This window comes from Lithobates pipiens, unplaced genomic scaffold (assembly GCF_037356315.1).
Source record: "Lithobates pipiens isolate NorthernLeopardFrog02 unplaced genomic scaffold, aLitPip1_a1.2 Scaffold_56, whole genome shotgun sequence".
Classification (NCBI taxonomy): domain Eukaryota; kingdom Metazoa; phylum Chordata; class Amphibia; order Anura; family Ranidae; genus Lithobates; species Lithobates pipiens.
Window position 1 is genome coordinate 4,355,474 of NW_027507878.1, and position 140,338 is coordinate 4,495,811.

A 140,338-nucleotide genomic window follows, 5' to 3' on the forward strand; every position below is an offset into this window, starting at 1 on the left:
AAGTCGCAGCGCCATGAATGGCTCTCTGGCGGAATCGTTCTTCCACGCGGCTCACAAATGCCGAACGCCGCTGGGGACGCAAAGCGAGCGGACCGGTCCTGGCGGAGATCCGTCGTCTACACTTCGCTACTTTCTTTGCTTTTTGTTTCTTACTTTTTAACCTCTTCTTGTAAATTGGAGAGATAAATCTATCGCAGGGTGCGACTGGGGCAACTAAAAGGGAAGCAATGGGGGGGCGAGGGTGTGGAGTGGCCAGTGTCGGGACAAGGTCATCTAGAGCCCAGGGCGGACATGCCAAATTGTGCGCCCCCCCCCACCCCCAGAAAGAAACCCCCCTCAAAAACACTGAGCATGAATCTGCATAAATTTCCCCTCCTCCCTTGCTGGAATCCCCCCCCCAAAAAAAATAATTCACCCCTCCTAGCACAAAAACTCAGTGAGTGATCAGTACCAATCACTCACTGTGCACATCCAATGTCCAGTGCTGCACCGAGGCTGCAGAGAAAGGGGCCGGGACATTAGGAGTCTGTTTAGAACCCGGATTCTTCACCAAAGCCCATCAACAGGGTTCCTAAAATAACTGTAAGAAAAAAAGAAACATAAAAAATAAAAGGAAAATAAATGAAATAATCAAAAAAACAAAAAAAAACTCACGTCCTCTGACCTACTGACACCGTCCACTGCCCTACTGACACTGTCCTTTGCTCTACTGACACCGTCCACTGCCCTACTGACACCGTCCACTGCTCTACTGACACTGTCCACTGCTCTACTGACACCATCCTCTGCCCTACTGACACTGTCCTTTGCTCTACTGACACCGTCCACTGCCCTACTGACACCATCCACTGCTCTACTGACACTGTCCACTGCTCTACTGACACCATCCACTGCCCTACTGACACCGTCCTCTGCCCTACTGACACCGTCCTCTGCTCTACTGACACCATCCACTGCCCTACTGACACCGTCCACTGCCCTACTGACACCGTCCACTGCTCTACTGACACCATCCTCTGCTCTACTGACACCATCCTCTGCTCTACTGACACCGTCCTCTGCCCTACTGACACCGTCCTCTGCTCTACTGACACCATCCACTGCTCTACTGACACCGTCCACTGCTCTACTGACACCATCCTCTGCCCTACTGACACCATCCACTGCTCTACTGACACCGTCCACTGCTCTACTGACACCGTCCACTGCTCTACTGACACCATCCTCTGCCCTACTGACACCATCCACTGCTCTACTGACACCGTCCACTGCTCTACTGACACCGTCCACTGCCCTACTGACACCGTCCACTGCTCTTCTGACACCGTCCACTGCCCTACTGACACCGTCCACTGTTCTACTGACACCATCCTCTGCTCTACTGACACCATCCACTGCTCTACTGACACCGTCCTCTGCTCTACTGACACTATCCACTGCTCTACTGACACCGTCCTCTGCTCTACTGACACCGTCCACTGCCCTACTGACACTGTCTACTTTTCTACTGACACCATCCACTGCCCTACTGACACCGTCCTCTGCCCTACTGACACCATCCACTGTTCTACTGACACCATCCACTGCTCTACTGACACCGTCCACTGCTCTACTGACACCATCCTCTGCTCTACTGACACCATCCACTGCCCTACTGACACCATCTACTGCTTACAATGTACAGTCTGATCACTGGGGGAGGGGAGACTGAGGAAATGCTCCCTCCTGCCTGCAGCAGACTGATGCAATCATATCAGCCTAGGCAAAGTCACTGACTGGAACTGAAGGGCGGCTTTATAATAATCTGGGTGGAGCTTTTCTGAACGGTGCTCCTAGTGCTCTTTGTGATGACGTGTGTGAGATTAAGGATGGGTTCACACTGATGCGAACTGGACGCAGCTTTCCTCCGCATCCAAATTGCATGACAGGAGAGTGTGCGCGGCTTGCAATGGAGGCGGTTCACACATCTCCGGGGCGGCCGCAGTCCACATTTGAAAAGAATCAGGCAAAACCCCCTGCATTGAGCTGCAGCCGTGTGAACCCGGCCTTTATACGTAGAAAGGTGCCGGAAACCTCCACTTTCTCTGAACTGTGAAGGGGATGCTTCTCCTCCATGCGTCTCCTCCATGCATCCCCTCCATGCGTCTCCTCCATGCATCCCCTCCACGTGTCTCCTCCATGCGCCTTCTCCATGTGTCCCCTCCATGCATCCCCTCCATGCAACCCCTCCATGCAACTCCTCCATGTGCCTTCTCCATGCGTCCCCTCCATGCATCTCCTCCATGCGCCTTCTCCATGTGTCTCCTCCATGCCTCCCCTCCATGCGTCTCCTCCATGCATCTCCTCCAAGCGTCCCTTCCATGTGTCTCCTTCATGCGCCTTCTCCATGCGTCATATCCATGCATCACCTCCATGTGTCTCCTCCATGCATCCCTTCCATGCATCCCCTCCATGTGTCTCCTCCATGCGTCCCCTCCATGTGTCCCCTCCATGCGTCTCCTCCATGCGTCTCCTCCATGCATCTCCTCCATGCATCCTCTCCATGCGTCCCATCCATGCATCACCTCAATGTGTCTCCTCCATGTGTCCCCTCCATGCGCCTTCTCCATGTGTCCCATTCATGTGTCTCCTCCATGCATCCCATCCATGTGTCTCTTCCATGCGACTCCCCCATGTATCACCTCCATGTGTCTCCTCCATGAATCCCCTCCATGCGTCCCCTCCATGTGTCTCCTCCATGCTCCTTCTCCATGTGTCTCCTCCATGCTCCTTCTCCATGCGTCCCATCCATGTGTCTCCTCCATGTGTCCCATCCATGTGTCTCTTCCATGCGACTCCCCCATGCATCACCTCCCTGTGTCTCCTCCATGCATCCCCTCCATGTGTCTCCTCCATGCTCCTTCTCCATGCGTCCCATCCATGTGTCTCCTCCATGCGTCTCTTCCATGCAACTTCTCCATGCACCACCTCCATGCTTCTTGTCCATGCGTCTCCTCCGTGCCTCTCGTCCATACATCTCCACTATGGGTCTTCTCCTTGAGTCTCCTCCATGCGTCTCTTTCATGCGTCTCCTCCATGTGTCTCCTCCATACATCCCCTCCATGTGTCTCCTCCATGCCTCTCCTCCATGAGTCTCCTCCATGTCTCTCTTCCATACGTCTCTTTCATGCCTCTCTTCCATGCGTCTCCTCCATACGTCTCCTCCATGTGTCCCCTCCATGCAACTCCTCCATGCGCCTTCTCCATGCGTCCCCTCCATGCATCTCCTCCATGCGCCTTCTCCATGCATCACCTCCATGTATCCCCTCCATGCGCCTTTTCCATGCATCCCCTCCATGCGTCCCCTCCATGCATCTCCTCCAAGCGTCCCTTCCATGTGTCTCCTCCATGCGCCTTCTCCATGCGTCCTATCCATGCATCACCTCCATGTGTCTCCTCCATGCGTCCCCGCCATGCATCCCCTCCATGTGTCTCCTCCATGCGCCTTCTCCATGCGTCCCCTCCATGCGTCCCCTCCATGCATCCTCTCCATGCGTCCCATCCATGCATCACCTCCATGTGTCTCCTCCATGCATCACCTCCATGTGTCTCCTCCATGTGTCCCCTCCATGCGCCTTCTCCATGCGTCCCATTTATGTGTCTCCTCCATGCGTCCCATCCATGTGTCTCCCCCATGCATCACCTCCATGTGTCTCCTCCATGCATCCCCTCCATGTGTCTCCTCCATGCTCCTTCTCCATGCGTCCCATCCATGTGTCTCCTCCATGCGTCTCTTCCATGCGACTTCTCCATGCATCACCTCCATGCTTCTTGTCCATGCGTCTCCTCTGTGCCTCTCGTCCATACATCTCCACTATGGATCTTCTCCTTGAGTCTCCTCCATGCCTCTCTTCCATGCGTCTCCTCCATGTGTCTCCTCCATACATCCCCTCCATGTGTCTCCTCCATGAGTCTCCTCCATGAGTCTCCTCCATGTCTCTCTTCCATACGTCTCTTCCATGCCTCTCTTCCATGTGTCTCCTCCATACGTCTCCTCCATGTGTCTCCTCAATGCGTCTCCTCCATGCGTGTCCAGCACTCAGCACAGAACAAGTGGAATGTCTGACGTGGTAGCATTTAATTTTTCTGGACATTTCTGTAAAGTTGGCCAGGAGTGCAGATTTTTGCCGGTTTTCCTCGGTGGCGTTGGGCCGGTCAGATTGGGGCTCGGAGCTCCTCGTCGATTTTTTACATAAAGCCAAGTTCGTTTTTGTTGTGGCGGGTCAGCCGGATGCCAGAACTGGCTCTGGCGGCGTCCTCCGTGGCTCCATTTGACATGACGCAAAGCGACATCTCTCAGATCAGGTTGTGAAACGACTGGCAGCGATGGCGGTCCGTGTCTCCTCTCATCATGGCGCTCCAAGGATGATGAAACGCTTCCTGTTCCACTGAAAGCAGCTGCGATACGGTGCGTGCGCCCGAGCCGCGGGGGATGGGGACATCATACTCCGCACGCTCTTAACTTTTATACTCATTCTCTTTCTTTTCTTCTATTGTATAGCATTATTAGTATGAATGAAACTTTTTTTGTCAGTGTTGAATGGGGTGGAGAGAAGAGTTGGGCTGTCCCCCCCCCAAAATCCATACCAGACCCTTATCTGAGCATGCAGCCTGGCAGGTCAAGAAACGGGAGGGGGGGAGGGGCAAGCGAGCATCCCCCCCCCCCACCCTTCCTGACCCATACCAGGCCACATGCCCTCAATATGGTGGGGTGGGTGCTTTGCAGACCCCCCCCCCACCCCAAAGCACCTTGTCTACATGTTGATGGGCCTCTTCCTCACAACCCATTTAACAAAAAAGTGTAAAAATAAATAAAAACAGGAGGCAGTTTTTTCTTTATTAAATATTTAAAAACAAGGACCCCCGATGTAAACCCATTGTCAATCATGACGCCCGCTGCACCCGAAAAATAAAAATAAAACGCTCCGCCCTCAACTAAGGCTTGCTGTCGAATGCCTGGCTTGACCTTTGACAGTTCTTATATAGGTAAGGGCGGGACCACCTGGTGATGTCACCCAGTGGCACCACCCCCTTGTGATGTCACCAACCAAGCATGCACCGGTTAGTGACATTACAAGGGGGGCAGAGCATCCCTGTCCTGCTCCAAATCACCCACCCCACCCCCCTCCCCCATGTTGAGGACATGTTGCCTGGTATGGTTCGAGGGGGGGAGGGGATGGATGGATTCCCTCTCACTTCCTGTTGTGGTTATGGGACAGGAAGTGAAAGGAAATCTCCCGAATGGGGCATAGATAGCAATTAAAAAAAAGAAAATCCAAAATCTGACAGAGGTTATAACCCCTTACTCTATCCAAAATGAATAAAAAAAAATGTTTTGCCTTTAGTTTGACTTTAAGATTTGTTTTACCTTCCATCATGAAAGGGTTAACAATAGTCCCCATTATAAATAATATACACCCGGCAGAGGGTCCAGACGCTCCTCTACTCCGCCCAAAACAAAAAAGTTTCTCCTCCCCCTCCCCCATGCGCTCTTCATATGATCCAGCCGAGGGACTCTCGCGGTTCCAGCCTCCCTGCGATCTCTCGCTCGTGGAATATCCGATCGGTGACATATCTGCCGTCTCTGTTACTATTTATAATTTTTCTGCAGAGAACGTTTCCTCCTCTCCGGGAGGTGACGGCGCTCGCCGTGCGCTCTGTTCCAGGATATGTGAAGGACGCGGAATCGTATTAATAGATCCTGCGGATAATTTATGTAAATGGAACCGGATTTTATTTAGAAGGAGAATCTTCTTCTGCAGATTGTCTACATTTCTCTTCCATAGCGTGACGTCCTTTCCAGTCTAAAGCAGTTGCTGGGAACCTCGGCAGTCCTCTACCAACATTCCCTGGAGGCCAGGACACCCTTTTTTTAATGCAAAATGATTTATTCGTGTGATCTGTACCCCGCCTCCTACCATGTGGTGCCATAGCCATATACCTGATATTGCCCTTCCCCCAATGCTCCCCCAGTGCCTGAAACAGAAGACTGTCCACACAGCCAGTGGTGGGTCCTCTGCTTCATCTTCTTACATTGGGGAGCAGGTCGTCCTCTCAACCAATACATGGCTGTAGATCCTGCTGGATTCTGAGTGATGTTCACAATATGCTTCCACCCTTGGCGATCGTTGGTGATATTCCTGGCCACGGCATTGGTCAGACTTTTTCGGTGCGTTTCAGCCATGTTTTCTTTAGCGCCTTTAGTTGACCATTCCTGTGGACGGGAAGCTCCCGCCAGAGAAGTTTACATAGCAGTCCAATGGTGTTCATTCCGCAAATATGGCTGAACCATTCTGCGATTTGGGATTCGTTCTTCGACTGAAGATTGATGGTCCCAACTTGTCCCAATTTTCTGGTTCCGATGGTGATTGTGAAGATACATTGCCAAGCCAAAACTCTGCTGGGAGGCTGGACTGGGGCTTTTCATACACTATATACTTACCAACAATATGGTCCTACATCCCGGGCCATTGTTAACTCCGCCCACTGGCTGCATTTGGCCCCCCCATTTTCTGAGAGAACAACAATAATTCCTACTTTACAGGTTGGTCCTATCCAAACCAGGCCTCTAAATATGTGGGGACCACCCAACATACCTACTTTACGGGTTGTCCTGCCAAGACCCTACCTCAAAATATATGGGGACCGCCCACCCACACCCCAATCCCTGCAAATTATGACTTTTTGATCTACTGGGCAAGTGCAGTAACTCACATAAGGTTGGTGCTATGATCTTGGGACATGGCTGGGGGCGGATGCCACCCTTGCCAGTTGTTTAGAGGCCATCAACACATGGATGTCTGCCAACTTCCTGAGTTCCTGAAAGTTAATGAGGGCAAAACTGAGGTGATCATCTTCACCCCCCCCCCCCCAGATATTCCACCTTGACCTCCCTCATTTGGTCCTGCTCCGGAGGCGGCCCCCCAGGTCCGTGATCTGGGATTCATCCTAGATTCAGGTTTAACGCTGGCTGATCAGGTAAAGAAGGTTGTCAGTGCATGTCACTGGCTGCTAAAACTCCTGGGGGGGCTGTTTAAATATCTGGATATCGCGGACAGAAAATATGTCATCTGCACCACGATAGGTAGCTGCTTAGACTACGGCAACTCTCTTTATCTGCGATTGCCGAAGACGCTAGTGCAGAAGCTTCAACTTATTCCAAATGCTGGGGCTAGGTTACTCATGGATGTCCCGCTGAGGGATCATATCACCCCTATCCTCTGCACCTTGCATTGGCTCCATTGGCTCCACTATCGCTTCTTATTTAAGGTAGGTTGTATTATGTTTAAGATTATGAGAGGCCTGGCTCCAAGCTATCTCTACTCTCGTTTTCATAAACGAGCTCTTGTCAGATCACTCAGATCTACCGGTAGAGATCTCCTCTACATCTCGGTGCCCAAGAAGATCTGGCGGGGTGGCCGGGCCTTCTCCCACCAGGGTGCCGTACTATGGAATAGCCTCCCTGTCGAGCTCCAGGAGGCCCCCACTATTCCGGGCTTCCGCTGGCTACTGAAGACTTGGCTTATCCTGCGTAGTCTCTCTCTTCTACCTTTCTGACGCCCTGTGCTGCTTCTGGTTCCTGGGCCCTCTCTTCCCAGTAACTCTGCTATGTGCGTCAGGACCCTTCAGGGTAAAACCGCGCTATATTGAGATACCTCTCAACTCAACTCAACTCACAACATTGGTGGTACAGAGGACCAAGATGAGAGACTGTCCCAGAAAATCTAGCACATTTGGCTTGTATGTATGTATATGTCCGAGTGTTTTTGGACACCTAACCATTAGGGATGAGCGAACGGTTTGTCCCGAGCATAAGTTCAGGCCGAACTTTAGTTGTTTGGATGTTCTGTGAACACCGAAGCATATGTGGTGTTCGGGGCAAATTCGAAAGCCGCCGGAACACCATTAAAGTCTATAGGACATTAACATGAAAAGTCAAAACTGTTCATATACAAGTTATTGTCATAAAAAGTGTTTGGGGACCCGGGTCCTGCCCCAGGGGAGTGTTTGGGGACCCGGGTCCTGTCCCAGAGGAGTGTTTGGGGACCCGGGTCCTGCCCCAGGGGAGTGTTTGGGGACCCGGGTCCTGTCCCAGAGGAGTGTTTGGGGACCCGGGTCCTGCCCCAGGGGAGCGTTTGGGGACCCGGGTCCTGTCCCAGAGGAGTGTTTGGGGACCCGGGTCCTGTCCCAGAGGAGTGTTTGGGGACCCGGGTCCTGCCCCAGGGGAGCGTTTGGGGACCCGGGTCCTGTCCCAGAGGAGTGTTTGGGGACCCGGGTCCTGTCCCAGGGGAGTGTTTGGGGACCCGGGTCCTGCCCCAGGGGAGTGTTTGGGGACCCGGGTCCTGCCCCAGGGGAGTGTTTGGGGACCCGGGTCCTGTCCCAGAGGAGTGTTTGGGGACCCGGGTCCTGCCCCAGGGGAGTGTTTGGGGACCCGGGTCCTGTCCCAGAGGAGTGTTTGGGGACCCGGGTCCTGTCCCAGAGGAGTGTTTGGGGACCCGGGTCCTGCCCCAGGGGAGCGTTTGGGGACCCGGGTCCAGCCCCAGGGGAGCGTTTGGGGACCCGGGTCCAGCCCCAGGGGAGCGTTTGGGGACCCGGGTCCTGCCCCAGGGGACATGTATCAATGCAAAAAAAAAGTTTTAAAAATGGCCGTTTTTTTCGGGAGCAGTGATTTTAATAATGATTAAAGTGAAACAAGAAAAGTGAAATATTCCTTTAAATTTCATACCTGGGGGGTGTCTATAGGATGCCTGTAAAGGGGCGCATGTTTCCCGTGTTTAGAACAGTCTGAGAGCAAAATTACATTTCTAAAGGAATAAAAGTAATTTAAAACTACTCGCGGCTACAATGAATTGTCGGTCCAGACAATACACATAAAAGTTAATTGATAAAAACGGCATGGAATTCCCCCCAGTCCATTGCCAGGCCCTTTGGGACTGGTATGAATATAAAGGGGAACCCCGAACCAAAATGTTAAAAATAATTGCATGGGGGGCCCCCCAAAAATCCATACCAGGATCTTCAGGTCTGGTATGAATATTAAGGGCAACCCCACGGCAACATTTTCAAAAAAATGGCGTGGAGGTCCATACTAGACCCTTATCCGAGTACACAACCTGGCAGGCCACAGGAAAAGAGGGGGGACGTGAGAGAGTGCCCCCCCTCCTGAACCGTAGCAGGCCACATGCCCTCAACATGGGGAGGGTGCTTTGGGGTAGCCCCCCCCCCCCAAGCACCTTGTCCCCATGTTGATGGGGACAAGGGCCTCATCCCCACAACCCTTGCCCGGTAGTTGTGGGGGTATGCAGACGGGGGGGCTTATTGGAATCTGGAAGCCCCCTTTAACAAGGGGACCCCCAGATCCCGACCTCTACCCCTGTGTGAAATGGTAACTGGGTACAAATGTACTCCTACCATTTCACAAAAAAGCGTCAAAATGGTCTTTATGGATCTGGTCCCAACTGGTCACCCCATGTCTTTATGGAACTGGTCCAAACTGATATAATATAATAATAATAAATAAAAAAACTGATATAATATAATAATAATAAATACACACGACAGCTGCGAGCGCACACAGTGTTTACGGGACGGAGTTCCCCGCCGGGCGGCTGCCCCCCTCCCCGCTTCACCGCCATTAATCATCGCGCCGCGCTTTATTCATCCCGACAAATTCTGTAGTTATTCCAGCCAGGTCTCCATGGCAAAACCTCTCCGCGCCGGACGCCAAAATCTCAGGAATCTCCAGACAAAAATCCTTCCAGGATCCAAAGTATCGCCTGCGACTTCCCCAGGCGGGGGGGGGGGCGACGCGTTTCCCCCGGAGACGCGTTAACGGAGATCGCCAATCATTATAATAATACATGAAACAAAACAATGGCGCTTTTTGTAAATAAAATCCTTTTCACCCTTTTTCCATCTCAGCGCTGCTGATCTCCTGCATCCTCTTTGCACTCACTTCCTGTGGGTAAGCTGTGAACATTGCTCACAAGCGCCCCTCCCCCCCCCCCCGGTGATGAATGAGCGGCATTTCTCAGGGCGGGTTTCTTGATGGTGACAACACCGGGCCACCTCTCTGCCATGTGTGCTGACAAAGGCTCTGCTGGAAGCTCCTGTGACAGGTGACAACGCAGAGGCACAAATGGGAGATGGGGACAGAGCGTTGTCACCCTGTCACAGGAAGTTCCTGAACAAAGACCTTCATGGCGGGATCACCACTTCCCGCCTGTAGGACGTCCTGGAAGTGGAGATATCGGGATGATGGGTGAAGGTACGGGCATCCCTTCTCAGCCGGTCATTCCCTACAATGGAAAAGCCATCCTAGCGCCTGATTAGCTGCTGGTAGAGATACGTGCGATTCGCTTCGTTACAAATTCGTTTTTTAACAAATTTTCAAAAATAAAATCGTTAATTCGGAAACATACGAATTAACGATAAGCCGTTTAACAAATTTTTCCGAATATTCATAAATATCCCTAAAAACTCGAAAATGAAAACATTTTAACATTTTTTAATAAAAAAAAAAAAAAAAAATTTAAATTGGTAAATCTGAAAATTAAAAAATTTGTAGAAATTTGAAAATCTGAAATAATAATTATTAAATGATAAGTATTGGAATTTCCTTTCAGGTTTGGCTGTGAGTGAATGTAACGAATTAATAATAAATAATAATAATAATAAAAACTTTGTATTATTATTATTTATTATTAATTTGTTGCGTTCCATCTGTTTAGAAGCGGAATTCCTTATTTCGGATAAATTCGTATTTGTTACATTCACTCACAGCCAAACCTGAAAGGAAATTCCAATACTTATCATTTAATAATTATTATTTAGAATTTTCATCAGAGTCCCCCCTTACATCAGACTTCCCATCAGAGTCCCACCTTACATCAGACTTCCCATCAGAGTCCCCCCTTACATCAGACTTCCCATCAGAGTCCCCTCTTACATCAGACTTCCCATCAGAGTCCCCTCTTACATCAGACTTCCCATCAGAGTCCCCCCTTACATCAGACTTCCCATCAGAGTCCCCTCTTACATCAGACTTCCCATCAGAGTCCCCCCCTTACATCAGACTTCTCATCAGAGTCCCCCCCTTACATCAGACTTCCCATCAGAGTCCCCCCTTACATCAGACTTCCCATCAGAGTCCCCTCTTACATCAGACTTCCCTTTAGAGTCCCCCCTTACATCAGACTTCCCATCAGAGTCCACCTTACATCAGTGTCCCCTCTTAGAGTCGTCACTCACATCAGAGTCCCCTTTCACTACAGGCTCCCCATCAGAGTCCCCCCTTATATCAGGTTCCCCATCAGAGTCTCCCTATACACCAGTGTCCCCTTCTGAGTCCCCTCTTCCTGTTGTGGGGGGAAGGGGGGGGGAGCAGAGAGTGTCCCATCACCTGCAAGCCAGATAAAACCTTGTAGAGGCCACAGGTGGCCCTTGGGTGGTATTTTGAGGAGTCTTGCAGTCAGCAGATGAAGGCGGAGTGCCTCTTAAACCTGAGATGGGGCACTTAGGCTCCATTCCCATCTATGCATGTTGCTGTAAAAACGCGGTACTTGCGTTTTGGATGCGGTCCATTGACTTCTATTACATGGAAAACGCTGCATTTTGCATGAAAAAAATTCCCCGACTCTTTCCGAAAACGCAGAGGCACAAAAACGCATTGATGTGAACGTGTTCCATAGGGACCCATGTTAAAAAATGTCCCTGCATTTCTGCAAAATGCACCAAAAAACGCGTTAGTGCGAATCAAGCCTTAGAGGAGGGGGCGGCTTTTCCAATAACTCCCTTCACATAATACTAATATACCTATCAATACAATGTATTGATCCTTCCTCTTCATTATCTTCTACAGCTGGAACTGACTGGTGCCGCATCGCCCTCTGCTGGCCATTGCTGGAAAACCGCATGAATCCCCTAATACCCCCAACATAGGGTGTAAATGGTGCTGACAGTGTCCGCAGCGCTGTACAAAGTGAGGACACATTGCAGCATTGAATAATCTCAGCATTAAAGACATATTGTATCCAAAACCAGAAATGCCATATACCAATCCTTAGATGGGGCGGCTGCATGCGTTTTATTTTTTTGGCTCCCCCCCCCCCCCCCCCGCTCTGTTTTCACCTGGTGATCCTGCCAGTAACAGAAATCCTGTATTAGAACGCCCCCACTCTGGAGGAAAGAGCACAGGGGGCACAGCAGACAGCCGCATTATCAGTCTGGGGGGAGGGGAGTGTAAGATGGATTAGCAGATTTAGATACACTAACACATCAAACTCCAACTCACACTTTATAATCAGTTTATTTTCTTCCTTTTGGGATAATAATAAAAGTTTGATTTTGGGTGTAATACGGCTTTGCTATAGTCAGTCATTGTGTTGTAGTGTTGCTGCCACCTAGTGGAGGTAATTGGGTACTGCAATGATAAATGTCACAGTTATAAATGATAATAATACACAATAGTGAATGTAGTAATAATAATAAAGCTGATATATTATATAGTATGGTTTATCTTAACAATAATATAGTATTGAGTGATAATAATAATAATAATTACTGGGGTCCCCTGCTCCACCCTCTACAACACTGCTGAACTCCTATTGGTCGGAGGATGGAGGATGCTGGAGAGGAGGGTATAATACCTCTTCTTTTTAACTGGTGGGGGGGCCTGTGAACAAAACACTCCGAGAGCCAATCAACACGCTGCTGCTTAGTACAGAGAGGGCCTGAAAAGTTTATACAGCGGGGGAGGGGGTGTCATTGAAAATTCTTCATTCTAAACAAAAATTTTGTCAAAATTTTTTTTTTTTTAAATGGTGCTTCAATTGTTACCCCTGAAGAAGGGGAAAGCCCTTCCCCCCAAAATGCATTTGCTGTATTATTGCCACAGATCAGCAGCAAGGCTCTTCTGTCACTTGTAGTTCTGCACACATGTGGTCTGGTCTTACCTCTTTGCTACATTCACTATATCTGCTCTCCCCAGGACTCTGCACTCACTATATCTGCTCTCCCCAGGACTCTGCATTCACTATATCTGATCCCCCCAGGACTCTGCACTCACTATATCTGCTCTCCCCAGGACTCTGCACTCACTATATCTGATCTCCCCAGGACTCTGCACTCACTATATCTGATCTCCCCAGGACTCTGCACTCACTATATCTGATCTCCCCAGGACTCTGCATTCACTATATCTGATCCCCCCCAGGACCCTGCATTCACTATATCTGATCTCCCCAGGACCCTGCATTCACTATATCTGCTCCCCCCAGGACTCTGCATTCACTATATCTGCTCCCCCCAGGACTCTGCATTCACTATATCTGATCTCCCCAGGACTCTGCACTCACTATATCTGATCTCCCCAGGACTCTGCATTCACTATATCTGATCCCCCCCAGGACCCTGCATTCACTATATCTGATCTCCCCAGGAGCCTGCATTCACTATATCTGATCTCCCCAGGACTCTGCATTCACTATATCTGCTCCCCCCAGGAGCCTGCATTCACTATATCTGATCTCCCCAGGACTCTGCATTCACTATATCTGATCTCCCCAGGACTCTGCATTCACTATATCTGATCTCCCCAGGAGCCTGCACTCACTATATCTGATCTCCCCAGGAGCCTGCATTCACTATATCTGATCTCCCCAGGACTCTGCATTCACTATATCTGATCTCCCCAGGACTCTGCATTCACTATATCTGATCCCCCCCAGGACCCTGCATTCACTATATCTGATCTCCCCAGGACCCTGCATTCACTATATCTGCTCCCCCCAGGAGCCTGCATTCACTATATCTGATCCCCCCAGGACTCTGCACTCACTATATCTGATCTCCCCAGGACTCTGCATTCACTATATCTGATCTCCCCAGGACTCTGCATTCACTATATCTGATCCCCCCAGGACCCTGCATTCACTATATCTGATCTCCCCAGGACTCTGCATTCACTATATCTGGTCTCCCCAGGACTCTGCATTCACTATATCTGATCTCCCCAGGACTCTGCATTCACTATATCTGGTCTCCCCAGGACTCTGCATTCACTATATCTGATCTCCCCAGGACTCTGCATTCACTATATCTGATCCCCCCAGGACTCTGCATTCACTATATCTGATCTCCCCAGGACTCTGCACTCATTATATCTGCTCTCCCAGGACCCTGCACTCACTATATCTGATCTCCCCAGGACTCTGCACTCACTATATCTGATCTCCCCAGGAGCCTGCACTCACTATATCTGATCTCCCCAGGAGCCTGCACTCATTATATCTGCTCTCCCAGGACCCTGCACTCACTATATCTGCTCTCCCCAGGACTCTGCACTCACTATATCTGATCTCCCCAGGACCCTGCAGTCACTATATCTGCCCTCCACAGGAGCCTCCATTCACTATATCTGATCTCCCCAGGAGCCTGCACTCACTATATCTGATCCCCCCAGGACTCTGCATTCACTATATCTGATCTCCCCAGGAGCCTGCATTCACTATATCTGATCTCCCCAGGAGCCTGCACTCACTATATCTGATCTCCCCAGGACTCTGCACTCACTATATCTGATCTCCCCAGGACCCTGCATTCACTATATCTGATCTCCCCAGGAGCCTGCACTCACTATATCTGATCTCCCCAGGACCCTGCACTCACTATATCTGCTCTCCCCAGGACTCTGCATTCACTATATCTGATCTCCCCAGGAGCCTGCATTCACTATATCTGATCTCCCCAGGAGCCTGCACTCACTATATCTGATCTCCCCAGGACCCTGCAGTCACTATATCTGATCTCCCCAGGACCCTGCACTCACTATATCTGCCCTCCACAGGAGCCTGCATTCACTATATCTGATCTCCCCAGGAGCCTGCATTCACTATATCTGATCTTCCCAGGAGCCTGCATTCACTATATCTGATCTCCCCAGGACCCTGCACTCACTATATCTGCCCTCCACAGGAGCCTGCATTCACTATATCTGATCTCCCCAGGAGCCTGCATTCACTATATCTGATCTCCCCAGGAGCCTGCACTCACTATATCTGATCTCCCCAGGAGCCTGCATTCACTATATCTGCTCTCCCCAGGACTCTGCATTCACTATATCTGATCCCCCCAGGAGCCTGCATTCACTATATCTGATCCCCCCAGGAGCCTGCACTCACTATATCTGATCTCCCCAGGACTCTGCACTCACTATATCTGATCTCCCCAGGACTCTGCACTCACTATATCTGATCTCCCCAGGAGCCTGCATTCACTATATCTGATCTCCCCAGGAGCCTGCACTCACTATATCTGCTCTCCCCAGGACTCTGCATTCACTATATCTGATCCCCCCAGGAGCCTGCATTCACTATATCTGATCCCCCCAGGAGCCTGCACTCACTATATCTGATCTCCCCAGGACTCTGCACTCACTATATCTGATCTCCCCAGGACTCTGCACTCACTATATCTGATCTCCCCAGGAGCCTGCATTCACTATATCTGATCTCCCCAGGAGCCTGCACTCACTATATCTGATCTCCCCAGGACTCTGCACTCACTATATCTGATCTCCCCAGGACTCTGCATTCACTATATCTGCTCTCCCCAGGACTCTGCACTCACTATATCTTTTTTTTTTTTTGAAGCACAGGATTAGAGTCTGAGGCTCTAATTGGCTTCAAAATGGGTGGACTCAGGGGGCAGAGAACTGCGCCCGAGCCCACCCACTTGTGACATTCGCTATTGTCTTCCTGCTTCTCCTCCCGGCCAATCAGAATAGGAAGAGGGTCCTAAGACCAGATTGGGCGGAGGGCGGGGGGGGCAACCAGGTTGGGCAGGAGGAGAAGCCAGGGAAGCCGCTCGTGACCTAGATGGGATAAGTGCGAATCTGGCTGGCTGGTGGGCGGGTGAGTGGGCTGGGGTAAGTCGCTGGCGCAGGAGGAGTGGAGGGTTTGTTTACCCCCCCAAATAAAAATGGAGCACCATTTTCAGTGCGGTAACGTGCGCAGGTAATTGGGCCCTCAGAGTGTGGCGCCGTGCGCTGGCACTCAGCGGTTTATACCGCATTCGCTCTGTGGCATTGTGCAGTGGAACTCAGCGGTTTATACCACCTGCACTCTGTGGCGCCATGCGTTGGCACTCAGCGGTTTATACCACCTTCGCTCTGTCGCGTCGTGCATTGGCACTCAGCGGTTTATACCGTCTTCACTCTGTGGCATCAAGCGTTGGCCATCAGCGGTTTATACCACCTGCACTCTATGGCGCCGTGCATTGACATAGCGGTTTATACCGCCTGCGCCCTGTGCCATCGTGCGTCGACACTCATCAGTTTATACCGCCTGCGCCCTGTGGCGTAGTGCGTTGGCACTCATCAGTTTATACCGCCTGCGCTCGGAATCTACAGATCTGAATCTGAAAATCTGCAATTATATTTGCTGAAAAGCTTCCAATGTAAGCAGCGGGTCGGCCTTTTGTTGTTTCCCGGAGTTCCCCTTTAGGTTGTGCGTTTGTGTGGATGTTCTCAGAATTGGAGCGTCTCCTCCGAATTATTTTTAGTGATCTCAGCCTTACCGGAGGAATGCGGATGGCTCAGCAGAAAGTGTGAGACTGGGGGGGGGAGGGGGAGTCTCTGAGTCCCACAACACCTCCGAGAAGAGTCATTACCATCCAAAGATTGCAAATCTCAGCAAATCACTGTGCAGAGAGAAGAAGATGAATCTCTGCCAATCACACCATAGACCTGAGGAGAACGGAGTATGAATAGGGGTCCTATCGATGGAGGCCCCTAAAAACAGCCCCCCCCCCGCCCCCACAGCTATCCTCCCTCAGCAGAAATAGTGAGGGTGATATAGGTGTAGCGCCCTCTAGTGTGTGCAGGTTGTGTTGTAGGTAAAATGAGTTCGCTCCGGGCTAAGCCTGATCTGTGAATCTGGGTCGGGGTTCAGTGAGTCAGGGCTTCTCAGGTGCCTCCCCCTTGGTCAGTGGCGGCTCGTCCATAAGGGGCGTAGGGGTGCCACCCCCAAATCCATGCCCCTTATCTATATGTAGGGAACCGCATGCATGGATTCCAAGGGTTTTTTTTTTTTTTTTAGAAGCACATGATTGGAAATTCAAAGACACTGTCTCTCCATCTCTCTCCGATGACGCAACGCACTACGCACCACCCTGGCTTTGGCCAATTACAGCTCGCTGTACAGACGGCACTGTGATTGGCCAAGCATGCGGGTCATAGTGCGTGCTTGGCCAATCATCAGCTAGCAATGCACTGCGATCCCGCAGTGAATTATGGGCCGTGACGCACCACTCAAATTTGGCGCGAACGGCCCATAATGTTCGGGATTCGCCAACACAGGTGAACAGACGATGTTTGAATCGAACAGGAAGCTCATCCCTATAGAGGAACCATCTTGGCTCAGGCTGCTTTGCTGACATGAATTTGGATGCCATTCGTTACTTTGCTCTGCTGGCGTCTGAGAGTGGTGACCATCTCCGCCAGACACTGAAGGGGCGGACCAGAGATCAGCTGTTGGATCCCATTGGTTTAGCTCACTCCTGGGTTGATCAGGGCTGTAATGCTGTTTGTGGATGTTCAGCCTTTAATTCATATCTGCACAGAACTGGTCCTGCCCTGCATCCCAGGGGGCCAGGATGATTTTTCTCCCCCCTTCAGTATTAATCAAGTCACATCTCTGGTATGGCTTCGGAAAGAGGATTTCCCTTACCTTAGAGCTGATGTCATACACCTCCACCTTATATAGAAGAGCTCCACTTAGATATATTATTTCATAAAGAATAGTAAATGTCCACAGGCGCCTCAATAGGTACCTATTTATATACCATATCAGCGCTGCCATCATTAAAGTGGTAGTACACCCTGTACAACCACTTTTCCCTACAGGTAAGTCTATATTAACCACCCACCCGACCATGTACATATACGGCCGGGTGGGAGCTCTCTACTTCTGATAGGATGTTCAGGAACGTCCTTTAGAAGGAGGGGGATCGCGCGCACGCGCGTGCAGCGGCGCGATCCCGATGTGCTCGTGTCACCCGGACACGACGCATCTCGGATCGGCAGGAGGGCTCTGTGATTGGCCCTCCTGATCACATGACAGCCGTGTCCAATCACAGCCGTCATGTGATGTAAACAAACAGCCAGTTGCTAGGCAATCGGCTCTCCTCTCCTCATATGGAAGTCGTCGCTGAGGAGAGGAGTATGAGCTGCTTTTTACAGCTTTTTACTCACTGATCACCAGTCTAGTGTAAAACACACATGTCCCCAAATAAAAAAACACATGTCCCCCACATATGTCCCACTAAAGTCACATGTCCCAATGTTTATCTGCACACATATGTACATGATCATTTGCGTACATATGTCCGTGATCACACAAACCAATTATTGTACACTTAACTGAATTTTTTTTACCAAAAACATGTAGCAGAATACATTTTGGCTTAAATTTATGACTAAATTTGATTTTATTGGATTTCTTTTAAAATAGAAAAAATTAAATATTGTATTTTTACACGCTTATATCGCAAAAAATAAAAAACGGAGTCGTGAATAGATAACATCAAAATAAAGCTCTATTTGTGCGAACAAAATGATAAAAAATTTCATTTGGGTACAGTGTAGCACGACCGCGCAATTGTCATTGAAAGTGCGAGAGCGATGAACGCTGAAAATTGGGCTGGGAAGGTGTTTAAGTGCCCCCCCCCCCCCCCCGGTATTGAAGTGGTTACCTGTAGGTCCTGGAAATATCGAATAAACCTCCACGGTTTAGTAGATATTTACTAAAAAGCCGAGCGCCGATGACTACGGCGCATGCGCACTTCAGAAAGGGCACATCGTGCTGTTTCTAATAGGGGTCATGCCGTGGCTGGCAGCTCCCACGCGCTTTTGCACGGGGAGCGAGGTCTCGCGACTCCAGACAGTCGCAGAGCCGGAGTTTGCGGCCCCCGGAAGGAAGAGGAGCGAAGATGGAAGCTCCCTGCTAGTGGAAGACAACTGTGACATCGCAGGCTTCGGTTTCAGGTAAGCGACACATAATGGGCTACTGTGCGATGCGATGCGATGCGATGCATAGTAAGTAGGCCATTATGCTTTACCTGTGCAGAGAAATAAAGAGGAAGTAAAACCCACCTGGATGTACTTCCTCTTTAATTATTATGAACGGCTTTCATAAAGTATTCCCAGATGAGAGAAAATGTAAAACAGAGGGTGACAGTCAGTCCAAAAGACACAGGTGGTGATATAAATGTGGAGTTTGCTGAAGTGCGCCTCCCACCAGAGAGCCTCGAAACCTGCGTCACACTCCCCTTAGGGGGTCACACTCACAAGAAAGTTAAAAACCATCAGGGGTTGAAATGTTTTTAAATGACCGTCATCCTCCTACATGGAGAGTGTCAGCGCTGCAAATCATCTCCACCGGTCGTTTTTTTTTTTTGGGCTCTGCAAGGTAATGTCATAATGTGCTAGTATGCCTTGCATACTAGCACATTATGTCAAACTTACCTAAAACGAAGAAATCCAGCGCCGAGATGTCAGAGCTGCAGGCGCCCCCACCTTCACCCGTCTTGCTTCCGAGTTCGCAGACTCCGGCTCTATGACTGGCCCGGAGGCCGCGACGACGTCACTCCTGCGCATGCGCCGCCGTTTACGACACAGGGCTCTGAAGGAACGGCACGGGTGGCCGTTCCTTCAGAGCGCACGCGCCAGTGATGTCACTGGCTGCATGTACAGTAAATATCTCCTAAACGGTGCAGATATTTGAACTACTTGTAGGTAAAACCTTAGTATAGGTAAGAGCAAAAGATGGAAGTTTACTTCCACTTCAAAGGATAAGTCCAACTTAACACTAAAATCCCGACATCTGCAGACATCCACGGTCCAATACTAACCTATCTAGCCCTGTAAAGGAAGAAAAAAAAAAAACCTTTGAAGCTGATCCGACCAGATTCCACACCAAGCTGCCAGCCTTGGCTTTGCTGTGTAGGTGGGTGCTGAGGACACAGCCGACAACGGAAGTAACTTTCCGGGTGACGCCACATTCCATTCATTTTGGCTGTGTCCTCTGCAGAGCTTCTGCCACTGGAGATCGGACCCGGGGCGGCTTCAAATAAAAAAAGCATAGCGATTTCTTCTTTACAGGGCTAGATGGATTAGTACAGCAGGTGACCACGTCCTTGGAGTGACGAAACGCGTAGGGAAGAACGGCGTTCTGACGTCAGTCCCGGAACTACAGGCGGTAGTCCAGAGCCGGCCGGCTCGTTTGTTTTATTGCTCTCTTTATATCCGGATTATGTGAGTTTACATCTATGTTTTATCTGAATAAAATATAAAAGTTTATTTTACGCTATGCGAGTATCCCCTTTTTTTTCCATATGGATTTGCTCATTGCGGCATAACATCTTGACCGTCGGGGGAGAGAGATTTCCTGTGTGATTTTTCAAAGTGTCCATCCCGATGATTTATCTATTCGCTTTCTGTTCCCACTCAATAGGGATCTAATGCTCTGGTAAGAGGCCAGAGTTGTTATTGGTGGCGGCAATCTTTGCTCTTCACAGCACTTTTCCCATCGGCGGTTTGTTTGATCCTGCACTGGATTTTCTGCGACTTTCGTGCACGAGGAATTTGTTGGGACTTTTATAAGGACTGTCATTTTTTTTATTTTTCTGACATATATCATGTGTCACGTATGAATTTGTGTTTACTTATTCTAACCATAGGAGTTTGATCATTTGCATTTATTTATTTATTAATTTATATTTACACTTACCTATGTATCAATTCACATCTATTGATTCCAATGAACTTTTGTTTGCACTCTATGATGGGGTCATTCTTTATTTATTTATTTTTTGATCACTAATGAATTTTTGATCTTAGTCACATATTATAAATATCTTTTTTAGCGCAGCTCCTTATAGTTGATAGATGGATTAGCGTTCGATCGTGGATGTCTGCAGACGTACAAACTTTAGTGTTCGGATGGACTTATCCTTTAACCGCTTGCAGACCAGCCGCCGCAGTTTTTTCCCCCGCAAAATCACATTATATTATGTGATCTCGCGAGGCTTGGATAGGAGGCTCACGTGCCCGCCGTGAGTCCGACCGCGGGTCCCACGGACTCGATGTCTGCAGGGATACCCGCGATTGTCTCACGGAGAGGAGGAACGGGGAAATGCAAGATGTAAACAGGCATCTCCCCCGTTCTGCCTGGTGACAGGTCACTGATCACTGCTCTCTGTGATCCGGAGAGGTGATCAGTGATGTGTCCCCCCTACAGTTAGAATCACTCCCTAGGACACACTTAACCCCCTACAGCGCAACCTCCTGGGTAACCCCTTCACTGCCAGACACATTGCGTTGCATTTTTATAGCACTGATCGTTGTATTATATAGTTAGTAAGGTTGAATAAAGACACCAGTCCATCCAGTTCAACCTGAGTGAGTGTCTACAATTGTCCCTATCCCTGTACATTGCACTCACATTGGTCCCTACCCTCAAGGAGCCACAATCCAAGGCCCCCATTCATATACTAGGGACAATTTTGGACAGAAGCCAATTAACCTACCTGCATGTCTTTGTAGTGTGGGAGGAAACCGGAGTACCCGGAGGAAACCCACGCAGGCACAGGGAGAACATACAAACTCCAGGCAGGGGGTGTCGTGGTTGTGATTCAAACCAGCGACCCTTTTTACTGCTAGGCGAGAGTGCCACCCACTACACCACTGTGCCGCCCACTACACCACTGTGCCGCCCACTACACCACTGTGCCACCCACTACACCACTGTGCCGCCCACCCACTACACCACTGTGCCGCCCACTACACCACTGTGCCGCCCACTACACCACTGTGCCGCCCACCCACTACACCACTGTGCCGCCCACTACACCACTGTGTCACCCCACTACACCACTGTGCCGCCCCACTACACCACTGTGCCGCCCACTACACCACTGTGCCGCCCACCCACTACACCACTGTGCCGCCCACTACACCACTGTGCCGCCCATAAATGCCAATGGTCCCAAAAATGTGTCAAAAGTGTCCACCATAACATCGCAGTCAGGATAAAAAATGCTCATCGCTGCCATTACTAGTTAAACATAAAAATTAAAAATAAATTAAAAATATCAATAAAAATTGCCATAAAACTATCCCCTATTTTGTAGGCGCTAACCAATCAAATGCTTATTGCAATCTTTTTTACCAAAAAATATGTAGAAGAATACACCGACCTGCCTGCAGCGCCCCCCAGCATGTACACTGAGCTCTGCATGCGCAACCTAGCTTTACAGCGGCCGGCCCGAAACCCTGTGTGCTGGAATGATGGCGTCCTGCGCATGCACAGGAGTGACGTCATCCCACACCGGCCAATGAAGACACCCGAAATCCGGGAACTCAGAAAAAGATGGTGGGGAAGGGGAGCGTTGGAGGAAAAGTGAGGATTAGCGGTCTTTGGTTCCGCTTCAAAGTCGAAGTTCCGCCTTTAATGTCCCTATAAAATCATTTGTTTGGGCCAAGCGCCTATTTAAAAAAATATACTGATATCATAAAGAGGAGCTCCGCCTGGATATAGTATCACATATACTGACCTGATGATATAAAGAGGAGCTCCGCCTGGATATAGTATCACATATACTGACCTGATGATATAAAGAGGAGCTCCGCCTGGATATAGTATCACATATACTGACCTGATGATATAAAGAGGAGCTCCGCCGGGATATAGTATCACATATACTGACCTGATGATATAAAGAGGAGCTCCGCCGGGAGATAGTATCACATATACTGACCTGATGATATAAAGAGGAGCTCCGCCTGGATATAGTATCACATATACTGACCTGATGATATAAAGAGGAGCTCCGCCTGGATGTATTTTACAGGGTCAACATATATTAATTTTAATAAAGAGGAAATCCACCTAGATATATTATTACATATACTGATCTATCATAAAGAGGAACTCTGCCTCTACATATTCGTAAAGCGCCACATTATAATGATATCATAAAGAGGCGCTCCACCTAATATAAAGGAGGAGCCGTACCTACATATTTATTACATATCATCTGTACACATAAAGAGGAGCTCCGCCTAATTATATTATCACGCGATTACCATATATGGATATGCAGAACGTCACCCAAAAAAAGGGGAAGTTCTGCTTATTTGCAACCTCCTCCCCTCTTCTATAATGACTGGCACTTTATGTCTTGTGGGGGGAGGTTTTTGACAGGTACCCGCTCCCACTTCTGGTCGGATTGGTGCAGCCCCCCCCCTCCCCTCCAGTCTTCTTGGACACATCACAGGTCCCGGAAGTTTGGGGGGCCGGTTTCCCTTAGTTAAGATGTCAGCGCCTAAACCCGAAGCCAACTGAAGAATCGGGTCGGGGGAGGAGAGCGCCGGATCCCTGGACAGGTAAGTGTCCTGATAATAAAAGTCGGCGGCCGCAGTCTTTGTATAGGATTTGTAGCTGCCGACCTTCATTGGGGGAGACTTTAAAGAGAACCTCCATCTAGATACATTGTTACAGGCTGGCACTACTTCTGAAGAGATGATGGTGGTAGTTGTCGCGAGGACCACTGGAACCCCCCGATACAGAAGTGAGGACCTCCGGAACCCCCCATATGGGCATTAAAATGATAGGACCCGGGACATTGGACCTCTCATGACACATATGGGGATTCTCTTGCTCTGAGGGGTGAACAGTGTGTGAGAAGCCTCTGATGGAAGCTGCGCACACATTACACCCAGTCCCGTGTCCCACCCTGACACCAACTCGCCTCACCGTTCATAAAAGTGTCAAACTAAAAAAATAAAAGTAAAATTAAAAATAAAAAAAATAAAAAAGGTAAAGCGCCCCTGTCCCCGTGAGCTCGTACGCAGAAGTGAAAGCATACGTAAGTCCCGCCCACATGTGAAAACGGTGGGCAAACCACACATGTGAGGTATCGCCGCGAACGTTAGAGCGAGAGCGATAATTCTAGCTCTAGACCTCCTCTGTAACGCAAAACATGTAACCAGTAAAAAAATGTAAAGCGTCGCCTATGGGGAATTTTTAAATACCAAAGTTTGGCGCCATTCCACGAGCGCGTGCAATTTTGAAGCGTGACGTGTTGGGTATCTATTTACTCGGCGTATCTTCATCTATCACATTATGCAAAAAAAATTGGGATAACTTTACTGTTTTTTTTTTTTTTTAAAGCACAAAACTGTTTTTTTTTCTGAAAAAAACGTGTTAGAAAAATTGCTGCGCAAATACCGTGCGAGATAAAAAGTTGCTACGACCGCCATTGTATTCTCCGGGGTCTTTGCTATAAAACACATATAATGTTTGGGGGTTCCGTGTCATATTCTAGCAATAAATGATGGATTTTACATTGGAGGAGAGAAATGTCAGAATTGGTCTGGGCGACAAGATCCGGAATTCCCATCACTGCACAATATTTCTCGAACGAGGCATGCGCGATCAAAGGCCGTTATCTCGCCAAGAGTCCTTAACTCGCGCATGCGCAGTAAAGCCCCGCGCACAGCCGTTACAGTGAAACACCTGCACAGGAAGTGACGCATGAGTCGCAGCTATTTTTACAACAATGGTACAGAGAACCTGCCCCTCCCCCGGTCACCCCGCACTCACTGATCCGCCCCTCCATCCTCCGCCGCCTCACCGGCTACTTCCTGGTCTCGCAGCCACTTCCGCCAGCACACCATGCCTCCTCCCCCTCGCCGCCGCCGTCATTTCCGCCCGCACTCACGAAGCCAGCACTTTCATGCCGCGCATGACCGGAAGCCTCTCTTACACCGGAAGTAGTTGTCGCTGAGGCGAATCCGCCGTCCCGCCGCTAGAGGGAGCCGCGATGCCACCGGAGGGCGCCGTCACCACCACCATCCCGCCACCGGAGGGCGCCGCCTTTACCTCCAATGTGGTAAATTATGAAATCAGAAACAAAAAAAACAAAAAAAAGGAGAAAGAAGAAGAAAAACAATTTGGTGTTTTATTCTATTTTCTGTATTGTCATTAAATAAAATGTTTATAGAAAAATGTTTATATATTCTCTTAGCGCAACTTTTATATTTTACCAAAGAAAATGCCGGCGATGTTTTATGTTTTATGACATTAATGTGAATGTATTTTCACTCTCATTTTTATTTTTTCCCTCAATTGTTTCCAATTCATAAAACCGCTCAGCAAATATCACATGACCTAGAAATCCGAATTCCCGCCATTTTATTCTCCAGGGTCTCCCATGTCATGTGTGGGCGGGGCCATGTCCTGTGTGGAGGCGGAGCCAAGTCCTATGTGGGCGGGGCCATTGCGGCCGTTGAAAAACGTACAGAAAAAAAATTTGCTCTGGCAGTTAAACGGTCTCCATGGCAACAGCCTCTGGTGACGTCATCGCGGAGAGGAGGGTATATAACCGGTAATCCGCCCGCTTAGAGCTCAGTTGTGAATTCAGCTTCAGGTGAGTGTGACGTCCCCTCCCCTCCGCTCCGCCCACATCCTCCACAACTCCTCCCCCATCATACAGGAGATCACCCACTTCACATATTTATTATTTTTATATATTTTAATAATTATTATGAAATATTTCTATAATTCCCACATATATAATAATACTTATTATTATTATGAACCTCATAACATCCGCCCCATAGCGGAATGACGGCTCCAGGGCGGCCGCTGAGCTCCGGGGAGCCGTCACGTGACGTCCTCCCACAACTCCGCCCCCTGCTACAGAACACCGCTCCACAGGACCCGCCCCGCGCGTCACGTCACATGACAGAGCGATCACGTGTACCTCCCTCCTTCCCCTCTGTGTCGGCAGCGCTGTGGGCTGCATCTGCGGTACTCACACCACTGCCCGCCCACAATTAACCCCTCAATACCCTGACAATACTCTGCCATACCCAATACTCAGCAATACCCTGACAATACTCGACCAGTACTCTGCCATTACTCAGCAATACCCTGACAATGCTCTTCAATACCCTGACAATGCTCTTCAATACCCTGACAATGCTCTGCCAATACCGTAATAATACTCTGCCAATACCCTGCTAATACTCTGCCAATACCCTGCCATAAATTGCAATACCCAGCCATACTCGGTGATACCCAGCCATACTCGGTGATACCCAGCCATGCTCGGTGATACCCAGCCAATACAATCAAAGCCACAATCGTTTTTTTTTATTTCAGGCTTCCCAGCCTAGAGGTGAGATGTGGGGTCTTATTGACCCCCCGGACCTGTCGTGCCATATTCCTACAACATGGGATGTTTACATTCCTTCTAATAGGAATAAAAGTGATCAAAACATTTATTTTTGGGGGAAAAAAAGTGTCAAACTAAAATAAATAAAGTAAAATGAACAATAAAAAATAAAAATAAAATGTAAAGCGCCCCTGTCCCCATGTGCTCACATACAGAAGCGAACGCATACGTAAGTCCCGCCCACATATGAAAACGGTGTTCAAACCACACATGTGAGGTATCGCTGCGAACGTTAGAGCGAGAGCGATAATTCTGGCCCTAGACCTCCTCTGTAACTCAAAACATGTAACCAGTAAAAAAAAATTAAAGCGTCGCCTATGAGAATTTTTGTGTAGCGACGTTTCCACACACGCCATTCCACGAGCGTGTGCAATTATAAAGGGTCACATGTTAGGTATCTATTTACTTGGCGTAACTTATTATTATTATAATTATTATTATTATTCTTATTAAATGCTTATATAGCTCTCACATATATAATTATTATTATTATTATTAAATACTTATATAGCTCTCACATATATAATAATTATTATTCAGCCCCTACCCTGTACACCTTTAGGAGATCCCTGAAAACTCATTTATTCAGGGAAGCCGATCCCAACCCCCACCTAACTGTCCCCGAGCCCCCCCATCAAATCATTCTCTGCAGCTATTACCTTTTGTACCACCAACCCCCTCCCTTTAGAATGTAAGCTCTACGAGCCGGGGGGCCCTCCTGTACCTTTTGTATTGTACTGTACGGTAATTGTGCCCCCCCACCCCACCATACATTGTAAAGCACTGCGTCAACCCTTGGCACTATATAAATCGTGTATAATAATAATAATAATTAAATACTTATATAGCCCTCACATATATAATTATTATTATTATTATTATTATTAATAAATACTTATATAGCCCTCACATATACCATGGTGCTGTACAGGGAACACTGAGCCAGTCACATCAGTCTCTGCACCAGAGGAGCTTACGCTCTAATTTCAGCCCCCCCCCCCCACAGTCACACACTATTATTATTATACATTTATATAGCAGACATGATAGAAGAGATGACAGGGGGGACCAGGACCATCTGAAGAGCATTATACCCCCCCTCCCCCAATACTGAGGCCCTGTCCTGTCTACACAATCACACACGGGAATAAAAATGCAGATTATCAATAAGGTTATATTTATTGGTACTTCCAACAAAACCGGCGTTTAAACAATAACACAAGGTGTGGACAATATAACAGGAGCGCGAAGAGCGAGAAATGACATTCTCTGTTTTATTTCACTTTTATTCTAAGATTGTATCAAAACAAAATATATTAAATGTTGAACTTTCTCTTACAGGAGTTATTTCAGAGCTTTCGAGCAAAGAAAAGACGGCAGAAGACAGAATCACGAGCTTTTCTAAAGCACTTGAGCGTAGCGAAGCGACAAACGTAAGTATCCTCTAACGGGAAGCTGAAATGAGATCCTCTGCCAGGTTTTTATTGCAGTCCGTGTTCCCCGCTGGGGAGATCCCGCCCCCTTTATTTGTTCTGGTGACAATCCTACATTTTTAGATTTGTCATGAGAAGAAGAGTTGAAGGTGGATCACCCAATGTTCTGGGCACTGCAGTCTCAGGTGGGAATTCCTCCTCACTATAGGGAGATTTCTTCTCACTTCCTGTCACATCTACAATTCAGGAAGTAAAGAGAAATCTCCCTATCCTAGCGGGAAATAGACTGGAAAAAAAAATCTTGATGGGGTTTCAGCCTTCCCTACTCTATCCAAAACTAATAATGCTGCTTCAGGTATCCGTTGGGTTCCTATTAGGAGTTGGCATGCCCCCTCCACACCTGATAGGAAACCCAACGGCCAACCGACAGATAAAGACCCCTTTCACACTGGAGCCGTTTTTTTTTAGTGCTAAAAATAACGCTTGTAAAGCGCCTGAAAAATGCCTCACCTGCAGTCCCAGTGTGAGAGCCCGAGTGCTTTCACACCAGGGTGGTGCGCTTGCAGGAGGTTAGAAAGAGTCCCGCTAGCGGCATCTTTGAGGCGGTGGAGGAGGGGTGTATACATCGCTCCTCTACCGCCCCGGCCCAATGGAATTCATGGGCAGCGCTGCCTCAGTGCCTGCAAAGCACTTTGGCAGCTGCGCTACACAGGCACCTTTAACCCCCTTTTTAACCCCTTCTAGGGGGGGTAAAAAATGCCCCTCTCCCACCCGAATAGTGGCGTCAAAGCGCAGCTATAATAGCGCTAAAGCTTTACGATATGTCACCACTCCCCTGACAGAACAGGGATTTGTTTACACACACAAAACCCCTGTGCTGGCTCTTGTGCACGCGATTGCATGTGAGCCGGCGGTGATCGTGCCCGCCGGCCACGCGCCTTGGGTCCCCCACACTTGAAGGAAAAGCCGTACCCGTACAGGGGTTTCGCCCAGGAGAGCCATTCTGCAGCAGTATATCTACGTGTGCCGGTCAGCAACCGGATAAAATCTTTACATCAACTTAACATCTTTTTTTTTGTTCTTGTTACAGATTTCAAAAACCAGCACTTTCGGAGGAAAGACAATGTACAACCTAAAAGCGTTTGTGGTAAGGCGGGCACTGGGGGGAGGGAGACGGGAGAACGAGGGAGAAAAGAAGTGGAAAGAGGCAGTTGAGCGGGAAGAACAACATCTGAGATCTCAAAGGAGAAAAATTTGGCTGCAGGTATTTAATACCAAAGAAACAGCGGAGAGGAGGTAAGTACACGTTTTTTCTATATAAATATATTTTAAGAACATAGAGGGGGAAATTAGTGCAGCTCTGCATGGTAGCCAATCAGCTTCTAACTTCAGCTTGTTCAGTCAAGCTTTGACGATAAAACCTGGAAGCTGATTGGTTCTTATTCAGAGCTGTACCAGATTTTGCACCATGCAGTTTTATTGAATAACCCCCCCGAAAAAATAAATAAATATTAAAAGCCAACAGCTACAAATACTGGAGCTGCTGACTTTTAATATATGGACCCTTACCTGTCCCAGGGAGCCCGCCATGTCGGCACCGGAAGCCGATCTGTCCGTCAGCTCTCGGCTGCTGCCGCCACCATCCTCAGTAAGGGGATCAGGGAGTGAAGCCGTGCGGCTTCACTTCCTGGTTCCCTACTGCGCATGCGCGAGCCGTCCTCGCTGGTCCCTGCTGTCTTCTGTCTCCCAGAAGACAGTGGGGAAGCACAGAGTAGGCACCGGAAAGGGCGTAGGTCACCACGAATTCCGCGGTGATCTATGCCAGGAAGTGGGAGCAAATGCTGTTATTAGACAGGTATCTGCTCCCCCCCCCACCCCTCCTGAACGGTGGCAAATGTGACACCGAAGGGCGGAGGGTTCCAAAAAGCGGAGGTTCCATTTTTTGGGTAGAACTCCACCTTAAATACCAGATGTGCATTATGTACAGAGTGAAGAGTTGGGGAGGGGGTTACACACAGACTGCAGAGTTGGGGGGGGGGTTACACACAGACTGCAGAGTTGGGGAGGGGGTTACACACAGACTGCAGAGTTGGGGAGGGGGTTACACACAGACTGCAGAGTTGGAGAGGGTGTTACACACAGACTGCAGAGTTGGGGAGGGGGTTACACACAGACTGCAGAGTTGGGGAGGGGGTTACACACAGACTGCAGAGTTCGGGGTGTGTTACGTAAATAGTGCAGAGTTCAGGGGTGCACTGCATACAGAGTTTAGGGGTGTGCTACACACAGAGTGCAGGTTTCAGCCTTCTTCCACAGCTGCTTACCTCTGCCTCCCCCATACACATCTCACTTTCAGCCCTCTTTAGCTCTTACCTCTGCATGCAACCCCCCTCGACTGACCCATCTTTTCCCCATCTCCTTAAAAGCTCCACCATCTTCCACGTGTCTTATTTTTGTTGCTGTATTAAGCTGGAACACCCAGTGGGCTCTATTACCTCCCCACATACGGTAGTTGGCTCTGCCTCTCACTTGCCGGGAGCTCATCCAGTGGTGATATTGGCATTTGTACTGCATCCCGGGCCCCTATATCTCCCTTGTCTCCATCCCACTTAGTGGGAACCCCTCAGGAGATCTGATCTGTGAGAGCTGTTGGGAAACAAGCTGTCACTTGTAAGCATAGAAGCTGGACTTTTGTGTTTTCAAGTAATAGTGGTGAGCAGAGAGCCTGAGCCACAGGTGGTGGAAATGAGTTCCAGCTTAAAAAAAAGCCCTGAAAATATGTAACTCGTTCATCTACATCAGTGGTTCTCAACCATGTCCTCAAGTACCCCCAACAGGCCATGTTTGCAGGTTTTCCATTATCTTGCACGGGTGCTTTAAATTGGGAGTCAATGGCTTGGTATTTTGGACAGCTATTTTATCTAAGAGAAATTCCCAAAACATGACCTGTTGGGGGTACTTGAGGACAGGGATGGGAACCTTTGAGCTACATGACCCCCAGGTATAGAGAACAGAAATGACTGAGGGGGGCTTTTCATGTCCCTCTGACTTTCATATTACTCAAACTAAAGATCTGGAATTATGGAGATCCATAGGACTGATCAGTAAGCAGAGTCCCCTCCAATATCCACTTTATATAACTTCTATGTGACGCTTTATACAAGTTCCTCTATTAAGCGAAAATGTTTGGAAGCCGTTAAATTCTTCTGTGTAGATCTGCCGTTTTTATATTTATCTATATATATGTGTACAACCGATATCTCACCTACCTTTGTCTATCTTTGTCATCAGGGAACTAAAGCACCAAGTGGTCGCCCACAAGATCGTCAACAAAGTTCCTTCTCCGTGTCCTGAGGAAATGCGCCAAAGGTAAGTACAGAATTCACTTAGTGCTCTTCTTTATAATGGAATTCTTTGGAAGAGATATAAAATGCAGAGTTATTGCCACTGAAAAAGAAGAGCATTGAAGATAACTAGAGCCCAGCGATGCGTTTCACAAATGTGCATTGCGCTCCGCCGGCTTCGGGGGTCTGAGAGTTGGCAGAGAACAAAAAGAATAAATGGAGTTTGTGAGAGAAAAGAGAAAGTTGGGAGGAGATCCCGGTATGGAGATCTGTCAAAGTCAGATGACCGGCTCTCCTCCAATCATGGATCTCTCTCTGCTGAGACAAGCGGAGGGAACATCATCAACCAGTGGCCTGCATTTTATAAATGAGCTGTAAAATTCAGGTTGGGGGATGTGTAGCCCTATATAATATATTGAAGATTGGATAGCTTTTTCCACCCTCTGTTATAATGAACTCCTTAGTGATGAGAGTTTTTGTTTTTCGGATGATGATGCTCCGGAGACCTCATCACTAGACATAACCTTCCATTTAAATCTATATGTAAAGGCAAAACTCTGTTATTTTTAGTTTGGGATAGAGTGGGAAAGTGTTAGAACCCCTGCCAAGTATTTAAAGCTCCCTGTGTCCCTGCTGGGGTTCTTCCCTCTACATGTCCTGGTGACCATTGTCACTGAGACACAAAGTAAAGCAAATCCTTGATGACAGCAAGAGGTGAGGAACATCTTCCAATGGGGACAATGTGGTGACATCTGTCCAAGATGAGAATTCTCCTCACTTTGGGGAGATTTGCTCCCATTTCCTGTAGCATCACCAAGATGGGAAGTAAAAGGGAAAATAGCATTTTACTATAAAAAGATAGTAAGAAATAAGCGGATGGGGGATCTAACCCTTACCGACTCTATGCAAAGCAAAGAACAGTTTAGGCTAGACATGCACTTCAAGAGGGGAAGGTTTAAGGAAATAAGAGGAAGATTTGAACTAATGGGCATCATTTTAGTAAAATATAAAGCTCATACAATCTCTGTTTTAGTTCACTTTAATCCCAAAATGTTAGAAAAACTAAATATTTCACATTACAATTTCTATTACAGGATTCCATCCAGAGCAGCAGAACGGGCAGAGGCAGAAGCCCAAACGAAGCCTTGTGAGGCTATTGTGGAACAGAGCATTGTTCCAAGCGTAGAGAGGACAACCATCCAAGAAAAGAAGATGGAGAGCATCAAAACTGTTCCAGAAATGAGTCCTCTGGAGAAGCTTAAGAAAGAGGAGAAGCTAAAACAGACAAAAACCTGTAAGAAAGGACTGGAACAGGGATTGCGGAGGAAGATGCTGGTGAGGCACGTGTTTTACACAGACCAACCAGTAAAGAGGAAGGCAACTGACGTGAATGAACTGACTCCGGTCATTCGGAAGACAAAACAGTTGCTAAAGGTGTTTGGCCCCAATGACCCCGAGGAGGAGAAACAGGAGGAAATGTGCCAGAAAAAGGCAACTGAACTTCAAGAACTGGATCTGGCAATTCAGAGGACTCAACATTTCCTGACCCTGTTTAACATTACAAACAGAGAGAAGAGGAGGTAAGTACGCATTTTTCTATATACATTTATTTAAAGAACATATAGAACAAGTCAATGACAACTGAAGCAGTCACGGTGCCTTCACCGAGGATTACACCTTCAGTAGTAAAATATGTGACTTCATCTACGTGTCTTATAGGACACCCCCAGGTATAGAAATCACTGGGGGCTTTTCATGTTCCTTCTGACTTTCATATTACTCAAACTAGAGAACTGGAGTTATGGAGATCCATAGGACTGACCAGTAAGCAGAGTCCCCTCCAATTTCCAGTTAGATTTTATATAACTTCTTACAAAGTTTCCATGTGACTTTTTTTTTACAACTAAATGAAAATGTTTGTTCTTATGTGTACAACGGATATCTCACCTACCTTTTTCTTTCATTGTCATCAGGGAAATCAAACACCAAGTGGTCGCCCACAGGATCATCAACAAAGTCCCTTCTCCATATCCTGAGGAAATGCGCCACAGGTAAGTACAGAATTCACTTAGTGCTCTTCTTTATAATGGAATTCTTTGGAAGAGATTTAAAATGCATCTTTATTGCCACTTAAAGAAAACATTGAAGATAACTAGAGCCCAGCGATGCGTTTCACAAATGTGCATTGCGCTCCGCCGGCTTCGGGAGTCTGATAGTTGGCGGAGAACAATAAGAATAAACGGAGGAAAAAAGAGAAAGTTGGGAGGAGATCCCGGTATGGAGATCTGTCAAAGTCAGATGACCGGCTCTCCTCCAATCATGGATCTCTCTCTGCTGAGACAAGCGGAGGGAACACCATCAACCAGTGGCCCGCATTTTATAAATGAGCTGTAAAATTCAGGTTGGGGGATGTGTAGCCCTATATAATATATTGAAGATTGGATAGCATTTTCCACCCTCTGTTATAATGAACTCCTTAGTGATGAGAGTTTTTGTTTTTCGGATGATGATGCTCCGGAGACCTCATCACTAGACATAACCTTCCATTTAAATGTATATGTAAAGGCAAAACTCTGTTATTTTTAGTTTGGGATAAAGTGGTAAAGTGTTAGAGCCTCTGCCGGGTATTTAAAGCTTCCTGTGTTCCTGCTGGGGTTCTTCCCTCTACATGTCCTGGTGACCATCGTCACTGAGACACAAAGTAAAGCAAATCCTAAATTTTAAAGTTGTGATGACAGCAAGAGGTGAGGAACATCTTCCAATGGGGACAATGTGGTGACATCTGTCCAAGATGAGAATTCTCCTCACTTTGGGGAGATTTGCTCCCATTTCCTGTAGCATCACCAAGATGGGAAATAAAAGGAAAAGAGCATTTTACTATACACAGATAGCAAGAAATAAGCGGATGGGGGATCTAACCCTTACCGACTCTATACAAAGCCAGTGGCGTCACTAGGGTTGGTGTCACCCGGTGCGAAAAAAAATGGTGTCATCCCCCACCACCCTTTGGTCCCCCCTGAGTACAGACCCCCCCTCCATTAACTACAGACCCTTCTCCCGCAGTATAGATCCCCCTCCCTGAATACAGACCCCCCTCCCTCAGTATAAACCTTCCCCCTCAGTACAGACACCCCTTCAGTGCAGACCACTCTATCAGTACAGACATCCCCACCTCGCTGCAGACCCCCCATCGGCACAGACACCCCACCTCAGTACAGCCACCCCCCCTCACTGCAGACCAACAGTGCAGACACCCCCCTCAGTGCAGACCCCCTAGTGTAGACCCCCCAACAATACAGACACCCCACTCAGTACAGACCCCACTCAGTTACAGACCCCCCCCTCAGTGCAGAACCCCAGCAGTACAGACACCCCCCAGTGCAGACCCCCCTTAGTACAGACACCCCCCTCCATGCAGACCCAAGTGCAGACACCCCCTCCATGCAGACCCCCCCAGTGCAGACACCCCCTCTATGCAGACCCCCGTGCAGACACCCCCCCCAGTGCAGACACCCCCCTCCATGCAAACACCCATGCAGACACCCCCCCAGTGCAGACACCCACCCCCAGTGCAGACACCCCCCTCCATGCAGACACCCATGCAGACATCCCCCCAGTGCAGACCCCTCAGTGCAGACACCCACTCCCAGTGCAGACACCCGCCCCCAGTGCAGACCCCTCTCTGTGCAGACCCCGTGCAGACACCCCCCAGTGCAGACACCCACCCCTAGTGCAGACCCCCCTCTGTGCAGACCCCGTGCAGACACCCCCCCAGTGCAGATCCCACCCCAGTAGAGACACCCCCAGTGCAGACCCCCCTCTGTGCAGACCCCCCCAGTGCAGACCCCCCCAGTACAGAACCCCCTCTGTGCAGACACCCCCCATTACCTCAGACCAGCAGTAATCATACACACAGCGGTGTGTGTCCCTCGAGCTCGGCTCCTCCTCTGTGTATGTAAACAGAGAGGAGGGGGAGGCGGCTTAGTTGTGCTCCACTGAGGGAAACAGTCATGGCGTGCCGGGCACAGTACACAGTGCGACAGCCGGTGTTGGCGGTGCCACTACCCACGGGTGTCACCCCTCTGGCGGGTGTTACCCGGGTGCGCCCCGCACCCCCCGCACCTGCTTAGCAATGCCACTGTGCAAAGCAAACAACAGTTTAGGCTAGACATGCACTTCAAGAGGGGAAGGTTTAAGGAAATAAGAGGAAGATTTGAACTAATGGGCATCATTTTAGTAAAATATAAAGCTCATACAATCTCTGTTTTAGTTCACTTTAATCCCAAAATGTTTTCAAAACAAAATATTTCACATTACAATTTCTATTACAGGATTCCATCCAGAGCAACAGGACCGGAAGAGGCAGAAGCCCAGTTGAAGCGTTATGAGAATGTCTTAGAATGGAGCAATGCTCCAAGAGAAGAGAAGAAAGAAGTCCAGAAAGAAAGCCTATTCAGACGCTTTCTAAAATCATTCCGTGTGGTCAAAACATCTTCGAGCAGCGAGACCACAAAAGTAAGTATCCTCTAACAGGAAGCTTAAATTAGATCCTCTGCCAAGTTTTTATTGCGGTCTGTGTCCCCGCTGGGGAGATTCCCCTTTTATTTATTCTGGTGACAATCCTAAATTTTAGAGTTATGACGAGAACACGTGCTAAGGTGGATCACCCAATGTTCTGGGAACTACAGTCTAAGATGGGACTTCCCCTCACTGTAGGGAGATTTCTTCTCACTTCCTATTGCATCTGCAATCCAGGAAGTAAAGGGAAATCTACCTAGCAGGGACTAGACTTCATAAAAAAAAACTTGATAGGGGTTTAGGCCTTTCTTACTCTCTTTCAGTTGTCCGTTGGGTTCCTTATTAGGAGCTGGCATGTCCCCTGCACACCTGATAGGACATTTAACGGCCAACCAAGAGACAAAGTTTGGAATTTAGTTCCATTTTAATATTTGTACAGTAAAGATTAACTTTTTTTTCTTTTTTTTTTAATAGATCTCAGTTGTGGATACCAACCAAGAAACGAAGCCTTGTGAGGCTATCGTGGAACAGAGCATTGTTCCAAGAGTAGAGAGGACAACCATCCAAGAAAAGAAGATGGAGAGCATCCAATCTGTTCCAGAAATGAGTCCTCTGGAGACACAGAAAGAAGAGAAACGAAAACAGACAAGAATCTGTAAGAAAGGACTGGAACAGGGATTGCGGAGGAAGATGCTGGTGAGGCACGTGTTTTACACAGACCAACCAGTAAAGAGGAAGGCAACTGACGTGAATGAACTGACTCCGGTCATTCGGAAGACAAAGCAGTTGCTAAAGGTGTTTGGCCCCAATGACCCCGAGGAGGAGAAACAGGAGGAAATGTGCCAGAAAAAGGCAACTGAGCTTCAAGAACTGGATCTGGCAATTCACAGGACGAAACATTTCCTGACTTTGTTTAAATTCACCAGCCGAGAGAAGAGGAGGTAAGTACGCATTTTTCTATATACATTTAAAGAACATATAGAACAAGTCAATGACAACTGAAGCAGTCACGGTGCCTTCACCGAGGATTACACCTTCAGTAGTAAAATATGTGACTTCATCTACGTGTCTTATAGGACACCCCCAGGTATAGAAATCACTGGGGGGCTTTTCATGTTCCTTCTGACTTTCATATTACTCAAACTAGAGAACTGGAGTTATGGAGATCCATAGGACTGACCAGTAAGCAGAGTCCTCTCCAATTTCCAGTTAGATTTTATATAACTTCTTACAAAGTTTCCATGTGACTTTTTTTTTTTTACAACTAAACGAAAATGTTTGTTCTTATGTGTACAACGGATATCTCACCTACCTTTTTCTTTCATTGTCATCAGGGAAATCAAACACCAAGTGGTCGCCCACAAGATCGTCAACAAAGTTCCTTCTCCGTGTCCTGAGGAAATGCGCCACAGGTAAGTACAGAATTCACTTAGTGCTCTTCTTTATAATGGAATTCTTTGGAAGAGATTTAAAATGCAGCTTTATTGCCACTTAAAGAAAACATTGAAGATAACTAGAGCCCAGCAATGCGTTTCACAAATGTGCATTGCGCTCCGCCGGCTTCGGGGGTCTGAGAGTTGGCGGAGAACAAAAAGAATAAATGGAGTTTGTGAGAGAAAAGAGAAAGTTGGGAGGAGATCCCGGTATGGAGATCTGTCAAAGTCAGATGACCGGCTCTCCTCCAATCATGGATCTCTCTCTGCTGAGACAAGCTCAGGGAACACCATCAACCAGTGGCCCGCATTTTATAAATGAGCTGTAAAATTCAGGTTGGGGGATGTGTAGCCCTATATAATATATTGAAGATTGGATAGCATTTTCCATCCTCTGTTATAATGAACTCCTTAGTGATGAGAGTTTTTGTTTTTCGGATGATGATGCTCCGGAGACCTCATCATTAGACATAACCTTCCATTTAAATGTATATGTAAAGGCAAAACTCTGTTATTTTTAGTTTGGGATAGAGTGGGAAAGTGTTAGAACCCCTGCCAAGTATTTAAAGCTCCCTGTGTCCCTGCTGGGGTTCTTCCCTCTACATGTCTTGGTGACCATCGTCACTGAGACACAAAGTAAAGCAAATCCTTGATGACAGCAAGAGGCGAGGAACATCTTCCAATGGGGACAATGTGGTGACATTTGTCCAAGATGAGAATTCTCCTCACTTTGGGGAGATTTGCTCCCATTTCCTGTAGCATCACCAAGATGGGAAGTAAAAGGGAAAATAGCATTTTACTATAAAAAGATAGTAAGAAATAAGCGGATGGGGGATCTAACCCTTACCGACTCTATGCAAAGCAAAGAACAGTTTAGGCTAGACATGCACTTCAAGAGGGGAAGGTTTAAGGAAATAAGAGGAAGATTTGAACTAATTGGCATCATTTTAGTAAAATATGAAGCTCATACAATCTCTGTTTTAGTTCACTTTAATCCCAAAATGTTAGAAAAACTAAATATTTCACATTACAATTTCTATTACAGGATTCCATCCAGAGCAGCAGAACGGGCAGAGGCAGAAGCCCAAACGAAGCCTTGTGAGGCTATTGTGGAACAGAGCATTGTTCCAAGAGTAGAGAGGACAACCATCCAAGAAAAGAAGATGGAGAGCATCAAAACTGTTCCAGAAATGAGTCCTCTGGAGAAGCTTAAGAAAGAGGAGAAGCTAAAACAGACAAAAACCTGTAAGAAAGGACTGGAACAGGGATTGCGGAGGAAGATGCTGGTGAGGCACGTGTTTTACACAGACCAACCAGTAAAGAGGAAGGCAACTGACGTGAATGAACTGACTCCGGTCATTCGGAAGACAAAACAGTTGCTAAAGGTGTTTGGCCCCAATGACCCCGAGGAGGAGAAACAGGAGGAAATGTGCCAGAAAAAGGCAACTGAACTTCAAGAACTGGATCTGGCAATTCAGAGGACGAAACATTTCCTGACCCTGTTTAACTTCACAAACAGAGAGAAGAGGAGGTAAGTACGCATTTTTCTATATACATTTATTTAAAGAACATATAGAACAAGTCAATGACAACTGAAGCAGTCACGGTGCCTTCACCGAGGATTGCACCTTCAGTAGTAAAATATGTAACTTCATCTACTTGTCTTATAGGACACCCCCAGGTATAGAAATCACTGGGGGGCTTTTCATGTTCCTTCTGACTTTCATATTACTCAAACTAGAGAACTGGAGTTATGGAGATCCATAGGACTGACCAGTAAGCAGAGTCCCCTCCAATTTCCAGTTAGATTTTATATAACTTCTTATAAATTTAGCACTAACCCCCAAAGGAGCGGCTGGTTTTATTGGGCTTACCGTTACCTTCTTCACCTCGATCTGTGTCTCGGGGTTTCCCGTGGTAGATGGCCAGAAACTTTAGAGACTGACAACCGATCCGCTTAAAGGGATTTTTATTTGTAAAAACGTAGACAACAAACAGTCTCTCAGTATAGGATCAGAGGGTTAGCAAGAAAGTTCAGGTCCTCTTAGTGTCAAAGTCAATAATAAAGAACTTGCTTACTTTGACTAAATCCAGAGAATAGCCATTCACAGCTGGATGGTCACTCAGGTTGGACAGTCCGTCTCTCACAAGGCCTAGCAGCCAACAAGGTGCTTAAATCAGGAATAAGTCTCTGCCACAGACTGTTGTAGAACATGTAGGAAACTAGGACTTGTAGAACACTCGTGTGATACCTGGAAATTTCAGCCGCTTTGGCTATACTTAGGAGATTGGATTCACTTAGGTACTTGAGCCCCACCAGGCTCTTGCTAAGAAGCCAACCCTTGCGTGGCCTTCTTCTAAAGACTCCTCCCCTGGATAGCTAGGAAGTTGCTGGGTCTCTCCACAACCGGAGACGGCACCGGACCACCTCAGAATCCTTTCTTAGGTTTCCTTGCCTCGGGCTAGCCAGCCCCAAGACATAAAGTCGGGTGGATCCGCACCCCAGGCCATAGCCTTCCTGTGGGCTGGTCAGGAGGACCAGAACCACGGAGTCAGAACATACTTCTGGACAGGAACCCCGAACCACGTGACCTCCACATCTTAAGTACCCTCTCCCAGAAAGCACAGCAAGAGTGAACCTCCCACTGGGCTGGCTCCGAGAGATAGTAACCTTAAAGCACCCAACTAGACTGTGGTTCCATGCTTGCCAGAAGAGACAGCGCCCCCTATGGCCAGGCTGAACATCCTATAGTCCAGTTAGACTGATGCTGAGGTCAAAATTTGGACCAATTATACCCAAACCAAACTGCAGTTCAGGTGTAACTTTAAAAACATATAGTGCATGCTCTTCAGGAGCCGGCGCTACATCAAGTTTCCATGTGACTTTTTTTTTTTTTTTTACAACTAAGCAAAAACGTTTGTTCTTATGTGTACCACGGATATCTCACCTACCTTTTTCTTTCATTGTCATCAGGGAAATCAAACACCAAGTGGTCGCCCACAAGATCATCAACAAAGTCCCTTCTCCGTGTCCTGAGGAAATGCGCCACAGGTAAGTACAGAATTCACTTAGTGCTCTTCTTTATAATAGAATTCTTTGGAAGAGATTTAAAATGCAGCTTTATTGCCACTTAAAGAAAACATTGAAGATAACTAGAGCCCAGCGATGCGTTTCACAAATGTGCATTGCGCTCCGCCGGCTTCGGGAGTCTGATAGTTGGCAGAGAACAATAAGAATAAACGGAGGAAAAAAGAGAAAGTTGGGAGGAGATCCCGGTATGGAGATCTGTCAAAGTCAGGTGACCGGCTCTCCTCCAATCATGGATCTCTCTCTGCTGAGACAAGCGGAGGGAACACCATCAACCAGTGGCCCGCATTTTATAAATGAGCTGTAAAATTCAGGTTGGGGGATGTGTAGCCCTATATAATATATTGAAGATTGGATAGCATTTTCCATCCTCTGTTATAATGAACTCCTTAGTGATGAGAGTTTTTGTTTTTCGGATGATGATGCTCCGGAGACCTCATCATTAGACATAACCTTCCATTTAAATGTATATGTAAAGGCAAAACTCTGTTATTTTTAGTTTGGGATAGAGTGGGAAAGTGTTAGAACCCCTGCCAAGTATTTAAAGCTCCCTGTGTCCCTGCTGGGGTTCTTCCCTCTACATGTCTTGGTGACCATCGTCACTGAGACACAAAGTAAAGCAAATCCTTGATGACAGCAAGAGGTGAGGAACATCTTCCAATGGGGACAATGTGGTGACATCTGTCCAAGATGAGAATTCTCCTCACTTTGGGGAGATTTGCTCCCATTTCCTGTAGCATCACCAAGATGGGAAGTAAAAGGGAAAATAGCATTTTACTATAAAGAGATAGTAAGAAATAAGCGGATGGGGGATCTAACCCTTACCGACTCTATGCAAAGCAAAGAACAGTTTAGGCTAGACATGCACTTCAAGAGGGGAAGGGTTAAGGAAATAAGAGGAAGATTTGAACTAATTGGCATCATTTTAGTAAAATATGAAGCTCATACAATCTCTGTTTTAGTTCACTTTAATCCCAAAATGTTAGAAAAACTAAATATTTCACATTACAATTTCTATTACAGGATTCCATCCAGAGCAGCAGAACGGGCAGAGGCAGAAGCCCAAACGAAGCCTTGTGAGGCTATTGTGGAACAGAGCATTGTTCCAAGAGTAGAGAGGACAACCATCCAAGAAAAGAAGATGGAGAGCATCAAATCTGTTCCAGAAATGAGTCCTCTGGAGAAACTTAAGAAAGAGGAGAAGCTAAAACAGACAAAAATCTGTAAGAAAGGACTGGAACAGGGATTGCGGAGGAAGATGCTGGTGAGGCACGTGTTTTACAAAGACCAACCAGTAAAGAGGAAGGCAACTGACGTGAATGAACTGACTCCGGTCATTCGGAAGACAAAACAGTTGCTAAAGGTGTTTGGCACCAATGACCCCGAGGAGGAGAAACAGGAGGAAATGTGCCAGAAAAAGGCAACTGAACTTCAAGAACTGGATCTGGCAATTCAGAGGACGAAACATTTCCTGACCCTGTTTAACTTCACAAACCGAGAGAAGAGGAGGTAAGTACGCATTTTTCTATATACATTTATTTAAAGAACATATAGAACAAGTCAATGACAACTGAAGCAGTCACGGTGCCTTCACCGAGGATTGCACCTTCAGTAGTAAAATATGTAACTTCATCTACTTGTCTTATAGGACACCCCCAGGTATAGAAATCACTGGGGGCTTTTCATGTTCCTTCTGACTTTCATATTACTCAAACTAGAGAACTGGAGTTATGGAGATCCATAGGACTGACCAGTAAGCAGAGTCCCCTCCAATTTCCAGTTAGATTTTATATAACTTCTTATAAATTTAGCACTAACCCCCAAAGGAGCGGCTGGTTTTATTGGGCTTACCGTTACCTTCTTCACCTCGATCTGTGTCTCGGGGTTTCCCGTGGTAGATGACCAGAAACTTTAGAGACTGACAACCGATCCGCTTAAAGGGATTTTTATTTGTAAAAACGTAGACAACAAACAGTCTCTCAGTATAGGATCAGAGGGTTAGCAAGAAAGTTCAGGTCCTCTTAGTGTCAAAGTCAATAATAAAGAACTTGCTTACTTTGACTAAATCCAGAGAATAGCCATTCACAGCTGGATGGTCACTCAGGTTGGACAGTCCGTCTCTCACAAGGCCTAGCAGCCAACAAGGTGCTTAAATCAGGAATAAGTCTCTGCCACAGACTTTGTTGTAGAACATGTAGGAAACTAGGACTTGTAGAACACTCGTGTGATACCTGGAAATTTCAGCCGCTTTGGCTATACTTAGGAGATTGGATTCACTTAGGTACTTGAGCCCCACCAGGCTCTTGCTAAGAAGCCAACCCTTGCGTGGCCTTCTTCTAAAGACTCCTCCCCTGGATAGCTAGGAAGTTGCTGGGTCTCTCCACAACCGGAGACGGCACCGGACCACCTCAGAATCCTTTCTTAGGTTTCCTTGCCTCGGGCTAGCCAGCCCCAAGACATAAAGTCGGGTGGATCCGCACCCCAGGCCATAGCCTTCCTGTGGGCTGGTCAGGAGGACCAGAACCACGGAGTCAGAACATACTTCTGGACAGGAACCCCGAACCACGTGACCTCCACATCTTAAGTACCCTCTCCCAGAAAGCACAGAAAGAGTGAACCTCCCACTGGGCTGGCTCCGAGAGATAGTAACCTTAAAGCACCCAACTAGACTGTGGTTCCATGCTTGCCAGAAGAGACAGCGCCCCCTATGGCCAGGCTGAACATCCTATAGTCCAGTTAGACTGATGCTGAGGTCAAAATTTGGACCAATTATACCCAAACCAAACTGCAGTTCAGGTGTAACTTTAAATTTAAAAACATATAGTGCATGCTCTTCAGGAGCCGGCGCTACATCAAGTTTCCATGTGACTTTTTTTTTTTTTTTTTTTTTTTTTACAACTAAGCAAAAACGTTTGTTCTTATGTGTACCACGGATATCTCACCTACCTTTTTCTTTCATTGTCATCAGGGAAATCAAACACCAAGTGGTCGCCCACAAGATCATCAACAAAGTCCCTTCTCCGTGTCCTGAGGAAATGCGCCACAGGTAAGTACAGAATTCACTTAGTGCTCTTCTTTATAATAGAATTCTTTGGAAGAGATTTAAAATGCAGCTTTATTGCCACTTAAAGAAAACATTGAAGATAACTAGAGCCCAGCGATGCGTTTCACAAATGTGCATTGCGCTCCGCCGGCTTCGGGAGTCTGAGAGTTGGCGGAGAACAATAAGAATAAATGGAGTTTGTGAGAGAAAAGAGAAAGTTGGGAGGAGATCCCGGTATGGAGATCTGTCAAAGTCAGGTGACCGGCTCTCCTCCAATCATGGATCTCTCTCTGCTGAGACAAGCGGAGGGAACACCATCAACCAGTGGCCCGCATTTTATAAATGAGCTGTAAAATTCAGGTTGGGGGATGTGTAGCCCTATATAATATATTGAAGATTGGATAGCATTTTCCACCCTCTGTTATAATGAACTCCTTAGTGATGAGAGTTTTTGTTTTTCGGATGATGATGCTCCGGAGACCTCATCACTAGACATAACCTTCCATTTAAATGTATATGTAAAGGCAAAACTCTGTTATTTTTAGTTTGGGATAGAGTGGGAAAGTGTTAGAACCCCTGCCAAGTATTTAAAGCTCCCTGTGTCCCTGCTGGGGTTCTTCCCTCTACATGTCTTGGTGACCATCGTCACTGAGACACAAAGTAAAGCAAATCCTTGATGACAGCAAGAGGTGAGGAACATCTTCCAATGGGGACAATGTGGTGACATCTGTCCAAGATGAGAATTCTCCTCACTTTGGGGAGATTTGCTCCCATTTCCTGTAGCATCACCAAGATGGGAAATAAAAGGGAAAATAGCATTTTACTATAAAAAAATAGTAAGAAATAAGCGGATGGGGGATCTAACCCTTACCGACTCTATGCAAAGCAAAGAACAGTTTAGGCTAGACATGCACTTCAAGAGGGGAAGGTTTAAGGAAATAAGAGGAAGATTTGAACTAATGGGCATCATTTTAGTAAAATATGAAGCTCATACAATCTCTGTTTTAGTTCACTTTAATCCCAAATTGTTAGAAAAACTAAATATTTCACATTACAATTTCTATTACAGGATTCCATCCAGAGCAGCAGAACGGGCAGAGGCAGAAGCCCAAACGAAGCCTTGTGAGGCTATTGTGGAACAGAGCATTGTTCCAAGAGAAGAGAGGACAACCATCCAAGAAAAGAAGATGGAGAGCATCAAAACTGTTCCAGAAATGAGTCCTCTGGAGAAACTTAAGAAAGAGGAGAAGCTAAAACAGACAAGAATCTGTAAGAAAGGACTGGAACAGGGATTGCGGAGGAAGATGCTGGTGAGGCACGTGTTTTACACAGACCAACCAGTAAAGAGGAAGGCAACTGACGTGAATGAACTGACTCCGGTCATTCGGAAGACAAAGCAGTTGCTAAAGGTGTTTGGCCCCAATGACCCCGAGGAGGAGAAACAGGAGGAAATGTGCCAGAAAAAGGCAATTGAGCTTCAAGAACTGGATCTGGCAATTCAGAGGACTCAACATTTCCTGACCCTGTTTAACATTACAAACAGAGAGAAGAGGAGGTAAGTACGCATTTTTCTATATACATTTATTTAAAGAACATATAGAACAAGTCAATGACAACTGAAGCAGTCACGGTGCCTTCACCGAGGATTACACCTTCAGTAGTAAAATATGTGACTTCATCTACGTGTCTTATAGGACACCCCCAGGTATAGAAATCACTGGGGGCTTTTCATGTTCCTTCTGACTTTCATATTACTCAAACTAGAGAACTGGAGTTATGGAGATCCATAGGACTGACCAGTAAGCAGAGTCCCCTCCAATTTCCAGTTAGATTTTATATAACTTCTTACAAAGTTTCCATGTGACTTTTTTTTTACAACTAAATGAAAATGTTTGTTCTTATGTGTACAACGGATATCTCACCTACCTTTTTCTTTCATTGTCATCAGGGAAATCAAACACCAAGTGGTCGCCCACAGGATAATCAATAAAGTTCCTTCTCCGTGTCCTGAGGAAATGCGCCACAGGTAAGTACAGAATTCACTTAGTGCTCTTCTTTATAATGGAATTCTTTGGAAGAGCTTTAAAATGCAGAGTTATTGCCACTTAAAGAAAACATTGAAGATAACTAGAGCCCAGCGATGCGTTTCACAAATGTGCATTGCGCTCCGCCGGCTTCAGGGGTCTGAGAGTTGGCGGAGAACAAAAAGAATAAATGGAGTTTGTGAGAGAAAAGAGAAAGTTGGGAGGAGATCCCGGTATGGAGATCTGTCAAAGTCAGTTGACCGGCTCTCCTCCAATCATGGATCTCTCTCTGCTGAGACAAGCGGAGGGAACACCATCAACCAGTGGCCTGCATTTTATAAATGAGCTGTAAAATTCAGGTTGGGGGATGTGTAGCCCTATATAATATATTGAAGATTGGATAGCTTTTTCCACCCTCTGTTATAATGAACTCCTTAGTGATGAGAGTTTTTGTTTTTCGGATGATGATGCTCCGGAGACCTCATCACTAGACATAACCTTCCATTTAAAAGTATATGTAAAGGCAAAACTCTGTTATTTTTAGTTTGGGATAAAGTGGGAAAGTGTTAGAGCCTCTGCCAAGTATTTAAAGCTCCCTATGTCCCTGCTGGGGTTCTTCCCTCTACATGTCCTGGTGACCATTGTCACTGAGACACAAAGTAAAGCAAATCCTTGATGACAGCAAGAGGAGAGGAACATCTTCCAATGGGGACAATGTGGTGACATCTGTCCAAGATGAGAATTCTCCTCACTTTGGGGAGATTTGCTCCCATTTCCTGTAGCACCACCAAGATGGGAAGTAAAAGGGAAAATAGCATTTTACTATAAAAAGATAGTAAGAAATAAGCGGATGGGGGATCTAACCCTTACCGACTCTATGCAAAGCAAAGAACAGTTTAGGCTAGACATGCACTTCAAGAGGGGAAGGTTTAAGGAAATAAGAGGAAGATTTGAACTAATGGGCATCATTTTAGTAAAATATAAAGCTCATACAATCTCTGTTTTTAGTTCACTTTAATCCCAAAATGTTAGAAAAACAAAATATTTCACATTACAATTTCTATTACAGGATTCCATCCAGAGCAGCAGAACGGGCAGAGGCAGAAGCCCAAACGAAGCCTTGTGAGGCTATTGTGGAACAGAGCATTGTTCCAAGAGTAGAGAGGACAATCATCCAAGAAAAGAAGATGGAGAGCATCAAAACTGTTCCAGAAATGAGTCCTCTGGAGAAGCTTAAGAAAGAGGAGAAGCTAAAACAGACAAAAATCTGTAAGAAAGGACTGGAACAGGGATTGCGGAGGAAGATGCTGGTGAGGCACGTGTTTTACACAGACCAACCAGTAAAGAGGAAGGCAACTGACGTGAATGAACTGACTCCGGTCATTCGGAAGACAAAACAGTTGCTAAAGGTGTTTGGCACCAATGACCCCGAGGAGGAGAAACAGGAGGAAATGTGCCAGAAAAAGGCAACTGAACTTCAAGAAGTGGATCTGGCAATTCACAGGACGAAACATTTCCTGACTTTGTTTAAGTTCACCAACCGAGAGAAGAGGAGGTAAGTACGCATTTTTCTATATAAATTTATTTAAAGAACATATAGAACAAGTCAATGACAACTGAAGCAGTCACGGTGCCTTCACCGAGGATTACACCTTCAGTAGTAAAATATGTAACTTCATCTATGTGTCTTATAGGACACCCCCAGGTATAGAAATCACTGGGGGGCTTTTCATGTTCCTTCTGACTTTCATATTACTCAAACTAGAGAACTGGAATTATGGAGATCCATAGGACTGACCAGTAAGCAGAGTCCTCTCCAATTTCCAGTTAGATTTTATATAACTTCTTACAAAGTTTCCATGTGACTTTTTTTTTTACAACTAAACGAAAATGTTTATTCTTATGTGTACAACGGATATCTCACCTACCTTTTTCTTTCATTGTCATCAGGGAAATCAAACACCAAGTGGTCGCCCACAGGATAATCAACAAGGTCCCTTCTCCGTGTCCTGAGGAAATGCGCCAAAGGTAAGTACAGAATTCACTTAGTGCTCTTCTTTATAATGGAATTCTTTGGAAGAGCTTTAAAATGCATCTTTATTGCCACTTAAAGAAAACATTGAAGATAACTAGAGCCCAGCAATGCGTTTCACAAATGTGCATTGCGCTCCGCCGGCTTCGGGAGTCTGAGAGTTGGCGGAGAACAATAAGAATAAGTGGAGTTTGTGAGAGAAAAGAGAAAGTTGGGAGGAGATCCCGGTATGGAGATCTGTCAAAGTCAGATGATGATCCTCCGGAGACCCCTCTCACTAGACATAACCTTCTATTTCAAAGCATATGTAAAAGCAAAACTCATTTTTAGTTGGGATCAGAAAGTGTTAGACCCTCTGCCAAGTATTTATAGCTCTGTGTCCCTGCTGGGGTCATTCTTCCCTCTACATGTCCTGGTGACCATTGTCACTAAGACACAAAATAAGGGGGAATCCTGAATTTTAGAGTTGTCATGACAGCAAGAGGTGAGAGAGAATCTTCCAATGGGGACAATGTGGTGACATCTGTCCAAGATGAGAATTCTCCTCACATTAGAGAGATTTGTCCTCATTTCCTGTAGGATCGCCAGTATGGGAAGTAAAAGGAAATCTCCCTAATAGAACACAGAAGCCAAAAAACAAAACAAAGGACAAGTAACTGAATAGTGGATCTAACCCTTACCTATTCTATTCAAGGCATAGAAAAGTTTTGGCTAGACATGCACTTAAAGCGGAATTCCACCCAAAAGTGTAACTTCCGCTCATTGTACTCCTTCCCCCCTCCGGTGCCACATTTGACATCTTTCGGGGGTGGGGGGGGGGGGGGGACAGGATATCTTTCACAGGTATGCTGTCCCCACTTCCGGGAGCCTCAGCCGCGGATATTTGCATCACCGCTCGGGCTCCCGCCAGTAGGAGAGGGGAGCGGATCCTCGTGCATGTGCAGTAGGGTTCCCGGTGTGAAGCCGCAAGACTACACTGCCGGGTTCCCTTACTCACAATGGAGGCGGCACGCTCCCGACAGCTGATGGAAACATCATCTGCGGTGCCGACATCGCTGGACTCCAGGACAGGCAACTGTCCGATTATTAATAGTCAACAGGTGCAGTATGTGCAGCTGCTGGCTTTTCGCCCTTTTAGCTAATGGGCATTATTTTAGTAAAATTTAAAGTTTCTACTTTTCTTTTAGTTCACTTTAATCCCAAATTTTCAGTAAAACTAAATATTTCACATTACAATTTCTCTTACAGGATTCCTGCCAGAGCAATGGAGCAGGAGGAGGAGAAAATCCATCGCTTTAAGAATATTTTTGAATGGAGCAACCATTTCAGCGAACAGGAGAAAGAAGTCCAGAGTGAAAACCTATTCAGCGACAAAACATCGGGGAGAAAGAATATCACAAAAGTAAGTATCCTCTACCAGGAAGCTGAAATGAGATCCTCCGCCATGTTTTTTTTGCAGTCTGTATTCCCGCTGCGGAGATTCCACCTTCATTTGTTCTGGAGACAATCCTAAATTTGTAGATTTGTCATGAGAAGAGTTGAAGGTGGATCATCCAATGTTCTCTAAAATGGGAATTTTCCTCCCTGTAATGAGATTTCTTCTCACTTCCTGTTGCATCTCCAATTCAGGAAGTGAAGAGAAATCTCCCTAGCAGGGACTAGACTGCACAAAAAAAACCCAACTTGATAGGATGTTAAGCCTTTCCTACTCTATCCACAATTATTAAACCATGCTGATTCACGTTGGGTTCACGCTATTGCGAATGGAATGTGGCTTTCACCGCATCCCATTCGCAATAGCAGGAGATTGTGCCCGGCTCTCTATGGAGCCGGATCACACACATCCGCAGCGGCTCCAGTGCCATCTGCACAGGAGTCCTTTGCGTGTTTTGGTCCATTTCAGGCCCAAATTCAGCCCAAAATTGGCTGAAGCATTGAATAGAGACGTACCGGACTCCTGCTGTGAGCCGCTGCCAATCTCCAGTGTGAACCCGGCCTCTCAGTTGGCCGTTGGGTTCCTATTAAGAGTTGGCGCGCCTCCTGCACACCTGATAGGAAACCCAACGGCCAACCAAGAGACAAAGTTTTGAATTCAGTTCCACTTTAAAATCTGTATATTAAGCCAAGTTTTTTTTTTCCTTTCCTTTGTAGACTCTCTGCCTGGAACTGAAGGAAGCAGCCAAGCAAAAGAAGACATGGGAAAAGGGGGAAAGGGAAAGGGAAGGGGAAATGGAAGGGAAGAAGATGGGGATGGGGGAGCAAATGGAGAAGAAGACATGGGAAAAGGGGAAAAGGGAAGGGGAAATGGAAGAGAAGAAGATGGGGGTGGGGGAGCAAATGGAGAAGGAGAAGACAAACACCTTCACTGAAGAGGAGAAAAGGAAAGTGGAGGAAGAAGTGGAGTGGAAGAAAAAGAATGAACGGAAGGTTAAAGCGATGAGGGATAGAATACAGAGGGTGAAACTCTATGAAAAGATGACAGACACCGAGGACCCAGAGGAGAAGAGGTAAGTACACATTTTTCTTTCTAAATACATTTTTAGACCATATAGAATACATAAATGGCAATAGAAGCCGTCACATTGCCTTCATGGAGGATTACACTTCAGTAGGAAAATATGTTACTAGTTCATCCACATGTCTTATAGACACCCAGAGGCGGACTGACCATTCGGGCACTGCCCGAGGGCCCCATGCCACTAAGGGGCCCCATCAGGGTTGCCAGCCTCAATAAAACCAGGTACAGAATGTAAAAATCTGTGTTTTTTTAAAGATTCCAAGATTATAGCTGCCCCATCTCTCCAGTACCTTTTAAGTGTGTGTGTATTCTGTGTGTGTATACTGTATGTGTGTGTGAGTGTGTGTATACTGTGTGTACTGTGTGGTCATAATCTATTGCCTAGGGGCTCCATAATCTCCTATTGCCTAGGGGCCCCATAATCTCCTATTGCCCGGGGGCCCCATAAACTCCTATTGCCCGGGGGCCCCATAATTTTCTCCTATTGCCCGGGGTCCCCATAATATCCTATTGCCTGGGGTCCCCATAATCCCCTATTGCCTGGGAGCCCATAATCTCCTGTTGCCCGGGGGCCCCATAATCCCCTATTACCCGGAGGCCCCATAATCTCCTATTGCCTGGGGGCCCATAATCCCCTATTGCCCGGTGGCCCCATAATCTCCTATTGCCCGGGGGCCCCATAATCTCCTATTGCCTGGGGGCCCATAATCCCCTATTGCCCGGTGGCCCCATAATCTCCTATTGCCCGGGGGCCCCATAATCTCCTATTGCCTGGGGGCCCATAATCCCCTATTGCCCGGTGGCCCCATAATCTCCTATTGCCCGGGGGCCCCATAATCTCCTATTGCCCGGTGGGGGCCCCATGAGTTGTAAATACTCCCCTGTAGACATCCCCGGGTATAGATTACGGAAATAATTGGGGGACTTTTTCATGCCCCTCTGACTTTCATAATACTCAAATCACAAAACTGGAATTATGGAAATCCATAAAAATCAATAAATAAATATAATTGTAACATAAAAAAAACATTTCCAACTCATACTAAGCAGAAATGTTTGGAAGCCGTTATATTCTTCTGTGTAGAGCCGATATCTCATATACCTTTCTATCTTCATCATCAGGAAACTAATGCAGAGAGTGATCGCCCACAAGATGATCAACAAGATTGGCGCCCCTTGCACTGGACAAAGACGGAATTCGTAAGTAGTCTTATTTATAGTGGAAATCTTCGGGGGGGGGGGGGGTTAGAAAGCAGAGATATTACATTAGATAAAACAAAACAAAGCATTGAGCATTAATAGAGCCCAGCGATGTGATTTACAGATGTGCATTGCGCTCCGCCGTCTTCGGGGGTCTGAGAGTTGGCGGAGAACAATAAGAATAAATGGAGTTTGTGGGAGAAAAGAGAAAGTTGGGAGGAGATCCCGGTATGGAGATCTGTCAGGTGACCGGCTCTCCTCCAATCATGGATCTCTCTCTGCTGAGACAAGCGGAGGGGACACCATGAACTAGTGCAGGCGACACACGGCGGCCCACATCTTATAAATGAGCTGTAATATGCGGGTTACGGTATGTGAAGCCCTACAGAGTATAACGGAGAGAGAGCGCAAAGCATTGTCCGCTCTGTTATAATGAACTTCTTAGTGTTAAGTATTTTTGGATGATGATGCTCCGGAGACCCCTCTCACTAGACGTAACCTTCTATTTCAAAGCATATGTAAAGGCAAAACTCATTTTTAGTTGGGATAGCCTAAGAATGTGTTAGACCCTCTGCCAAGTATTTATTTGATTCTTTCCTGTCCATGTCCTGGTGACCATTGTCAATAAGACACAAAGTAAGGGGGAATCCTGAATTTTAGACTTGCCATGACAGCAAGAGGTGAGGGAGAATCTTCCAATGGGGACAATGTGGTGACATCTGTCCAAGATGAGAATTCTCCTCACTTTAGAGAGATTTGTCCTCATTTCTTGAAGCATCACCAAGATGGGAAGTAAAAGGAAATCTCCCTAATAGGACACAGATAGCCCAAACAAAAAGGAAACTGAATAGGGGATCCAACCCTTACCTACTCTATTCAACTCAAAGAAAAGTTTTGGCTAGACATGCACTTAAAGCGGAGCTCCACCCAAAAGTGGAACTTCCTCTCATTGTACTCTTTCCCCCCTCCGGTGCCACATTTGGCACCTTTCAGGGGGGAGGGGGAGCAGGAAATCTGTCTGTCACAGGTATCCTGTCCCCACTTCCGGGAGCCTCAGCCATGGATATTTGCATCACCGATAGGGCTCCCTCTTCCTTCCCCGGCCGCCGGGCCAGTAGGAGAGAAGAGCGGAGCCTCGCGCATGCGCACTAGGGTTCCCAGCGTGAATCCGTAAGGCTACACTGCCGGGTTCCCTTAGTTGCAATGGAGGCGGCACACACCCACATGGAAACATCTGCGGTGCCGACATCGCTGGACTCCAGGACACGGAAGTGTCTTACTATTAAAAGTCAACAAGTGCAGTATGTGCGGCTGCTGGCTCTTCATTTTTGCAGCGGTGGGCGGACCTCCGCCTTGAGGAGGGGGAGGTTTAAGGAAATAAAAAGAAGATTTTATGGGCTTTATTTTAGTAAAATGTAAAGTTTATGTACTATTTTCTGTTTTAGTTCACTTCAATCCCAAATTTTCAGCAAAACTAAATATTTTACATTACAATTTCTCTTACAGCATTCTTGTCATAGCAGAGGAGCAGGAGGAAGGAATCCAGAACAAAAACCTATCCAACATCAAACCATCCGTGAGAGAGAAGATCACAGAAGTAAGTATCCTCTAACCGGAAGCTGAAATTAGATCCCCTGCCCAGTTTTTATTGCAGTCTGTGTCCCCGCTGGGGAGATTCCCCCTTTATTTGTTCTGGAGACAATCCTAAATTTGTAGATTTATCATGAGAAGAGTTGAAGGTGGATCATCCAATGTTCTCTAAAATCTGAATTTTCCTCACTGTAATGAGATTTCTTCTCACTTCCTGTTGCACCTCCAATTCAGGAAGTAAAGAGAAATCTCCCTAGCAGGGACTAGACTGCACAAAAAAAAATAAAACAACTTGATAGGGTGTTAAGCCTTCCCTACTCTTTCCACAATTATTAAACCATGCTGATTCACGTTGGGTTCACGCTATTGCGAATGGAATGTGGCTTTCACCGCATCCCATTCGCAATAGCAGGAGATTGTGCCCGGCTCTCTATGGAGCCGGTTCACACACATCCGCAGCGGCTCCGGTGCCAATTGCACAGGAGTCCTTTGCATCTTTTGATCCATTTCAGGCCCAAATTCAGCCCAAAATTCGGGCTGAAACCAGGCCTGAAGCACTGAATGGAGACGTACCGGACTCCTGCTGTGAGCCGCTGCCAATCTCCAGTGTGAACCCGGCCTCTTAGTTGGCCGTTGGGTTCCTATTAAGAGTTGGCGCGCCTCCTGCACACCTGATAGGAAACCCAACGGCCAACCAAGAGACAAAGTTTTGAATTCAGTTCCACTTTAAAATCTGTATATTAAGCCAAGTTTTTTTTTCCTTTCCTTTATAGACTCTCTGCCTGGAACTGAAGGGAGCAGCCCGGCAGAAGAAGACATGGGAAAAGGGGAAAAGGGAAAGGGAAGGGGAAATGGAAGAGAAGAAGATGGGGGTGGGGGAGCAAATGGAGGAGAAGACAAACACCTTCACTGAAGAGGAGAAAAGGAAAGTGGAGGAAGAAGTGGAGTGGAAGAAAAAGAATGAACGGAAGGTTAAAGCGATGAGGGATAGAATACAGAGGGTGAAACTCTATGAAAAGATGACAGACACCGAGGACCCAGAGGAGAAGAGGTAAGTACACATTTTTCTTTCTAAATACATTTTTAGACCATATAGAATACATAAATGGCAATAGAAGCCGTCACATTGCCTTCATGGAGGATTACACTTCAGTAGGAAAATATGTTACTAGTTCATCTACATGTCTTATAGACACCCAGAGGCAGACTGACCATTCGGGCACTGCCCGAGGGCCCCATGCCACCAAGGGGCCCCATCAGGGTTGCCAGCCTCAATAAAACCAGGTACAGAATGTAAAAATCTGTGTTTTTTTAAAGATTCCAAGATTATAGCTGCCCCATCTCTCCAGTACCTTTTAAGTATGTGTGTATTCTATGTGTGTATACTGTATGTGTGTACTGTGTGGTCATAATCTATTTCCTAGGGGCTCCATAATCTCCTATTGCCTAGGGGCCCCATAATCTCCTATTGCCCGGGGGCCCCATAAACTCCTATTGCCCGGGGGCCCCATAATTTTCTCCTATTGCCCGGGGTCCCCATAATATCCTATTGCCTGGGGTCCCCATAATCCCCTATTGCCTGGGAGCCCATAATCTCCTGTTGCCCGGGGGCCCCATAATCCCCTATTACCCGGAGGCCCCATAATCCCCTATTGCCCGGTGGCCCCATAATCTCCTATTGCCCGGGGGCCCCATAATCTCCTATTGCCCGGGGGCCCCATAATCTCCTATTGCCCGGTGGGGGCCCCATGAGTTGTAAATACTCCCCTGTAGACACCCCCGGGTATAGATTACAGAAATATTTGGGGGTCTTTTTCATGCCCCTCTGATTTTCATAATACTCAAATCACAAAACTGGAATTATGGAAATCCATAAAAATCAATAAATAAATATAATTGTAACATAAAAAAAACATTTCCAACTCATACTAAGCAGAAATGTTTGGAAGCCGTTATATTTTTCTGTGTAGAGCCGATATCTCATATACCTTTCTATCTTCATCATCAGGAAACTAATGCAGAGAGTGATCGCCCACAAGATGATCAACAAGATTGGCGCCCCTTGCACTGGACAAAGACGGAATTCGTAAGTAGTCTTATTTATAGTGGAAATCTTCGGGGGGGGGGGAGGGGGGGTTAGAAAGCGGAGATATTACATTAGATAAAACAAAACAAAGCATTGAGCATTAATAGAGCCTAGCGATGTGATTTACAGATGTGCATTGCGCTCCGCCGTCTTCGGGGGTCTGAGAGTTGGCGGAGAACAATAAGAATAAATGGAGTTTGTGGGAGAAAAGAGAAAGTTGGGAGGAGATCCCGGTATGGAGATCTGTCAGGTGACCGGCTCTCCTCCAATCATGGATCTCTCTCTGTTGAGACAAGCGGAGGGGACACCATGAACTAGTGCAGGCGACACACGGCGGCCCACATCTTATAAATGAGCTGTAATATGCGGGTTACGGTATGTGAAGCCCTACAGAGTATAACGGAGAGAGAGCGCAAAGCATTGTCCGCTCTGTTATAATGAACTTCTTAGTGTTAAGTATTTTTGGATGATGATGCTCCGGAGACCCCTCTCACTAGACGTAACCTTCTATTTCAAAGCATATGTAAAGGCAAAACTCATTTTTAGTTGGGATAGCCTAAGAATGTGTTAGACCCTCTGCCAAGTATTTATTTGATTCTTTCCTGTCCATGTCCTGGTGACCATTGTCAATAAGACACAAAGTAAGGGGGAATCCTGAATTTTAGACTTGCCATGACAGCAAGAGGTGAGGGAGAATCTTCCAATGGGGACAATGTGGTGACATCTGTCCAAGATGAGAATTCTCCTCACTTTAGAGAGATTTGTCCTCATTCCTTGAAGCATCACCAAGATGGGAAGTAAAAGGAAATCTCCCTAACAGGACACAGATAGCCCCCAAAAAAAAGAAACTGAATAGGGGATCCAACTCTTACCTACTCTATTCAACTCAAAGAAAAGTTTTGGCTAGACATGCACTTAAAGCGGAGCTCCACCCAAACGTGGTGTACTGTCACATTTTGCTGCCTATCACAGGATGCTGCGGAAGTGACGTTGCCGCCAGAAATTGCGTACTGCGCATGCGCGATGCGTTCCAAACACTCGCGCCGTGCGTTCCAACATAGTTTCGGCAATACAGTTCAGCGAAACCATCACATAATGTTACGGAAGTGACGTTACACACAACACAAACACTGGGCCGTGCGTCACACTAATACTTCCCTTGTTACCTAGTAGGTTTTGCATTGCTGGGACTTGTAGTGCCTATCCTGACCTACATGCTTCAATGTTCAGTGTCCTCATCCCTATCCCCGAGCTTCAATGTTCAGTGTCCTCATCCCTATCCCCGAGCTTCAATGTTCAGTGTCCTCATCCCTATCCCCATGCTTCAATGTTCAGTGTCCTCATCCTTATCCCCGAGCTTCAATGTTCAGTGTCCATCCTTATCCCCGTGCTTCAATGTTCAGTGTCCTCATCCCTATCCGCGAGCTTCAATGTTCAGTGTCCTCATCCTTATCCCCATGCTTCAATGTTCAGTGTCCTCATCCTTATCCCCGAGCTTCAATGTTCAGTGTCCTCATCCCTATCCCCATGCTACAATGTTCAGTGTCCTCATCCTTATCCCCGAGCTTCAATGTTCAGTGTCCATCCTTATCCCCGTGCTTCAATGTTCAGTGTCCTCATCCCTATCCGCGAGCTTCAATGTTCAGTGTCCTCATCCTTATCCCCATGCTTCAATGTTCAGTGTCCTCATCCTTATCCCCGAGCTTCAATGTTCAGTGTCCTCATCCCTATCCCCCTGCTTCAATGTTCAGTGTCCTCATCCTTATCCCCGAGCTTCAATGTTCAGTGTCCTCATCCCTATCCCCCTGCTTCAATGTTCAGTGTCCTCATCCTTATCCCCGATCTTCAATGTTCAGTGTCCTCATCCTTATCCCCGTGCTTCAATGTTCAGTGTCCTCATCCTTATCCCCATGCTTCGATGTTCAGTGTCCTCATCGAAGCAGGGGGATAAGGATGAGGACACTGAACATTGAAGCTCGCGGATAGGGATGAGGACACTGAACATTGAAGCAGGGGGATAGGGATGAGGACACTGAACATTGAAGCTCGGGGATAAGGATGAGGACACTGAACATTGAAGCAGGGGGATAGGGATGAGGACACTGAACATTGAAGCTCGAGGATAGGGATGAGGACACTGAACATTGAAGCTCGGGGATAAGGATGAGGACACTGAACATTGAAGCTCGGGGATAAGGATGGACACTGAACATTGAAGCTCGGGGATAAGGATGGACACTGAACATTGAAGCATGGGGATAGGGATGAGGACACTGAACATTGAAGCTCGGCGATAGGGATGAGGACACTGAACATTGAAGCTCGGGGATAGGGATGAGGACACTGAACATTGAAGCACGGGGATAAGGATGAGGACACTGAACATTGAAGCTCGGGGATAGGGATGAGGACACTGAACATTGAAGCTCGGGGATAGGGATGAGGACACTGAACATTGAAGCACGGGGATAGGGATGAGGACACTGAACATTGAAGCTCGGGGATAGGGATGAGGACACTGAACATTGAAGCCTGGGGATAGGGATGAGGACACTGAACATTGAAGCATGTAGCTCAGGATAGGCACTACAAGTCCCAGCAATGCAAAACCTACTAGGTAACAAGGGAAGTATTAGTGTGACGCACGGCCCAGTGTTTGTGTTGTGTGTAACGTCACTTCCGTAACATTATGTGATGGTTTCGCTGAACTGTATTGCCGAAACTATGTTGGAACGCACGGCGCGAGTGTTTGGAACGCATCGCGCATGCGCAGTACGCAATTTCTGGCGGCAACGTCACTTCCGCAGCATCCTGTGATAGGCAGCAAAATGTGACACTACAGTGGAACTTCCTCTCATTGTACTCTTTCCCCCCAGCGAAAGCAGCGGTGGGCGGACCTCCGCCTTGAGGAGGGGGAGGTTTAAGGAAATAAAAAGAAGATTTTATGGGCTTTATTTTAGTAAAAATGTAAAGTTTTTGTACTATTTTCTGTTTTAGTTCACTTCAATCCCAAATTTTCAGCAAAACTAAATATTTTACATTACAATTTCTCTTACAGCATTCTTGTCATAGCAGAGGAGGAGGAGAAAGAAATCCAGAACAAAAACCTATCCAACATCAAACCATCCGTGAGAGAGAAGATCACAGAAGTAAGTATCCTCTAACTGGAAGCTGGAATTAGATCCCCTGCCCAGTTTTTATTGCAGTCTGTGTCCCCGCTGGGGAGATTCCCCCTTTATTTGTTCTGGTGACAATCCTAAATTATAGAGTTACCACGAGAACAAGTGCCAAGGGGGATCACCCAATGTTCTGGGAACTACAGTCTAAGATGGGAATTCCCCTCACTGTAGGGAGATTTCTTCTCACTTCCTGTTGCATCCGCAATCCAGGAAGTAAAGGGAAATCTACCTAGCAGAGACTTAATAGGGGGATTTAAGCCTTCCCTGTTCTATCCCAAAGTAATAATGCTGCTTCATTTGTCCGTTGCGTTTCTATTAGGAGATGCCCCCTCCACACCTGATAGGAAACCAACCGAGAAACAAAGTTTTGAATGTAATTCCACTTTAAAATATGTACATCAACCTAACTTCCTTTTTCTTTTTTTTTGTTAATAGATTCCATCACGGATGTAAAGAAGAGCAGAAGAATGAGCAAGAGAACGTGAAAGGGGAAAAGGAGAAGCTGCTGCAAGATACCACTGTATATGTGGCAAAACATATAGGGCGGAGTCTAAATTTGTGACAAATAGCATCTTTTGGGGGAAAGATGCTATGTGTAGCAAAACACATGTGCTGTTTTTACTACTTTTTAAACTGTTTTTACAAACTTAGATTCCACCCTATGCTTTCCCCTACAAATAGCATCTTCGGGAGAATGATAAACATATATTGTGGCGTATAAATCTGTGATGGCAGAGATGTAAAAGATGTAAAAACAGCACATCGGTGAATCACGGGCGGTCCCAGTAGAGGGGACTTAGACTCCACCCTGCGCATCTTGCTATAAAAGCATCTTTGGGGGAAGATGCAGCAAAATGCGTAGGGTAGAGTATAAATTTGTGACGCCATCACGCCCTGTGAACCTTTTATATATTAGTTGTGACCAAATTTAGATCTGTTGGTGTGCTTACTGCTATCACTTTTAGCGCAGCTTTGATGTTTTCTCTATTCAAAGTTTGCTTTGCCTGGATTCTTTCCTAAATTTACACATATATATATATTTAATATAACTGGGTACAGTACTGACATTGATCCAGGGAGTAGCCGATCGCCTCTCGAGGGATCAGGAAGGAATTTTTCTCCCCTGCTGTATGTAGCTCATGCTTTGCTGGGGTTTTTCGCCTTCCTCTGGATCACACTTTCCTTCTTTCTTTCCTTCCTTCCTTCTTTCTTTCTTTCTTTCCTTCTTTCTTTCTTTCTTTCTTTCTTTCTTTCTTTCTTTTCCCCCTGTACTGTCCACCCCCCTATACTGTACCCTCCTAATACAGTTAATTTCCATCACTTGAATTATTTTTCCTATTATGGGAGTGAGTGGGGCCTCACGTCTAATTTTTGCCTAAGGCCTCACAAAATCTAGAGCCGCCTCTGAGCTCTCATTGGTCCAAACGTAACTTCAGACCAAATTATATACAAAAGTGCTCTGCATACACAAGAACATTACATGTATGCCCAACATTAGAAGATTGGGTGGATGTGTGGCAGAAGATACTGTAAACTCTGTTTTTATCAATGATTTAATAAAAATTTAAATATAATTACATTGTGTAATCATTCCTTTCTGGTATCAGTAAAGTCCTTTCTGGTTAGGTGTGTTTGTTGTGTATTGTGAGAGCAGCAGGATGCTGTTCTCAGAATACATATGTCAGTGCCTGCAGCGCTGCAGGGGTATATTTTTCAATCCGCAGTTAAAAAAAATAATGTGTATGTCCAAGCATAAGGAGCATGGGGTGGTCAGCGGGCAGTAGTTCCTGTGATGGGTGTCACATTGGACGGAGGGCCCGTGGAACCCAGCTTACCTTGGAGAGGCTGGGAAACCCCTGTCTCAGCTCCTCAGGCCCCTCTTATGTGTAAGGTACCCAGTGTCTATTAGGGGCACAGGATGACCAAGAAAATGATGGACAACTACTTAATGGACACTGAGAATGTGGTTTGGATTACTTTAAATGGGACAATAATGTTTATCTATAATATCCCTCAAGAAATATATGAAGAGAAATGAATTCCACCTTTTCAGACTGAGAGACTCATAGAAGATGATAATATAGTCAGCAAGCCACCTGGAGCTTCTGGTCTCCTGCTATTGTCTGTTTATTAAGGTGTTATGTGTTTTCTGCTAAGCATGTCTGACCCATGGTTAATTGGTAATTGGGTCACCTATTGTCTGATTATCTGTTCCTGACTAGTGATGGCCGAACAGTTCGCCCGGCGGTCGTTTCGCTGCGAATTTTCGGTTGTTCGTGGTCCACCCGTTTGGCGGACTATTGGCGCAGTTCGCCTGGGGGACTTCCGCGTTTACTGTGTAAAAGAACTTTGACCTATGATGACACATCCATCATGGGGTACAGGACTAGGGATGGCCGAACAGTTCGCCCGGCGGTCGTTTCACGGCGAATTTCGGCTGTTCGCGGTCCGCCAGTTCGGCTGACTATTGGCGCCGTTCGCCCGGCGGACTTCCGTGTTTTTACTGTGTAAAGGAACTTTGACCTGATGACACATCCATCATGGGGTATAGGACAGCCAATTGAGACATGACAGCACATGGACACTTGGACATTCTCCCTAACCTATAAATACACCCGATCCGGCGGCCATTTTACATTCTTTCTTCTGTCACTATAGGGAAAGGTTGCTGTGTGGAGTAGGGAGAGATAAACCACTAGCTATTTGGTACACAAAAGTTCTTTTCAGGACTGGTATAGGTGTTAGGTGTATATAGGTTTGCTGTGCTACTGATTGTTGCAGCAGCCTGAGTGTCTTTGGTCAGTTTAGAGAAAGGGACAGAGCGCTGTGTCTGCTGCTATTTTAGGGACAGCCAGATTAGTCATCATCATCATCATCATCATTAGCTGTTACTATCAGGTCCACAAAAGTGCTATTCGAGTAACCAGTAATTGTTCCAGTCTCCTCTGTTTTGCCAGTTTATATAGGGACAGGAAGGAAGCAGTGTGTGAGGCAGTGAGGGTCAGTTTAAAGAGTTGCTGTTACTATTAGTTCCACAAAGGTTCTTTTCAGGACTGGTATCAGTGGTACGGTAATAGGCTTGTACACGTATAATATTCTTTCTTCCAAATATAGAAAGAATATTATACTTGACTGCTGCCCTTCTGCTGCAGTCTGCTAATCATTCACAACTCACTTGTTCCACAAAGGTCCTTATAAGGACTGGTAACTTGGTCTGTCTAGGCTGCTACAGTACATAGGGTTGAGTGAGGTACAGTCTGCCGTTCTGTAAGGACCGGTATCGGTCCACAATAGATAGGGTTGAGTTGCACCACTGCTGACCGCTGCCCTATACTGCAGCAGTCCTTCATTGGTATAGGGACTGACGTACAGTCTGTTAATCAGTCACACACAACCTACTTGGTCCACAAAGGTCCTTATAAGGACTGGTAACTTGGTGTAGGGTGCTACAGTACATAGGGTTAAGTGAGGTACAATCTGCTGTTCTATAAGGACTGGTATCGGTCCACAATACATAGGGTTGAGGTGCACCACTGCTGACCGGTGCCCTATACTGCAGCAGTCCTTCATCGGTATAGGGACTAATGCCACGTACACACGAGCGGACTTTTCAACATCCAAAGTCCGAAGGACTGAGTCCGTCAGACTATCCGATCGTGTGTGGGCTGCAACGGACTTTTGACTCGCCAAAGTCCGAAGGACTTTAGAATATGGAACATGCTTCAAATTTTTCCGAAGGAACTCCGCCGGACCCGGTCCCCTTCGAAAAATCCGCTCGTGTGTATGCTACTCCGACGGACTAAAACCGACGCTAGGGCAGCTATTGGCTACTGGCTATGAACTTCCTTATTCGAGCCGAGTCGTACGTCATCACGTTCGAATCCGTCGGAGTTTAGTGTGATCGTGTGTGGCCAAGTCCGCTCAGCCGAAAAGTCTGTCAGAACTCCGTCGGAATTCCAGCAGAACTCCGACGGAACTCCTTCGGAAGTCTGTCGGACATAAGTCCTCTCGTGTGTACGGGGCTTAAGAGTTTTGTCACAGGGTCATTTAAAAAATGACAGGCAGAGGAAGAGGCAGGCCCTTCCGCAGGGGTGGTAGGGGTAGGGCAGGAGCAACAGTCTTGAGCCAAAGTGGGAAGTTGCAGAAGGTGCGTTCAATTACTTTAAAGGACGCACCAGACTTGGGTGAGTGGCTCACTCAGCCTTACTCTTCTGTACCCTCCTCATCCTCTCGATCTGCACCCTCTTCTTCACTCTCTGCTATGTGCACCCCCAAAGACACTACCACCAACAACACCACCACCACCACATACCTTCCGCTTGAGTCACAGGAATTATTTTCCGATCCATATCAAGACATTTCTCATGCGCAGCCACTCTTGGTATTGGATCAGGAAGAGGAGGTAGCAACAACCGCTACTCAGCAGTCTGACGACAGTACCCAGATCAGCCCAAGGAGGAGGTTGGTCCCCGGTGTTGCTGCCTACTCCGAGATCTCTACTTATAGCGGTGGGGAAGGTGACGTCGATGATGGCGTGTCTAGTGATGTCACGTGGGTGCCCACAAGAGAGGAAGAGGAGGGGAGTTCAGAGGGAGATATGGACCAGCAGATAGGGAGGAGAAGCAGGAATAACTTACATTGCACAGGAGGGACAAAGCAGACTGCAAATGTATCAGGAGCGAGTCATCGACCATGTACGGTCACATCTGGCGCTCCCAGGACACCGGCACATGGCTCCGCAGTGTGGGCTTTTTTTAACGTGTCCGCTGCTGACAATAGCGTTGCCATCTGCAATCTTTGCAGTCAACGCATTAGTCCCGGTAAGCCCAACACTCACCTAGGGACGACCGCCTTAAGAAGGCACATGAGCAGCCATCACCGAGCCGAGTGGGAGCAACGGAACACACAAAGCCACACTGCAGGCTCTCACCGTCCAGCCTCGTCTTCTACTTCTCCTTCTCCTCTCTCCTCACAATTGTCCTCCACTCCACCTTCCATCACGCCAAGCTCACATTTTTCTGCAAAAAGGCAGGCTTCTGTGGGCCTAATGTTCGAGCGTAAAAAAATGATGACGCCGGATAACCCTCTTGCCCAACGGTTGACGGCTGGCTTGTCAGAACTCATAGCCCGCCAACTACTGCCATATAAACTGGTGGACTCGGAGGCCTTTCGCAAATTTGTGGCCATTGGAACTCCACAATGGAAGGTCCCAGGAAGGAAGTATTTCTCAGAGAAGGGCATCCCAGAGCTATATGGCCATGTTCAGCGGCAAGTGAATGTATCTCTGGCACACAGTGTCGGTGCCAAGATACATCTGACCACAGACACGTGGTCTAGCAAACACGGGCAGGGAAGGTATATCACTTTTACTGCGAACTGGGTGAACCTTCTGATGGCCGTCAAGCATGTAACCCGTGGCACCCGTGTAGATTTGGTTTTACCGCCACGGATTGCATGCAGGCCTGACTCTTCTTCTCCTCCTCCTCCCTCTCCTCCTCAGCTGCCTCCTCCTTTTCCGCTGCTAGCGTCTCTTCCGCTGCACCGCCCAAGCTCCCCAGAACCTATTCCACATGCCAGGTGAGACGTTGCCATGCCGTGCTGCGTCTGTTGTGCCTGGAAGCCAAGAGCCACACTGGCCCGGCACTCCTTTCAGCTTTGCGTTCACAGGCAGATCAGTGGCTAACACCGCTCAATTTGACAGTTGGTAAAGCGGTGTGTGACAACGGTGCCAATCTGCTTAGCGCATTGAAACAGGGCAAAATCACGCACGTGCCATGCATCGCACACATCTTAAACTTGGTCATACAGCGATTCCTTGTCAAATACCCTGGATCCAGGACATCTTACGACAGGCAAGGAAAATCTTGGCCCATTTCATAAGATCTTACACGGCCATGGCTCGCCTTGCTGACATTCAGCGGTGACACAATCTGCCGGTCAGACGTCTTATTTGCGATTGCCCGACGCAATGGAACTCAACCTTCTATATGCTTGATAGGCTGCTCCAGCAGAAACGTGCAGTTAACGTCTACCTGTATGAACTCTGCGGCAGAAACGGTTCTGGGGAGCTGGGGGTTTTTCACCGCGCCAGTGGCTGCTCATGCGCGACGTATGCAGACTTCTGCGGCCATTTGAGGAGATCACCAAACTGGTCAGTCGAAGCCATGGTGCCATCAATGACATGGTACCTTATGCCTTCTTTATGGAGCGTGCATTGCAATGCTGGATGAATTCCCAGGGGGGGCTACTCTATCTGAGACAAGTCAACAACAGGAGTCTGAAGAGGAGGATGGTGCCGCGGTGGATGAGGAGGAGCAAGAAGAGCATGCTTTAAACCTTTTTGGGATCCCTGTTGTGCGTGGATGGGGAGAGGAGAATGAAGAGGACGACATTATCCTGGATGATGAGCAGGAGCCAGGCCACCACACCGCTTCCACTTTAGTGCAAATGGGGGCCTTCATGCTCCAGTGTTTTAATAGGGACCCCCCTATAAAAAGCATAAGGGTCAAGGACCAGTACTGGGTGGCAACGTACTTAGACCCCCGGTACAAACACAAAATGGCGGAAATGTTACCGCCGTCACAGAGGGCTGTCAGAATGCAGCACTTCCAGGCCTTGCTTCGAGAAATTCTGCATTCTGCTTTTGCGTGTGCTGGCAGAGGAGCAATTCCCACTCCCAGAGAAGGATTTGCGGGTACCAATCCAACAGCGCCTGCAAGAAGAGGGCGGATTGAAGATGTGTTGGTGACTTCGGATATGAGGTCATTCTTTCAGCCGACCCATCGACAGGTGTCATCCGGATCCAGCATCAGGGAACGCCTAGACCATCAGGTGTCCGACTACATCGGGTTAATGGCCGATGTGGACGCTCTGAGGAGTGATGAACCCCTGGACTACTGGGTGGACAGGCTTGACCTCTGGCCAGTGCTTGCCCAATTTGCAATGGAACTGTTGGCTTGCCCTTCATCCAGTGTCCTGTCCGAAAGGACGTTCAGCGCAGCAGGGGGGATCGTGACCGATAAGCGTACTCGCCTAGCTCACGACAGTGTTAACTACCTCACATTTATAGAAATGAATGAGGCATGGATCTCGGAGGAATCCAACACATGTGACCAGTAGACCATGTATATGTCTAGAAACAATTTTTTTAATCGAGCACAGAGACCTTCTTTCTTCATTTGGCTCACTTCCTTGTCCAAAAAAAGCACACCGTACTATATGCCCGTACCCTCCTCTTTGAAGAGGTTGAGCGGTGTCATATTTCTACTGGAGCTGCTTATTATGAGGGGCTCCCACCATCCCTGTGCTGTGCTGACATCCTCCTGGGACTGTACCTCTGCTGTGCATATTATGAGGGGCTCCGACCATCCCTGTGCTGTGCTGACTTCCTCCTGGGGCTGTACCTCTGCTGTGCATATTTTGAGGTGCTCCCACCATCCCTGTGCTATGCTCATTATGAGGGGCTCCCACCATCCCTGTGCTGTGCTGACTTACTCCTGGGGCTGCTTATTATGAGGGGCTCCCACCATCCCTGTGCTATGCTCATTATGAGGGGCTCCCACCATCCCTGTGCTATGCTCATTATGAGGGGCTCCCACCATCCCTGTGCTATGCTGACTTCCTCCTGGGGCTGCTTACGGTGCAGGTGTCAGTGCTGTATACCATGGTGCTGATGTCAGTGCTCTCTGTCACGGTGCTGGTGTGAGTGCTTTATGTCACGCTGCTGATGTCAGTGCTCTCTATCACGGTGCTGCTGTCAGTGCTGTATATCACGCTGCTGATGTCAGTGCTCTCTATCACGGTGCTGCTGTCAGTGCTGTATACCACGGTGCTGATGTCAGTGCTCTCTGTCACGGTGCTGCTGTCAGTGCTGTATATCACGGTGCTGATGTCAGTGCTCTCTATCACGGTGCAGGTGTCATTGCTGTATGTCACGCTGCTGGTGATCATCTCCTGCACCCTCTTCTTTGCCTACCCTGGTCCCTGACCTTCCCTCTCCTCCATTGCCTTCATGCGCTGCACAGTCCTGAATTGTCACAACAATTTCCCATATAAAAAAAGAATGCTTGTAGTTGTCGATCCCAAATTCACCTCATACATGTGTTATGTCATTGGCCATGTGGTGGGACTATGTTTGCACAGCTAGTAATTATTTTCTGGCTGCAAATTTGACCTATAGGTTTGCGAAGTTCGCCTCCCATTGAAGTCAATGGGGCCCGCCGCGAACGTTCCGGTTCGCAGTCCCGTCGGAAGTTCGTCCATCACTACCTACATACATTATTACATATCATATGTACGCCGCATAAAGAGGAGCTCTGCCTAATTATATTATCACACGATTACCATATATGGATATGCAAAACGTCACCCAAAAAAAGGGGAAGTTCTGCTTGTTTGCAACCTCCTCCCCTCTTCTATAATGACTGGCACTTTATGTCTTGTGGGGGGAGGTTTTTGACAGGTACCCGCTCCCACTTCTGGTCGGATTGGTGCAGCCCCCCCCCCCCTCCCCTCCAGTCTTCTTGGACACATCACAGGTCCCGGAAGTTTGGGGGGCCGGTTTCCCTTAGTTAAGATGTCAGCGCCTAAACCCGAAGCCAACTGAAGAATCGGGTCGGGGGAGGAGAGCGCCGGATCCCTGGACAGGTAAGTGTCCTGATAATAAAAGTCGGCGGCTGCAGTCTTTGTATAGGATTTGTAGCTGCCGACCTTCATTGGGGGAGACTTTAAAGAGAACCCCCATCTAGATACATTGTTACAGGCTGGCACTACTTCTGAAGAGATGATGGTGGTAGTAGTCGTATTCCTCCAGGTCACGGCTGATGACAGAACGCCTCCACATCTTCCCAGCTCTGCTCCTTGTTCAGGGGGTTTGTAGCCGATCTGTGAAATAAAGAAAATAAAATTTGCCATATCCTCCCCGGGTGTTATAAGGACCACCGGAACCTCCCCCATACAGATATGAGGACCACCGGAACCTCCCCCATACAGATATGAGGACCACCGGAACCTCCCCCATACAGACACCCCCGATACAGACATGAGCACTTCTGGAACCCCCGCCAATACAGACATGAGGACCACCGGAACCTCCCCCATACAGACACCCCCGATACAGACATGAGGACTTCTGGAACCCCCGCCAATACAGACATGAGGACCACCGGAACCTCCCCCATACAGACATGAGGACCACCGGAACCTCCCCCATACAGATATGAGGACCACCGGAACCTCCCCCTAATAGGCATGAGGACCACCGGAACCTCCCCCATACAGACACCCCCGATACAGACATGAGGACTTCTGGAACCCCCGCCAATACAGATATGAGGACCACCGGAACCTCCCCCCCAACAGACATGAGGACCACCAGAAACTCCCCCCCCCCATACAGACATGAGGGTCTCCGGAACCCCCCCGATACAGACATGAGGGCCTCCGGAACCCCCCCCCCCAATACAGACATGAGGGCCTCCGGAACCCACCGATACAGACATGAGGGCCTCCGGAACCCCCCCGATACAGACATGAGGGCCTCCGGAACCCCCCCGATACAGACATGAGGGCCTCCGGAACCCCCCGATACAGACATGAGGGCCTCCGGAACCCCCCGATACAGACATGAGGGCCTCCGGAACCCCCCCGATACAGACATGAGGGCCTCCAGAACCTCCCCCATACAGACAGGAGGACTTCTGGAACTCCTCCCAATACAGATATGAGGACCACCAGAACCTCCCCCCAACAGACATGAGGACCACCAGAAACCCCCCATACAGACATGAGGGCCTCCGGACCCCCCCAGATAGACATGAGGGCCTCTGGACCCCCCCAGATAGACATGAGGGCCTCCGGAACAGCCCCCCTCCTGATACAGACATGTGGACCTCCAGAACACCCAATAAAGACATGAGGACCTCCATAACCCCCCCATACAGACATGAGAACCTCCAGAACCCCCAATACAAATATGAGGACCTTCGGAACCCCCGATACAGACACAAGGGCCATGAGAACCCCCGATACAGACATGAGGACCTCCGCAACCCCCCGATACAGACATGAGGGCCTCCGAAACCCCCCCGATACAGACATGAGGGCCTCCGAAACCCCCCAATACAGACATGAGGGTCTCCGGAACCCCCCGATACAGACATGAGGGCCTCCGGAACCCCCCAATACAGACATGAGGGCCTCCGGAACCCCCCCGATACAGACATGAGGGCCTCCGGAACCCCCCCGATACAGACATGAGGGCCTCCGGAACCCCCCGATACAGACATGAGGGCCTCCGGAACCCCCCGATACAGACATGAGGGCCTCCGGAACCCCCCCGATACAGACATGAGGGCCTCCAGAACCTCCCCCATACAGACAGGAGGACTTCTGGAACTCCTCCCAATACAGATATGAGGACCACCAGAACCTCCCCCCAACAGACATGAGGACCACCAGAAACCCCCCATACAGACATGAGGGCCTCCGGACCCCCCCAGATAGACATGAGGGCCTCTGGACCCCCCCAGATAGACATGAGGGCCTCCGGAACAGCCCCCCTCCTGATACAGACATGTGGACCTCCAGAACACCCAATAAAGACATGAGGACCTCCATAACCCCCCCATACAGACATGAGAACCTCCAGAACCCCCAATACAAATATGAGGACCTTCGGAACCCCCGATACAGACACAAGGGCCATGAGAACCCCCGATACAGACATGAGGACCTCCGCAACCCCCCGATACAGACATGAGGGCCTCCGAAACCCCCCCGATACAGACATGAGGGCCTCCGAAACCCCCCAATACAGACATGAGGGTCTCCGGAACCCCCCGATACAGACATGAGGGCCTCCGGAACCCCCCAATACAGACATGAGGGCCTCCGGAACCCACCGATACAGACATGAGGGTCTCCGGTACCCCCCGATACAGACATGAGGGCCTCCGGAACCCCCGATACAGACATGAGGGCCTCCGGAACCCCCCGATACAGACATGAGGGCCTCCGGAACCCCCCGATACAGACATGAGGGCCTCCAGAACCCCCTCCCCCGGTACAGACATGAGGGCCTCCGGAACCCCCCCGATACAGACATGAGGGCCTCCGGAACCTCCCCCATACAGACAGGAGGACTTCTGGAACTCCTGCCAATACAGATATGAGAACCACCAGAACCTCCCCCCAACAGACATGAGGACCACCAGAAACCCCCCCATACAGACATGAGGGCCTCCGCCCCCCCCCCCCAGATAGACATGAGGGCCTCCGCCCCCCCCCCCCAGATAGACATGAGGGCCTCCGAACCCCCCCCAGATAGACATGAGGGCCTCCGAACCCCCCCCAGATAGACATGAGGGCCTCCGGAACAGCCCCCCTCCTGATACAGACATGTGGACCTCCAGAACACCCAATAAAGACATGAGAACCTCCAGAACCCCCAATACAAATATGAGGACCTTCGGAACCCCCGATACAGACACAAGGGCCATGAGAATCCCCGATACAGACATGAGGACCTCCGCAACCCCCCGATACAGACATGAGGACCTCCGCAACCCCCCGATGCAGACATGAGGGCCTCCGAAACCCCCCAATACAGACATGAGGGCCTCCGGAACCCCCGATACAGACATGAGGGCCTCCGGAACCCCCCCGATACAGACATGAGGGCCTCCGGAACCCCCCGATACAGACATGAGGACCACCGGAAACCCCCGATACAGACATGAGGACCGCGGGAACCCCTGATGCAGATATAAGGACCACCGGAACCTCCAGAACCCCCCGATACAGGACATGCGGACCCCTGGAACTCCCCCAATACAGACATTAGGACCACCAGAACCCCATTTCCCCTGGAACCAGACATGAGAACCACTGGAACCCCCCTCCCGCGATACAGACATGAGGGCCTTCGGAACCCCCCCTGATACAGACATAAGGGCCTCCGGAACCCCCCACCTGATACAGACATAAGGGCCTCCGGAAACCCCCTTGACACAGACATGAGGGCCTCCGGAACCCCCCTGATACAGGCATGAGAACCACCAGAACCCCCCGATACAGGCATGAGAACCACCTGAACCCCCCGATACAGGCATGAGAACCACCGGAACCCCCCATACAGACATGAGGACCGCGGAACCCCTGATGCAGAAATAAGGACCACGGGAACCTCCAGAACCCCCCCGATACAGGACATGCGGACCCCTGGAACCCCCCAATACAGACATGAGGACCACCAGAACCCCATTCCCCCGGAACCAGACATGAGGACCACTGGAACCCCCCTCCCACGATACAGACATCATGAGGGCCTCCGGAACCCCCTCCCGATACAGACATAAGGGCCTCCAGAAACCCCCTTGACACAGACATGAGGGCCTCCGGGAACCCCCCTGATACAGACATGAGGACCACCGGAACCCCCCGATACAGGCATGAGAACCACCGGAACCCCCGATACAGGCATGAGGACCGCGGAACCCCTGATGCAGATATAAAGACCACTGGAACCTCCAGAACCCCTGATACAGGACATGCGGACCCCTGGAACCCCCCAATACAGACATGAGGACCACCAGAACCCCATTCCTTCCCGGAACCAGACATGAGGACCACTGGAACCCCCTTCCCCAGTACAGTCATGAGGGCCTCCGGAACCCCCCGATACAGACATGAGGGCCACCCGAACCTAGCTAGAGACATGAGGACCACCAGAACCTCCAGAACCACCCGATACAGGACATATGGACCCTGGAACCCCCCCAATACAGACATGAGGACCACCAGAACCCCATTCCCCCCAGAACCAGACATGAGAACCACTGGAACCCCCCTCCCCAATACAGTCATGAGGACCACCAGCAACCTCCCCCGATACAGATGTGAGGACCTCCGGAACCCCCCATATGGGCATTAAAATGATATGACTCCGGGACATTGGACCTCTCATGACACATATGGGGATTCTCTTGCTCTGAGGGGTGAACAGTGTGTGAGAAGCCTCTGATGGAAGCTGCGCACACATTACACCCAGTCCGGTGTCCCACCCTGACACCAACTCGTGACATCATCCTGGAAGTGACATCACACGGACAGAAAGTTGTACAGAAGGTGCAGACGGCAGAAAACCGGTGTTGTAAAGATTTCTGGGACTCTGAAACCAAACCGCGTCACTTCCGGTGCGGCTCCATCACTGAAACAGCTGAGGACGGGGCTTTACTGCACATGTGCGATTTCACGACCCTTGATCGCGCATGCGTGGAAGCTAGCCGCGGTCGAGAAATATTATGCTCTCGAGCGGGCGGGCGGAGAGATGTTTAACGTCAGAAACAGCCCCGCCCACCCCACTAGCATGCTGCGAATCGCGCATGCGCGAATCTTATGTATGTCCGGGGTCCAGAAAAATGATGGACTTGAGGGGGCGGACGGAGGCGGAGAGTTGGTGGGGGGGGGAGATAGAGCGGAGCTTGGAGAGGGGGGTGGGGCCCCGTGTATAGCACTGAGTACATGTACAGTACATTGTTCTGCCAATAAATACGCTGCCACTGTGCCCAGCAAACGCCTCACTGCGCCCAGCAAACGCCTCACTGCGCCCAGCAAACGCCTCACTGCGCCCAGCAAAAGCCTCATTGTTCATAAAAGTGTCAAACTAAAAAAATAAAAGTAAAATTAACAATAAAAAAAATAAAAAAGGTAAAGCGCCCCTGTCCCCGTGAGCTCGTACGCAGAAGCGAAAGCATACGTAAGTCCCGCCCACATGTGAAATCGGTGGGCAAACCACACATGTGAGGTATCGCCACGAACGTTAGAGTGAGAGCGATAATTCTAGCCCTAGACCTCCTCTGTAACGCAAAACATGTAACCAGTAAAAAAATGTAAAGCGTCGCCTATGGGGAATTTTTAAATACCAGAGTTTGGCTCCATTCCACGAGTGCGTGCAATTTTGAAGCGTGACGTGTTGGGTATCTATTTACTCGGCGTATCTTCATCTATCACATTATGCAAAAAAAATTGGGCTAACTTTACTGTTTTTTTTTTTTTAAAGCACAAACTGCTGCGCAAATACGGTGCGAGATAAAAAGTTGCTACGACCGCCATTGTATTCTCCGGGGTCTTTGCTATAAAACACATATAATGTTTGGGGGTTCCGTGTCATATTCTAGCAATAAATGATGGATTTTACATTGGAGGAGAGAAATGTCAGAATTGGCCTGGGCGACAAGATCCGGAATTCCCATCACTGCACAATATTTCTCGAACGAGGCATGCGCGATCAAAAACCGTTATCTCGCCAAGAGTCCTTAACTCGCGCATGCGCAGTAAAGCCCCGCGGACAGCCGTTACAGTGAAACACCTGCACAGGAAGTGACGCGTGAGTCGCAGATATTTTTACAACAATGGTACAGAGAACCTGCCCCTCCCCCGGTCACCCCGCACTCACTGATCCGCCCCTCCATGCTCCGCCGCCTCACCGGCTACTTCCTGGTCTCGCAGCCACTTCCGCCAGCACACCATGCCTCCTCCCCCTCGCCGCCGCCGTCATTTCCGCCCGCACTCACGAAGCCAGCACTTCCATGCCGCGCATGACCGGAAGCCTCTCTTACACCGGAAGTAGTTGTCGCTGAGGCGAATCCGCTGTAGTGTCACAGTTTGCTGCCTATCACAGGATGGTGCGGAAGTGACGTTGTTGCGTACTGCGCATGCGCGATGCGTTCCAAACGCTCGCGCCGTGCGTTCCAACATAGTTTCGGCAATACAGTTCAGCGAAACCATCACATAATGTTACGGAAGTGATGTTACACACAACACAAACACAACACAAACACGGCCACGTTGTTGCGTACTGCGCATGCGCGATGCGTTCCAAACACTTGCGCCGTGCGTTCCAACATAGTTTCGGCAATACAGTTCAGCGAAACCATCACATAATGTTACGGAAGTGACGTTACACACAACACAAACACTGGGCCGTTCGTTACAACACTAATACTTCCCTTGTTACCTAGTAGGTTTTGCATTGCTGGGACTTGTAGTGCCTATCCTGAGCTACATGCTTCAATGTTCAGTGTCCTCATCCCTATCCCCATGCTTCAATGTTCAGTGTCCATCCTTATCCCCGTGCTTCAATGTTCAGTGTCCTCATCCTTATCCCCGAGCTTCAATGTTCAGTGTCCTCATCCCTATCCCCATGCTTCAATGTTCAGTGTCCATCCTTATCCCCGTGCTTCAATGTTCAGTGTCCTCATCCCTATCCCCATGCTTCAATGTTCAGTGTCCTCATCCCTATCCGCAAGCTTCAATGTTCAGTGTCCTCATCCTTATCCCTGTGCTTCAATGTTCAGTGTCCTCATCCCTATCCGCAAGCTTTAAATGTTCAGTGTCCTCATCCTTATCCCTGTGCTTCAATGTTCAGTGTCCTCATCCTTATCCCTGAGCTTCAATGTTCAGTGTCCTCATCCCTATCCCCCTGCTTCAATGTTCAGTGTCCTCATCCCTATCCGCGAGCTTCAATGTTCAGTGTCCTCATCCTTATCCCCCTGCTTCGATGAGGACACTGAACATCGAAGCATGGGGATAAGGATGAGGACACTGAACATTGAAGCTTGCGGATAGGGATGAGGACACTGAACATTGAAGCACAGGGATAAGGATGGACACTGAACATTGAAGCTCGGGGATAGGGATGAGGACACTGAACATTGAAGCAGGGGGATAGGGATGAGGACACTGAACATTGAAGCTCGGGGATAAGGATGAGGACACTGAACATTGAAGCAGGGGGATAGGGATGAGGACACTGAACATTGAAGCTCGGGGATAAGGATGAGGACACTGAACATTGAAGCTCGGGGATAGGGATGAGGACACTGAACATTGAAGCTCGGGGATAGGGATGAGGACACTGAACATTGAAGCATGGGGATAGGGATGAGGACACTGAACATTGAAGCATGTAGCTCAGGATAGGCACTACGAGTCCCAGCAATGCAAAACCTACTAGGTAACAAGGGAAGTATTAGTGTTGTGACGCACGGCCCAGTGTTTGTGTTGTGTGTAACGTCACTTCCGTAACATTATGTGATGGTTTCGCTGAATGTATTGCCGAAACTATGTTGGAACGCACGGCGCGAGTGTTTGGAGCGCATCGCGCATGCGCAGTACGCAACAACGTCACTTCCGCACCATCCTGTGATAGGCAGCAAACTGTGACACTACACCGCCGTCCTGCCTCTAGAGGGAGCGGCGATGCCACCGGAGGGCGCCGTCACCACCACCATCCCGCCACCGGAGGGCGCCGCCTTTACCTCCAATGTGGTAAATTATGAAATCAGAAACAAAAAAAAAAAAAAAAGGAGAAAGAAGAAGAAAAACAATTTGGTGTTTTATTCTATTTTCTGTATTGTCATTAAATAAAATGTTTATAGAAAAATGTTTATATATTCTCTTAGCGCAACTTTTATATTTTACCAAAGAAAATGCCGGCGATGTTTTATGTTTTATGACATTAATGTGAATGTATTTTCACTCTCATTTTTATTTTTTCCCTCAATTGTTTCCAATTCATAAAACCGCTCAGCAAATATCACATGACCTAGAAATCCGAATTCCCGCCATTTTATTCTCCAGGGTCTCCCATGTCATGTGTGGGCGGGGCCATGTTCTGTGTGGAGGCGGAGCCAAGTCCTATGTGGGCGGGGCCATTGCGGCCGTTGAAAAACGTACAGAAAAAAAATTTGCTCTGGCAGTTAAACGGTCTCCATGGCAACAGCCTCTGGTGACGTCATCGCGGAGAGGAGGGTATATAACCGGTAATCCGCGCGCTTAGAGCTCAGTTGTGAATTCAGCTTCAGGTGAGTAAGAGGTCCCCTCCCCTCCGCTCCGCCCACATCCTCCACAACTCCTCCCCATCATACAGGAGATCACCCACTTCACATATTTATTATTTTTATATATTTTAATAATTATTATGAAATATTTCTATAATTCTCACATATATAATAATACTTATTATTATTATTATGAACCTCATAACATCCGCCCCATAGCGGAATGACGGCTCCAGGGCGGCCGCTGAGCTCCGGGGAGCCGTCACGTGACGTCCTCCCACAACTCCGCCCCCTGCTACAGAACACCGCTCCACAGGACCCGCCCCGCGCGTCACGTCACATGACAGAGCGATCACGTGTACCTCCCTCCTTCCCCTCTGTGTCGGCAGCGCTGTGGGCTGCATCTGCGGTACTCACACCACTGCCCGCCCACAATTAACCCCTCAATACCCTGACAATACTCTACCATACCCAATACTCTGCAATACCCTGACAATACTCGACCAGTACTCTGCCATTACTCAGCAATACCCTGCCAATACTCTGCCAATACCCTGACAATGCTCTTCAATACCCTGACAATGCTCTGCCAATACCGTAATAATACTCTGCCAATACCCTGACAATACTCTGACAATACCCTGACAATACTCTGACAATACCCTGACAATACCCTGACAATACTCTGCCAATACCCTGACAATACTCTGCCAATACCCTGAAAATACTCTGCAATACCCTGACAATACTCTGCCAATACCCTGAAAATACTCTGCAATACCCTGCCAATACTCTGCAATACCCTGACAATGCTCTTCAATACCCTGCTAATACTCTGCCAATACCCTGCCATAAATTGCAATACCCAGCCATACTCGGTGATACCCGGCCATACTCGGTGATACCCGGCCATGCTCGGTGATACCCGGCCATGCTCGGTGATACCCAGCCATACTCGGTGATACCCGGCCATACTCGGTGATACCCAGCCATACTCGGTGATACCCGGCCATACTCGGTGATACCCGGCCATGCTCGGTGATACCCGGCCATGCTCGGTGATACCCAGCCATACTCGGTGATACCCAGCCATACTCGGTGATACCCAGCCATACTCGGTGATACCCAGCCATACTCGGTACGCCCCCCCCCTCCTACCGCCCTCCGGTGCTTCTACCGACTCACCAATACAATCAAAGCCACAATCGTTTTTTTTTATTTCAGGCTTCCCAGCCTAGAGGTGAGATGTGGGGTCTTATTGACCCCCCGGACCTGTCCTGTCATATTCCTACAACATGGGATGTTTACATTCCTTCTAATAGGAATAAAAGTGATCAAAACATTTATTTTTGGGGAAAAAAAAAGTGTCAAACTAAAATAAATAAAGTAAAATAAACAATAAAAATAAAAAATAAAATGTAAAGCGCCCCTGTCCCCATGTGCTCACATACAGAAGCGAACGCATACGTAAGTCTCGCCCACATATGAAAACGGTGTTCAAACCACACATGTGAGGTATCGCTGCGAACGTTAGAGCGAGAGCGATAATTCTGGCCCTAGACCTCCTCTGTAACTCAAAACATGTAACCAGTAAAAATATTTAAAGCGTCGCCTATGAGAATTTTTGTGTAGCGACGTTTCCACACACGCCATTCCACGAGCGTGTGCAATTATAAAGGGTGACATGTTAGGTATCTATTTACTCGGCGTAACTTATTATTATTATAATTATTATTATTATTATTATTATTATTATTAAATGCTTATATAGCTCTCACATATATAATAATTATTATTCAGCCCCTACCCTGTCCACCTTTAGGAGATCCCTGAAAGCTCATTTATTCAGGGAAGCCGATCCCAACCCCCACCTAACTGTCCCCGAGCCCCCCCATCAAATCATTCTCTGCAGCTATTACCTTTTGTACCACCTCCCCCTCCCTTTAGAATGTAAGCTCTACGAGCCGGGGGGCCCTCCTGTACCTTTTGTATTGTACTGTACGGTAATTGTGCCACTGCGTAAACCCTTGGCGCTATATAAATCGTGTATAATAATAAAAATAATAATAATTAAATACTTATATAGCCCTCACATATATAATTATTATTATTATTATTATTAATAAATACTTATACAGCCCTCACATATACCATGGTGCTGTACAGGGAACACTGAGCCAGTCACATCAGTCTCTGCAGCAGAGGAGCTTACGCTCTAATTCCAGCCCCCCCCCCCCCCCCCACAGTCACACACTATTATTATTATACATTTATATAGCAGACATGATAGAAGAGATGACAGGGGGGACCAGGACCATCTGAAGAGCATTATACCCCCTCCCCCCCAATACTGAGGCCCTGTCCTGTCTACACAATCACACACGGGAATAAAAATGCAGATTATCAATAAGGTTATATTTATTGGTACTTCCAACAAATCCGGCGTTTAAACAATAACACAAGGTGTGGACAATATAACAGGAGCGCGAAGAGCGAGAAATGACATTCTCTGTTTTATTTCACTTTTATTCTAAGATTGTATCAAAACAAAATATATTAAATGTTGAACTTTCTCTTACAGGAGTTATTTCAGAGCTTTCGAGCAAAGAAAAGACGGCAGAAGACAGAATCACAAGCTTTTCTAAAGCACTTGAGCGTAGCGAAGCGACAAACGTAAGTATCCTCTAACGGGAAGCTGAAATGAGATCCTCTGCCAGGTTTTTATTGCAGTCCGTGTTCCTCGCTGGGGAGATCCCGCCCCCTTTATTTGTTCTGGTGACAATCCTACATTTTTAGATTTGTCATGAGAAGAAGAGCTGAAGGTGGATCACCCAATGTTCTGGGCACTGCAGTCTCAGGTGGGAATCCCCCCTCACTATAGGGAGATTTCTTCTCACTTCCTGTCACATCTCCAATTCAGGAAGTAAGGAGAAATCTCCCTATCCTAGCGGGAAATAGACTGGAAAAAAAAAACTTGATGGGGTTTCAGCCTTCCCTACTCTATCCAAAACTAATAATGCTGCTTCAGGTATCCGTTGGGTTCCTATTAGGAGTTGGCATGCCCCCTCCACACCTGATAGGAAACCCAACGCCCAAAAATGCCTCACCTGTAGTCCCAGTGTGAGAGCCCGAGTGCTTTCACACCAGGGTGGTGCGCTTGCAGGAGGTTAGAAAGAGTCCCGCTAGCGGCATCTTTGGGGCAGTGGAGGAGGGGTGTATACATCGCTCCTCTACCGCCCGGCCCAATGGAATTCATGGGCAGCGCTGCCTCAGTGCCTGCAAAGCACTTTGGCAGCTGCGTTACACAGGCACCTTTAACCCCCTTTTTAACCCCTTCTAGGGGGGTAAAAAATGCCCCTCTCCCACCCGAATAGTGGCGTCAAAGCGCAGCTATAATAGCGCTAAAGCTTTACGATATGTCACCACTCCCCTGACAGAACAGGGATTTGTTTACACACACAAAACCCCTGTGCTGGCTCTTGTGCACGCAATCGCGCCCGCCGGCCACGCGCCTTGGGTCCCCCACACTTGAAGGAAAAGCCGTACCCGTACAGGGGTTTCGCCCAGGAGAGCCATTCTGCAGCAGTATATCTATGTGTGCCGGTCAGCAACCGGATAAAATCTTTACATCAACTTAACATCTTTTTTTTTTGTTCTTGTTACAGATTTCAAAAACCAGCACTTTCGGAGGAAAGACAATGTACAACCTAAAAGCGTTTGTGGTAAGGCGGGCACTGGGGGGAGGGAGACGGGAGAACGAGGGAGAAAAGAAGTGGAAAGAGGCAGTTGAGCGGGAAGAACAACATCTGAGATCTCAAAGGAGAAAAATTTGGCTGCAGGTATTTAATACCAAAGAAACAGCGGAGAGGAGGTAAGTACACGTTTTTTCTATATAAATATATTTTAAGAACATAGAGGGGGAAATTAGTGCAGCTCTGCATGGTAGCCAATCAGCTTCTAACTTCAGCTTGTTCAGTCAAGCTTTGACGATAAAACCTGGAAGCTGATTGGTTCTTATTCAGAGCTGTACCAGATTTTGCACCATGCAGTTTTATTGAATAACCCCCCCGAAAAAATAAATAAATATTAAAAGCCAACAGCTACAAATACTGGAGCTGCTGACTTTTAATATATGGACCCTTACCTGTCCCAGGGAGCCCGCCATGTCGGCACCAGAAGCCGATCTGTCCGTCAGCTCTCGGCTGCTGCCGCCACCATCCTCAGTAAGGGGATCAGGGAGTGAAGCCGTGCGGCTTCACTTCCTGGTTCCCTACTGCGCATGCGCGAGCCGTCCTCGCTGGTCCCTGCTGTCTTCTGTCTCCCAGAAGACAGTGGGGAAGCACAGAGTAGGCACCGGAAAGGGCGTAGGTCACCACGAATTCCGCGGTGATCTATGCCAGGAAGTGGGAGCAAATGCTGTTATTAGACAGGTATCTGCTCCCCCCCCCCCACCCCTCCTGAACGGTGGCAAATGTGACACCGAAGGGCGGAGGGTTCCAAAAAGCGGAGGTTCCATTTTTTGGGTAGAACTCCACCTTAAATACCAGATGTGCATTATGTACAGAGTGAAGAGTTGGGGAGGGGGTTACACACAGACTGCAGAGTTGGGGAGGGGGTTACACACAGACTGCAGAGTTGGGGAGGGTGTTACACACAGACTGCAGAGTTGGGGAGGGGGTTACACACAGACTGCAGAGTTGGGGAGGGGGTTACACACAGACTGCAGAGTTGGGGAGGGGGTTACACACAGACTGCAGAGTTGGAGAGGGTGTTACACACAGACTGCAGAGTTGGGGAGGGGGTTACACACAGACTGCAGAGTTGGGGAGGGTGTTACACACAGACTGCAGAGTTCGGGGTGTGTTACGTAAATAGTGCAGAGTTCAGGGGTGCACTGCATACAGAGTTTAGGGGTGTGCTACACACAGAGTGCAGGTTTCAGCCTTCTTCCACAGCTGCTTACCTCTGCCTCCCCCATACACATCTCACTTTCAGCCCTCTTTAGCTCTTACCTCTGCATGCAACCCCCCTCGACTGACCCATCTTTTCCCCATCTCCTTAAAAGCTCCACCATCTTCCACGTGTCTTATTTTTGTTGCTGTATTAAGCTGGAACACCCAGTGGGCTCTATTACCTCCCCACATACGGTAGTTGGCTCTGCCTCTCACTTGCCGGGAGCTCATCCAGTGGTGATATTGGCATTTGTACTGCATCCCGGGCCCCTATATCTCCCTTGTCTCCATCCCACTTAGTGGGAGCCCCTCAGGAGATCTGATCTGTGAGAGCTGTTGGGAAACAAGCTGTCACTTGTAAGCATAGAAGCTGGACTTTTGTGTTTTCAAGTAATAGTGGTGAGCAGAGAGCCTGAGCCACAGGTGGTGGAAATGAGTTCCAGCTTAAAAAAAAGCCCTGAAAATATGTAACTTGTTCGTCTACATTAGTGGTTCTCAACCATGTCCTCAAGTACCCCCAACAGGCCATGTTTGCAGGTTTTCCATTATCTTGCACGGGTGCTTTAAATTGGGAGTCAATGGCTTGGTATTTTGGACAGCTATTTTATCTAAGAGAAATTCCCAAAACATGACCTGTTGGGGGTACTTGAGGACAGGGATGGGAACCTTTGAGCTACATGACCCCCAGATATAGAGGACAGAAATCACTGAGGGGGGCTTTTCATGTCCCTCTGACTTTCATATTACTCAAACTAAAGATCTGGAATTATGGAGATCCATAGGACTGATCAGTAAGCAGAGTCCCCTCCAATATCCACTTTATATAACTTTTATGTGACGCTTTATACAAGTTCCTCTACTAAGCGAAAATGTTTGGAAGCCGTTAAATTCTTCTGTGTAGAACTGCCGTTTTTATATTTATCTATATATATGTGTACAACCGATATCTCACCTACCTTTGTCTTTCTTTGTCATCAGGGAACTAAAGCACCAAGTGGTTGTCCACAAGATCGTCAACAAAGTTCCTTCTCCGTGTCCTGAGGAAATGCGCCAAAGGTAAGTACAGAATTCACTTAGTGCTCTTCTTTATAATGGAATTCTTTGGAAGAGATATAAAATGCAGAGTTATTGCCACTGAAAAAGAAGAGCATTGAAGATAACTAGAGCCCAGCGATGTGCTTTACAAATGTGCATTGCGCTCCGCCGGCTTCGGGGGTCTGAGAGTTGGCGGAGAACAAAAAGAATAAATGGAGTTTGTGAGAGAAAAGAGAAAGTTGGGAGGAGATCCCGGTATGGAGATCTGTCAGGTGACCGGCTCTCCTCCAATCATGGATCTCTCTGCTGAGACAAGCGGAGGGAACACCATCAACCAGTGGCCCGCATTTTATAAATGAGCTGTAAAATTCAGGTTGGGGGATGTGTAGCCCTATATAATATATTGAAGATTGGATAGCATTTTCCACCCTCTGTTATAATGAACTCCTTAGTGATGAGAGTTTTTGTTTTTCGGATGATGATGCTCTGGAGACCTCATCACTAGACATAACCTTCCATTTAAATGTATATGTAAAGGCAAAACTCTGTTATTTTTAGTTTGGGATAGAGTGGGAAAGTGTTAGAACCCCTGCCAAGTATTTAAAGCTCCCTGTGTCCCTGCTGGGGTTCTTCCCTCTACATGTCCTGGTGACCATCGTCACTGAGACACAAAGTAAAGCAAATCCTTGATGACAGCAAGAGGCGAGGAACATCTTCCAATGGGGACAATGTAGTGACATTTGTCCAAGATGAGAATTCTCCTCACTTTGGGGAGATTTGCTCCCATTTCCTGTAGCATCACCAAGATGGGAAGTAAAAGGGAAAATAGCATTTTACTATAAAAAGATAGTAAGAAATAAGCGGATGGGGGATCTAACCCTTACCGACTCTATGCAAAGCAAAGAACAGTTTAGGCTAGACATGCACTTCAAGAGGGGAAGGTTTAAGGAAATAAGAGGAAGATTTGAACTAATTGGCATCATTTTAGTAAAATATGAAGCTCATACAATCTCTGTTTTAGTTCACTTTAATCCCAAAATGTTAGAAAAACTAAATATTTCACATTACAATTTCTATTACAGGATTCCATCCAGAGCAGCAGAACGGGCAGAGGCAGAAGCCCAAACGAAGCCTTGTGAGGCTATTGTGGAACAGAGCATTGTTCCAAGAGAAGAGAGGACAACCATCCAAGAAAAGAAGATGGAGAGCATCAAAACTGTTCCAGAAATGAGTCCTCTGGAGAAGCTTAAGAAAGAGGAGAAGCTAAAACAGACAAAAACCTGTAAGAAAGGACTGGAACAGGGATTGCGGAGGAAGATGCTGGTGAGGCACGTGTTTTACACAGACCAACCAGTAAAGAGGAAGGCAACTGACGTGAATGAACTGACTCCGGTCATTCGGAAGACAAAGCAGTTGCTAAAGGTGTTTGGCCCCAATGACCCCGAGGAGGAGAAACAGGAGGAAATGTGCCAGAAAAAGGCAATTGAGCTTCAAGAACTGGATCTGGCAATTCAGAGGACGAAACATTTCCTGACTTTGTTTAAGTTCACCAACCGAGAGAAGAGGAGGTAAGTACGCATTTTTCTATATAAATTTATTTAAAGAACATATAGAACAAGTCAATGACAACTGAAGCAGTCACGGTGCCTTCACCGAGGATTACACCTTCAGTAGTAAAATATGTGACTTCATCTACGTGTCTTATAGGACACCCCCAGGTATAGAAATCACTGGGGGCTTTTCATGTTCCTTCTGACTTTCATATTACTCAAACTAGAGAACTGGAATTATGGAGATCCATAGGACTGACCAGTAAGCAGAGTCCTCTCCAATTTCCAGTTAGATTTTATATAACTTCTTATAAAGTTTCCATGTGACTTTTTTTTTTTTTACAACTAAACGAAAATGTTTGTTCTTATGTGTACAACGGATATCTCACCTACCTTTTTCTTTCATTGTCATCAGGGAAATCAAACACCAAGTGGTCGCCAACAAGATAATCAATAAAGTTCCTTCTCCGTGTCCTGAGGAAATGCGCCACAGGTAAGTACAGAATTCACTTAGTGCTCTTCTTTATAATGGAATTCTTTGGAAGAGATTTAAAATGCATCTTTATTGCCACTTAAAGAAAACATTGAAGATAACTAGAGCCCAGCGATGCGTTTCACAAATGTGCATTGCGCTCCGCCGGCTTCGGGAGTCTGATAGTTGGCGGAGAACAATAAGAATAAACGGAGGAAAAAAGAGAAAGTTGGGAGGAGATCCCGGTATGGAGATCTGTCAAAGTCAGATGACCGGCTCTCCTCCAATCATGGATCTCTCTCTGCTGAGACAAGCGGAGGGAACACCATCAACCAGTGGCCTGCATTTTATAAATGAGCTGTAAAATTCAGGTTGGGGGATGTGTAGCCCTATATAATATATTGAAGATTGGATAGCATTTTCCACCCTCTGTTATAATGAACTCCTTAGTGATGAGAGTTTTTGTTTTTCGGATGATGATGCTCCGGAGACCTCATCACTAGACATAACCTTCCATTTAAAAGTATATGTAAAGGCAAAACTCTGTTATTTTTAGTTTGGGATAAAGTGGGAAAGTGTTAGAGCATCTGCCGAGTATTTAAAGCTTCCTGTGTTCCTGCTGGGGTTCTTCCCTCTACATGTCCTGGTGACCATCGTCACTGAGACACAAAGTAAAGCAAATCCTAAATTTTAAAGTTGTGATGACAGCAAGAGGTGAGGAACATCTTCCAATGGGGACAATGTGGTGACATCTGTCCAAGATGAGAATTCTCCTCACTTTGGGGAGATTTGCTCCCATTTCCTGTAGCATCACCAAGATGGGAAATAAAAGGAAAAGAGCATTTTACTATACACAGATAGCAAGAAATAAGCGGATGGGGGATCTAACCCTTACCGACTCTATGCAAAGCCAGTAGCGTCATTAGGGTTGGTGTCACCCGGTGCGAAAAAAAATGGTGTCATCCCCCACCACCCTTTGGTCCCCCCTGAGTACAGACCCCCCCTCCATTAACTACAGACCCTTCTCCCGCAGTATAGATCCCCCTCCCTGAATACAGACCGCCCTCCCTCAGTATAAACCTTCCCCCTCAGTACAGACACCCCTTCAGTGCAGACCCCTCTATCAGTACAGACATCCCCACCTCGCTGCAGACCCCCCATCGGCACAGACACCCCACCTCAGTACAGCCACCCCCCCTCACTGCAGACCAACAGTGCAGACACCCCCCTCAGTGCAGACCCCCTAGTGTAGACCCCCCAACAATACAGACACCCCACTCAGTACAGACCCCACTCAGTTACAGACCCCCCCCTCAGTGCAGAACCCCAGCAGTACAGACACCCCCCAGTGCAGACCCCCCTTAGTACAGACACCCCCCTCCATGCAGACCCAAGTGCAGACACCCCCTCCATGCAGACCCCCCCAGTGCAGACACCCCCTCTATGCAGACCCCCGTGCAGACACCCCCCCCAGTGCAGACACCCCCCTCCATGCAAACACCCATGCAGACACCCCCCCAGTGCAGACACCCACCCCCAGTGCAGACACCCCCCTCCATGCAGACACCCATGCAGACATCCCCCCAGTGCAGACCCCTCAGTGCAGACACCCACTCCCAGTGCAGACACCCGCCCCCAGTGCAGACCCCTCTCTGTGCAGACCCCGTGCAGACACCCCCCAGTGCAGACACCCACCCCTAGTGCAGACCCCCCTCTGTGCAGACCCCGTGCAGACACCCCCCCAGTGCAGATCCCACCCCAGTAGAGACACCCCCAGTGCAGACCCCCCTCTGTGCAGACCCCCCCAGTGCAGACCCCCCCAGTACAGAACCCCCTCTGTGCAGACACCCCCCATTACCTCAGACCAGCAGTAATCATACACACAGCGGTGTGTGTCCCTCGAGCTCGGCTCCTCCTCTGTGTATGTAAACAGAGAGGAGGGGGAGGCGGCTTAGTTGTGCTCCACTGAGGGAAACAGTCATGGCGTGCCGGGCACAGTACACAGTGCGACAGCCGGTGTTGGCGGTGCCACTACCCACGGGTGTCACCCCTCTGGCGGGTGTTACCCGGGTGCGCCCCGCACCCCCCGCACCTGCTTAGCAATGCCACTGTGCAAAGCAAACAACAGTTTAGGCTAGACATGCACTTCAAGAGGGGAAGGTTTAAGGAAATAAGAGGAAGATTTGAACTAATGGGCATCATTTTAGTAAAATATAAAGCTCATACAATCTCTGTTTTAGCTCACTTTAATCCCAAAATGTTTTCAAAACAAAATATTTCACATTACAATTTCTATTACAGGATTCCTTCCAGAGCAACAGGACCGGAAGAGGCAGGAGCCCAGTTGAAGCGTTATGAGAATGTCTTAGAATGGAGCAATGCTCCAAGAGAAGAGAAGAAAGAAGTCCAGAAAGAAAGCCTATTCAGACGCTTTCTAAAATCATTCCGTGTGGTCAAAACATCTTCGAGCAGCGAGACCACAAAAGTAAGTATCCTCTAACAGGAAGCTTAAATTAGATCCTCTGCCAAGTTTTTATTGCGGTCTGTGTCCCCGCTGGGGAGATTCCCCTTTTATTTATTCTGGTGACAATCCTAAATTTTAGAGTTATGACGAGAACGTGTGCTAAGGTGGATCACCCAATGTTCTGGGAACTACAGTCTAAGATGGGACTTCCCCTCACTGTAGGGAGATTTCTTCTCACTTCCTATTGCATCTGCAATCCAGGAAGTAAAGGGAAATCTACCTAGCAGGGACTAGACTTCATAAAAAAAAACTTGATAGGGGTTTAAGCCTTTCTTACTCTCTTTCAGTTGTCCGTTGGGTTCCTTATTAGGAGCTGGCATGTCCCCTGCACACCTGATAGGACATTTAACGGCCAACCAAAGAGACAAAGTTTGGAATTTAGTTCCATTTTAATATTTGTACAGTAAAGATTAACTTTTTTTTCTTTTTTTTTTAATAGATCTCAGTTGTGGATACCAACCAAGAAACGAAGCCTTGTGAGGCTATCGTGGAACAGAGCATTGTTCCAAGAGTAGAGAGGACAACCATCCAAGAAAAGAAGATGGAGAGCATCCAATCTGTTCCAGAAATGAGTCCTCTGGAGACACAGAAAGAAGAGAAACGAAAACAGACAAGAATCTGTAAGAAAGGACTGGAACAGGGATTGCGGAGGAAGATGCTGGTGAGGCACGTGTTTTACACAGACCAACCAGTAAAGAGGAAGGCAACTGACGTGAACGAACTGACTCCGGTCATTCGGAAGACAAAGCAGTTGCTAAAGGTGTTTGGCCCCAATGACCCCGAGGAGGAGAAACAGGAGGAAATGTGCCAGAAAAAGGCAACTGAGCTTCAAGAACTGGATCTGGCAATTCACAGGACGAAACATTTCCTGACTTTGTTTAAATTCACCAGCCGAGAGAAGAGGAGGTAAGTACGCATTTTTCTATATACATTTAAAGAACATATAGAACAAGTCAATGACAACTGAAGCAGTCACGGTGCCTTCACCGAGGATTACACCTTCAGTAGTAAAATATGTGACTTCATCTACGTGTCTTATAGGACACCCCCAGGTATAGAAATCACTGGGGGGCTTTTCATGTTCCTTCTGACTTTCATATTACTCAAACTAGAGAACTGGAGTTATGGAGATCCATAGGACTGACCAGTAAGCAGAGTCCTCTCCAATTTCCAGTTAGATTTTATATAACTTCTTACAAAGTTTCCATGTGACTTTTTTTTTTTTACAACTAAACGAAAATGTTTGTTCTTATGTGTACAACGGATATCTCACCTACCTTTGTCTTTCTTTGTCATCAGGGAAATCAAACACCAAGTGGTTGTCCACAAGATCGTCAACAAAGTTCCTTCTCCGTGTCCTGAGGAAATGCGCCACAGGTAAGTACAGAATTCACTTAGTGCTCTTCTTTATAATGGAATTCTTTGGAAGAGATTTAAAATGCAGCTTTATTGCCACTTAAAGAAAACATTGAAGATAACTAGAGCCCAGCAATGCGTTTCACAAATGTGCATTGCGCTCCGCCGGCTTCGGGGGTCTGAGAGTTGGCGGAGAACAAAAAGAATAAATGGAGTTTGTGAGAGAAAAGAGAAAGTTGGGAGGAGATCCCGGTATGGAGATCTGTCAAAGTCAGATGACCGGCTCTCCTCCAATCATGGATCTCTCTCTGCTGAGACAAGCGGAGGGAACACCATCAACCAGTGGCCCGCATTTTATAAATGAGCTGTAAAATTCAGGTTGGGGGATGTGTAGCCCTATATAATATATTGAAGATTGGATAGCATTTTCCATCCTCTGTTATAATGAACTCCTTAGTGATGAGAGTTTTTGTTTTTCGGATGATGATGCTCCGGAGACCTCATCATTAGACATAACCTTCCATTTAAATGTATATGTAAAGGCAAAACTCTGTTATTTTTAGTTTGGGATAGAGTGGGAAAGTGTTAGAACCCCTGCCAAGTATTTAAAGCTCCCTGTGTCCCTGCTGGGGTTCTTCCCTCTACATGTCTTGGTGACCATCGTCACTGAGACACAAAGTAAAGCAAATCCTTGATGACAGCAAGAGGCGAGGAACATCTTCCAATGGGGACAATGTGGTGACATCTGTCCAAGATGAGAATTCTCCTCACTTTGGGGAGATTTGCTCCCATTTCCTGTAGCATCACCAAGATGGGAAGTAAAAGGGAAAATAGCATTTTACTATAAAAAGATAGTAAGAAATAAGCGGATGGGGGATCTAACCCTTACCGACTCTATGCAAAGCAAAGAACAGTTTAGGCTAGACATGCACTTCAAGAGGGGAAGGTTTAAGGAAATAAGAGGAAGATTTGAACTAATTGGCATCATTTTAGTAAAATATGAAGCTCATACAATCTCTGTTTTAGTTCACTTTAATCCCAAAATGTTAGAAAAACTAAATATTTCACATTACAATTTCTATTACAGGATTCCATCCAGAGCAGCAGAACGGGCAGAGGCAGAAGCCCAAACGAAGCCTTGTGAGGCTATTGTGGAACAGAGCATTGTTCCAAGAGTAGAGAGGACAACCATCCAAGAAAAGAAGATGGAGAGCATCAAATCTGTTCCAGAAATGAGTCCTCTGGAGAAACTTAAGAAAGAGGAGAAGCTAAAACAGACAAAAACCTGTAAGAAAGGACTGGAACAGGGATTGCGGAGGAAGATGCTGGTGAGGCACGTGTTTTACACAGACCAACCAGTAAAGAGGAAGGCAACTGACGTGAATGAACTGACTCCGGTCATTCGGAAGACAAAACAGTTGCTAAAGGTGTTTGGCCCCAATGACCCCGAGGAGGAGAAACAGGAGGAAATGTGCCAGAAAAAGGCAACTGAACTTCAAGAACTGGATCTGGCAATTCAGAGGACGAAACATTTCCTGACCCTGTTTAACTTCACAAACAGAGAGAAGAGGAGGTAAGTACGCATTTTTCTATATACATTTATTTAAAGAACATATAGAACAAGTCAATGACAACTGAAGCAGTCACGGTGCCTTCACCGAGGATTACACCTTCAGTAGTAAAATATGTAACTTCATCTACTTGTCTTATAGGACACCCCCAGGTATAGAAATCACTGGGGGGCTTTTCATGTTCCTTCTGACTTTCATATTACTCAAACTAGAGAACTGGAGTTATGGAGATCCATAGGACTGACCAGTAAGCAGAGTCCTCTCCAATTTACAGTTAGATTTTATATAACTTCTTATAAATTTAGCACTAACCCCCAAAGGAGCGGCTGGTTTTATTGGGCTTACCGTTACCTTCTTCACCTCGATCTGTGTCTCGGGGTTTCCCGTGGTAGATGGCCAGAAACTTTAGAGACTGACAACCGATCCGCTTAAAGGGATTTTTATTTGTAAAAACGTAGACAACAAACAGTCTCTCAGTATAGGATCAGAGGGTTAGCAAGAAAGTTCAGGTCCTCTTAGTGTCAAAGTCAATAATAAAGAACTTGCTTACTTTGACTAAATCCAGAGAATAGCCATTCACAGCTGGATGGTCACTCAGGTTGGACAGTCCGTCTCTCACAAGGCCTAGCAGCCAACAAGGTGCTTAAATCAGGAATAAGTCTCTGCCACAGACTTTGTTGTAGAACATGTAGGAAACTAGGACTTGTAGAACACTCGTGTGATACCTGGAAATTTCAGCCGCTTTGGCTATACTTAGGAGATTGGATTCACTTAGGTACTTGAGCCCCACCAGGCTCTTGCTAAGAAGCCAACCCTTGCGTGGCCTTCTTCTAAAGACTCCTCCCCTGGATAGCTAGGAAGTTGCTGGGTCTCTCCACAACCGGAGACGGCACCGGACCACCTCAGAATCCTTTCTTAGGTTTCCTTGCCTCGGGCTAGCCAGCCCCAAGACATAAAGTCGGGTGGATCCGCACCCCAGGCCATAGCCTTCCTGTGGGCTGGTCAGGAGGACCAGAACCACGGAGTCAGAACATACTTCTGGACAGGAACCCCGAACCACGTGACCTCCACATCTTAAGTACCCTCTCCCAGAAAGCACAGCAAGAGTGAACCTCCCACTGGGCTGGCTCCGAGAGATAGTAACCTTAAAGCACCCAACTAGACTGTGGTTCCATGCTTGCCAGAAGAGACAGCGCCCCCTATGGCCAGGCTGAACATCCTATAGTCCAGTTAGACTGATGCTGAGGTCAAAATTTGGACCAATTATACCCAAACCAAACTGCAGTTCAGGTGTAACTTTAAATTTAAAAACATATAGTGCATGCTCTTCAGGAGCCGGCGCTACATCAAGTTTCCATGTGACTTTTTTTTTTTTTTTTTTTTTTTACAACTAAGCAAAAACGTTTGTTCTTATGTGTACAACGGATATCTCACCTACCTTTTTCTTTCATTGTCATCAGGGAAATCAAACACCAAGTGGTCGCCAACAAGATCATCAACAAAGTCCCTTCTCCGTGTCCTGAGGAAATGCGCCACAGGTAAGTACAGAATTCACTTAGTGCTCTTCTTTATAATAGAATTCTTTGGAAGAGATTTAAAATGCAGCTTTATTGCCACTTAAAGAAAACATTGAAGATAACTAGAGCCCAGCGATGCGTTTCACAAATGTGCATTGCGCTCCGCCGCCTTCGGGAGTCTGATAGTTGGCGGAGAACAATAAGAATAAACGGAGGAAAAAAGAGAAAGTTGGGAGGAGATCCCGGTATGGAGATCTGTCAAAGTCAGGTGACCGGCTCTCCTCCAATCATGGATCTCTCTCTGCTGAGACAAGCGGAGGGAACACCATCAACCAGTGGCCCGCATTTTATAAATGAGCTGTAAAATTCAGGTTGGGGGATGTGTAGCCCTATATAATATATTGAAGATTGGATAGCATTTTCCACCCTCTGTTATAATGAACTCCTTAGTGATGAGAGTTTTTGTTTTTCGGATGATGATGCTCCGGAGACCTCATCACTAGACATAACCTTCCATTTAAATCTATATGTAAAGGCAAAACTCTGTTATTTTTAGTTTGGGATAGAGTGGGAAAGTGTTAGAACCCCTGCCAAGTATTTAAAGCTTTCTGTGTCCCTGCTGGGGTTCTTCCCTCTACATGTCTTGGTGACCATCGTCACTGAGACACAAAGTAAAGCAAATCCTTGATGACAGCAAGAGGTGAGGAACATCTTCCAATGGGGACAATGTGGTGACATCTGTCCAAGATGAGAATTCTCCTCACTTTGGGGAGATTTGCTCCCATTTCCTGTAGCATCACCAAGATGGGAAATAAAAGGGAAAATAGCATTTTACTATAAAAAGATAGTAAGAAATAAGTGGATGGGGGATCTAACCCTTACCGACTCTATGCAAAGCAAAGAACAGTTTAGGCTAGACATGCACTTCAAGAGGGGAAGGTTTAAGGAAATAAGAGGAAGATTTGAACTAATGGGCATCATTTTAGTAAAATATGAAGCTCATACAATCTCTGTTTTAGTTCACTTTAATCCCAAATTGTTAGAAAAACTAAATATTTCACATTACAATTTCTATTACAGGATTCCATCCAGAGCAGCAGAACGGGCAGAGGCAGAAGCCCAAACGAAGCCTTGTGAGGCTATTGTGGAACAGAGCATTGTTCCAAGAGAAGAGAGGACAACCATCCAAGAAAAGAAGATGGAGAGCATCAAATCTGTTCCAGAAATGAGTCCTCTGGAGAAACTTAAGAAAGAGGAGAAGCTAAAACAGACAAAAATCTGTAAGAAAGGACTGGAACAGGGATTGCGGAGGAAGATGCTGGTGAGGCACGTGTTTTACACAGACCAACCAGTAAAGAGGAAGGCAACTGACGTGAATGAACTGACTCCGGTAATTCGGAAGACAAAACAGTTGCTAAAGGTGTTTGGCCCCAATGACCCCGAGGAGGAGAAACAGGAGGAAATGTGCCAGAAAAAGGCAACTGAACTTCAAGAACTGGATCTGGCAATTCAGAGGACGAAACATTTCCTGACCCTGTTTAACATTACAAACAGAGAGAAGAGGAGGTAAGTACGCATTTTTCTATATACATTTATTTAAAGAACATATAGAACAAGTCAATGACAACTGAAGCAGTCACGGTGCCTTCACCGAGGATTACACCTTCAGTAGTAAAATATGTGACTTCATCTACGTGTCTTATAGGACACCCCCAGGTATAGAAATCACTGGGGGGCTTTTCATGTTCCTTCTGACTTTCATATTACTCAAACTAGAGAACTGGAGTTATGGAGATCCATAGGACTGACCAGTAAGCAGAGTCCTCTCCAATTTCCAGTTAGATTTTATATAACTTCTTACAAAGTTTCCATGTGACTTTTTTTTTACAACTAAACGAAAATGTTTGTTCTTATGTGTACAACGGATATCTCACCTACCTTTTTCTTTCATTGTCATCAGGGAAATCAAACACCAAGTGGTCGCCAACAAGATAATCAATAAAGTTCCTTCTCCGTGTCCTGAGGAAATGCGTCACAGGTAAGTACAGAATTCACTTAGTGCTCTTCTTTATAATGGAATTCTTTGGAAGAGCTTTAAAATGCAGAGTTATTGCCACTTAAAGAAAACATTGAAGATAACTAGAGCCCAGCGATGCGTTTCACAAATGTGCATTGCGCTCCGCCGGCTTCAGGGGTCTGAGAGTTGGCGGAGAACAAAAAGAATAAATGGAGTTTGTGAGAGAAAAGAGAAAGTTGGGAGGAGATCCCGGTATGGAGATCTGTCAGGTGACCGGCTCTCCTCCAATCATGGATCTCTCTCTGCTGAGACAAGCGGAGGGAACACCATCAACCAGTGGCCCGCATTTTATAAATGAGCTGTAAAATTCAGGTTGGGGGATGTGTAGCCCTATATAATATATTGAAGATTGGATAGCTTTTTCCACCCTCTGTTATAATGAACTCCTTAGTGATGAGAGTTTTTGTTTTTCGGATGATGATGCTCCGGAGACCTCATCACTAGACATAACCTTCCATTTAAAAGTATATGTAAAGGCAAAACTCTGTTATTTTTAGTTTGGGATAAAGTGGGAAAGTGTTAGAGCCTCTGCCAAGTATTTAAAGCTCCCTGTGTCCCTGCTGGGGTTCTTCCCTCTACATGTCCTGGTGACCATTGTCACTGAGACACAAAGTAAAGCAAATCCTTGATGACAGCAAGAGGAGAGGAACATCTTCCAATGGGGACAATGTGGTGACATCTGTCCAAGATGAGAATTCTCCTCACTTTGGGGAGATTTGCTCCCATTTCCTGTAGCACCACCAAGATGGGAAGTAAAAGGGAAAATAGCATTTTACTATAAAAAGATAGTAAGAAATAAGCGGATGGGGGATCTAACCCTTACCGACTCTATGCAAAGCAAAGAACAGTTTAGGCTAGACATGCACTTCAAGAGGGGAAGGTTTAAGGAAATAAGAGGAAGATTTGAACTAATGGGCATCATTTTAGTAAAATATAAAGCTCATACAATCTCTGTTTTTAGTTCACTTTAATCCCAAAATGTTAGAAAAACAAAATATTTCACATTACAATTTCTATTACAGGATTCCATCCAGAGCAGCAGAACGGGCAGAGGCAGAAGCCCAAACGAAGCCTTGTGAGGCTATTGTGGAACAGAGCATTGTTCCAAGAGTAGAGAGGACAACCATCCAAGAAACGAAGATGGAGAGCATCAAAACTGTTCCAGAAATGAGTCCTCTGGAGAAGCTTAAGAAAGAGGAGAAGCTAAAACAGACAAAAATCTGTAAGAAAGGACTGGAACAGGGATTGCGGAGGAAGATGCTGGTGAGGCACGTGTTTTACACAGACCAACCAGTAAAGAGGAAGGCAACTGACGTGAATGAACTGACTCCGGTCATTCGGAAGACAAAGCAGTTGCTAAAGGTGTTTGGCCCCAATGACCCCGAGGAGGAGAAACAGGAGGAAATGTGCCAGAAAAAGGCAATTGAGCTTCAAGAACTGGATCTGGCAATTCAGAGGACGAAACATTTCCTGACTTTGTTTAAGTTCACCAACCGAGAGAAGAGGAGGTAAGTACGCATTTTTCTATATAAATTTATTTAAAGAACATATAGAACAAGTCAATGACAACTGAAGCAGTCACGGTGCCTTCACCGAGGATTACACCTTCAGTAGTAAAATATGTGACTTCATCTACGTGTCTTATAGGACACCCCCAGGTATAGAAATCACTGGGGGCTTTTCATGTTCCTTCTGACTTTCATATTACTCAAACTAGAGAACTGGAATTATGGAGATCCATAGGACTGACCAGTAAGCAGAGTCCTCTCCAATTTCCAGTTAGATTTTATATAACTTCTTATAAAGTTTCCATGTGACTTTTTTTTTTTTTTACAACTAAACGAAAATGTTTGTTCTTATGTGTACAACGGATATCTCACCTACCTTTTTCTTTCATTGTCATCAGGGAAATCAAACACCAAGTGGTCGCCCACAGCATCATCAATAAGGTCCCTTCTCCATATCCTGAGGAAATGCGCCACAGGTAAGTACAGAATTCACTTAGTGCTCTTCTTTATAATGGAATTCTTTGGAAGAGCTTTAAAATGCAGCTTTATTGCCACTTAAAGAAAACATTGAAGATAACTAGAGCCCAGCGATGTGTTTCACAAATGTGCATTGCGCTCCGCCGGCTTCGGGAGTCTGAGAGTTGGCGGAGAACAATAAGAATAAGTGGAGTTTGTGAGAGAAAAGAGAAAGTTGGGAGGAGATCCCGGTATGGAGATCTGTCAAAGTCAGATGATGATCCTCCGGAGACCCCTCTCACTAGACATAACCTTCTATTTCAAAGCATATGTAAAGGCAAAACTCATTTTTAGTTGGGATCAGAAAGTGTTAGACCCTCTGCCAAGTATTTATAGCTCTGTGTCCCTGCTGGGGTCATTCTTCCCTCTACATGTCCTGGTGACCATTGTCACTAAGACACAAAATAAGGGGGAATCCTGAATTTTAGAGTTGTCATGACAGCAAGAGGTGAGGGAGAATCTTCCAATGGGGACAATGTGGTGACATCTGTCCAAGATGAGAATTCTCCTCACATTAGAGAGATTTGTCCTCATTTCCTGTAGGATCGCCAGTATGGGAAGTAAAAGGAAATCTCCCTAATAGAACACAGAAGCCAAAAAAACAAAAAAAAAGACAAGTAACTGAATAGTGGATCTAACCCTTACCTATTCTATTCAAGGCATAGAAAAGTTTTGGCTAGACATGCACTTAAAGCGGAATTCCACCCAAAAGTGTAACTTCCGCTCATTGTACTCCTTCCCCCCTCCGGTGCCACATTTGACATCTTTCGGGGGGGGGGGGGGACAGGATATCTTTCACAGGTATGCTGTCCCCACTTCCGGGAGCCTCAGTCGCGGATATTTGAATCACTGCTCGGGCTCCCGCCAGTAGGAGAGGGGAGCGGATCCTCGCGCATGTGCAGTAGGGTTCCCGGTGTGAAGCCACAAGACTACACTGCCAGGTTCCCTTACTCACAATGGAGGCGGCACGCACCCGACAGCTGATGGAAACATCATCTGCGGTGCCGACATCGCTGGACTCCAGGACAGGCAACTGTCCGATTATTAATAGTCAACAGGTGCAGTATGTGCAGCTGCTGGCTTTTCGCCCTTTTAGCTAATGGGCATTATTTTAGTAAAATTTAAAGTTTCTACTTTTCTTTTAGTTCACTTTAATCCCAAATTTTCAGTAAAACTAAATATTTCACATTACAATTTCTCTTACAGGATTCCTGCCAGAGCAATGGAGCAGGAGGAGGAGAAAATCCATCGCTTTAAGAATATTTTTGAATGGAGCAACCATTTCAGCGAACAGGAGAAAGAAGTCCAGAGTGAAAACCTATTCAGCGACAAAACATCGGGGAGAAAGAATATCACAAAAGTAAGTATCCTCTACCAGGAAGCTGAAATGAGATCCTCTGCCAAGTTTTTATTGCAGTCTGTATTCCCGCTGCGGAGATTCCACCTTCATTTGTTCTGGAGACAATCCTAAATTTGTAGATTTGTCATGAGAAGAGTTGAAGGTGGATCATCCAATGTTCTCTAAAATGGGAATTTTCCTCACTGTAATGAGATTTCTTCTCACTTCCTGTTGCATCTCCAATTCAGGAAGTAAAGAGAAATCTCCCTAGCAGGGACTAGACTGCACAAAAAAAACCCAACTTGATAGGGTGTTAAGCCTTCCCTACTCTATCCACAATTATTAAACCATGCTGATTCACGTTGGGTTCACGCTATTGCGAATGGAATGTGGCTTTCACCGCATCCCATTCGCAATAGCAGGAGATTGTGCCCGGCTCTCTATGGAGCCGGTTCACACACATCCGCAGCGGCTCCAGTGCCATCTGCACAGGAGTCCTTTGCGTGTTTTGGTCCATTTCAGGCCCAAATTCAGCCCAAAATTGGCTGAAGCATTGAATAGAGACGTACCGGACTCCTGCTGTGAGCCGCTGCCAATCTCCAGTGTGAACCCGGCCTCTTAGTTGGCCGTTGGGTTCCTATTAAGAGTTGGCGCGCCTCCTGCACACCTGATAGGAAACCCAACGGCCAACCAAGAGACAAAGTTTTGAATTCAGTTCCACTTTAAAATCTGTATATTAAGCCAAGTTTTTTTTTCCTTTCCTTTATAGACTCTCTGCCTGGAACTGAAGGGAGCAGCCCGGCAGAAGAAGACATGGGAAAAGGGGGAAAGGGAAGGGGAAATGGAAGGGAAGAAGATGGGGGTGGGGGAGCAAATGGAGGAGAAGACAAACACCTTCACTGAAGAGGAGAAAAGGAAAGTGGAGGAAGAAGTGGAGTGGAAGAAAAAGAATGAACGGAAGGTTAAAGCGATGAGGGATAGAATACAGAGGGTGAAACTCTATGAAAAGATGACAGACACCGAGGACCCAGAGGAGAAGAGGTAAGTACACATTTTTCTTTCTAAATACATTTTTAGACCATATAGAATACATAAATGGCAATAGAAGCCGTCACATTGCCTTCATGGAGGATTACACTTCAGTAGGAAAATATGTTACTAGTTCATCTACATGTCTTATAGACACCCAGAGGCGGACTGACCATTCGGGCACTGCCCGAGGGCCCCATGCCACTAAGGGGCCCCATCAGGGTTGCCAGCCTCAATAAAACCAGGTACAGAATGTAAAAATCTGTATTTTTTTAAAGATTCCAAGATTATAGCTGCCCATCTCTCCAGTACCTTTTAAGTGTGTGTGTATTCTGTGTGTGTATACTGTGTGTGTGTGTACTGTGTGGTCATAATCTATTGCCTAGGGGCTCCATAATCTCCTATTGCCTAGGGGCCCCATAATCTCCTATTGCCCGGGGGCCCCATAAACTCCTATTGCCCGGGGGCCCCATAATTTTCTCCTATTGCCCGGGGTCCCCATAATATCCTATTGCCTGGGGGCCCCATAATCTCCTATTGCCCGGTGGGGGCCCCATGAGTTGTAAATACTCCCCTGTAGACATCCCCGGGTATAGATTACGGAAATATTTGGGGGTCTTTTTCATGCCCCTCTGACTTTCATAATACTCAAATCACAAAACTGGAATTATGGAAATCCATAAAAATCAATAAACAAATATAATAAAACATTAGATAAATGTAACATAAAAAAACATTTCCAACTCATACTAAGCAGAAATGTTTGGAAGCCGTTATATTCTTCTGTGTAGAGCCGATATCTCATATACCTTTCTATCTTCATCATCAGGAAACTAATGCAGAGAGTGATCGCCCACAAGATGATCAACAAGATTGGCGCCCCTTGCACTGGACAAAGACGGAATTCGTAAGTAGTCTTATTTATAGTGGAAATCTTCGGGGGGGGGGGGGGGGGAGGGGGGGTTAGAAAGCAGAGATATTACATTAGATAAAACAAAACAAAGCATTGAGCATTAATAGAGCCCAGCGATGTGATTTACAGATGTGCATTGCGCTCCGCCGTCTTCGGGGGTCTGAGAGTTGGCGGAGAACAATAAGAATAAATGGAGTTTGTGGGAGAAAAGAGAAAGTTGGGAGGAGATCCCGGTATGGAGATCTGTCAGGTGACCGGCTCTCCTCCAATCATGGATCTCTCTCTGCTGAGACAAGCGGAGGGGACACCATGAACTAGTGCAGGCTACACACGGCGGCCCACATCTTATAAATGAGCTGTAATATGCGGGTTACGGTATGTGAAGCCCTACAGAGTATAACGGAGAGAGAGCGCAAAGCATTGTCCGCTCTGTTATAATGAACTTCTTAGTGTTAAGTATTTTTGGATGATGATGCTCCGGAGACCCCTCTCACTAGACATAACCTTCTATTTCAAAGCATATATAAAGGCAAAACTCATTTTTAGTTGGGATAGCCTAAGAATGTGTTAGACCCTCTGCCAAGTATTTATTTGATTCTTTCCTGTCCATGTCCTGGTGACCATTGTCAATAAGACACAAAGTAAGGGGGAATCCTGAATTTTAGACTTGCCATGACAGCAAGAGGTGAGGGAGAATCTTCCAATGGGGACAATGTGGTGACATCTGTCCAAGATGAGAATTCTCCTCACTTTAGAGAGATTTGTCCTCATTCCTTGAAGCATCACCAAGATGGGAAGTAAAAGGAAATCTCCCTAATAGGACACAGATAGCCCAAAAAAAAAGAAACTGAATAGGGGATCCAACTCTTACCTACTCTATTCAACTCAAAGAAAAGTTTTGGCTAGACATGCACTTAAAGCGGAGCTCCACCCAAAAGTGGAACTTCCTCTCATTGTACTCTTTCCCCCCTCCGGTGCCACATTTGGCACCTTTCAGAGGGGAGGGGGAGCAGGAAATCTGTCTGTCACAGGTATCCTGTCCCCACTTCCGGGAGCCTCAGCCATGGATATTTGCATCACCGATAGGGCTCCCTCCTCCTTCCCCGGCCGCCGGGCCAGTAGGAGAGAGGAGCGGAGCCTCGCGCATGCGCACTAGGGTTCCCAGCGTGAATCCGTAAGGCTACACTGCCGGGTTCCCTTAGTTGCAATGGAGGCGGCACACACCCACATGGAAACATCTGCGGTGCCGACATCGCTGGACTCCAGGACACGGAAGTGTCTTACTATTAAAAGTCAACAAGTGCAGTATGTGCAGCTGCTGGCTCTTCATTTTTGCAGCGGTGGGCGGACCTCCGCCTTGAGGAGGGGGAGGTTTAAGGAAATAAAAAGAAGATTTTATGGGCTTTATTTTAGTAAAATGTAAAGTTTTTGTACTATTTTCTGTTTTAGTTCACTTCAATCCCAAATTTTCAGCAAAACTAAATATTTTACATTACAATTTTTCTTACAGCATTCTTGTCATAGCAGAGGAGCAGGAGGAAGGAATCCAGAACAAAAACCTATCCAACATCAAACCATCCGTGAGAGAGAAGATCACAGAAGTAAGTATCCTCTAACCGGAAGCTGAAATTAGATCCCCTGCCCAGTTTTTATTGCAGTCTGTGTCCCCGCTGGGGAGATTCCCCCTTTATTTGTTCTGGAGACAATCCTAAATTTGTAGATTTGTCATGAGAAGAGTTGAAGGTGGATCATCCAATGTTCTCTAAAATCTGAATTTTCCTCACTGTAATGAGATTTCTTCTCACTTCCTGTTGCATCTCCAATTCAGGAAGTAAAGAGAAATCTCCCTAGCAGGGACTAGACTGCACAAAAAAAAACCCAACTTGATAGGGTGTTAAGCCTTCCCTACTCTATCCACAATTATTAAACCATGCTGATTCACGTTGGGTTCACGCTATTGCGAATGGAATGTGGCTTTCACCGCATCCCATTCGCAATAGCAGGAGATTGTGCCCGGCTCTCTATGGAGCCGGTTCACACACATCCGCAGCGGCTCCGGTGCCAATTGCACAGGAGTCCTTTGCGTGTTTTGGTCCATTTCAGGCCCAAATTCAGCCCAAAATTCGGGCTGAAACCAGGCCTGAAGCATTGAATGGAGACGTACCGGACTCCTGCTGTGAGCCGCTGCCAATCTCCAGTGTGAACCCGGCCTCTCAGTTGGCCGTTGGGTTCCTATTAAGAGTTGGCGCGCCTCCTGCACACCTGATAGGAAACCCAACGGCCAACCAAGAGACAAAGTTTTTAATTCAGTTCCACTTTAAAATCTGTATATTAAGCCAAGTTTTTTTTTCCTTTCCTTTATAGACTCTCTGCCTGGAACTGAAGGGAGCAGCCCGGCAGAAGAAGACATGGGAAAAGGGGGAAAGGGAAGGGGAAGGGGAAATGGAAGGGAAGAAGATGGGGATGGGGGAGCAAATGGAGAAGCAAATGGAGAAGAAGACATGGGAAAAGGGGAAAAGGGAAGGGGAAATGGAAGAGAAGAAGATGGGGGTGGGGGAGCAAATGGAGAAGGAGAAGACAAACACCTTCACTGAAGAGGAGAAAAGGAAAGTGGAGGAAGAAGTGGAGTGGAAGAAAAAGAATGAACGGAAGGTTAAAGTGATGAGGGATAGAATACAGAGGGTGAAACTCTATGAAAAGATGACAGACACCGAGGACCCAGAGGAGAAGAGGTAAGTACACATTTTTCTTTCTAAATACATTTTTAGACCATATAGAATACATAAATGGCAATAGAAGCCGTCACATTGCCTTCATGGAGGATTACACTTCAATAGGAAAATATGTTACTAGTTCATCTACATGTCTTATAGACACCCAGAGGCAGACTGACCATTCGGGCACTGCCCGAGGGCCCCATGTCACCAAGGGGCCCCATCAGGGTTGCCAGCCTCAATAAAACCAGGAACAGAATGTAAAAATCTGTGTTTTTTTAAAGATTCCAAGATTATAGCTGCCCCATCTCTCCAGTACCTTTTAAGTGTGTGTGTGTTCTGTGTGTGTATACTGTATATGTGTGTACTGTGTGGTCATAATCTATTTCCTAGGGGCTCCATAATCTCCTATTGCCTAGGGGCCCCATAATCTCCTATTGCCCGGGTGCCCCATAAACTCCTATTGCCCGGGGGCCCCATCATTTTCTCCTATTGCCCGGGGTCCCCATAATATCCTATTGCCTGGGGTCCCCATAATCCCCTATTGCCTGGGAGCCCATAATCTCCTGTTGCCCGGGGGCCCCATAATCTCCTATTGCCTGGGGGCCCATAATCCCCTATTGCCCGGAGGCCCCATAATCTCCTATTGCCTGGGGGCCCATAATCCCCTATTGCCCGGTGGCCCCATAATCTCCTATTGCCCGGGGGCCCCATAATCTCCTATTGCCCGGTGAGGGCCCCATGAGTTGTAAATACTCCCCTGTAGACATCCCCAGGTATAGATTACGGAAATATTTGGGGGTCTTTTTCATGCCCCTCTGACTTTCATAATACTCAAATCACAAAACTGGAATTATGGAAATCCATAAAAATCAATAAATAAATATAAATGTAACATAAAAAAACATTTCCAACTCATACTAAGCAGAAATGTTTGGAAGCCGTTATATTCTTCTGTGTAGAGCCGATATCTCATATACCTTTCTATCTTCATCATCAGGAAACTAATGCAGAGAGTGATCGCCCACAAGATGATCAACAAGATTGGCGCCCCTTGCACTGGACAAAGACGGAATTCGTAAGTAGTCTTATTTATAGTGGAAATCTTCGGGGGGGGAGGGGGGGGGGGGTTAGAAAGCAGAGATATTACATTAGATAAAAAAAAACAAAGCATTGAGTATTTTTGGATGATGATGCTCCGGAGACCCCTCTCACTAGACGTAACCTTCTATTTCAAAGCATATGTAAAGGCAAAACTCATTTTTAGTTGGGATAGCCTAAGAATGTGTTAGACCCTCTGCCAAGTATTTATTTGATTCTTTCCTGTCCATGTCCTGGTGACCATTGTCAATAAGACACAAAGTAAGGGGGAATCCTGAATTTTAGACTTGCCATGACAGCAAGAGGTGAGGGAGAATCTTCCAATGGGGACAATGTGGTGACATCTGTCCAAGATGAGAATTCTCCTCACTTTAGAGAGATTTGTCCTCATTCCTTGAAGCATCACCAAGATGGGAAGTAAAAGGAAATCTCCCTAACAGGACACAGATAGCCCAAAAAAAAAGAAACTGAATAGGGGATCCAACCCTTACCTACTCTATTCAACTCAAAGAAAAGTTTTGGCTAGACATGCACTTAAAGCGGAGCTCCACCCAAAAGTGGAACTTCCTCTCATTGTACTCTTTCCCCCCAGCAAAAGCAGCGGTGGGCGGACCTCCGCCTTGAGGAGGGGGAGGTTTAAGGAAATAAAAAGAAGATTTTATGGGCTTTATTTTAGTAAAATGTAAAGTTTTTGTACTATTTTCTGTTTTAGTTCACTTCAATCCCAAATTTTCAGCAAAACTAAATATTTAACATTACAATTTCTCTTACAGCATTCTTGTCATAGCAGAGGAGCAGGAGGAAGGAATCCAGAACAAAAACCTATCCAACAACAAACCATCCGTGAGAGAGAAGATCACAGAAGTAAGTATCCTCTAACCAGAAGCTGGAATTAGATCCCCTGCCCAGTTTTTATTGCAGTCTGTGTCCCCGCTGGGGAGATTCCCCCTTTATTTGTTCTGGAGACAATCCTAAATTATAGAGTTACCACGAGAACAAGTGCCAAGGGGGATCTCCCAATGATCTGGGAACTACAGTCTAAGATGGGAATTCCCCTCACTGTAGGGAGATTTCTTCTCACTTCCTGTTGCATCCGCAATCCAGGAAGTAAAGGGAAATCTACCTAGCAGAGACTTAATAGGGGGATTTAAGCCTTCCCTGTTCTATCCCAAAGTAATAATGCTGCTTCATTTGTCCGTTGCGTTTCTATTAGGAGATGCCCCCTCCACACCTGATAGGAAACCAACCGAGAAACAAAGTTTTGAATGTAATTCCACTTTAAAATATGTACATCAACCTAACTTCCTTTTTCTTTTTTTTTGTTAATAGATTCCATCACGGATGTAAAGAAGAGCAGAAGAATGAGCAAGAGAACGTGAAAGGGGAAAAGGAGAAGCTGCTGCAAGATACCACTGTATATGTGGCAAAACATATAGGGCGGAGTCTAAATTTGTGACGTCATTTAAAAAAAAAGAGTAAAAAACAGCACAAATAGCATCTTTTGGGGGAAAGATGCTATGTGAAGCAAAACACATGTGCTGTTTTTACTACTTTTTAAACTGTTTTTACAAACTTAGATTCCACCCTATCCTTTCCCCTACAAATAGCATCTTCGGGAGAATGATAAACATATATTGTGGCGTATAAATCTGTGATGGCAGAGATGTAAAAGATGTAAAAACAGCACATCAGTGAATCACGGGCGGTCCCAGTAGAGGGGACTTAGACTCCGCCCTGCGCATCTTGCTATAAAAGCATCTTTGGGGGAAGATGCAGCAAAATGCGTAGGGTAGAGTATAAATTTGTGACGCCATCACGCCCTGTGAACCTTTTATATATTAGTTGTTGTGACCAAATTTAGATCTGTTGGTGTGCTTACTGCTATCACTTTTAGCGCAGCTTTGATGTTTTCTCTATTCAAAGTTTGCTTTGCCTGGATTCTTTCCTAAATTTACACATATATATATATTTAATATAACTGGGTACAGTACTGACATTGATCCAGGGAGTAGCCGATCGCCTCTCGAGGGATCAGGAAGGAATTTTCTCCCCTGCTGTATGTAGCTCATGCTTTGCTGGGGTTTTTCGCCTTCCTCTGGATCACACTTTCCTTCTTTCTTTCTTTCTTTCTTTCTTTCTTTCTTTCTTTCTTTCTTTCTTTCTTTCTTTCTTTCTTTCTTTTCCCCCTGTACTGTCCACCCCCCTATACTGTACCCTCCTAATACAGTTAATTTCCATCACTTGAATTATTTTTCCTATTATGGGAGTGAGTGGGGCCTCACGTCTAAGTTTTGCCTAAGGCCTCACAAAATCTAGAGCCGCCTCTGAGCTCTCATTGGTCCAAACTTAACTTCAGACCAAATAATATACAGAAGTGCTCTGCATACACAAGAACATTACATGTATGCCCAACATTAGAAGATTGGGTGGATGTGTGGCAGAAGATACTGTAAACTCTGTTTTTATCAATTGTTCTTTTATCAATGATTTAATAAAAATTTAAATATAATTACATTGTGTAATCATTCCTTTCTGGTATCAGTAAAGTCCTTTCTGGTTAGGTGTGTTTGTTGTGTATCCTGAGAGCAGCAGGATGCTGTTCTCAGAATACATATGTCAGTGCCTGCAGCGCTGCAGGGGTATATTTTTCAATCCGCAGTTAAAAAAAATAATGTGTATGTCCAAGCATAAGGAGCATGGGGTGGTCAGCGGGCAGTAGTTCCTGTGATGGGTATCACATCAGACGGAGGGCCCGTGGAACCCAGCTTACCTTGGAGAGGCTGGGAAACCCCTGTCTCAGCTCCTTAGGCCCCTCTTATGTGTAAGGTACCCAGTGTCTATTAGGGGCACAGGATGACCAAGAAAATGATGGACAACTACTTAATGGACACTGAGAATGTGGTTTGGATTACTTTAAATGGGACAATAATGTTTATCTATAATATCCCTCAAGAAATATATGAAGAGAAATGAATTCCACCTTTTGCCCGGAGGCCCCATAATCTCCTATTGCCTGGGGGCCCATAATCCCCTATTGCCCGGTGGCCCCATAATCTCCTATTGCCCGGGGGCCCCATAATCTCCTATTGCCCGGTGAGGGCCCCATGAGTTGTAAATACTCCCCTGTAGACATCCCCAGGTATAGATTACGGAAATATTTGGGGGTCTTTTTCATGCCCCTCTGACTTTCATAATACTCAAATCACAAAACTGGAATTATGGAAATCCATAAAAATCAATAAATAAATATAAATGTAACATAAAAAAACATTTCCAACTCATACTAAGCAGAAATGTTTGGAAGCCGTTATATTCTTCTGTGTAGAGCCGATATCTCATATACCTTTCTATCTTCATCATCAGGAAACTAATGCAGAGAGTGATCGCCCACAAGATGATCAACAAGATTGGCGCCCCTTGCACTGGACAAAGACGGAATTCGTAAGTAGTCTTATTTATAGTGGAAATCTTCGGGGGGGGAGGGGGGGGGGGGTTAGAAAGCAGAGATATTACATTAGATAAAAAAAAACAAAGCATTGAGTATTTTTGGATGATGATGCTCCGGAGACCCCTCTCACTAGACGTAACCTTCTATTTCAAAGCATATGTAAAGGCAAAACTCATTTTTAGTTGGGATAGCCTAAGAATGTGTTAGACCCTCTGCCAAGTATTTATTTGATTCTTTCCTGTCCATGTCCTGGTGACCATTGTCAATAAGACACAAAGTAAGGGGGAATCCTGAATTTTAGACTTGCCATGACAGCAAGAGGTGAGGGAGAATCTTCCAATGGGGACAATGTGGTGACATCTGTCCAAGATGAGAATTCTCCTCACTTTAGAGAGATTTGTCCTCATTCCTTGAAGCATCACCAAGATGGGAAGTAAAAGGAAATCTCCCTAACAGGACACAGATAGCCCAAAAAAAAAGAAACTGAATAGGGGATCCAACCCTTACCTACTCTATTCAACTCAAAGAAAAGTTTTGGCTAGACATGCACTTAAAGCGGAGCTCCACCCAAAAGTGGAACTTCCTCTCATTGTACTCTTTCCCCCCAGCAAAAGCAGCGGTGGGCGGACCTCCGCCTTGAGGAGGGGGAGGTTTAAGGAAATAAAAAGAAGATTTTATGGGCTTTATTTTAGTAAAATGTAAAGTTTTTGTACTATTTTCTGTTTTAGTTCACTTCAATCCCAAATTTTCAGCAAAACTAAATATTTAACATTACAATTTCTCTTACAGCATTCTTGTCATAGCAGAGGAGCAGGAGGAAGGAATCCAGAACAAAAACCTATCCAACAACAAACCATCCGTGAGAGAGAAGATCACAGAAGTAAGTATCCTCTAACCAGAAGCTGGAATTAGATCCCCTGCCCAGTTTTTATTGCAGTCTGTGTCCCCGCTGGGGAGATTCCCCCTTTATTTGTTCTGGAGACAATCCTAAATTATAGAGTTACCACGAGAACAAGTGCCAAGGGGGATCTCCCAATGATCTGGGAACTACAGTCTAAGATGGGAATTCCCCTCACTGTAGGGAGATTTCTTCTCACTTCCTGTTGCATCCGCAATCCAGGAAGTAAAGGGAAATCTACCTAGCAGAGACTTAATAGGGGGATTTAAGCCTTCCCTGTTCTATCCCAAAGTAATAATGCTGCTTCATTTGTCCGTTGCGTTTCTATTAGGAGATGCCCCCTCCACACCTGATAGGAAACCAACCGAGAAACAAAGTTTTGAATGTAATTCCACTTTAAAATATGTACATCAACCTAACTTCCTTTTTCTTTTTTTTTGTTAATAGATTCCATCACGGATGTAAAGAAGAGCAGAAGAATGAGCAAGAGAACGTGAAAGGGGAAAAGGAGAAGCTGCTGCAAGATACCACTGTATATGTGGCAAAACATATAGGGCGGAGTCTAAATTTGTGACGTCATTTAAAAAAAAAGAGTAAAAAACAGCACAAATAGCATCTTTTGGGGGAAAGATGCTATGTGAAGCAAAACACATGTGCTGTTTTTACTACTTTTTAAACTGTTTTTACAAACTTAGATTCCACCCTATCCTTTCCCCTACAAATAGCATCTTCGGGAGAATGATAAACATATATTGTGGCGTATAAATCTGTGATGGCAGAGATGTAAAAGATGTAAAAACAGCACATCAGTGAATCACGGGCGGTCCCAGTAGAGGGGACTTAGACTCCGCCCTGCGCATCTTGCTATAAAAGCATCTTTGGGGGAAGATGCAGCAAAATGCGTAGGGTAGAGTATAAATTTGTGACGCCATCACGCCCTGTGAACCTTTTATATATTAGTTGTTGTGACCAAATTTAGATCTGTTGGTGTGCTTACTGCTATCACTTTTAGCGCAGCTTTGATGTTTTCTCTATTCAAAGTTTGCTTTGCCTGGATTCTTTCCTAAATTTACACATATATATATATTTAATATAACTGGGTACAGTACTGACATTGATCCAGGGAGTAGCCGATCGCCTCTCGAGGGATCAGGAAGGAATTTTCTCCCCTGCTGTATGTAGCTCATGCTTTGCTGGGGTTTTTCGCCTTCCTCTGGATCACACTTTCCTTCTTTCTTTCTTTCTTTCTTTCTTTCTTTCTTTCTTTCTTTCTTTCTTTCTTTCTTTCTTTCTTTCTTTCTTTCTTTCTTTCTTTTCCCCCTGTACTGTCCACCCCCCTATACTGTACCCTCCTAATACAGTTAATTTCCATCACTTGAATTATTTTTCCTATTATGGGAGTGAGTGGGGCCTCACGTCTAAGTTTTGCCTAAGGCCTCACAAAATCTAGAGCCGCCTCTGAGCTCTCATTGGTCCAAACTTAACTTCAGACCAAATAATATACAGAAGTGCTCTGCATACACAAGAACATTACATGTATGCCCAACATTAGAAGATTGGGTGGATGTGTGGCAGAAGATACTGTAAACTCTGTTTTTATCAATTGTTCTTTTATCAATGATTTAATAAAAATTTAAATATAATTACATTGTGTAATCATTCCTTTCTGGTATCAGTAAAGTCCTTTCTGGTTAGGTGTGTTTGTTGTGTATCCTGAGAGCAGCAGGATGCTGTTCTCAGAATACATATGTCAGTGCCTGCAGCGCTGCAGGGGTATATTTTTCAATCCGCAGTTAAAAAAAATAATGTGTATGTCCAAGCATAAGGAGCATGGGGTGGTCAGCGGGCAGTAGTTCCTGTGATGGGTATCACATCAGACGGAGGGCCCGTGGAACCCAGCTTACCTTGGAGAGGCTGGGAAACCCCTGTCTCAGCTCCTTAGGCCCCTCTTATGTGTAAGGTACCCAGTGTCTATTAGGGGCACAGGATGACCAAGAAAATGATGGACAACTACTTAATGGACACTGAGAATGTGGTTTGGATTACTTTAAATGGGACAATAATGTTTATCTATAATATCCCTCAAGAAATATATGAAGAGAAATGAATTCCACCTTTTCAGACTGAGAGACTCATAGAAGATGATAATATAGTCAGCAAGCCGCCTGGCGCTTCTGGTCTCCTGCTATTGTCTGTTTATTAAGGTGTTATGTGTTTTCTGCTAAGCATGTCTGACCCATGGTTAATTGGTAATTGGGTCACCTATTGTCTGATTATCTGTTCCAGACCAGCCGCCGCAGTTGTACTGTGGCAGAATGGCACGGGCAGGCAAATTGGCATCAAGGTACGTCAGGCACTTTTTGTGGTAGCGTTTGAATCAGTCGCTGACAGTCAGGTGCTTTTTTTCTTGTAAGCCTCACTACTGTACCAGTAAATTTAGAGACCAAAATGTCAAATAGAAGGTACAGTAGTGAAGAGGCCTACACGTTTCTGAGCATGACAGATAGTGAGGAAGTCACTCATCTGTCAGATTCAGGATCAGAATACAAACCTGTAGACAGCAGCGGGCCCCCTGACAGACAGCTCTGATGATGGAGTTGTGATCCCTGTCAAGGTCAGGCATACCAGACCCCGTTATTCTGCTGTTGTTGAGGTGCAAAGACCGCAGGTCCCTCATATGGAGCAGAGAGCCAGTACTAGCACCGCTCATCCTGGTGAACTGACAAGCACCAGCGGCCTAGTACATCCTGGTCGTACATCCTGGTCGTACATCCAGCACTGCAGTAACACTTGGTGACGTGGCGAGTCCCATAAGTGCAGTTCAAGCTGGTGAGGTAGCAAGCACAAGTAGACAGACAAGCCCGTCAAGCCCATAATTAGTGATGGACGAACTTCCAACGGGACGTTTCGCGAACGCGGACCACAAACGCGGCCGATAGTTCGCGAACCGGAACGTTCGCGGCGGGCCCCATTGACTTCAATGGGAGGTGAACTTCGCAAACCTATAGGTCAAATTTGCAGCCACAAAATAATGAATAGCTGTGCAAACATAGTCCCACCACATGGCCAATGACATAATACATGTATGAGGTGAATCTGGGATCGACAACTACAAGCATTCTTTTTTTATATGTGAAATTGTTGTGACAATTCAGGACTGTGGAGCGCATGAAGGCAATGGAGGAGACGGAAGGTCAGGGACCAGGGTAGGCAAAGAAGAGGGTGCAGGAGATGATCACCAGCAGCGTGACATACAGCAATGACACCTGCACCGTGATAGAGTCATCTGACACCAGCACCGTGATAGAGAGCACTGACATCAGCAGCGTGACATAAAGCACTCACACCAGCACCGTGATATACAGCACTGACAGCAGCACCGTGACAAAGAGCACTGACATCAGCACCGTGATATACAGCACTGACACCTGCACCGTAAGCAGCCCCAGGAGGAAGTCAGCATAGCACAGTGGGAGCCCCTCATAATGATCATAGCACAGGGATGGTGGGAGCCCCTCATAATGAGCATAGCACATGGATGGTGGGAGCCCCTCATAATGAGCATAGCACAGGGATGGTGGGAGCCCCTCATAATGAGCATAGCACAGGGATGGTGGGAGCCCCTCATAATAAGCAGCCCCAGGAGGATGTCAGCATAGCACAGGGATGGTGGGAGCCCCTCATAATAACCAGCCCCAGGAGTAAGTCAGCACACCACAGGGATGGTGGGAGCCCCTCATAATGAGCATAGCACAGGGATGGTGGGAGCACCTCAAGATATGCACAGCAGAGGTACAGCCCCAGGAGGAAGTCAGCACAGCACAGGGATGGTGGGATCAACTCATAATATGCACAGCAGAGGTACAGCCCCAGGAGGATGTCAGCATAGCACAGGGATGGTGGGAGCCCCTCATAATAAGCAGGCCCAGGAGGAAGTCAGCACAGCACAGGGATGGTGGGAGCCCCTCATAATAAGCAGCCCCAGTAGAAATATGACACCGCTCAACCTCTTCAAAGAGGAGGGTACGGGCATATAGTACGGTGTGCTTTTTTTGGACAAGGAAGTGAGCCAAATGAAGAAAGAAGGTCTCTGTGCTCGATTAAAAAAATTGTTTCTAGACATATACATGGTCTACTGGTCACATGTGTTGGATTTCTCCGAGATCCATGCCTCATTCATTTTTAGAAATGTGAGATAGTTAACACTGTCGTGAGCTAGGCAAGTACGCTTATCGGTCACGATCCCCCCTGCTGCGCTGAACGTCCTTTCGGACAGGACACTGGACGAGGGGCAAGCCAACAGTTCAATTGCAAATTGGGCAAGCTCTGGCCAGAGGTGAAGCCTGCCCACCCAGTAGTCCAGGGGTTCATCACTCCTCGGAGCGTCCACATCGGCCGTTAACCCGATGTAGTCGGACACCTGACGGTCTAGGCGTTCCCTGATGCTGGATCCGGATGACACCTGTCGATGGGTCGGCTGAAAGAATGACGTCATATCCGAAGTCACCAACACATCTTCAAACCGGCCTCTTCTTGCAGGCGCTGTTGGATTGGTACCCGCAAATCCTTCTCTGGGAGTGGAAATTGCTCCTCTGCCAGCGCACGCAAAAGCAGAATGCAGAATTTCTCGAAGCAAGGCCTGGAAGTGCTCCATTCTGCCAGCCCTCTGTGAGGGCGGTAACATTTCCGCCATTTTGTGTTTGTACCGGGGGTCTAAGTACGTTGCCACCCAGTACTGATCCTTGACCCTTATGCTTTTTATACGGGGGTCCCTATTAAAACACTGGAGCATGAAGGCCCCCATTTGCACTAAACTGGAAGCGGTGTGGTGGCCTGGCTCCTGCTCATCATCCAGGATAATGTCGTCCTCTTCATTCTCCTCTCCCCATCCACGCACAACAGGGATCCCAGAAAGGTTTAAAGCATGCTCTTCTTGCTCCTCCTCATCCGCCCCGGCACCAGCCTCCTCTGACTCCTCTTCAGACTCCTGTTGTTGACTTGCCTCAGATAGAGTAGCCCCCCCCTGGGAATTCATCCAGCATTGCGACTTCCTCATCCTCCCGCTCCTGCTCCTCCACAGCTTGATCAATGACACGACGCAATACACGCTCCATAAAGAAGGCATAAGGTACCATGTCACTGATGGCGCCATGACCAGTTTGTTGATCTCCTCAAATGGCCGCAGAAGTCTGCATAAGTCGCGCATGAGCAGCCACTGGCGCGGTGAAAAAACCCCCAGCTCCCCAGAACCGGTTCTGCCGCAGAGTTCATACAGGTAGACGTTAACTGCACGTTTCTGCTGGAGCAGCCTATCAAGCATATAGAAGGTTGAGTTCCATCGCGTCGGGCAATCGCAAATAAGACGTCTGACCGGCAGATTGTGTCGCCACTGAATGTCAGCAAGGCGAGCCATGGCCGTGTAAGATCTTCTGAAATGGGCCGAGATTTTCCTTGCCTGTCGCAAGATGTCCTGGACCCCAGGGTATTTGACAAGGAATCGCTGCACGACCAAGTTTAAGACGTGTGCCATGCATGGCACGTGCGTGATTTTGCCCTGTTTCAATGCGCTAAGCAGATTGGCACCGTTGTCACACACCACTTTACCAACTGTCAAATTGAGCGGTGTTAGCCACTGATCTGCCTGTGAACGCAAAGCTGAAAGGAGTGCCGGGCCAGTGTGGCTCTTGGCTTCCAGGCACAACAGACGCAGCACGGCATGGCAACGTCTCACCTGGCATGTCGAATAGGTTCTGGGGAGCTTGGGCGGTGCAGCGGAAGAGACGCTAGCAGCGGAAAAGGAGGAGGCAGCTGAGGAGGAGAGGGAGGAGGATGGAGTAGGAGAAGGAGGATAAGAAGAGTCAGGCCTGCATGCAATCCGTGGCGGTAAAACCAAATCTACACGGGTGCCACGGGTTACATGCTTGACGGCCGTCAGAAGGTTCACCCAGTGGGCAGTAAAAGTGATATACCTTCCCTGCCGTGTTTGCTAGACCACGTGTCTGTGGTCAGATGTATCTTGGCACCGACACTGTGTGCCAGAGATACATTCACTTGCCGCTGAACATGGCCATATAGCTCTGGGAAGCCCTTCTCTGAGAAATACTTCCTTCCTGGGACCTTCCATTGTGGTGTTCCAATGGCCACAAATTTGCGAAAGGCCTCCGAGTCCACCAGTTTATATGGCAGTAGTTGGCGGGCTATGAGTTCTGACAAGCCAGCTGTCAACCGTTGGGCAAGAGGGTTATCCGGCGTCATCATTTTTTTACGCTCGAACATTAGGCCCACGGAAGCCTGCCTTTTTGCAGAAAAACGTGAGCTTGGCGTGATGGAAGGTGGAGTGGAGGACAATTGTGAGGAGAGAGGAGAAGGAGAAGTAGAAGACGAGGCTGGACGGTGAGAGCCTGGAGTGTGGCTTTGTGTGTTCCGTTGCTCCCACTCGGCTCGGTGATGGCTGCTCATGTGCCTTCTTACCGCGACTAATGCGTTGACTGCAAAGATTGCAGATGGCAACGCTATTGTCAGCAGCGGACACGTTAAAAAAAGCCCACACTGCGGAGCCATGTGCCGGTGTCCTGGGAGCGCCAGATGTGACCGTACATGGTCGATGACTCGCTCCTGATACATTTGCAGTCTGCTTTGTCCCTCCTGTGCAATGTAAGTTATTCCTGCTTCTCCTCCCTATCTGCTGGTCCATATCTCCCTCTGAACTCCCCTCCTCTTCCTCTCTTGTGGGCACCCACGTGACATCACTAGACACGTCATCATCAACGTCACCTTCCCCACCGCTATAAGTAGAGATCTCGGAGTAGGCAGCAACACCGGGGACCAACCTCCTCCTTGGGCTGATCTGGGTACTGTCATCAGACTGCTGAGTAGCGGTTGTTGCTACCTCCTCTTCCTGATCCAATACCAAGAGTGGCTGCGCATCAGAAATGTCTTGATATGGATCGGAAAATAATTCCAGTGACTCAAGCGGAAGGTATGTGGTGGTGGTGGTTGTGGTGGTGTTGTTGGTGGTAGTGTCTTTGGGGGTGCACATAGCAGAGAGTGAAGAAGAGGGTGCAGATCGAGAGGATGAGGAGGGTGCAGAAGAGTAAGGCTGAGCGAGCCACTCAACCAAGTCTGGTGCGTCCTTTAAAGTAATTGAACGCACCTTCTGCAACTTCCCACTTTGGCTCAAGCCTGTTGCTCCTGCCCTACCCCTACCACCCCTGCGGAAGGGCCTGCCTCTTCCTCTGCCTGTCATTTTTTAAATGACCCTGTGACAAAACTCTCAGTCCCTATACTGATAAAGGACTGCCGCAGTATAGGGCAGCGGTCAGCAGTAGTGCACCTCAACCCTATGTATTGTAGACCGATACCAGTCCTTATAGAATGGTAGACTGTACCTCACTCAACCCTATGTACTGTAGCACCCTAGACAGACCAAGTTACCAGTCCTTATAAGGACTTTTGTGGACCAAGTAGGTTGTATATGAGCGATTAGCAGACTGTACGTCAGTCCGAATACCGATGAAGGACTGCTGCAGTATAGGGCTGCGGTCAGCAGTAGTGCACCTCAACCCTATGTACTGTGGACCTATACCAGTCCTTATAGAATGGCAGACTGTACCTCACTCAACCCTATGTACGGTAGCACCCTAGACAGACCAAGTTACCAGTCCTTATAAGGACTTTTGTGGACCAAGTAGGTTGTATATGAGCGATTAGCAGACTGTACGTCAGTCCGAATACCGATGAAGGACTGCTGCAGTATAGGGCTGCGGTCAGCAGTAGTGCACCTCAACCCTATGTATTGTAGACCGATACCAGTCCTTATAGAATGGTAGACTGTACCTCACTCAACCCTATGTACTGTAGCACCCTAGACAGACCAAGTTACCAGTCCTTATAAGGACTTTTGTGGACCAAGTAGGTTGTATATGAGCGATTAGCAGACTGTACGTCAGTCCGAATACCGATGAAGGACTGCTGCAGTATAGGGCTGCGGTCAGCAGTAGTGCACCTCAACCCTATGTACTGTGGACCTATACCAGTCCTTATAGAATGGCAGACTGTACCTCACTCAACCCTATGTACGGTAGCACCCTAGACAGACCAAGTTACCAGTCCTTATAAGGACTTTTGTGGACCAAGTAGGTTGTATATGAGCGATTAGCAGACTGTACGTCAGTCCGAATACCGATGAAGGACTGCTGCAGTATAGGGCAGCGGCGTGCAGTAGTGCACCTCAACCCTATGTATTGTAGACCGATACCAGTCCTTATAGAATGGTAGACTGTACCTCACTCAACCCTATGTACTGTAGCACCCTATACCTTACCAGTCCTTATAAGGACTTTTGTGGACCAAGTAGGTTGTGTGTGAGTGATTAGCAGACTGTACGTCAGTCCCTATACCGATGAAGGACTGCTGCAGTATAGGGCAGCGGTCAGCAGTAGTGCACCTCAACCCTATGTATTTTGGACCTATACCAGTCCTTATAGAATAGCAGACTGTACCTCACTCAACCCTATGTACTATAGCACCCTACACCAGGTTATTACCAGTCCTTATAAGGAGCTTTGTGGAACAAGTAGGTTGTGAATGATTAGCAGACTGCAGCAGAAGGGCAGCAGTCAAGTATAATATTCTTTCTATATTTGGAAGAAAGAATATTATACGTGTACAAGCCTATTACCATACCACTGATACCAGTCCTGAAAAGAACCTTTGTGGAACTAATAGTAACAGCTACTGTTTAAACTGACCCTCACTGCCTGACACACTGCTTCCTTCCTGTCCCTATATAAACTGACAAAACAGAGGCTACTGGAACAATAACTGGAATAGCACTTTTGTGGACCTGATAGTAACAGCTAATGATGACTAAACTGACTGTCCCTGTAGCACACACCGTCCTGTCCCTTTCTCTAAACTGACAAAAGACACTCAGGCTGCTGCAACAATCAGTAGCACAGCAAACCTATATACACCTAACACCTATACCAGTCCTGAAAAGAACTTTTGTGTACCAAATAGCTAGAGATTTATCTCTCCCTGCTCCACACAGCAACCTTTCCCTATAGTGACAGAAGAAAGAATGTAAAATGGCCGCCGGATCGGGTGTATTTATAAGTTAGGGGGAATGTCCAAGTGTCCATGTGCTGTAATGTCTCAATTGGCTGTCCTGTACCCCATGATGGATGTGTCATCAGGTCAAAGTTCTTTTACACAGTAAAAACACGGAAGTCCGCCGGGCGAACGGCACCAATAGTCCGCCGAACGGGCGGACAGCGAACAGCCGAAATTCGCCGCAAAACGGCCGCTGGGCGATCCGTTCGGCCATCACTAGTAAGGAGGACTTATGGGGACACCAGATGTAAGGACTGAAGGGGACACCGGATGTTAGGAGGACTGATGGGGACACCAGTTGTTAGGAGGACTGATGGGGACACCAGATGTTAGGAGGACCGATGGGGACACCAGATGTTAGGAGGACCGATGGGGACACCGGATGTTAGGAGGACTGATGGGGACACCGGATGTTAGGAGGACTGATGGGGACACACCGGATGTAAGGAGGACTGATGGGGACACCAGATGTAAGGAGGACCGATGGGGACACCAAATGTTAGGATGACTTATGGGGACACCAGATGTAAGGACTGATGGGGACACCAGAAGTTAGGAGGACTGATGGGGACACCAGATGTTAGGAGGACTGATGGGGACACCAGATATTAGGAGGACTGATGGGGACACCAGTTGTTAGGAGGACCGATGGGGACACCAGATGTTAGGAGGACCGATGGGGACACCAGATGTAAGGAGGACCGATGGGGACACCAGATGTTAGGAGGACCGATGGGGACACCAGATGTTAGGAGGACCGATGGGGACACCAGATGTTAGGAGGACCGATAGGGACACTGGATGTAAGGACTGATGGGGACACCAGATGTTAGGAGGACCGATAGGGACACTGGATGTAAGGACTGATGGGGACACTGGATGTTAGGAGGACCGATGGGAACACCGGATGTAAGAAGGACTGATGGGGACACTGGATGTTAGGAGGACCGATGGGAACACTGGATGTAAGAAGGACTGATGGGGACACTGGACGTAAGGAGGACTGATGGGGACACCAGACGTAAGGAGGACTGATGGGGACACCAGATGTTAGGAGGACTGATGGGGACACCAGATGTAAGGAGGACTGATGGGGACACCAGATGTAAGGAGGGGGGAACCCACGCTGTTTTGATGATGATGAATGATTTTTATGTATATTGCTGGGATCTGGCAATACATTACAGCCTCGAGCAATTTTGAATGACATTGTTTCCTTTAGAAATGTCATTTTGCTGCAGTACTGTTCTAAACATGGGGAAAATGTGCTACTTTACAGGCAGACTTATGCCCCGTACACACGAGCGGACTTTTCGACATCCAAACTCCGACGGACTGAGTCCGTCAGACTATCCGATCGTGTGTGGGGCTGCAACGGACTTTAGCTTCGCAAAAGTCTGACGGACTTTAGAAATGAAGCATGCTTCAAATTTTCCCGACGGAACTCCGCCGGACCCGGTCCCCTTCGAAAAATTCGCTCGTGTGTGTGCTACTCCGACGGACTAAAACCGACGCTAGGGCAGCTATTGGCTACTGGCTATGAACTTCCTACGTCGAATCCAGTCGTACGTCATCACGTTCGACTCCGTCGGAGTTTGGTGTGATGGTGTGTGGTCAAGTCCGTTCGGTCGAAAAGTCCGCCAGAACTCTGTCGAAACTCCGGCGGAACTCCTTTGGAGGTCTGTCAGACTTAATCCCTCTCGTGTGTACGGGGCATAAGGGAACCCTTAAGGAATGATATTTAAAGGAATATTTAATTTTTATTGTTTCACTTTAAGCATTATTAGAATCACTGCTCCTAAATAAAAACAAAAAACGGCCATTTTAAAAACGTTTTTTTGCATTGATCCATGTCCCCTGGGGCAGGACCCGGGTCCCCAAACACTTTTTATGGCAATAACTTGCATATATCGTGTCCCATAGACTTCACTGGTGTTCACACAAATGTTCTGTCTGTACCCAAGTTCTAATGCGATGCGATCCGGGGGTGTTCCGCTCATCCCTAATGTGAGGCAATGTGGATTGGATGACGGTGTTACTATGTGATGTGATTGATACATTTGTCACCTTGTGAGTATAATAATTACCACTTTTTCTATGAATAAAGCGATGGTTTTAGGGTGAGGCACTAGGCCTGGGCGCCCGCTCTGTCTTTTTATGGTTGCACGTGGAAGGAGATTGCACAATACAGGAAAAGAATTTCCAAGCAGATTTACCAACTATCCAGCAATAAAACAAAAACGAATTGTCCCGTCTAACAATTCAGAGGAGACTTTTGTTGCTCTCATTTCCAAATCTATGTGGAAGGTGCAGCGCCCCCCCAAGGCTTCTCTGTGAAGTGCGGCCCTAACTCTATATATATGTTTAGTTGCAGGTTTGTCCCTACATAGGATTGTTACTCTTTATTGCTTTCACTAAATATCCTATAAAGAGATCCAGTCACAACCTTCCAATTTACGTGATTTCCCTAAAACATAAATGTATTTTATTTATCACATGTATATCTATAATGCCGACAATTTACACATTTATATTGTACATTCATATCAGCCCTCTCGGAACTTACCATCTAAAACCGGCCACAGAAGGATTGAACCTCGACTGCTTCAACAGGGACAGGGCTGAGATTCAATCCATCCACGGGCAGGCTGGTTGTACTGAAATCCATCGACTTCAGCACACCCAGCCTGCTGGATTTTTTTCATGCGATCGCAGCCAGTGGCTATGGCTGCCAGCAGTGATCATTCTGTTCTGCTAGCGGGATAAGCTCCCCGCTGGCGGAACACAATATCACTATGGGAGGGATTTCCCCCTCTGTGTTGATGGGGGGAATCAAGCAAGTTTCTTTCTGTCCCCCCCATTGTGGAAGGAGAGAAAATGACACAATCTATGTGCTGCTAAAGTCCCCAACGTTGGCCATAGATGATCGCTTTTATTTGTCAATCAGCCAGCGATCAGGTTTTCAAAAAAACAAAATGGAATACCCATCCCCCTCTGTTCACATAAAAAAAACCCTAAAGAAACAGTTCTATAGAAATGTAACAAAACCACACCGACAAATATAATTAAGTTATGACATTTTATTAAAATATCAAATAAAAAATCACACAGAAGAGACTAAATTGCAAATGTATAAAACACTATGCAGTAAGAGGCACTGCCACCCTTGGGGGTAGATGAATGGGTGCAGCGGAGCCTAAGAAGAAGCATTTCCACCCTTGGGGTAGATAAGTGCAGTTTGGTGGGGCCTTAGAGAAGCACCAGTATGCTGGGTGTTGGGGAGTGAGGGCAGATGAAACTTGGGGGGAAGCTCTTCTGCCCACACTCACCCCATACCCAGGGTGGTAGCATTCACTTTTGGTGGTAGTTGAGACAGGCAGTGGAGCCTGATCAGAGGCATTTCCACCACTTGGTGGTAGATGAGTGCAGTTTTTTGGGGCCTGGGGGGGAAGCACCAGTATGCTGGGTGTTGGGGAGTGAGGGCAGATGAAACTTGGGGGGAAGCTCTTCTGCCCACACTCACCCCATACCCAGGGTGGTAGCATTCACTTTTGGGGGTAGATGAGTGGGTGTAGTGGAGCCTGATCAGAGGCATTTCCACCACTTGGCGGTAGATGAGTGCAGTTTTTTGGGGCCTGAGGGAAGCACCAGTACGCTGGGTGTTGGGGAGTGAGGGCAGATGAAACTTGGGGGGAAGCTCAACTGCTCACACTCACCCCCTACCCAGGGTGGTAGCATTCACTTTTGGTGGTAGATGAGTGGGTGTAGTGGAGCCTGATCAGAGGCATTTCCACTCTTGGGGGTAGATTAATGCAGTTTGGTGGGGCCTGAGGGAAGCACCAACATGCTGGGTGTTGGGGAGTGAGGGCAGATGAAACTTGGGGGGAAGCTCTTCTGCCCACACTCACCCCATACCCAGGGTGGTAGCATTCACTTTTGGTGGTAGTTGAGACAGGCAGTGGAGCCTGATCAGAGGCATTTCCACCACTTGGTGGTAGATTAGTGCAGTTTGGTGGGGCCTTAGAGAAGCACCAACATGCTGGGTGTTGGGGAGTGAGGGCAGATGAAACTTGGGGGGGAAGCTCAACTGCCCACACTCACCCCATACCCAGGGTGGTAGCATTCACTTTTGGGGGTAGATGAGTGGGTGTAGTGGAGCCTGATCAGAGGCATTTCCACCCTTGGGGGGGTAGATTAGTGCAGTTTGGTGGGGCCTGAGGGAAGCACCAACATGCTGGGTGTTGGGGAGTGAGGGCAGATGAAACTTGGGGGGAAGCTCTTCTGCCCACACTCACCCTATACCCAGGGTGATAGCATTCACTTTTGGTGGTAGTTGAGACAGGCAGTGGAGCCTGATCAGAGGCATTTCCACCCTTGGGGGGGTAGATTAGTGCAGTTTGGTGGGGCCTGAGGGAAGCACCAACATGCTGGGTGTTGGGGAGTGAGGGCAGATGAAACTTGGGGGGAAGCTCTTCTGCCCACACTCACCCCATACCCAGGGTGGTAGCATTCACTTTTGGTGGTAGTTGAGACAGGCAGTGGAGCCTGATTAGAGGCATTTCCACCAAATGGTGGTAGATGAGTGCAGTTTTTTGGGGCCTGGGGGGGAAGCACCAGTACGCTGGGTGTTGGGGAGTGAGGGCAGATGAAACTTGGGGGGAAGCTCTTCTGCCCACACTCACCCTATACCCAGGGTGGTAGCATTCACTTTTGGGGGTAGATGAGTGGGTGTAGTGGAGCCTGATCAGAGGCATTTTCACTCTTGGGGTAGATTAGTGCAGTTTGGTGGGGCCTGAGGGAAGCACCAACATGCTGGGTGTTGGGGAGTGAGGGCAGATGAAACTTGGGGGGAAGCTCAACTGCCCACACTCACCCCATACCCAGGGTGGTAGCATTCACTTTTGGTGGTAGTTGAGACAGGCAGTGGAGCCTGATCAGAGGCATTTCCACCACTTGGTGGTAGATGAGTGCAGTTTTTTGGGGCCTGGGGGGGAAGCACCAGTATGCTGGGTGTTGGGGAGTGAGGGCAGATGAAACTTGGGGGGAAGCTCAACTGCCCACACTCACCCCATACCCAGGGTGGTAGCATTCACTTTTGGTGGTAGTTGAGACAGGCAGTGGAGCCTGATCAGAGGCATTTCCACCCTTGGGGGGGTAGATTAGTGCAGTTTGGTGGGGCCTGAGGGAAGCACCAACATGCTGGGTGTTGGGGAGTGAGGGCAGATGAAACTTGGGGGGAAGCTCTTCTGCCCACACTCACCCTATACCCAGGGTGGTAGCATTCACTTTTGGGGGTAGATGAGTGGGTGTAGTGGAGCCTGATCAGAGGCATTTCCACTCTTGGGGTAGATTAGTGCAGTTTGGTGGGGCCTGAGGGAAGCACCAACATGCTGGGTGTTGGGGAGTGAGGGCAGATGAAACTTGGGGGGAAGCTCAACTGCCCACGCTCAGCCCATACCCAGGGTGGTAGCATTCACTTTTGGTGGTAGTTGAGACAGGCAGTGGAGCCTGATCAGAGGCATTTCCACCAAATGGTGGTAGATGAGTGCAGTTTTTTGGGGCCTGGGGGGGGAAGCACCAGTACGCTGGGTGTTGGGGAGTGAGGGCAGATGAAACTTGGGGGGAAGCTCTTCTGCCCACACTCACCCTATACCCAGGGTGGTAGCATTCACTTTTGGTGGTAGTTGAGACAGGCACTGGAGCCTGATCAGAGGCATTTCCACCACTTGGTGGTAGATGAGTGCAGTTTTTTGGGGCCTGGGGGGGAAGGACCAGTACGCTGGGTGTTGGGGAGTGAGGGCAGATGAAACTTGGGGGGAAGCTCTTCTGCCCACACTCACCCCATACCCAGGGTGGTAGCACCCCCCTCTTAGTGGTAGGTGAGGCAGGTAGAGCCTGATTAGAGGCATTTCCACTCTTGGTGGTAGATAAGTGCAGTTTGGTGGGGCCTGAGGGAAGCACCAACATGCTGGGTGTTGGGGAGTGAGGGCAGATGAAACTTGGGGGGAAGCTCTTCTGCCCACGCTCGCCCCATACCCAGGGTGGTAGCATTCACTTTTGGTGGTAGTTGAGACAGGCAGCGGAGCCTGATCAGAGGCATTTCCACCACTTGGTGGTAGAGGAGTGCAGTTTTTTGGGGCCTGGGGGGGGAAGCACCAGTACGCTGGGTGTTGGGGAGTGAGGGCAGATGAAACTTGGGGGGAAGCTCTTCTGCCCACACTCACCCCATACCCAGGGTGGTAGCACCCCCCTCTTAGTGGTAGGTGAGGCAGGTAGAGCCTGATTAGAGGCATTGCTACCCTTGGTTGTAGATGGGTGTATTGGGGCCTGAGAGGCATTGCCACCCTTGGGGGTAGATGAGTGGGTGTAGCGGAGCCTGAGAGGCATTGCCACCCTTGGGGGTAGATGAGTGGGTGTAGCGGAGCCTGAGAGGCATTGCCACCCTTGAGGGTAGATGAGTGGGTGTAGCGGAGCCTGAGAGGCATTGCCACCCGTTTTGGGTCTGGGGAGGGGCAGTTGATCTAGAGGAAGGCGAAAACCCCCAGCATAGCATGAGCCAATGTGCTACAGCTGGGGGAAAAATTCCTTCCTGACCCCTCCGAGAGGCGATCGGCTATTCCCTGGATCATCACCCACACAGGTAGGTGGGGCATGGGGTAAGGAGGGGGTGGGCAATTGGAGCCACACCCTCGGTGGTAGGTGGGTGGGGATGTCAGTGTGTGGATAGCGGGGGAGGAGGGACCATCCCCCACACAGAGCTCTGGGGGAGGAGCCATTGGACTACAGCCGGGTCACGTGGTGTCTGTGTGTCGGGGAACCTGCTGCCTCTGCTCAGGATCTGAGGAACTACAACTCCCAGCATGCACTGTGTAAGTGACGGGGGTTCAGCTCCCGGCCTGGAATAAGACGCTGTGGGACTACATATCCCAGCATGATTTTCTCTATGGAGATATTACAGGTGCCAGTGATCTCTACATACCCCAGTCCGCTCCCCTCCCCCTCCCCAGGGGGAATTGCACCGCCTCCAGCCCCCCCTCCCCACTCATCTCCCAACACCCATTCTTCCCCCCTCAGGCCCAACCCGCCCACCTCTAACCCGGGGGGGTAAGAGACCCACCACCGCTTGTGGGAGATGAATGCGGGGTGCGATTACGCCTGAGGAGGGGGAGGGGGGAAGGCTGGGGTATGTAGAGATTGCTGGCACTTGTAGTACATCTATAGAAGAAATCATGCTGGGATATGTACCCCCATTGCTTACACAGTGCATGCTGGGAGTTGTAGTTCCTCAGATCCTGAGCAGAGGCAGCAGGTTCCCGATACACAGACACCACGTGACCCCGCTGTAGTCCAATGGCTCCTCACCCAGAACTCTGCACTGTAGATGTTTCCCCCTCGGTGTTCTCCGCAATCTAACGAATCCGCCCTCCCCCTCAGCTATATATATATCCGCTCAGGCCACGCCTACTGCTGACGTCACAGGCTAACGGCTCTAGCTATGCACGCGTCAGTTGGAACAAAGCCACGTGATGGCAGTGTGAGACGTTCCCGCCTCCCCGCTCAGTCCACGCCCATCCCATGCACTGGTCACGCCCCTCCATGCGCTGATCACGCCTCCTCTTATCTGAGCCGTTATGTCCCTCTCTGCGGGAGTCACGTGACTTCACAGGAGGAGGGGGCAGGGAGCCGAGACAACAGCATGGAGGACTGAGAGGCACCCGGATGTCGGGAGGACCGGAGGGGACACCGGATATATAGTGACACCTCCATGGCCCCTCTGGATACACCGCTCCTCATTGGCAGCCTGTCATGCTCATCCCATGGTTTCAGTACTTTCCAAGCCCCTGATGCAGATCAGATGTTGTGATTTCACTGACTGCTTGCTTGTTCAGTGACACAGGAAGTACTGAAGCCGGGTGAAGCCAGGCACATTAGTATTTCCTGACAGCCAGAGGGCAGAATGCAGAGTTTGCTATGACAGGTTCTCTTGTAGTCTAAGATGTAATGATTACATTCTGCCAGCAGGTGGCGGCGGAGTGCAGGAAGTTCAGCTGTAATGATCACGTTCTGCCTGTAGGTGGCGGCAGAAGGCGGAGGATGGAGGATGACGTGTGCGGCGGGCAGGAGGCGCTCCCGGTGTGCGGGGGGCCCCGGGGGGAGTTGGAGCCCTTCCAGGTGAGCGGGGGGGCCCCGGGAATGAAAGGGAGCGGTGATTGATGGGCTGACTGCACAGTGTGGGGCTCCATAGGAGACCAGAGAGCGCAGGGAGGACTCTGATTGGCTGAGAGATTTCCTATACTGTCTGTGATCTCATGCTGGATTCTGATTGGCTGAGAGATTTCCTATACTGTCTGTGATCTCAGGCTGGACTCTGATTGGCTGAGAGATTTCCTATACTGTCTGTGATCTCATGCTGGATTCTGATTGGCTGAGAGATTTCCTATACTGTCTGTGATCTCAGGCTGGACTCTGATTGGCTGAGAGATTTCCTATACTGTCTGTGATCTCATGCTGGATTCTGATTGGCTGAGAGATTTCCTATACTGTCTGTGATCTCAGGCTGGACTCTGATTGGCTGAGAGATTTCCTATACTGTCTGTGATCTCATGCTGGACTCGGATTGGCTGAGAGATTTCCTATACTGTCTGTGATCTCATGCTGGACTCTGATTGGCTGAGAGATTTCCTATACTGTCTGTGATCTCATTCTGGACTCTGATTGGCTGAGAGATTTCCTATACTGTCTGTGATCTCATGCTGGACTCTGATTGGCTGAGAGATTTCCTATACTGTCTGTGATCTCATTCTGGACTCTGATTGGCTGAGAGATTTCCTATACTGTCTGTGATCCCCGGCTGGACTCTGATTGGCTGAGAGATTTCCTATACTGTCTGTGATCTCATGCTGGATTCTGATTGGCTGAGAGATTTCCTATACTGTCTGTGATCTCATGCTGGACTCTGATTGGCTGAGAGATTTCCTATACTGTCTGTGATCTCATTCTGGACTCTGATTGGCTGAGAGATTTCCTATACTGTCTGTGATCTCATGCTGGACTCTGATTGGCTGAGAGATTTCCTATACTGTCTGTGATCTCATGCTGGACTCTGATTGGCTGGGAGATTTCCTATACTGTCTGTGATCTCATTCTGGACTCTGATTGGCTGAGAGATTTCCTATACTGTCTGTGATCTCATGCTGGACTCTGATTGGCTGAGAGATTTCCTATACTGTCTGTGATCTCATGCTGGACTCTGATTGGCTGAGAGATTTCCTATACTGTCTGTGATCTCATTCTGGACTCTGATTGGCTGAGAGATTTCCTATACTGTCTGTGATCTCATGCTGGACTCTGATTGGCTGAGAGATTTCCTATACTGTCTGTGATCTCATTCTGGACTCTGATTGGCTGAGAGATTTCCTATACTGTCTGTGATCCCCGGCTGGACTCTGATTGGCTGAGAGATTTCCTATACTGTCTGTGATCTCATGCTGGATTCTGATTGGCTGAGAGATTTCCTATACTGTCTGTGATCTCATGCTGGACTCTGATTGGCTGAGAGATTTCCTATACTGTCTGTGATCTCATTCTGGACTCTGATTGGCTGAGAGATTTCCTATACTGTCTGTGATCCCCGGCTGGACTCTGATTGGCTGAGAGATTTCCTATACTGTCTGTGATCTCATGCTGGATTCTGATTGGCTGAGAGATTTCCTATACTGTCTGTGATCTCAGGCTGGACTCTGATTGGCTGAGAGATTTCCTATACTGTCTGTGATCTCATGCTGGACTCGGATTGGCTGAGAGATTTCCTATACTGTCTGTGATCTCGGGCTGGACTCTGATTGGCTGAGAGATTTCCTATACTGTCTGTGATCTCATTCTGGACTCTGATTGGCTGAGAGATTTCCTATACTGTCTGTGATCTCATGCTGGACTCTGATTGGCTGAGAGATTTCCTATACTGTCTGTGATCTCATTCTGGACTCTGATTGGCTGAGAGATTTCCTATACTGTCTGTGATCCCCGGCTGGACTCTGATTGGCTGAGAGATTTCCTATACTGTCTGTGATCTCATGCTGGACTCTGATTGGCTGAGAGATTTCCTAAACTGTCTGTGATCTCAGGCTGGACTCTGATTGGCTGAGAGATTTCCTATACTGTCTGTGATCTCATTCTGGACTCTGATTGGCTGAGAGATTTCCTATACTGTCTGTGATCTCATGCTGGACTCTGATTGGCTGAGAGATTTCCTATACTGTCTGTGATCTCGGGCTGGACTCTGATTGGCTGAGAGATTTCCTATACTGTCTGTGATCTCATGCTGGATTCTGATTGGCTGAGAGATTTCCTATACTGTCTGTGATCTCATGCTGGACTCTGATTGGCTGAGAGATTTCCTATACTGTCTGTGATCTCATGCTGGACTCGGATTGGCTGAGAGATTTCCTATACTGTCTGTGATCTCGGGCTGGATTCTGATTGGCTGAGAGATTTCCTATACTGTCTGTGATCTCATGCTGGACTCTGATTGGCTGAGAGATTTCCTATACTGTCTGTGATCTCGGGCTGGACTCTGATTGGCTGAGAGATTTCCTATACTGTCTGTGATCTCATGCTGGACTCTGATTGGCTGAGAGATTTCCTATACTGTCTGTGATCTCATGCTGGATTCTGATTGGCTGAGAGATTTCCTATACTGTCTGTGATCTCATGCTGGACTCTGATTGGCTGAGAGATTTCCTATACTGTCTGTGATCTCGGGCTGGACTCTGATTGGCTGAGAGATTTCCTATACTGTCTGTGATCTCATGCTGGATTCTGATTGGCTGAGAGATTTCCTATACTGTCTGTGATCTCATGCTGGACTCTGATTGGCTGAGAGATTTCCTATACTGTCTGTGATCTCGGGCTGGACTCTGATTGGCTGAGAGATTTCCTATACTGTCTGTGATCTCATGCTGGACTCTGATTGGCTGAGAGATTTCCTATACTGTCTGTGATCTCGGGCTGGATTCTGATTGGCTGAGAGATTTCCTATACTGTCTGTGATCTCAGGCTGGACTCTGATTGGCTGAGAGATTTCCTATACTGTCTGTGATCTCATGCTGGACTCTGATTGGCTGAGAGATTTCCTATACTGTCTGTGATCTCATGCTGGATTCTGATTGGCTGAGAGATTTCCTATACTGTCTGTGATCTCATGCTGGACTCTGATTGGCTGAGAGATTTCCTATACTGTCTGTGATCTCGGGCTGGACTCTGATTGGCTGAGAGATTTCCTATACTGTCTGTGATCTCATGCTGGATTCTGATTGACTGAGAGATTTCCTATACTGTCTGTGATCTCATGCTGGACTCTGATTGGCTGAGAGATTTCCTATACTGTCTGTGATCTCATGCTGGACTCTGATTGGCTGAGAGATTTCCTATACTGTCTGTGATCCCCGGCTGGACTCTGATTGGCTGAGAGATTTCCTATACTGTCTGTGATCTCATGCTGGATTCTGATTGGCTGAGAGATTTCCTATACTGTCTGTGATCTCATGCTGGACTCTGATTGGCTGAGAGATTTCCTATACTGTCTGTGATCTCATTCTGGACTCTGATTGGCTGAGAGATTTCCTATACTGTCTGTGATCCCCGGCTGGACTCTGATTGGCTGAGAGATTTCCTATACTGTCTGTGATCTCATGCTGGATTCTGATTGGCTGAGAGATTTCCTATACTGTCTGTGATCTCATGCTGGACTCTGATTGGCTGAGAGATTTCCTATACTGTCTGTGATCTCAGGCTGGACTCTGATTGGCTGAGAGATTTCCTATACTGTCTGTGATCTCATGCTGGACTCTGATTGGCTGAGAGATTTCCTATACTGTCTGTGATCTCATGCTGGACTCGGATTGGCTGAGAGATTTCCTATACTGTCTGTGATCTCGGGCTGGACTCTGATTGGCTGAGAGATTTCCTATACTGTCTGTGATCTCATTCTGGACTCTGATTGGCTGAGAGATTTCCTATACTGTCTGTGATCTCATGCTGGACTCTGATTGGCTGAGAGATTTCCTATACTGTCTGTGATCTCGGGCTGGACTCTGATTGGCTGAGAGATTTCCTATAATGTCTGTGATCTCATTCTGGACTCTGATTGGCTGAGAGATTTCCTATACTGTCTGTGATCTCGGGCTGGACTCTGATTGGCTGAGAGATTTCCTATACTGTCTGTGATCTCATTCTGGACTCTGATTGGCTGAGAGATTTCCTATACTGTCTGTGATCCCCGGCTGGACTCTGATTGGCTGAGAGATTTCCTATACTGTCTGTGATCTCATGCTGGATTCTGATTGGCTGAGAGATTTCCTATACTGTCTGTGATCTCAGGCTGGACTCTGATTGGCTGAAAGATTTCCTATACTGTCTGTGATCTCATGCTGGACTCGGATTGGCTGAGAGATTTCCTATACTGTCTGTGATCTCGGGCTGGACTCTGATTGGCTGAGAGATTTCCTATACTGTCTGTGATCTCATGCTGGACTCTGATTGGCTGAGAAATTTCCTATACTGTCTGTGATCTCATTCTGGACTCTGATTGGCTGAGAGATTTCCTATACTGTCTGTGATCCCCGGCTGGACTCTGATTGGCTGAGAGATTTCCTATACTGTCTGTGATCTCATGCTGGATTCTGATTGGCTGAGAGATTTCCTATACTGTCTGTGATCTCATGCTGGACTCTGATTGGCTGAGAGATTTCCTATACTGTCTGTGATCTCAGGCTGGACTCTGATTGGCTGAGAGATTTCCTATACTGTCTGTGATCTCATTCTGGACTCTGATTGGCTGAGAGATTTCCTATACTGTCTGTGATCTCATGCTGGACTCTGATTGGCTGAGAGATTTCCTATACTGTCTGTGATCTCATTCTGGACTCTGATTGGCTGAGAGATTTCCTATACTGTCTGTGATCTCATGCTGGACTCTGATTGGCTGAGAGATTTCCTATACTGTCTGTGATCTCATGCTGGACTCTGATTGGCTGAGAGATTTCCTATACTGTCTGTGATCTCATGCTGGACTCTGATTGGCTGAGAGATTTCCTATACTGTCTGTGATCTCAGGCTGGACTCTCATTGGCTGAGAGATTTCCTATACTGTCTGTGATCTCATTCTGGACTCTGATTGGCTGAGAGATTTCCTATACTGTCTGTGATCTCATTCTGGACTCTGATTGGCTGAGAGATTTCCTATACTGTCTGTGATCTCGGGCTGGACTCTGATTGGCTGAGAGATTTCCTATACTGTCTGTGATCTCATTCTGGACTCTGATTGGCTGAGAGATTTCCTATACTGTCTGTGATCCCCGGCTGGACTCTGATTGGCTGAGAGATTTCCTATACTGTCTGTGATCCCCGGCTGGACTCTGATTGGCTGAGAGATTTCCTATACTGTCTGTGATCTCATGCTGGATTCTGATTGGCTGAGAGATTTCCTATACTGTCTGTAATCTCATGCTGGACTCTGATTGGCTGAGAGATTTCCTATACTGTCTGTGATCTCATGCTGGACTCTGATTGGCTGAGAGATTTCCTATACTGTCTGTGATCTCGGGCTGGACTCTGATTGGCTGAGAGATTTCCTATACTGTCTGTGATCTCATTCTGGACTCTGATTGGCTGAGAGATTTCCTATACTGTCTGTGATCTCGGGCTGGACTCTGATTGGCTGAGAGATTTCCTATACTGTCTGTGATCTCGGGCTGGACTCTGATTGGCTGAGAGATTTCCTATACTGTCTGTGATCTCATGCTGGACTCTGATTGGCTGAGAGATTTCCTATACTGTCTGTGATCTCATGCTGGACTCGGATTGGCTGAGAGATTTCCTATACTGTCTGTGATCTCGGGCTGGACTCTGATTGGCTGAGAGATTTCCTATACTGTCTGTGATCTCATTCTGGACTCTGATTGGCTGAGAGATTTCCTATACTGTCTGTGATCTCGGGCTGGACTCTGATTGGCTGAGAGATTTCCTATACTGTCTGTGATCTCATGCTGGATTCTGATTGGCTGAGAGATTTCCTATACTGTCTGTGATCTCGGGCTGGACTCTGATTGGCTGAGAGATTTCCTATACTGTCTGTGATCTCATTCTGGACTCTGATTGGCTGAGAGATTTCCTATACTGTCTGTGATCTCAGGCTGGACTCTGATTGGCTGAGAGATTTCCTATACTGTCTGTGATCTCATTCTGGACTCTGATTGGCTGAGAGATTTCCTATACTGTCTGTGATCTCATTCTGGACTCTGATTGGCTGAGAGATTTCCTATACTGTCTGTGATCTCGGGCTGGACTCTGATTGGCTGAGAGATTTCCTATACTGTCTGTGATCTCATTCTGGACTCTGATTGGCTGAGAGATTTCCTATACTGTCTGTGATCCCCGGCTGGACTCTGATTGGCTGAGAGATTTCCTATACTGTCTGTGATCTCATGCTGGACTCTGATTGGCTGAGAGATTTCCTATACTGTCTGTGATCTCATGCTGGACTCTGATTGGCTGAGAGATTTCCTATACTGTCTGTGATCCCCGGCTGGACTCTGATTGGCTGAGAGATTTCCTATACTGTCTGTGATCTCATGCTGGATTCTGATTGGCTGAGAGATTTCCTATACTGTCTGATCTCATGCTGGACTCTGATTGGCTGAGAGATTTCCTATACTGTCTGTGATCTCATGCTGGACTCTGATTGGCTGAGAGATTTCCTATACTGTCTGTGATCTCATGCTGGACTCTGATTGGCTGAGAGATTTCCTATACTGTCTGTGATCTCATGCTGGACTCTGATTGGCTGAGAGATTTCCTATACTGTCTGTGATCTCATGCTGGACTCTGATTGGCTGAGAGATTTCCTATACTCTCTGTGATCTCATTCTGGACTCTGATTGGCTGAGAGATTTCCTATACTGTCTGTGATCTCGGGCTGGACTCTGATTGGCTGAGAGATTTCCTATACTGTCTGTGATCTCATGCTGGACTCTGATTGGCTGAGAGATTTCCTATACTGTCTGTGATCTCGGGCTGGACACTGATTGGCTGAGAGATTTCCTATACTGTCTGTGATCTCATGCTGGACTCTGATTGGCTGAGAGATTTCCTATACTGTCTGTGATCTCATTCTGGACTCTGATTGGCTGAGAGATTTCCTATACTGTCTGTGATCCCCGGCTGGACTCTGATTGGCTGAGAGATTTCCTATACTGTCTGTGATCTCATGCTGGATTCTGATTGGCTGAGAGATTTCCTATACTGTCTGTGATCTCATGCTGGACTCTGATTGGCTGAGAGATTTCCTATACTGTCTGTGATCTCATGCTGGACTCTGATTGGCTGAGAGATTTCCTATACTGTCTGTGATCTCATGCTGGACTCGGATTGGCTGAGAGATTTCCTATACTGTCTGTGATCTCGGGCTGGACTCGGATTGGCTGAGAGATTTCCTATACTGTCTGTGATCTCGGGCTGGACTCGGATTGGCTGAGAGATTTCCTATACTGTCTGTGATCTCGGGCTGGACTCTGATTGGCTGAGAGATTTCCTATACTGTCTGTGATCCCATGCTGGACTCTGATTGGTTGAGAGATTTCCTATACTGTCTGTGATCTCGGGCTGGACTCTGATTGACTGAGAGATTTCCTATACTGTCTGTGATCTCATTCTGGACTCTGATTGGCTGAGAGATTTCCTATACTGTCTGTGATCCCCGGCTGGACTCTGATTGGCTGAGAGATTTCCTATACTGTCTGTGATCTCATGCTGGATTCTGATTGGCTGAGAGATTTCCTATACTGTCTGTGATCTCATGCTGGACTCTGATTGGCTGAGAGATTTCCTATACTGTCTGTGATCTCATGCTGGACTCGGATTGGCTGAGAGATTTCCTATACTGTCTGTGATCTCGGGCTGGACTCTGATTGGCTGAGAGATTTCCTATACTGTCTGTGATCTCATTCTGGACTCTGATTGGCTGAGAGATTTCCTATACTGTCTGTGATCTCGGGCTGGACTCTGATTGGCTGAGAGATTTCCTATACTGTCTGTGATCTCATGCTGGACTCTGATTGGCTGAGAGATTTCCTATACTGTCTGTAATCTCGGGCTGGACTCTGATTGGCTGAGAGATTTCCTATACTGTCTGTGATCTCATTCTGGACTCTGATTGGCTGAGAGATTTCCTATACTGTCTGTGATCTCGGGCTGGACTCTGATTGGCTGAGAGATTTCCTATACTGTCTGTGATCTCATTCTGGACTCTGATTGGCTGAGAGATTTCCTATACTGTCTGTGATCTCATGCTGGATTCTGATTGGCTGAGAGATTTCCTATACTGTCTGTGATCTCAGGCTGGACTCTGATTGGCTGAAAGATTTCCTATACTGTCTGTGATCTCATGCTGGATTCTGATTGGCTGAGAGATTTCCTATACTGTCTGTGATCTTATTCTGGACTCTGATTGGCTGAGAGATTTCCTATACTGTCTGTGATCTCATGCTGGACTCTGATTGGCTGAGAGATTTCCTATACTGTCTGTGATCTCATTCTGGACTCTGATTGGCTGAGAGATTTCCTATACTGTCTGTGATCCCCGGCTGGACTCTGATTGGCTGAGAGATTTCCTATACTGTCTGTGATCTCATGCTGGACTCTGATTGGCTGAGAGATTTCCTATACTGTCTGTGATCTCGGGCTGGACTCTGATTGGCTGAGAGATTTCCTATACTGTCTGTGATCTCATTCTGGACTCTGATTGTCTGAGAGATTTCCTATACTGTCTGTGATCTCGGGCTGGACTCTGATTGGCTGAGAGATTTCCTATACTGTCTGTGATCTCATGCTGGACTCGGATTGGCTGAGAGATTTCCTATACTGTCTGTGATCTCGGGCTGGACTCTGATTGGCTGAGAGATTTCCTATACTGTCTGTGATCTCATTCTGGACTCTGATTGGCTGAGAGATTTCCTATACTGTCTGTGATCTCATGCTGGACTCTGATTGGCTGAGAGATTTCCTATACTGTCTGTGATCTCATGCTGGACTCTGATTGGCTGAGAGATTTCCTATACTGTCTGTGATCTCAGGCTGGACTCTGATTGGCTGAGAGATTTCCTATACTGTCTGTGATCTCATTCTGGACTCTGATTGGCTGAGAGATTTCCTATACTGTCTGTGATCTCATGCTGGACTCGGATTGGCTGAGAGATTTCCTATACTGTCTGTGATCTCATGCTGGACTCTGATTGGCTGAGAGATTTCCTATACTGTCTGTGATCTCATTCTGGACTCTGATTGGCTGAGAGATTTCCTATACTGTCTGTGATCCCCGGCTGGACTCTGATTGGCTGAGAGATTTCCTATACTGTCTGTGATCTCATGCTGGACTCTGATTGGCTGAGAGATTTCCTATACTGTCTGTGATCTCGGCTGGACTCTGATTGGCTGAGAGATTTCCTATACTGTCTGTGATCTCATGCTGGACTCGGATTGGCTGAGAGATTTCCTATACTGTCTGTGATCTCGGGCTGGACTCTGATTGGCTGAGAGATTTCCTATACTGTCTGTGATCTCATTCTGGACTCTGATTGGCTGAGAGATTTCCTATACTGTCTGTGATCTCATGCTGGACTCTGATTGGCTGAGAGATTTCCTATACTGTCTGTGATCTCATGCTGGACTCTGATTGGCTGAGAGATTTCCTATACTGTCTGTGATCTCAGGCTGGACTCTGATTGGCTGAGAGATTTCCTATACTGTCTGTGATCTCATTCTGGACTCTGATTGGCTGAGAGATTTCCTATACTGTCTGTGATCTCATGCTGGACTCGGATTGGCTGAGAGATTTCCTATACTGTCTGTGATCTCATGCTGGACTCTGATTGGCTGAGAGATTTCCTATACTGTCTGTGATCTCATTCTGGACTCTGATTGGCTGAGAGATTTCCTATACTGTCTGTGATCCCCGGCTGGACTCTGATTGGCTGAGAGATTTCCTATACTGTCTGTGATCTCATGCTGGACTCTGATTGGCTGAGAGATTTCCTATACTGTCTGTGATCTCATGCTGGACTCTGATTGGCTGAGAGATTTCCTATACTGTCTGTGATCTCAGGCTGGACTCTGCATTGGCTGAGAGATTTCCTATACTGTCTGTGATCTCATGCTGGACTCTGATTGGCTGAGAGATTTCCTATACTGTCTGTGATCTCATTCTGGACTCTGATTGGCTGAGAGATTTCCTATACTGTCTGTGATCTCGGGCTGGACTCTGATTGGCTGAGAGATTTCCTATACTGTCTGTGATCTCATTCTGGACTCTGATTGGCTGAGAGATTTCCTATACTGTCTGTGATCTCAGGCTGGACTCTCATTGGCTGAGAGATTTCCTATACTGTCTGTGATCTCATTCTGGACTCTGATTGGCTGAGAGATTTCCTATACTGTCTGTGATCCCCGGCTGGACTCTGATTGGCTGAGAGATTTCCTATACTGTCTGTGATCTCATGCTGGATTCTGATTGGCTGAGAGATTTCCTATACTGTCTGTAATCTCATGCTGGACTCTGATTGGCTGAGAGATTTCCTATACTGTCTGTGATCTCATGCTGGACTCTGATTGGCTGAGAGATTTCCTATACTGTCTGTGATCTCGGGCTGGACTCTGATTGGCTGAGAGATTTCCTATACTGTCTGTGATCTCATTCTGGACTCTGATTGGCTGAGAGATTTCCTATACTGTCTGTGATCTCGGGCTGGACTCTGATTGGCTGAGAGATTTCCTATACTGTCTGTGATCTCATGCTGGACTCTGATTGGCTGAGAGATTTCCTATACTGTCTGTGATCTCATGCTGGACTCGGATTGGCTGAGAGATTTCCTATACTGTCTGTGATCTCGGGCTGGACTCTGATTGGCTGAGAGATTTCCTATACTGTCTGTGATCTCATTCTGGACTCTGATTGGCTGAGAGATTTCCTATACTGTCTGTGATCTCGGGCTGGACTCTGATTGGCTGAGAGATTTCCTATACTGTCTGTGATCTCATGCTGGATTCTGATTGGCTGAGAGATTTCCTATACTGTCTGTGATCTCGGGCTGGACTCTGAATTGGCTGAGAGATTTCCTATACTGTCTGTGATCTCATTCTGGACTCTGATTGGCTGAGAGATTTCCTATACTGTCTGTGATCTCAGGCTGGACTCTGATTGGCTGAGAGATTTCCTATACTGTCTGTGATCTCATTCTGGACTCTGATTGGCTGAGAGATTTCCTATACTGTCTGTGATCTCATTCTGGACTCTGATTGGCTGAGAGATTTCCTATACTGTCTGTGATCTCGGGCTGGACTCTGATTGGCTGAGAGATTTCCTATACTGTCTGTGATCTCATTCTGGACTCTGATTGGCTGAGAGATTTCCTATACTGTCTGTGATCCCCGGGCTGGACTCTGATTGGCTGAGAGATTTCCTATACTGTCTGTGATCTCATGCTGGACTCTGATTGGCTGAGAGATTTCCTATACTGTCTGTGATCCCCGGCTGGACTCTGATTGGCTGAGAGATTTCCTATACTGTCTGTGATCTCATGCTGGATTCTGATTGGCTGAGAGATTTCCTATACTGTCTGTGATCTCAGGCTGGACTCGGATTGGCTGAGAGATTTCCTATACTGTCTGTATCTCATGCTGGACTCTGATTGGCTGAGAGATTTCCTATACTGTCTGTGATCTCAGGCTGGACTCGGATTGGCTGAGAGATTTCCTATACTGTCTGTGATCTCATGCTGGACTCTGATTGGCTGAGAGATTTCCTATACTGTCTGTGATCTCATGCTGGACTCTGATTGGCTGAGAGATTTCCTATACTGTCTGTGATCTCATGCTGGACTCTGATTGGCTGAGAGATTTCCTATACTGTCTGTGATCTCATTCTGGACTCTGATTGGCTGAGAGATTTCCTATACTGTCTGTGATCTCGGGCTGGACTCTGATTGGCTGAGAGATTTCCTATACTGTCTGTGATCTCATGCTGGACTCTGATTGGCTGAGAGATTTCCTATACTGTCTGTGATCTCGGGCTGGACACTGATTGGCTGAGAGATTTCCTATACTGTCTGTGATCTCATGCTGGACTCTGATTGGCTGAGAGATTTCCTATACTGTCTGTGATCTCATTCTGGACTCTGATTGGCTGAGAGATTTCCTATACTGTCTGTGATCCCCGGCTGGACTCTGATTGGCTGAGAGATTTCCTATACTGTCTGTGATCTCATGCTGGATTCTGATTGGCTGAGAGATTTCCTATACTGTCTGTGATCTCATGCTGGACTCTGATTGGCTGAGAGATTTCCTATACTGTCTGTGATCTCATGCTGGACTCTGATTGGCTGAGAGATTTCCTATACTGTCTGTGATCTCATGCTGGACTCTGATTGGCTGAGAGATTTCCTATACTGTCTGTGATCTCGGGCTGGACTCGGATTGGCTGAGAGATTTCCTATACTGTCTGTGATCTCATGCTGGACTCGGATTGGCTGAGAGATTTCCTATACTGTCTGTGATCTCGGGCTGGACTCTGATTGGCTGAGAGATTTCCTATACTGTCTGTGATCTCATGCTGGACTCTGATTGGCTGAGAGATTTCCTATACTGTCTGTGATCTCATGCTGGACTCTGATTGGTTGAGAGATTTCCTATACTGTCTGTGATCTCGGGCTGGACTCTGATTGGACTGAGAGATTTCCTATACTGTCTGTGATCTCATTCTGGACTCTGATTGGCTGAGAGATTTCCTATACTGTCTGTGATCCCCGGCTGGACTCTGATTGGCTGAGAGATTTCCTATACTGTCTGTGATCTCATGCTGGACTCTGATTGGCTGAGAGATTTCCTATACTGTCTGTGATCTCATGCTGGACTCTGATTGGCTGAGAGATTTCCTATACTGTCTGTGATCTCATGCTGGACTCTGGATTGGCTGAGAGATTTCCTATACTGTCTGTGATCTCAGGCTGGACTCTGATTGGCTGAGAGATTTCCTATACTGTCTGTGATCTCATTCTGGACTCTGATTGGCTGAGAGATTTCCTATACTGTCTGTGATCTCATTCTGGACTCTGATTGGCTGAGAGATTTCCTATACTGTCTGTGATCTCGGGCTGGACTCTGATTGGCTGAGAGATTTCCTATACTGTCTGTGATCTCATTCTGGACTCTGATTGGCTGAGAGATTTCCTATACTGTCTGTGATCTCAGGCTGGACTCTGATTGGCTGAGAGATTTCCTATACTGTCTGTGATCTCATGCTGGACTCGGATTGGCTGAGAGATTTCCTATACTGTCTGTGATCTCGGGCTGGACTCTGATTGGCTGAGAGATTTCCTATACTGTCTGTGATCTCAGGCTGGACTCTGATTGGCTGAGAGATTTCCTATACTGTCTGTGATCTCATGCTGGACTCTGATTGGCTGAGAGATTTCCTATACTGTCTGTGATCTCGGGCTGGACTCTGATTGGCTGAGAGATTTCCTATACTGTCTGTGATCTCATGCTGGACTCTGATTGGCTGAGAGATTTCCTATACTGTCTGTGATCCTGGCTGGACTCTGATTGGCTGAGAGATTTCCTATACTGTCTGTGATCTCATGCTGGACTCTGATTGGCTGAGAGATTTCCTATACTGTCTGTGATCTCATGCTGGACTCTGATTGGCTGAGAGATTTCCTATACTGTCTGTGATCTCATGCTGGACTCTGATTGGCTGAGAGATTTCCTATACTGTCTGTGATCTCATGCTGGACTCTGATTGGCTGAGAGATTTCCTATACTGTCTGTGATCTCGGGCTGGGACTCTGATTGGCTGAGAGATTTCCTATACTGTCTGTGATCTCATGCTGGACTCTGATTGGCTGAGAGATTTCCTATACTGTCTGTGATCTCATGCTGGACTCTGATTGGCTGAGAGATTTCCTATACTGTCTGTGATCTCATGCTGGACTCTGATTGGCTGAGAGATTTCCTATACTGTCTGTGATCTCGGGCTGGACTCTGATTGGCTGAGAGATTTCCTATACTGTCTGTGATCTCATTCTGGACTCTGATTGGCTGAGAGATTTCCTATACTGTCTGTGATCTCAGGCTGGACTCTGATTGGCTGAGAGATTTCCTATACTGTCTGTGATCTCATTCTGGACTCTGATTGGCTGAGAGATTTCCTATACTGTCTGTGATCTCATGCTGGACTCTGATTGGCTGAGAGATTTCCTATACTGTCTGTGATCTCCTTGGGGCTGGACTCTGATTGGCTGAGAGATTTCCTATACTGTCTGTGATCTCATGCTGGACTCTGATTGGCTGAGAGATTTCCTATACTGTCTGTGATCTCATTCTGGACTCTGATTGGCTGAGAGATTTCCTATACTGTCTGTGATCTCATGCTGGACTCTGATTGGCTGAGAGATTTCCTATACTGTCTGTGATCTCAGGCTGGACTCTGATTGGCTGAGAGATTTCCTATACTGTCTGTGATCTCATGCTGGACTCTGATTGGCTGAGAGATTTCCTATACTGTCTGTGATCTCATGCTGGACTCTGATTGGCTGAGAGATTTCCTATACTGTCTGTGATCTCATGCTGGACTCTGATTGGCTGAGAGATTTCCTATACTGTCTGTGATCTCATGCTGGACTCTGATTGGCTGAGAGATTTCCTATACTGTCTGGGTGATCTCAGGCTGGACTCTGATTGGCTGAGAGATTTCCTATACTGTCTGTGATCTCATGCTGGACTCTGATTGGCTGAGAGATTTCCTATACTGTCTGTGATCTCAGGCTGGACTCTGATTGGCTGAGAGATTTCCTATACTGTCTGTGATCTCATGCTGGACTCTGATTGGCTGAGAGATTTCCTATACTGTCTGTGATCTCATGCTGGACTCTGATTGGCTGAGAGATTTCCTATACTGTCTGTGATCTCATTCTGGACTCTGATTGGCTGAGAGATTTCCTATACTGTCTGTGATCTCATGCTGGACTCTGATTGGCTGAGAGATTTCCTATACTGTCTGTGATCTCATGCTGGACTCTGATTGGCTGAGAGATTTCCTATACTGTCTGTGATCTCATGCTGGACTCTGATTGGCTGAGAGATTTCCTATACTGTCTGTGATCTCATGCTGGACTCTGATTGGCTGAGAGATTTCCTATACTGTCTGTGATCTCATGCTGGACTCTGATTGGCTGAGAGATTTCCTATACTGTCTGTGATCTCATGCTGGACTCTGATTGGCTGAGAGATTTCCTATACTGTCTGTGATCTCATGCTGGACTCTGATTGGCTGAGAGATTTCCTATACTGTCTGTGATCTCATGCTGGACTCTGATTGGCTGAGAGATTTCCTATACTGTCTGTGATCTCAGGCTGGACTCTGATTGGCTGAGAGATTTCCTATACTGTCTGTGATCTCATGCTGGACTCTGATTGGCTGAGAGATTTCCTATACTGTCTGTGATCTCATGCTGGACTCTGATTGGCTGAGAGATTTCCTATACTGTCTGTGATCTCATGCTGGACTCTGATTGGCTGAGAGATTTCCTATACTGTCTGTGATCTCAGGCTGGACTCTGATTGGCTGAGAGATTTCCTATACTGTCTGTGATCTCATGCTGGACTCTGATTGGCTGAGAGATTTCCTATACTGTCTGTGATCTCATGCTGGACTCTGATTGGCTGAGAGATTTCCTATACTGTCTGTGATCTCATGCTGGACTCTGATTGGCTGAGAGATTTCCTATACTGTCTGTGATCTCATGCTGGACTCTGATTGGCTGAGAGATTTCCTATACTGTCTGTGATCTCATGCTGGACTCTGATTGGCTGAGAGATTTCCTATACTGTCTGTGATCTCATGCTGGACTCTGATTGGCTGAGAGATTTCCTATACTGTCTGTGATCTCATGCTGGACTCTGATTGGCTGAGAGATTTCCTATACTGTCTGTGATCTCATGCTGGACTCTGATTGGCTGAGAGATTTCCTATACTGTCTGTGATCTCATGCTGGACTCTGATTGGCTGAGAGATTTCCTATACTGTCTGTGATCTCATGCTGGACTCTGATTGGCTGAGAGATTTCCTATACTGTCTGTGATCTCAGGCTGGACTCTGATTGGCTGAGAGATTTCCTATACTGTCTGTGATCTCAATGCTGGACCTCTGATTGGCTGAGAGATTTCCTATACTGTCTGTGATCTCAGGCTGGACTCTGATTGGCTGAGAGATTTCCTATACTGTCTGTGATCTCATGCTGGACTCTGATTGGCTGAGAGATTTCCTATACTGTCTGTGATCTCATGCTGGACTCTGATTGGCTGAGAGATTTCCTATACTGTCTGTGATCTCATGCTGGACTCTGATTGGCTGAGAGATTTCCTATACTGTCTGTGATCTCATGCTGGACTCTGATTGGCTGAGAGATTTCCTATACTGTCTGTGATCTCATGCTGGACTCTGATTGGCTGAGAGATTTCCTATACTGTCTGTGATCTCATGCTGGACTCTGATTGGCTGAGAGATTTCCTATACTGTCTGTGATCTCAGGCTGGACTCTGATTGGCTGAGAGATTTCCTATACTGTCTGTGATCTCATGCTGGACTCTGATTGGCTGAGAGATTTCCTATACTGTCTGTGATCTCATGCTGGACTCTGATTGGCTGAGAGATTTCCTATACTGTCTGTGATCTCATGCTGGACTCTGATTGGCTGAGAGATTTCCTATACTGTCTGTGATCTCATGCTGGACTCTGATTGGCTGAGAGATTTCCTATACTGTCTGTGATCTCAGTGCTGGACTCTGATTGGCTGAGAGATTTCCTATACTGTCTGTGATCTCATGCTGGACTCTGATTGGCTGAGAGATTTCCTATACTGTCTGTGATCTCAGGCTGGACTCTGATTGGCTGAGAGATTTCCTATACTGTCTGTGATCTCATTCTGGACTCTGATTGGCTGAGAGATTTCCTATACTGTCTGTGATCTCATGCTGGACTCTGATTGGCTGAGAGATTTCCTATACTGTCTGTGATCTCATGCTGGACTCTGATTGGCTGAGAGATTTCCTATACTGTCTGTGATCTCAGGCTGGACTCTGATTGGCTGAGAGATTTCCTATACTGTCTGTGATCTCATGCTGGACTCTGATTGGCTGAGAGATTTCCTATACTGTCTGTGATCTCATGCTGGACTCTGATTGGCTGAGAGATTTCCTATACTGTCTGTGATCTCATGCTGGACTCTGATTGGCTGAGAGATTTCCTATACTGTCTGTGATCTCATGCTGGACTCTGATTGGCTGAGAGATTTCCTATACTGTCTGTGATCTCGGGCTGGACTCTGATTGGCTGAGAGATTTCCTATACTGTCTGTGATCTCATGCTGGACTCTGATTGGCTGAGAGATTTCCTATACTGTCTGTGATCTCATGCTGGACTCTGATTGGCTGAGAGATTTCCTATACTGTCTGTGATCTCAGGCTGGACTCTGATTGGCTGAGAGATTTCCTATACTGTCTGTGATCTCATGCTGGACTCTGATTGGCTGAGAGATTTCCTATACTGTCTGTGATCTCGGGCTGGACTCTGATTGGCTGAGAGATTTCCTATACTGTCTGTGATCTCATTCTGGACTCTGATTGGCTGAGAGATTTCCTATACTGTCTGTGATCTCAGGCTGGACTCTGATTGGCTGAGAGATTTCCTATACTGTCTGTGATCTCATTCTGGACTCTGATTGGCTGAGAGATTTCCTATACTGTCTGTGATCTCAGGCTGGACTCTGATTGGCTGAGAGATTTCCTATACTGTCTGTGATCTCATGCTGGACTCTGATTGGCTGAGAGATTTCCTATACTGTCTGTGATCTCATGCTGGACTCTGATTGGCTGAGAGATTTCCTATACTGTCTGTGATCTCATGCTGGACTTCTGATTGGCTGAGAGATTT

At 47.2% G+C, this 140,338-nt stretch overlaps 3 protein-coding genes and 1 long non-coding RNA gene across 7 annotated transcripts; all 4 read left to right on the forward strand.

Moving 5' to 3' along the window:
• Positions 1-24,711: 24,711 nt before the first annotated feature.
• LOC143958051 (uncharacterized) lies at positions 24,712-103,352 on the forward strand. 4 transcript variants are annotated; one of them, XM_077467505.1, is made up of 32 exons: positions 24,720-24,990; positions 25,254-25,527; positions 27,679-27,770; positions 28,861-29,066; positions 31,062-31,139; positions 32,209-32,694; positions 33,088-33,165; positions 35,446-35,629; positions 36,107-36,573; positions 36,967-37,044; positions 38,111-38,596; positions 40,040-40,117; positions 41,177-41,662; positions 43,122-43,199; positions 44,266-44,751; positions 45,145-45,222; positions 46,290-46,775; positions 47,171-47,248; positions 48,501-48,654; positions 49,404-49,759; positions 50,893-50,970; positions 52,477-52,567; positions 53,334-53,611; positions 54,569-54,646; positions 57,705-57,795; positions 95,853-96,124; positions 96,942-97,019; positions 98,536-98,626; positions 99,390-99,757; positions 100,740-100,817; positions 101,614-101,704; positions 102,170-103,352. In XM_077467505.1, the coding sequence occupies exons 4-32, from the start codon at positions 28,894-28,896 to the stop codon at positions 102,185-102,187; spliced, it is 5,922 nt and encodes a 1,973-aa protein (XP_077323631.1). In that variant the 5' UTR covers positions 24,720-24,990; positions 25,254-25,527; positions 27,679-27,770; positions 28,861-28,893; the 3' UTR covers positions 102,188-103,352. The 4 variants fall into 4 exon arrangements, with proteins under 4 accessions (XP_077323633.1, XP_077323631.1, XP_077323630.1 ...); XM_077467504.1 differs by lacking the exon at positions 25,254-25,527; XM_077467506.1 differs by lacking the exons at positions 25,254-25,527; positions 46,290-46,775; positions 47,171-47,248 and having other exon boundaries at positions 24,723-24,990.
• Positions 74,063-86,125, forward strand: LOC143958053 (uncharacterized). The gene is made up of 8 exons (XM_077467508.1): positions 74,063-74,154; positions 77,248-77,339; positions 78,332-78,537; positions 80,597-80,674; positions 81,736-82,221; positions 82,619-82,696; positions 84,977-85,160; positions 85,639-86,125. The coding sequence occupies exons 3-8, from the start codon at positions 78,365-78,367 to the stop codon at positions 86,107-86,109; spliced, it is 1,470 nt and encodes a 489-aa protein (XP_077323634.1). The 5' UTR covers positions 74,063-74,154; positions 77,248-77,339; positions 78,332-78,364; the 3' UTR covers positions 86,110-86,125.
• Positions 86,324-95,215, forward strand: LOC143958055 (uncharacterized). The gene is made up of 9 exons (XM_077467509.1): positions 86,324-86,346; positions 86,499-86,576; positions 87,643-88,128; positions 89,587-89,664; positions 90,724-91,209; positions 91,604-91,681; positions 92,743-93,228; positions 93,627-93,704; positions 94,951-95,215. The coding sequence occupies exons 1-9, from the start codon at positions 86,324-86,326 to the stop codon at positions 95,213-95,215; spliced, it is 2,058 nt and encodes a 685-aa protein (XP_077323635.1).
• Positions 103,353-104,126: 774 nt separating the features above from the next.
• Positions 104,127-106,832, forward strand: LOC143958054 (uncharacterized). Its single transcript, XR_013270083.1, has 3 exons — positions 104,127-104,281; positions 105,078-105,168; positions 105,634-106,832. It is a non-coding gene; the product is annotated as an uncharacterized LOC143958054 (long non-coding RNA).
• Positions 106,833-140,338: the final 33,506 nt, after the last annotated feature.

What these genes read in the sequence shown, in the direction of transcription:
- LOC143958051 (XM_077467505.1), top strand. Translation starts at nt 28,894, where the DNA reads ATGTACAACCTAAAAGCGTTTGTGGTAAGGCGGGCACTGGGGGGAGGG. An exon ending in GAGGACCCAGAGGAGAAGAG is followed by an intron (nt 49,760 to 50,892) that starts GTAAGTACACAT and finishes CTTCATCATCAG; the next exon opens with GAAACTAATGCAGAGAGTGA. An exon ending in ACTGGACAAAGACGGAATTC is followed by an intron (nt 54,647 to 57,704) that starts GTAAGTAGTCTT and finishes TTTCTCTTACAG; the next exon opens with CATTCTTGTCATAGCAGAGG.
- LOC143958053 (XM_077467508.1), top strand. Translation starts at nt 78,365, where the DNA reads ATGTACAACCTAAAAGCGTTTGTGGTAAGGCGGGCACTGGGGGGAGGG. An exon ending in AAAGAAACAGCGGAGAGGAG is followed by an intron (nt 78,538 to 80,596) that starts GTAAGTACACGT and finishes CTTTGTCATCAG; the next exon opens with GGAACTAAAGCACCAAGTGG. An exon ending in CCTGAGGAAATGCGCCAAAG is followed by an intron (nt 80,675 to 81,735) that starts GTAAGTACAGAA and finishes TTTCTATTACAG; the next exon opens with GATTCCATCCAGAGCAGCAG.
- LOC143958055 (XM_077467509.1), top strand. Translation starts at nt 86,324, where the DNA reads ATGGAGATCCATAGGACTGACCA. An exon ending in ACAAACAGAGAGAAGAGGAG is followed by an intron (nt 91,210 to 91,603) that starts GTAAGTACGCAT and finishes CATTGTCATCAG; the next exon opens with GGAAATCAAACACCAAGTGG. An exon ending in CCTGAGGAAATGCGCCACAG is followed by an intron (nt 93,705 to 94,950) that starts GTAAGTACAGAA and finishes TTTCTCTTACAG; the next exon opens with GATTCCTGCCAGAGCAATGG.